Raw genomic sequence first — 144,179 nt, 5'->3', positions numbered from 1 at the left:
TGGTTGGTGGGTTTCTTGAGAGGGTTGAAATCTTGTAAGTATTAATGGACAGAGCAGTATTTCTTTCCATTATAAATGGACTAAGATACGCTTCCTCTGCACCGTTTTGGAATTGGCTCAAGGAAAATGTTGCAATTCTAGGTCAGTATTTGATGTCAAATGCTATCTCCAAATTTTAGGGGTTAAGGGTTATGTACAACATGTCGATATTGACCCACATGGCTACATGGGGTCATATCCTATGCCTATAGAGACTGAACCCTCCATGGGTTCCACCAATGGAAAATAGGGTTATCAAATTTTGATGGAACATGAATCAATTTTGTTCGTTAAGTAAAAACCTATTTTGGCCTATATAACAGTTTCAGTACATATGGTCCAAGATTCCTGATCAAAAGAAAATTTGAAATATTGTAAGTAATATTTTTCATTTTTTTCTAGTTTTTCTATATGTTAGTATTTGGCGTTTTTGAAGGCCTTCGGCGCACTTTCAGCCCTTGAAACTTTGGTTTGTCCCTTAGAATGTTTTCATAGGCAGGTTCTTTTAGGACTTTGCCTTAAGCTCTTGGAGACCTTTTCAACGAGTTAAACGGATCGTAATTTCGAGTCCGGAGTAGAAAGTTATGTCTAGCTAAAGTTGGGACAAAATTTCATATAGTGAACAAGGTAAACACAGAATTGAAGCAAGCCAAAAAGTGATCTATTCAATTCAAAAATTTAACATATATCAGTTCATGAGATTCCAAGGGTCACCAAAACCCCTTGAGAATCAAAACCCAACAGTCACATTTGTTTATTTACATAATAAAATCTAAAACTACGAAAAAATTTTAAAAACTATATGAAATTTTGTCCTAACTTTAACTAGTCATAACTTTCTACTTCAGACTCGAAATTACGAGCCATTTAACTTGTTGGAAAGGTCTCCAAGAGCTTAAGGCAAAGTCCCTAAAAGAACCTTCCTATGGAAACATTCTAAGGGACGGGCCAAAGTTTCAAGGGCTGAAAGTGCCCCGAAGGCCTTCAAAAACACCAAATATAACATATAGAAAAACTAGAAAAAAATATGAAAATATTATTTACAGTATTTCAAATTTGCTTTTGATCATTACTTCCCCCTTGAAAAGAAATGGGCCCCATTGCATCAACACTCTGAATGAGATGAGGAAAATGTAGCTGAATCTGCTCCCTAGTAAACCACTTTGTACAAATAGATTTGTTATTGTTTGAGTGTTTTCACCATGGTGTCCACAATCTAATCACATTTGAATGGAGAATCTGCATCTGGATTCAATTCTGTCATGGAAATTATTTCTCCCACATCTGCAACATCTAATAGTGGAGGAAAATATGGCTTCAAGAGTTCCACATTGAAGACTGGATGAAGACCCAGAAATGGGGGTAGATTAAGCTCAAAAGCATTATCACCAACTTGCTTGATGATTGTGTATGGCCCATAACGTAGAGGACGAAGATTTCTATTGGGACCCTACAATCATTCCTTCTCGATATGCAACCACACCTTGTCCCCAACTTGAAAATTATGAGGAGTATGATGCTCATCATGTCTCTCCTTATATTTCTTATTGGTATGCTCCAAGATTTCATGAACTTCTTGTTGCAGATGATGAATTCTATCAATGAACTGGGTTGCCTTATCTTCCTCCTTACCAACAAGTGGAACCAGATCGGGTTGAATAAGTCGTATGGCAACATCCATTGGTGCAAGTGGTTGATAACCAAGACAAACCTCAAATGGGTTGTGACCAGTCCAACTGTGAATTGCCTTATTGTAGCTATGCTAAACATATGGAAGACTTTCATCCCATGTGCAGGGATGTTTTGAGTGATACATTCGTAGGATGTGAATGATTATCTGATTCACTACCTCTATTTGGCCATTTGTTTGAGGATGGAAAGTAGTAGACTTTGTTAATTTTGTATCCATCTTTTCCCATAATATAGACCATAACTTACTAAGAAACCTGTTCTCCCTATCTAAGATAATGGTATTCGGCAGACCAAAATGAACCCAAATGTGTTCAAAGAAAAGTTTTACAGTGTCCTCTGCAGAAATTATTTTTTTACAAGCCACTATTACTGCCATTTTTTAGAGCCTATCTACCACAACATACACACAATTGTGGCCTCTTTTGGTGGTAGGAAGACCAGACATAAAGTCCATAGAAACTAAATGCCAAGGTTTTTTAGGAATAGGAAGAGGTGAATATAGTCCAAGTTTATGATTGGTAGGCTTAGCAATAGCACATGCGGTACAAGCTTGAGTATATAAAATGATATCATTTCTCAACTTTGGCCAATAAAAATACCTCTGAACTATAGTAGTATTCTTACCTGTGCCAAAATGATCAGCAACCTTACTATAGTGAGCTTCCCATATTAGCTTTTTGCATTCTGCATTGGGCACACAGATTTGCCCAAGGTGACAAAGCATTCCATCCTGCAAATAGAAGTCATTAACTTGATGTCCCTTCACCAATTGATTATAAATATCTACGAATTCAACATCATTATCATACAAGCAAGCCCAGGCTTCAGTTTGATGACCACATGAGTCCAATACCATACTTATAGCTGCAATTTAAGGCCTGCTCAAACAGTCTACTACTTTGTTAGCACTTCCCTTGTTGTGGCAAATATTGAGATGAAATTGTTGAAGATGGGCTAACCATCATCGATGTCAATCATTCTGCAACTTCCCTTGTGTTTGAAAAAATTGAGGAGGTTTGTGGTCTGTGTGGATGACAATCTCCTTACCCAAAATATAATGTTTTCACTATTTACAGGCTTGAACAATAGCATACAGTTCCTTGTCGTAAGTGGCATACCGACGCACTATATCAAAAAAATTATAACTATGATATGCACTAGGTGACCATGTTGCATGAGGACTGCTCCTAGGGTATATTTTGATGCATCAGTTTGTATTTCAAATGACTGTTGCAGGTTAGGAAGAGATAAAACTGGTGCAGAACATAACCTCTGTTTTAACTCCTCGAATGCTTCTTATTGAGCACTTGTCCATTTAAACTTTGCTTGTGTTCCCCCCGCAATGATTGATTTAGAGGCCAAGACAAATGGGAAAACCCCAACACAAATCTGCGATAAAAGTTTTCCAACCCGAGGAAACTTCGTAACTCTGTCAGATTTCTAGGAGATGGCCAGTCCTTAATCACTTGTATCTTCTTTGGATCAACATGAACACCCTCACTGTCAATAACATATCCTAAGCATCTGATACTCTGCATACCAAAGGAGCACTTTTCTTTGTTTTCATAAAGCCCATGTTCTTGTAAAGTTGAGAGAATTTTTTCCACATGTTGTAAATGGTCCTCCCAAGTTTTGTTGAAGATGAGTATGTCATCCAGATATACCACCACGAAGGAATCAATGAATGGTCTGAGTATATCGTTCATCATTCTCATGAATGTCGTTGGGGCATTTGTTAGACTGACAGGTATCACTAGCCATTCAAACAATCCCTTTAGATTTGAAAGTTGTCTTCCACACATCAGTTGAGTCAATTGGTACTTGATGGTATCCTGATTTCAAATCAATTTTTGTGAAGAATCAGACCCCTCTAAGCTAGTCCAAGAGGTCATCTATCTGGGGAAGTGGATACCTATTTTTGACTGAAATTTTGTTCAAGGCCCTATAATCAATACAAAGTCTCCAAGTTCCATCCTTTTTCTTTGCCAGAATAATGGGACGGCCACAGGGTGATGCACTTGGACGAATATGTCCCTTCTCAATCAATTCCTGTATTTGCCTCTTAATTTCATTATTTTCTAATATTGATCTATGGTAGACTAGTTCATTAGGCAATGGAGTTCCTAGTATCAAATCAATAGTGTGTCTCACTTGGTAGTGTGTAGGTACCCCAGTTGGTAACTTAAACAGATTCTCATATTTTGTCAAAATTTGATCCATTGATCTTTTCTATAGGGTTGTGGTGTTTGTGATGGCATGGGAATTATACATTGACTTTGTCTCTTCTTCAAAATGAATCATCAATAATATGAATGTTCCTATTTTGGCAACCAACCTCTTACATTGCTTAGCACTAATCAAAGAGGGAGTGTATGCAGGGCTTACCTCTGGTATTCCATATTTCTACTCACCTAATATGATTGTCATGCTGCAAGGTCTGGACTCATAAACACCATGGCGATGTTACATATATGGTTGTCCCAACAGAACATCACAAACATCTAAAGGAGCCACATCACAGCTTACCTCATCTTTGAAAGGCTTTATCGAGTATGAAAGGTGACACTGTTGGTGCACTTGGATATCTCTCCCTTTACTTACCCATCCCATTGAATAGGGTTGCGGGTGTGTTGTTGTTTTCAAATTCAATCTCTTCACAGTCTCTATTGAGATTAGGTTCTTTTGACTTCCACTATCAACAATAAAGTGCAGGGCTTTTCCTCTGACCCACATCTATGAGTGGAACAATCTCTACTCATCCTCCTAGGGAAATATCTTTGTAGTAGCTACCATTGCATATGGATCAGCCTCAATGACCTATTCATGAATTTCTTCTATGCAAGATTCTGCCACCTTAGGTTCTGCCTTATCCTCATGCGTCTCCATCATTAAACTTTTTATGGTTCTACAATCTTTTGTGTTATGAGAGGGACTCTTATGGAATTCACACCACATATCATTTTCTTGTGTCTTCTTCATACCCCATGCCTTTTTCGTTGGTTAATTGGGAGAAGATTCCTTTGAGGTTTGTTTCCATGTAGTTTTGCCACCTTCACCCTTCCACCTGTTGTTTGCAAAGTTATCCCTCCTTCCTTTCTGCTTGAATTTCTCCTCAATTTTTGTAGCAAATTTATATGCACTAGGTAGAGTCCCTATGTTCAGAAATTCCATTCCAGTTTGGATATACCTATGAAGTCCACTCTGATATTTCAAAACTCGTTGCTTCTCACAATCTTTGATGCCAAGCTTTGTTGCTAAAGCATGAAACATATTAGTATATTCTTGAACAGTTTGGTCCTTTTTCTATCGAAGTGATTTCCACTGTATATATTTATGTTCATATGTATCCACAAGAAAGTATTCTTCCTTTATGTGCTCCATGAATTCTCCCCATGTGGGTTTTTTATCAAAGATAAAAGTACTGCCAATTTTCGCTGCCTTGGATTCTAACTTCACTTCCCACAAATCTTTCACATAATTTTCAGCTTTGAGAAGAGAGAAAGTTATTTTCTCTTCATCTAAGAACTAGTTGACAGAGAAATACCTTTCCAGTTTTGAAACCCAATCATCAACAGCATCCACATCAATCTTTCCCTGAAATGTGGGTATATCAAAATTCACTTGCACCTTGAATGGTGTATACCCTGTGAATGGTGGGTTTGCTTGTGACCCATGACTTTCCAGCATTTTCTTGAACTGCTCCATCATTTCTTCACATTGATTTGTTAATGCATTTGCAACCAACGCTGTAATGTCATCATCGGTCTACAACTTAGCCATCTACGATCGTGTGCATGTCAAAGGAAGGTAGTCTAAAGGGTTCCTTGTTTCCAACCCTAATCTTTGATATGTTGATCGTGTGTGATATGACATATAGGAGTGAACTTGCTCTGATACCACTTATCCAAATTATGGATTCAGATGACAACACCTGAGTGAGAACCTGCGGTATTGTGGATTTGTTTACATGAACAAGGTAAACACAGAATTGAAGCAAGCCAAAAAGTGATGTATTCAATTCTAAAATTCAACATATATCAGTTCATGAGATTCCAAGGGTCACCAAAACCCCTTCATAATTGAAACCCAACAGTCACATCTATTTATTTATATAATAAAATATAAAACTACGAAAAAATTCAAAAAACTATATGAAATTTTGTCTAACTTTAACTAGGCATAACTTTCTACTCCGAAATTTAAATTACGAGCCATTTAACGCGTTGGAAAGGTCTCCAAGAGCTTAAAGCAAAGTCCTAAAAGAACTTGCCTACGACAACGCTCTAAGGGATAGGCCAAATTTTCAAGGGTTGAAAGTGCCCCGAAGGCCTTAAAAAATGCCAAATATTAACATATAGAAAAACTAGAAAAAATACGAAAATATTATTTACAATATTTCAAATTTGCTTCTGATCAATTCCGCATTTTGGCTCGAATAGGTTTATGGTTCTCGAAAAGGGTGTTGGTTTACAGATTGCACTTTACCAGGTTCGGCTTCTTTGTGAGCATGTTTTGCAGCCAGTATCTCTCAGCTCGTTGGCAATGCTCCCTTCTCCCAATGGTAGATCCGACCTCGACACAAGGTTTCGACTTCATAATTGATCGAGTGTTTTTCGAGGGTTGATGCCACATAAGATCATCTCTCTTGCATTTTTTAGCTAAATGTAGGGGTCCATAATGCCTAGTACTGCATATTTTATTCCATGTCACCTTTCCTCGAGGAGCTCTCATTTGAGTCACCTCTCGATCTTTCCTTTCAGTGACTGGACCCATGGTCCCCTTTTTGTACAAGATCAACTATCTGCTCTTGGGTCAGTTGTAGCCTTCTAGGCCTTCCAATCATTGTGTGATTGGTATTTTGTTGTTCAGCATTTACTATGTTATTCGGGCAAGCTCGGGATAAGATTGATATTTAGACTGTAATAGGATATTTTGAGCTATTAGTTTAGGGTATTTGTTTTATAGGCTTGAGCTATAACCAAAGGTTTTCTTACTAGTTCTTTCCTCCCGGTATGCTCTCTGAACCAGTTTTTTGTAATCCTTCTTATTATTATATTTATATATTTTGGTGGCTTGCAACCTTTGCCTTAAAAAAAAAGTCAATATTTAAAAATAAAAAATGTTATAAGGTTGAACCTACTTCAAATAAAATACTAAAAATAAAATTAAACTATATTAAAAATCTTAAAGCTAAAATTTTAACTTTTATATTAAAAGTTACAAGTAAAATCAAACTTAAATAATTAAAACTTAATAAAACCTATAAAAAATTTAGAAAGTGATTTCTATTTTTTTTTAAATTTATAACTTTAAAAAATAAACAAATAAATCATTTTTTTATTTTTTATTTTGATGATAATTGTATACACCTAAAAATGGCTATGAATAGTTAAATAAATATTTATTATTTATTTAATGATTAATCTTCTATTAAATAAATAAATTGAAAAGTTTATTTATTTAATTCATTAATCCTATTCCTCTATTTTCAATTAATTAATTAAATATCCATTATTTAATTAATTATCCACATTTAAGGTCTTCTTGATTAAATAATTCAAAATTATTTAATTATTCTCTTTCCACATCATCTTATCTCGCCGACTCATTTTCATGTGGCTAAAAATATTAATTTTTCTCATTTTATTAAATAGCTACATTTAATCTCCAACTTCTACTTCCTATGTTCCCTCCACTACTCCTACATATTTGGAGGAGGTTGTGTCCACCTCATCCAGGTCAAACTCCACTTGTCCTGCATTTCCTAGATTGTCTCCAACTATCCTATATTCTTGGGCTTTCTAACTATGGTCAATCTTAGTAAGCTACCACCTGGATCTTTCTTCCATTCTTTCCTCAATCTTGCATGTGTAGGAGGAACATCTTCCTCCTTTTTCTCTCACATCCTAACCAATCATTCATAGCCATCGATTTGTCAAGATTCACTCTCAACCGTTGATCTTTGCCACATGGGGTTTTGCTCATGCAAATTCTATAAAGGGGTCATTTTTCTAGTATTTTGAGACTAATCGTAATCTTGCACTCAAGTCATTTTAGAGAAATTAGAGCATTTGAATATTTTCACGGTGCACCTTTGGCTTAGCTTAATCATCATATAGCTGCATAATATTATCTGCATATTTAGCTTGCATTTAGTAATAGAATACCACTGTCTATTTATCTTTGTCATCTTGAAGATCATTACCAGTGCAGTCTAAGAGCAATCCAAATTATCAAACTCAAGAGAAAAAGGTGATGATACACAATGGGACAGCAAAGGGAAGTTTATTTCTTTTGAATTTATTTCCTATATTTGTTTCATTGGTAATCTAGGAGTTTGCAAGTTTCTTAATTGATTTTTCTAGGTTACACATTTTGGCACCCACTATGGGGCACTTACCTCAATTTTTCTGATTTTTCTTGTTATTCATGCATGCAGGTTTTGAGTCTGCAAGGTTGTGCCTTTACTTTCTAGTTTGTCACTTTTGTGTATTGGATTAGCATTTTTATAACTATTTTAGTGCCTTTATCCATTGCTTTAGCGCTTTTCTTAATTATTTTAGTATTTTTGTCTATTGGGTTAGCACTTTTTATTGGTTAGTGTAGCACCTTTATTTAACATTTAGCGCTTTTGCTCCTCAGTTTAGCGCATTTATAAAATAGAATAACACATTTATTGATTATAATATCATTTTTGCATAATAGGATAGTGCATTTGCCCAAAACAAGTTGCAGTTTTTCGATCTAACAAATTTGTAACGGGTACTTTTAGCTATCGAAGACTGAAAATGGAAAAGTACTAACTTGTGGTTTTGTAGGTGTTTTTACATGCATTTAGGAATCTCGATTAAGTAGCGGTTAGTAATTTAATCATTTTGTTTCACATAGTTTAAGTAGGCAGTTAATTAATCAGTGTTTGTTGTGTCTAAAAAAGTGATTGGTGATTGTTCTCTCCCCTTAACTAGGTGATCAGAAAGCTAGACTCACTTAGTAGGTTGTGTAACCTAGTAGAGGGCTTGCCTCTCAAGTAGCCCATAAGGCCAAGTGAGAGGGAATGACCCAAGTGGCAATAAACTAAATCCAAGTCCTTCCAAGCCACTATAATCAAATGCACTTATGAGGAAAATCATAAGTGATGAGTGTTACATGTTGTCATAATAGTGTCATGTCTTCCTTAGTGTCCATTTGACATGTAAAAATCTATAGAGTGTAACCTCTATAGACTGGGAGGCCTCCTTTAATGGAGTGGAAAACGTTATTGATTATGACCACTTGAATGGATGCACGAACTAGAAACCTTTGTGAATAGAAACCAAAAACCTTCTATCTATTGACGCATGAGGTCAGACCTCTGAAGTAGCCCACATTTTCATAGTTTATGGTAGAGATAGAAATTCCATTCTTGGAATCCAAAACTTGGTATGCCTGAGAAGTGAGTGCATTGTAAGGGGGAGCCAGTGCTATAAAGTTCCTAGGCTGTCCACTATAAATAGGTGCGGTTGGATTAATTTCCACGTGGGATTCAATAGGTATTGTCCTGCCCAGCCACTAGGATTTGTGCTTGTCTTTTAATTTTTCATCTTCAAACATTGTGTCTGATGTGCCTTTTGTGTGTTTTAATCAAAACAGATCAAAATCATCCCAAACAACATTAGACAAAAACTAAGAAAAAAATTCAACGCTAGAAAAATCCTTAAAATTCTAACAAAAAATATAGAGTTGCAAATTTACAACCCAATTTAATGTATTTACAACTCAATTTAGCACTTTTGGACAACAAAATAACTCTTTTGTCTCAAACTTTAGCGCATATGTTTCATACTTTAGCCCTTTTACCTCAAACAACAGCGCATTTAAACAACAAAGTAGCACTTTTAGATAGCAGCATAACACTTTCACCCATTATAATAGTGCATTTGCAAGAACATTAGTGCATTTGTTCTAACACATCTATGACAGTAGGTATCTCCCAAGGTCAGAGCAAAAATTTGAAAATTGATTTGGATACCCTTTTCCGAGAAGAATATATCTTGAAAAACATGAACCCAACTTCTTGTTAGATTAAGAGGATTTTGAACATTGACTACATTAGACCATTTTACTTACATAAATCAAGACATACTCTAGTGCTTTTAAAGATCTTCATCATACATTGGTTGATTTAGTTCTATTATCAAGATTTCATCATCCTTTCAGCTTAAGAACTATAATCAAAATCTTGCCAGAGTGAGTTATTACCATCTAGGGATCTATCATCTCATAATCTCAACTTACTTTGATATCACTATATAATCCAAGATTACTAAATTCATAAATAAGATCAATATTGCACATTATTAATCTTGATACAAAATCTTTCATTGGTCTCAACAAGTAGCAACTATAGATTTCTCAACATATAACGTAGTTTGGAGAAATCCTCATCTAGTTGAAACAAGAAGTCAAAAAGCGAATAGATCAACAATGTCATACTATACCAAAGGGATGATATAGATGATTCTACATATTTCTTTGGACAAAACTCAAATCTATTGTTTGAAAATGATAGTGATAGTGATTTGGATGAACAAAAAGTCCTTGACGCATCACAAGATCCTAAATTTCAAAAACTCATGGAAAAGGTAATGGAGAAAGAAAAAGAGAAATATTTTCTTCATCTTGCACATCAAGGTTTAAAACTTCCATCTGACTTTGATATATCCAAGCTTAAGACAAATATCGGGAATAATGATGATACCAATACCAATACAAATGATGGAACCAATCAAGTCGAATCGCATAAAAAAAAATGATAAAAGTTCTCTTGTAAATCCTTTGAATATTCTTGTTCAACAAATACAAGATTTACAAGCTCAAGTTGTCAAAATGCAATCAGGAACATCCACTAAACAGTATTCACTTGAGGACATATCTCCTTATAAATTTGACAAAATTTTAGTTATGCTTCCATTTCCCCCTAATTTTAAAATCCCAAAGTTTGATAAATATAAGGGAAAAGGAGATCCGCGTGATCATATCAAAGAATTTTGTGCAACATGCATGGAAGTTTCTCACAATGATAGCTATTTAATGTGATTATTCCCTAAAAGTTTAGGTGGACAAGCTAACGAATGGTTTTATAATTTACCACTTGGGATTAAATTGTTTGATGAACTTGTTGATAAGTTCCTTACACACTTTTCATATAATATTGAACATGAGATTTCCATGCTAGATCTTTGTAACAACAAACAACGTAATGGTGAATCCTTCACAAATTTTCTACAAAGATGGAGGCATCTTGCGAGTAAATGTCCCCATGTGATACCTGAAGATCAAAAGATGGAAATATTTATTCACAATTTGAATTCAGAATTAAGTTATCAATTGCAACTCCAATGTCCTCCTACTTTTGCAAAGATGATAGATAACAGACTTACCATTGAGAAAGAACTAATAGAGAAAGGAATGATTGAGGTTTACAAAGATAATGTTGGTTCAAGTAATAACAATGATAAATTATGATTTGGACCAAGAACAAAAATATTGTTAATGATGGGGTAGTAGATGCACAAAACCTTAAGACCAAACAACCCATCTTAAACCTATCAGGACCCCAAAATAACAATAATGTACCCAAGCCCAAAAATTCTTATCCTCCTCGAAGGAAATTCACTCCACTAGGTGAACCTTTGGAAACTACTTTGAGGAAACTTATCTCTAACAATCTCATCACGTTACCAGAAGCAAGAGATTATGAGCCAAAGGTTAAACCTGCGTGGTGGAATGATCAAGACTATTGTCAATTTAATAGGAGTAAAGGGCACAAAACCAATGCTTGTCAGATATTGAAACACACAATACAAGATTTGATTGATAAAGGGGACATATCCATGGACGGTCATAAATCCAACGATGAACATGTGGCATTTAAGGATCCTCTTCCGAATTATGAGAAAGGAACTCCCTTTAAATTAGGAAAAGATAAAGTTAACTATACAACTGAGTCTTATGACTATGTTATAAATCACATATCTGAAAGTGATTCTCATGTGAATGTGATTACTATCAACAACAAATTTGATTGCAATGTGAAAACATGTTGTGGAAAAGTCACTCTTCAAGGTGCATCACCTAAGCCAACATCTGTGACTAATCAATACAATATCCTTGATTATCTTAAGAAAACACCTACTCATATATCTATCCTAGAGCTTTTACGTTTGTCACCCGCCCATAAAGAAATTTTGGAGAAAGCTCTACAAGAGACCAATGTATCCCAAGATCTTGATCCTACACAGTTTCAAGTCATGGTAGGACACTTAACCATGCTTCATTTCTTGTCTTTAACCAAACATGATGATCTTGCTATAACCCAACCCTATAACTCCCCTCTTCATATAGAAATCCTTGTGCATAAGCACCAAATAAAATGTGTCCTGGTAGAAGGGGCTAGTTTGAGTATATGTACTTTTAAATTAGTCCTTGCATTGGGGTTTTTAGAGAATGTTGTGGATCCAAAGAAAAAGATCACAATAAAAGCATATGATGAGGAAGAGATTGTGTCAAAAGGATCTTTTGTCTTTCCCATTAGAGTTGGACTAGTGGAGAAAGATGTGATTTTCCAAGTACTTGACCTTGATCTAGCATATAACATACTCCTTGGATGACCTTGGATACATGCAATGCAAGCAGTCCCATCTACATACTATCAATGCTTTAAATTTCCTTCTAATGGTCAAGAGATTATAATTTGATGAGATCCCAATCCTTTCCAATATTGCAATACCATCAAGCTAAAGCCTGAAGTATGTGTCCCAAACAATCACTCAGCTTCACCTCTTATCTCACAAGTTGACCCAACTTTAGTACCCTCAACATCTAAAGCAGCTAAATTCACATCTAAAGTAGTTGAACCAAAGCTTAAAATTAAATATCAAGGTATGGGAGAGTATTCTATTGAGCAAACCTTTTTTATTTCACAACTCCCACCTTCACCTAAATCTTATGGCGAACTAGTGTTGGATAGACAAGCATATTTATATTCTAGGAGATATTCGAGAGACACTTTTATTAGATGGGGGACATTATTAGATGAGACCAATGAAAAATATAGTAAGGAATGGTTATACAAAGAAGAATAAGACATGACAGATATATCAGAATCATATATACAATTATCTCTTGAGAAAAATGGCAAAGGGTTCACTATAATGCAAAAGATGGGATACAATGGCCATGATTTCATTGGATTAAGAAAGGAAGGAAGTGTGGAACCTATACAACCTACTTCACAAGCCCCGAATGAAACAAAAGGATTGGGATATAATGAATATGTTGAGGAAGCTACACGTAATTTGTATGAGAAGATTTGAGAATTACAAAAAAATAGTGAAATTGATTCTCATGAATGGGAGGGGATTTCAGAAGTGTCTTTCGAATAGAAATAGATAGACGTAATTCATTCATATAATAGACTGAACAATGAGGGACTTAATTAAATTTCTAGACCATTAGAGCGAGAACTACAAAATGCTATGACTGACTCTCATAAGGAACGTCAGATATCAAATGAATCGGACAACCTTGAGGTGGTTATCGATCTTGAACTCAAAGATATAGTTATTGACCTTCGAAACTTTTATATTCTTACCCTCGTGTCTTTCGATACCAATGAGCCTGATGACCTCCCACTTGGGCATCCCAAACCTATTGATTGGGGGCAAGACACTCCTCCTCAGTTACAAACCTTTCATAATGACCATGCCATAGTAGACTATCTTAATCTCATGGATCTTTTATATGCAAGAGTTATGGAGAAAACGCCAAGCCTTCTAGTTAGAAAAATACAAAAATGAATAATAGATCTAATGGTGAAAACTGTAATACAACAATATTAGATCTTGAAAAAGTAAAAAGAAAAGACGTATCCAATTGTGAAAACTTTCTTGAGGTGCCAAAGGATGGGAGGCTTGACATTCTTCCCCAGCCAAAATACCAAGAAAGGTCTTCAATCATCATAGAACCAACAATACCTATCAACATTGGAATAGAGGATAATTCTAATATTCTTCATCTAACAACATACTTATCACCAAAAGAGAAAATTTTATCAAGTTTTTCAAACAAAATCAAATTAATTTTTCTTGGTCATATGCAGATATTCCTAGCTTAGATCCTGATTTGATCATGCACCATTTATCCATAGCTCCTGGGGTTAAGCCCGTGAAACAAAAGTTAAGAAAAAAGCATCTGCATATAGCTTTATTAGAGAAAGCCAAGCTGAAAAATATGTTAGATGTAGGATTTATCAGATCTATTGATTATGCCAAATGGATTTCAAAAATAGTACATGTTTCAAAACTAGATAAGAGCATCAGAGTTTGCACAGATTTTTGAGACCTAAATAAAGCATGTCTACAAGATGACTTTACTTTGCCTAGCATAGATATTATAGTGGGCCTAACTGTAGGACATGCTATGTTATCTTTGATGGATGTCTTTTTTTGTTACAATCAGATAAGGATAGCCCCAAAACAACTTTTACTTGTCCCTGGGCAACATACTGTTGGAACTTCATGCCATTTAGACTGAAAAATGCATGTGCTACTGTTAGACACAATGTGCGACTAAGAGGGGGGGTGAATCAGTGCTTTACAAACTTTTCCCTTTATCTATCCTATGTTTGTATGCCTATTATCAGATCTAACAAAAAGCAGACTTACTAGTTAGATGGGAGACTATCACAAATGCAATCACACACAAGGGCACATCACATAACACCAGCATGTACAAGGAAAACCCAAGATGGGAAAATCCTCGGTGATAAATGTTGCTAGAGACTACTGCTCCAATCCAGCCTCACAATGAAACTTTGGTTACAATGTTTAGGGCACCAACCCAAGGAGCTACAACCCCACACCGAGCTCTAACTCAATGGTCTTCAATGAACATAATCAATTACAAAATTAATAACCTTGTTACAAATGAACTTTGTAACCCTTCTGCAAATCTCTCTACCAGAGCTTCTATCCAGTTCACTATCAGTTCTCTGCTCACTCACTTACTGTTGCAGCCTTATCTCCTATTGCAACATTACCGATTCAGCCTCTTCTTCTTCTTTGTCAATTCTTCTCTATATCAGTTCTCTCTTCTCTCTGTTACACTACTGCTCTCCACCGGTACTACACTTTGCCGGTTCTTTGCTTGCCTTCTCTACAATCTTCTACAACTCTTCTTTGTCGGTTCTGTCACTACTAGTTTACTCCTCTGTCAAACTCAATGGCTAACTATTGGTTGCCTCACTGTTGCCGATTGAACTCTTCAACCCTATTCTCTCTCACACTCTATCTCTTCTTCTTCTTCTTTAGCAGCAACACCCTCTCATTTAGTGGCAGCCTTCATCGATTTTGGCTTGCATATTTATAAATTGGTTTTCTCACCAAAAACCAATTCAAACTTTGGGTGGTTAGGGTTTCTTCATTGACCTTGAGGCAAACTAAATCCAATCAGATCTTATCAAATCTGATCTCCTTGATTGATGAACTGCAACATATTAATCAATCCCGCTATTGTCATGCCTTCCAAAACATGCATTCCTCATTTAGCAATCTACTTTTAACCTGCTAGTTGATTTCTTGGTCGATCACTATGAATGGTTTCGCGGTTTCCTTTGCCTGCCTTGATCTGCTCAAACAATTTGTTGAGGATCTTTGTTGTCTATTTGACCTCAAGCCACAAACCTCTGCTACGCATCTCGTGAATCACGCAATCGACATAAATGTCGACCTATCGCCAACTACCTCACAGACAGACACTTCACCGACCTGTGCATGCATGCCACCTCAACTCCACGTGGCCACTTTGTCGACACCCACCTTGGCTAGGTCATCTATGTCAGTCTGGATAGGATCACCGACCAACTCCATTACCGGGTTCATCTACCAGCTCACTAACCCTACCAGTTATACCCTAACCGGTCTGCTTTCAACCTTGCACTCTACTTCTCTTCCAGTGGAACACTCAACTGGTCAGCACTCTTACTAACCTACCTTATGCACATCCTCATTAGATGGGAGTCTTCTGCATCTACACTTTGTTAGCATTACCAATGGACATACTTACCGGTAAACACCTTGATGACACCATGTCATCAACCTTCGATTGTTTCCATCAAAGGCAACTGCATTCTAGTTGCACTCTCTGTCTATAGCTGCTCGACCTTGCCTTCTTCATCATCAACCTGAACATCATCTCAGTTGGTTTGTTAAGGCGACAAACCCATCACTTCTTTACTCTTCTTTTTTTGTCCTGGTGGCATAACATGCCAACTCTTTCTGATCCTGTGCACATCCCTAATCTCATGCACCTGAGGCATCCTTTTGTTTTACCGGTAGACCCAGTGTGGGCCTTCAATCACCTACCTTTAACTCTGTTATCTTATCTCCAATAACTATGATGCATTTCATGCATAATAGGAGATAAGCTCCACTTACCGGTGGGAGTTGATCCTTGTCATTTGCATCCTACAATGCACCAATGTGGCTTCCTTGTTTGAGCAACATATCTTCAAACAGGCACATGTGATCCAATTTGTGCACACTCACTGTCAGTCATCTCTTCAAATGGTGACTGCAACTTTATCCGATGGGAGTCCTATCATTTGACATCCACACAACATATCGATGAACTATACATACTTCTCCTCCAGTGTTGATGTGATTTAGATAATATTCCCCCTCTTCATCACAATCAACCGACCAGCATCATGCTCTCTTGTAGATGTCATTATTTACTGGTTGTTATATCATACCGATCTCCTGTCCATATCTTCAACACAAGTCAAACACTAACTTGTGTACCGGTGACTCCAATTGCCATTATATTGGGTGACATTCTCTCCTTTACTGGTGACCTGCTAAGCTAGGTGACATCAAAGACATCACATCTAGTATGCATCAGTGACAGTATTGCACATACCTCACTTATACCAGTAGCCATCATATACCAGTTGATATCAATGACAACACAATGCCAACAACTACATATCAAAGGCCAATGATCATAATCTTTAATGATATGATGTACACGTTTATGGAAGATTATGTTGATGATATTTTGGGAAAATCATATACCAGAGAGGATCATCTTAACATTCTACGCAAGATTTTTAATCAGATGGAGAAGTTTAATGTACGCTTGAATCCCAAGAAGTGTGTCTTTGGAGTGACATCTAGTAAACTCCTAGGATACATTATATCAGGAAATGGAATAGAGGTAGATCCTAAGAAAGTGAAAGCCATTATGGAGATGCCACCTCCCAAAAATATTAGTCAGCTATGCTCTTTACAAGGAAAATTGCAATCCATCTGAAGATTTATTTTACAGTTGGCCTATAGATGTCATCCTTTCTCACATCTCTTACACAAAAATGTACTTTTCAGATGGGATGACAAGTGTGAAGAATCTTTTCAGATGAAGGAATATTTAATGAATCCACCTGTTCTCATGCCTCCTATTGAAGGAAAACCCCTCTTGCTTTATATATCAGCTGCACAAGTATCTCTTGGTGCTCTCTTATCTCGAGAAGATCATGAGGGGAAGAAAAGAGAAATTTATTATATCAGTTGGGCTCTTTCTGGCTATGAAATAAACTACAGTCCAATTGAGTGGGCATGTTTGGTCATAGTTTTTGCATCCCAAAAATTGTGTCACTACATGTTAACTCATACTATAAAGCTAGTAGCCAAGATAGATCCCTTAAATTATTTGCTCAGCAAGGAAGATTTAATAGGGAGATTAGCAAAATGGGTGCTCATTCTCAATGAATTTAACATACAATATGTGGATCAGAAAGCTATCAAAGGACAAGTGATTGCAGATCAGTTAGCAGAGGCACCTTTATCAAATAATCAACTAGTGTGTTCAGTGTGTTCAGAATTTTCAGATGCTTCAATTCTCACAATCACAAAAAACACATGGAAATTATATTTTAATGGATCATACACTCAGCATGGATCAAGAGTCGGAATATTATTTGTTACACCACAAGGATATACCATACCAAAATCATACCAATTAATGTTTCCTTATACAAATAATATGGATAAGTATGAAACATTAGTTACAGGGATAAAAATGGTCATGGAATGGAAAATAATAGAACTTAATATTTATGGAGACTCTTAGTTGGTTATGAATCAGGTGAATGATGATTATCAAACAAAGGATGAGAATGTAATGCCATATAAACATATGGTAGATGTCTTTAAGAAATATTTTGTTTTTATTCACTTTGAACAAGTGCCTCGGTTGGAAAACAAAGCAGCTAACGCTATGGCTACCATTGCTTCCTTTTTGGAGATACCTGAAAAGCATGAGAAATATAAATTTTTAGTTGAGCAATTATATACTCCTGCATATCAAGACCCACAATCCCAAATTATGTCATTTGGCTAGACCTAATTCTCCCATGTATGGTGACATATATGCTTATTTAAAATCTAATGCCCTTCCTCTTAATTTATCCAATAATCAAAAGCAAACCTTTATCCACAAAGCCTCTTGCTACACCATTATAGATGACACCCTATATCGATGAGGTCTTGATAGTACCCTCCTTAGGTGTTTGGACCATGACGAATATCAAACTACCTTGCGGGAAGTTCATGAAGGCATCTATGGTACTTACTCTAGTGGTATGAAACGCATTCGCATGGGATATCATTGGCCGACAATGGAGAGAGATTCATATCAGTTTGTGAGAAAATGCAAGAAATATCAGATACATGGTAATCTAATACATGCACCAACACAAGAGCTGTAACCTTTGGCAACTCCCTTACCATTTTGTCAGTGGGGACTTGACCTTGTGGGTAAGATCCATCCACCATCCTCAAATGGCCATAAGTTCATTATTACTGCTATGAAATACTTTACCAAATGGATCAAAGTTGTACTCCTCACTAATATCAATGGAAAACGAATCACTTCATTCATTTTGAATTATATTATCTGTCACTATGGTATTCCTCAAACCATTATCATTGATAATTGTAAACCTTTTAAAAACTAAGATTTTAAAGAGCTTTGTAGCAAATTTCATATCCAACATCGTTTATCAACACCTTATTACCCACAGGGAAACGACCAGGTTGAGGCCTCAAATAAAACTATCTTAAATATTTTAAAGAAGATGACCAATGAAGTTGGTCGAGACTATAATATACAATTAAATCCTACTTTATGGGCCTATAGAACTAGTGTTTGTACACCCACTATCGCAACACCCTACTCCCTTTTTTATGGATCTGAAGCCCTCTTACCCATTGAGATTGAGTTTCCATCACTCTGAGTTTCATTGAAGGGGTTAATACCAGATGAGAATTACCATGTCTCCAGACTACAAGAATTAGAATTGTTGGATGAGAGACAACAAAAGGCATTCAATCATTTAAAGGCTTACCAACAACGCATGTCAAGAAGTTATAATCATAAATTTAAACCTCGTATTTTTTAGGTTGGTGATCTTGTTCTCAAGGAGAATCCTCATAATCAACAAGATAGAGAACAGAAGGGGAAATTTGAGCCTAATTGGTTGGGTCCTTTTGTTGTTGTAGCTACTTACGAATCAAAGGCTTATCAACTCTCTACACTTGAAGGTGAACTGTTGGATGATCCAATCAATAGTGTACATCTTCGTCAGTTTTATACTTAAGCTTGTTGAAAACCCTAATGCAAGGGACAAAAATACAAAAAAATCACAAAAATCACAAAAATACAAAAAAAATTTAAAAAATCAAGAAAAATTAAAAAATCAGAAAAGTGTAATAAAAACAAGTGGTGAAAACTTGGCAGCAGACGCTACTTATGACAAACCAACTCTTTTATCTATTTGGATTCTAGAGTCCCTTCAAATCCGTCAACATTGTATATCCATAGTACAATCTCCTATTCACTTCTATCTGATCATGTTATAAAGTTTCCATCCGCTCATAGTCTATCCATTATCTATGTCCCATTAATAAATCTTACCATGGCTTGGTACCTAGTGCTTTCATATGCCTATCCTTCTTCATTCATAATAAACTTACAATACTTTGTCCATCATCTTTCTATCCATAATAAAGCATTCCATTCCTATACTGGGGGAAAATCCTCAACCTGGTTGTGGATTAGGATCCTTGAATGTCACACTTCAGAGGATAATAATTTGGATTTTGATACATGGATGACAAGCAACAAGACAACACAGTGCAAACAAAATCAAGACATGGGTTATTGGAGGATGAACATGAGTGACTCATGAAACATCAATTGTTTCAGACCAAACAAATTAATGACAATCTATATCATAAACCATTCAATGGGATGATTGCATATGTTTTGATAAGAAAACATAACTATGGCATAGATGGTTCAATGTTTGTGACTTGATTTTTGTTAATCATGTTCTCTACACTACTCGAGGATGTCTGAGACTAGAGGATCTATGATGAGGCATGAGTATTTTTCTTTGTTTGTTGCTTGTGGATTATTCTTTAGTAATGTATACACTCATCTAAGGACATTATTGGTGAAAGATCATCAAGTACGTTCTGAGTTATGCATAAAAGGAAGTATTCCTTATCTGTTTATGCAAGGGATACTCAGGTCATCTTGGTCTCATTATACCTAGGTGATTGTATTAACTTGCTAAATCAAAATCCATGTAAGAGATACTCAAGTCATCCTAGTGTAATTATACCCAGGTGCTTGTATTTTCGTACAACATTTTAAAAGCTCAATGATGAAATAAAGCACTATCACAATTTGTTAAAAAGATTACAAAATCATTTAAGTAGGTCTTGACTCATTTAGATAGGTGTTGCATTTCATTTCATTAGGTCATCATTTAGTCATTCATAAAGGTCAATGATTGTTAAGAGTTATGATTGAGTGTACTTGGACAAGCAAAATAAAACATTTGCATTCACTTTGTCATTTTAGTGTTTGTTAGACTCATTTCATCATTTTAAAGTTTGTTACATTTATCGTCTTTTAGGCTCATTTATTCATTATCCATGACAATCATCATCATATTTATTATCTCATAATAAGATTTCATCATTATAAGCATTTCATACGTTATTATAAAATCATATTGCATCACATATGTATATACCCTCATTTCATAACACATTACCATTATATAATCAGTTAAATATTACATATGCATCATAACCATTATAAGAATCTCATCATAAAATATCATGAACATCGTCATGTACAAATCATACATCTAACATACATCATAGTCATGCATAATAGGAAACATCTCATTATAAAAGCATATAGATGGTAATGTCATCAACATCTCATAAAATATTGTATATAACATCATGATAGAAATAACTCTAGCAATGCATATAGGAATCATTGTCATGTAGATCATCATAAAATCATCAAAATCATAACAATAGATCATCACAAAATTAAGTATCCTAGGTTATCACCATAATAGCATGCATATAAATCAAATAGAAACCATATAGAGAGTCTGTCAAAGTCTGTCTACATATCATGAGCAATGTCCAAGTATACAATGATATCTGAATCTACAATATATAGTCCCAAATGATCTAACAAAGTATGAAATCAAGTCAAGTGGCATTACCACTAGAGGTTGTGGGTCTTTGAACACCTGTTCCTACTCCACCTGATGGTCCTACCCCTGGATCTAGATCCCTATGAGGTGGCCCCATGACATCGCCACTCTCTATTTGTGCTCGTTCTGATGGTCGCTAAGAAGTTGAAACATAACTGCCTACTCTCTGATTGGGAGGAACAACACTCTCATATAAACCATGCCAATGAGTTATCTCCTTCCCAACGCACACCATCTCCCTAATAGTGTCACCATGGAATCCCTGTGTGTCAACCTACTCAACAACCTCTAACATGCCCTTATCTCGTCTATATCACTAAATGGAATTGTATCTCTCCAATGTCAAGGTTTGCATCTGAGACTGCATCTAATCTATCTATGCATGTAGTCGAACAACCTGAGTCCTCAAAGCATCCCTATCATCTTGAGCTTGTTGTACATGTGGCTGTTGTGCGGGGTGTTGTACCTCTAGTGGTATAACTACCCTTCACTTGATCAAGGGTACATCATCCTCTAGATCATACCCCCCATAGCCTCTAATATCTCCAATGTCTTGTATAATCGGTAGAAAACCACCTCTGTCCTCTATGCCTCAACCTAAATCTTTCACTCTGCCTCGACTTGCATCACCACCCCTCCCTCTATCTACTATGCCACTTAAATCACCCACATCTCTACCCCTGTCTCTCCCTCCTTTGCCAATAGCCAAGGGAGGTTCTCTAACTCCATCTCCAAAGGGTCCACCACGTACTCGAGCCCTGCCTCCTCTCCTGTCATCTCCACCCTCTCCATATCCACCCCCAACACCCCGCTGTCATTTCCTCCTCTATCGTGGGTCCCCATCCTCATCATCATCTGAGTCACCTAAACTAGGTGGTAGCTTTGTTGGATCTATCAACCTGGGAAATGGAGGCTCTGCAAAATGTCATGCATAACCCTCTATCATCCCTGTATTTAGTATATGTGGTCGTAAATCATATGTCGAATGTGGCATAGCAGTGAACTCTACATAAGTAGTGTCAAACGAAAGAGATTGACCCCACTTTGACTTGTCCCTGTATGTTCATGCATATAAGGCAACTCCCTGAGGCATCCCATGCACTCTACCAAACTGCCTAAATCCGAGCAATCAATTATCGCTTAATGATAAAAGGTGTCCTCCCAATAAGATATCAGTTGTGATAGATCACTGGAAGAACTCTAGCATCATCTAGCCATGGCTCACAAGCAACATATGGCCTCCAAACAATGGTATCCATCGTATCCAAAACATATCACCAGTACTCAAGCTTACCTAGCTTGGGCTAGGTAACAACACCTCGGCAGGGATAACTTTAAGAAACCCCCCCGAGCAATTGTGTAAAAATTTAAATGGGGAAAAAAATTATTTTGTATTGGCAATTTTTTTCTAGGGTACGAAAATTCCATAAATTTCTGGCGAATAGTACCTTGTTCTATGGGGAAAATATTTATTGTGGGAGGTGAATAATTTTTGTTTAAAGGAACAAATATATAATTGTATGAGCAAAAATGTTTACTCCGAAGGAAAAATTATTTAAATGTATTGGCAATTTTTATCCACCGCTTGAAAATTATTTAATTTGTTTTGGCGAATATTTTGTTATTTATGGTACAATATATAATTTATTGGCGATTTCATGAATTCATTGCCATTAATAGACAAGGCACATCACATCACATCAGTACATCACATCACATAATACATTGAGTACGGACTCTGCACGATGTATCAATAAGCGCGACCTCTTTGACACGTGAAGGGTGACACATACGTAAAATCTATCAATGATTTTAAACCATTTGATGATCGTAGATCAATGGCTGAATTTTTATTTCGGCCCAATTTTCTGAAGAGAACATAGCTCACCAGAAAGTGCCCGGAATGGAATTGGATTCAATAGACACGTATCAATTGTCACGAATCACGATCGATAATTTTGTTTATTTAATATATATCTTTTCACTAATTTCAATCCACTCTATCCCCATGACTTCCAATGTGATACTTGCCAATTTGGTACTAGTTCATAGCTGTTTCCATTTTCACGCAATAGTGCATTTATGGGAAAGATTTGCAGAGATACGAAAGATTTAAAAAAATTTATAGCAGTTAATACTGTTAAAGAAGTAATTATTACAATCAAGAGCTTCAACAATTTATATACGATCTCTGCTTCTTTCATCTTCAATTAGCCTTTGCCATTTGGTAGATAAATCATCAGAGCTCACGGTATTTTAGGTTTATAGGCTCACTGCTCAGGTTGTTTAAATTGTTAATCTGTTTTCTCAAGATGGACACTCCCATCTGCTTGAGAAGCATTTTTGTAGAGGACCGGAGGGCCTTTCTAGGCTCCGTTAGAAACCCAACCCTCCAATCAATCTGCAAGGAGGTTGGGTCATTCACCAATGAGGCTGTGTGGATGGTGCTTGGTAGAGAATTTATGCGAAATGAAAATAGGTATCGTGTTAACACGGACCTTACATCTCGCTTCTTAGCATCTCTTCTGGACCTGGGAGGAGACAAGGTGGATATGTTGATGCTGTTGAGGAAGGTTTTTAAGGAAGACTTCCTCGGAGACGACATTACTCTTGTCATTCTTGCAGAAGTAGGGGTGGGGATCCCTTGGGCGAGTGATTTATCCAAGCTTCTCCTCCCTGACCAAACAGTGTGAGTGGCTAGGCAACCGTTTCTCCTAAACCTGAATGCGGAGCAGCTGACGTGTCACAGAAAATGGGCACGGATTGGTAGGGACTTCCTCCGGAAATGGTTCCTCCTGGACGACTTTCCAAACTACATGTGGCTTGAAGAATTTTCTTATCTTATGTTGTTTGAAGAATTCTACATGGAAGGAGGGCCAGATTCTTAGGGCAAAATTGTAAACAATTCCACTACCTGTGCCCTAGCCCCACCCCCCTGTAGTTTTTTTTTCCTATGTCCTCGAACCCTAACAGGCTCAGTGCCAGTGGCTCACTCATTTTGGCTTTTAAGTTTTGGGGGGACTCAAGTCTCAGACCAAAAAATTGTAAATTTCAAAAGCATAAATATTAATGATAATTTTTCAAATTCTAGTTTGTTTCAGTTTGCCTCTTACAATCTTATGGATATAAAAATGCTTTCTATAATTCTATTTCATTTTTATTAATTAATTTCTTTCAAATGCTTTTTGTATATGGAAAAAATTTAATACTGTGATCTTTTTTATGTAATGCTATTAAAAAAAAAAATCAGTTCGTTCCATTAATTATTTGTACATTGATTATGGTTGATTATAATTTTATAAATATATACTATATATTCATTCAAAATACAAAATTTCAAAAGTTTCAAGATACAAAAGTTTATCGGTAAAGGTTTTTTCATTCTATTAATTCAAAAGTTTCAAGATACAAAATTTGCAGTCATTCATGCATAAATGTAGACAAAGAGAAAACCATACTACCCACAGCTTATAGCAAGCACACAAAAAAACTAGTTCATTGTTGATAGGCCGGTCACTCAGTCTCACTATCCCCCTGAGTCGCCTCCTCCCAGTCCCTTCCCTCCTCGGATGTCGATGCTTTGGCTTTCCCTTTTGTCGCTTCAACTTTCATTTTTGGAATGCAGTTTAGGCACCCAAAATTGAGGTCGCCCTCCAAGCTTTCCAGTCGTTGTATGGCCCTTCCTTCTTCAGCCCTATCTCTCAATTCCCTACCAACCTCCATCCTTACCACCACATGCAAAGCCTTCAGGACTTCATCCACCCTGGTTAATTTCACAAAGAGTTTCATCGCTTCCCACCCCACTCGGGCACGTTCACGGCACTGGTATTTGATTTCATCCTCTGGGCCATGAATAAAAGGAAGCAATTCCTCCTAGTCGTCCCCTTCCTTAATTCGAATGCCAACTCCCGACACCACCCACTCCAAGATTGAATCCAGGTTAATCAAAAAGTCCCCATTAATCAATTTGACCAATTTGAGTTTTACCTTTTCCACCTCCGGTTCGAATTCACAGGCCCATGTCAGAATTAGAGAGTAAACCTCCATGTTAGTTCGATACCGGTTACTGATATGTGCCACCTCCTCCGCAAGCATCAGTCAAGCTACCGCCCACAACTTCTCCTCCTTAAACTTGAACAGTCCTTGCATTCGTTTATCAGATACTTTGCCCAAAAAGGGCACCAACTTCTTGTATGTTCAAATTGTGAAATTGGCCTCCATGGTCACCTGCAATTTCAAAATCACTTCCTGTAAAAAATGTCTTACAGAAGGTACGATTCTACGAACTACAGATTTGTTCTGCTTCAAAGCAAAAACTGGTACACAGATCAAAAGGTAATAAATGTTGCCTCCGTCTTATAGGTCAGGTAATGAATGTGCACGATAAGGCATTAATGCCATGAGATCAAGAAAAAGATTTCCTGCCATCCTCCCCTTCCTCCGTTCATGCGACATGTTGCAGACAACTCCTTCTACAACAATTAATCGCCACCTTGGCATTTGTACTTTCCAAATTTGCTCGCCTTAACAGGTTGAGGACTGCACATTTTTTTAAATTAATACACTAAATTTATGTTGAACTTTTATATATATTTTTAAACTATTTTTTAAAATTATATATCATAAACATATTTTCAAAGAATTTTGTTAAACTTTAAATTAATATTTTAGATTTAATATTGAATGTTTTCTTTTCTATATTAAACTTTTACCTTTCAAATTGTATATCAAAATTTATTTTTTTATTTAGTTATTTGTTTTATTCTAGAAACTTTCATGTTTTATACTATTTTTTAATTTCAAATTTTTACAAATAATATTAACATTATATTTAATAGTTATCTCAAACTATTGCACATCTTTAATTACAAATAATATTAACATTATATTTAATAGTTATCTCAAACTATTGCACATCTTTAAAATTTAAATGTCTCTTATTATGGGACCGACGACATCTGACAACACTCAAGTTCTTAACAGGTATCATCGTCCGTCGGATGAGCAAAGATCAATGGCTTAGGGTGGATTTCGGCCCAAATGTGGGTAGTGAACACATTTGTGAAAACTTCGCCCGAAATTGAACATTTTAAATTTAATTAAATAGAATTAAGTCTATAGTCTATAGACTATAAATCTCTTTTTTGGGCAAAATTTTAAAATGATTAAATAGACTTTAAAAACAGACCCAAAAAGGGACATGAGTATGGTGACGTGCCAGAAAAATGGCAGAAGTCATGGGACCCACTTCATCTCAAAACAGGTACCATTGACTGCTGGATGAACAAAGATCAACGGCTAGGGTGGATTTCGGCCCGAACGTGGGAAGTGAACACCTTTCTGAGAACTTCGCCCGGAATTGGACATTTTAAATTTAATTAAATATAATTAAGTCTATAAAACTTTTTTTCAGGCGGAGGTTTAAAATGATTAAATAGACTTAAAAATCAAACCCGAAAAGTGACACGAGTATGGTGACATGCTAGAAAAATGGCAGAAGTCGTGGGACCCACTACATCTAAAAACAAGTACCATCGACCATTGAATGAACAAAGATCAACAACTTAGGGTGGATTTCAGGGCGAATGTGGGAAGGGAACAGATTTCTGAGAACTTTGCCCGGAAAAGTGACACGAGTATGGTGACGTGCCCGAAAACTAGCAAAAGTCATGGGACCCACGACAACTAACAACAGGTACCATCGTCTGTTGGATGAGAAAAGATCAACGGCTTAGGGTGGAATTCGGCCTGAATGTGGGAAGTGAACACATTTGGGAGAACTTTGCTCGAAATTGAAACGTTTTAAATTTAATTAAATATAATTAAGTCTATAAAGCACTTTTTCGAGTGAAAGTTTAAAACTATTAAACAGACTTCAAAAACAGACCCATAAAGTCACAATGGGTACCTTGGTCCCTCGTCCGTTAGATGAGCAAAGATCAATGACTTAGGGTGGATTTTGGCCCGAATGTGTGAAGTGAACACATTTGGGAGAACTTCGCCCGGAATTGAAACGTTTTAAATTTAATTAAATATAATTAAGTCTATTAAGCACTTTTTCAGGCGAAAGTTTAAAATTATTAAACAGACTTAAAAAACAGACCCGTAAAGTCACAACAGGTACCTTGATCCCTTGTCTATTGGATGTGCAAAGATCAACGACTTAGGGTGGATTTCAGCCCGAATGTGGGAAGTGAACACATTTGGGAGAACTTCGCCCGGAATTGAACGTATTACATTTAATATCCTCAGAATTTGTACTGAAGTAGTGAATGTTTTGTCCTTCGGCATCGAATAGTTATTAATAATAATTAATAAAATTACAACATGATTCTTAATGTCCTCAAAATTTATACTAAAGTAATGAATGTTTTGTCCTTTGGCATCGAATAGTTATTAATAGTAATTAATAAAATTACAACATGATTCTAGATATTTTGCCCTTTAGGTTTTACTTTTCAGATTTTTCAAAATAAGAGACTCGTAAATCATAATCGTCTTTCATTTCTTGGACAAACCTGTAAATCGAGGGAGATTCAAAAGCAACTACTAGATTGAGGAATGCAAGTTGCAACAGAGACTATCTGCGCCAATCTAGTGAAATAGAAATTCCAATTTTCGGGTAAAATCTAGAACACCTACATCATGCCTGTTTTGCTTTTGGTAATCTCGTGGTCCAATTTGAGGGTTAGCATTTTCAGGTTTTTATCTAGCATTATTTTGAATTATTAACAATAATAGTGATGGGGAAAATGGGAATCAGTAGTTCAACAAGAAGCCAAGTGAAAAACAAAATGTACCTAACCGAACTGGTTAAAACACCAGGTTTGACTGATGAATACCATGATATTTATGACCCTGCTATCCATGGTGAAAAGCGTATCATAGATATTAGATATACATTGTCTAGTAAGGCGGGAGATGCATCCAAGGCAAAATTTATTATTTTCAACCCAATGTTACAACAAAAAACAAATAAAATCGCATCGTGGGATGTTGGATTGGGAAGCATGGTGTTACCTGAAGTATTCCCTTGCCCTGATTTTGTCATGGTCTGTGCCGAAAATTATGATGAAGATAAAAAAGCAATTGTTAATAAAAATACAAAAGAGGAAATTCTATCCATAAACGATGGAGAATTTGCTCGTTTGTTGAACCTAGGATTTGAAGCCCAAAACTCAAACGTCCAAATTGACCTTGAAAAGCTGGCAAGGAATTATGAGAGTCTTGATCCAAGTCGCAGAGATTCATTTGTCAAAGCTCTAATAAAGAGTGGTACTGGTATTGTGTTGGATCAGAATCATAATCCTCCTTGTGATTCTAACATTTTTGTTCCATGGGTTGGGGATACTATTTCCTTGTTGTCATTTTGCCTGGGATTGAAAAATGATAGGAAAGTGGGTGCAAGCCTTCTTGAAATGATTTATAATATCTATTGTGCAGGTCAGCCAGTAAGATATAATTTTATTGAGCACATTGTAAAATCCATGCAAAAACAATTACTAATGGTCAAAAAAGGTTCCTGTAAGACATTTAGGTTCTCATCCTACTCGTGCTATCTCCTTCTATCTAAGTATCGTGCAATATTTGAGACCAACAAGCTTCAAATTGTGAGCTATAAGATTGATGAGAAGACTGGGAAGAGAACAGAGTGTCCAATATATGATTGGACACCAAAGATAAGGATGCATGATAACAGAAAGAACTACAACCATTTTGTAGACTTATTTTTGGCACCAATGTATAATGGAATTACAAGCACTCCAATGCCTAGGTTGTCTATGTCTTGTAGAGATTGCATTCAACTCAGAATTCAAATAGAATTGGCTGACTGGTTCTTCATGGAAGAATTCACTGTGTTAAGGTTTTACGGATCGGCAATAAAACCATACAAACTTCCAATACATGTGACAGAGAGGGTATTTGCATTAGAGTATGTACGGCAATTGGAGAGCACAGATAGGCACTTCCATGGTTAGCAAAAGAAGAGCATATTTCCTTCCTTGTCTTTCTCATGTGGAGGGTTCACCTTTGAGAGAAAAGCACTCAATGTGGCACATGATTTTTTGATAGTTTTAAACTTTGGTGATGAGGGTCTCTGGCAGTATGATCCAATCGGTGTAGTTCAAGAAAGGCTTAAGAAAAATGGGAACTCTTCAGCGTTATGTCAACATGAAAGTAAACCATTGCTAGAAAAGCTTAGAAACATGGACTTCTGGGATGAGGTTAAAAAAGAGATGGAGAAAATTGCAACTGACAATAACATTTCAACAGAAGAAATTTCATCACAAATTATGGCATTGCAAATACACACAGAGAGGACAACAGAGGAGGGTCAGGGCATCCAAAGTAGGAGGTCCTACAATTTCTACCTAAAATCTACTAATCCATCTAACAAATCTATTCCCAAATCAATTCTGCATGAATGTAAAGAGAATTATTTCACTTAAACCAAAATAAATGATTTTTGGAATATGAGGAGGAATCTCGGTGAACCAAAGACAAGTGCAGAATTTGAGAGCATTGACGAGGATTCAGAGTTTAGCAAATTGTGGGATATGGAGCATGGCAGGACTGAAGATGATGATGAGCATGAGGTTGTCATTGAGCCCCCTCCAACAACTACTATAGTCCCTAAAATATTAGGTGGAGTCAGTGAGTCCATGAAAGAAAAATATAGCAAAGGGGCAAACCTTGTGGAAAAAATGGGTTTTGAAGGTGGTGGTCTAGGTCCCAGAGGAGAGAGCATTTGGTATCCACTTCAGGTACAACTTCCATCACAATCAAAATCAAAAGGTCCTTATAAACCAGTCATTGGACTTGATTCTTCAGATTCATCAAGGATAGGTAGTACTCATTACCCTCAAGGTCCACCTACATTTGTTTCAGGTTCAAATACACAACCACCACCACATCATGGTATTCTCATTGGTGGTGAATCAAGTGCCACTACCACTAGTGGGGAATCTGGGGATAGTATTTCTATTATTGTTCAGTCAAGTGCCATTGTGATTGGTGGGGTTGGCATGGGTACTACTACTGATACTAGTTGTCTTGGTGTTGGACAAGGGCAACAACAAAATATCTCTCGCAAGAGGCCACTAGAGGTAGATACTCAATCTCATACTATTGAGAATCCTATATCAAGTGCCACTGACACTACAAATCAATCATTTGCAGCTTCAGGTCACACACCTCAAAAGACTATGAAAACTACACATGAAAGTGTCAGTGGGAGTGGGACAGCATCAGGAACTGTTGTTGGTAATCCTCGTCAAGCATTAGTTAAAACCATAGGAATAAGTGGAACTAGAGCCTATGGTATTCCTATGTCACCTTTCAAACATTCAATTGCTTTAGCAAGCCCAGATTTTCAATTTCGTGATTACTATGAAAAATATGAACACACAACAAAAGCAAATAAAGAAAAAAAAATGTTCCATATGGTTTATGTGTCTGAAGTTGTAAATGAACAACCTGCAAGGAATAGGGTATTTCCAACATATGACCCACAGAAAGATATGATAGAGTTCATGGTTGTTATGCCCCCGGGCCCATCTAAAGATAAAAATACACCACATAGTCAGATAGATCCCTCTCAATTTCAATTTAGCACCCTCCAAATAGATTTTTCCAAAGTACATAATGTGGACAAAATTAGTGTGTCAAAAAGGACTAACGAAGTGGTCTACACTTCACTGCTAAAGGTGGAGAGAGAAAAAAATAAACTAGAGAAACAAATAGAAAAGTTACAGGCAGACCTGGAAAACAAAAAAATCAAGGAGGAAAGCAGCAGATAGCAAGTGCAATGATTTACAGAAAAGGATAAAAAATTCAGGCTCTGTAGTAGAAATTGCAGAGCAAGAGAAGAAGGATGCAGAATTGAAGGACCTGACAGAAAAACTAGCTAAAAGCAGTAAAAAAATTGTTGAGGAAAAAGCTAGTTTTCAAAAATTATACAAAAGTTATGAGTCTGCTGCAACCGAAATGAAAAAATTACAGGACCTATTGGATCATGGGAAGGAAAAAGAAAAACATTTGCAAGAGGAAGTAGAGGAAGAAAGAAAAAAATGTGCACAAATGAAAGAAGACCTGCACAATGCAAATGATAAAATAAAAACTTTGGAGGATAGATTGAAAGATAATATGAAAAATACAACGAAGTATATACAAGAAAACATTTGGTGGCAAATAATGCAGAGGAGTGAGAAGTTGTGTGAATGGTTTCAATTGACTAAAAGTATGAGACTGATTTTTATAAAATTCAAAGGGCACTTTGAGAAGAACACACATTTTTATTCAAAAGATTAAAAGGCAAAAAAGATTCTGAAAGTAGTCTACAGTTCCAGTGACAGCTACTTGGTATCCAAGGGAATTAAGAGCCGCATTGATGCCACAGTTAAGACATCATCTATCATTCAAAAATGCCAGAAGCTAAGGGAAACAACAAAAGTTATGGAAAGTTGTGGAAAAAAGATGTTGAAGCTGCAAAAAAAGAAAAATAATTTGATTAAACTTGGTTTGCCTAAGCCTTTTGACACATCAAATAAATTCATTGGAGAAGAAGCTTACAAAAAAAGCATGGAGATAAAAATGAAGTCTGATTTAGACTTGCTTCCAAAGGACACAACTCCCAAAAGCTTACGAATTTGGAGTTGACTTTCCATAGTTTATAGAATATTGACCTTCCATCAGACGAAGAGTGGAGAACCCTACAAAAGCTGACATAGAATTCTTAAGAATCATAGTATGTATTGCACAATTTTCTTCTTTTATTCTTAATTTCAAGGTTTTATGTTTTTTCTGTTTGCTATTTTGCTAATCCAGCCTATGAATCTATGATGCACTCGCTATTGCTATTTTGCTAATCCAGCCTATGAATCTATTTTATGAATAGGAAAAAAATAGCACTCGCTATTGCTATTTAGCTAATCCAGCCTATGAATCTATGATGCACAATGCAAAACTTCAGCCAGTAAATTTGTATTCTCAAATTCTCCCTTGCTTTAACATTTATGCATTTCTCTATTTCTGATTAGTAGGTTTTAGGCACTGTTATTATCTATGTTTAATTTGTCATGGCATGAATTAATATTTAATTTTGAACTCTATTTTTTGAACAGGAGACATCAAACATGTAGCAGATGTTAAATTGCTAATACGGCCTGTGATGGCCATATAAATCTGTGTTGAGTTTGTGATTTTGATGTTCAGTCTTCACATGTTGCAAACTTGAAATTCGACTTGAAGCTGTTGTTGCTCCCTTGTTTCTATAAAAGGGAATTCAGGGTCATTTGCAAAGGGTTCTGAAACTTTGTATTCACTTTTGTAATTGACATGGAGAATCACACAGATTGGTGTATTACTATTGAATGAATTGTATCATATGGCCTAAGTTCTCGACATGTGTATTACTATTGAATGAATTGTATCATATGGTTTTGAAATGTATCACACAAATTTGAGACTCAAACATGTATAAATAAACAATAAACATCTCTATATCAATAAACACATTATGGTTTTTTTTTATTATGCTATTTTAAATCTGGAAATAGAAAGTTGAAAAATACAATAACAAATCAATATTAAATTCTAATTGCAAAAAGTAATATGCTTTTGTAATATGAATGATGAGATACATTAATAAGATTAATAAATACCAATCTCTTACAGTTGCCATTCATCCTCATCAAATTCAGTGCTTTCTAGATTCTTGTCTGTGGTTTCTTCACTTTGAGTCTGCATACCTTCGTTGAACTGCATCTCAATGCTACCAGTAGGTCCGGTATATGAGTCAATAGTCCCACTTTGGTTTGAAGTGTTGCCCAAACCTCTTCTTTCACATTTGGACCTCCAGATTTGCAGTGCCCTATCGTAAGGAAAAGTGTGGACATCATACCTAGATGTATAGAGCCTCAAGCAATTTTCTAAATTTTTGTTTAGTTTGTTTCTTAGCTTTGATTTTAGGAACCCCAAAGCATTGACAGCTCTCTCATCTTCCACAGAACCCAATATCATGGTAAGACATAAATCAGCAAGCTTCACATATTCTGGCATTGAATCATGCAACGTTGAGTTCTCGACTATAGATTTCCAAAGCCTTGTTACTAATCCCTCTTCGCGGGGGTTCTCCATTTTGGCATATTGTTCTTTCATAGTGTATGCAAAATGAGATGATTGCTCTCGAAGATGATTTTTGTCTAATATTCCATTTATAGTTACTCCATTCAATTCTCTGGATATGGAAAATTGTTTTATCAAAGTGGCTTACTTCGAAAATCAGTTGCATTATTGAAGCTCCAATAATAAGGAAACACAATAGACATGGCTTCAAGTAGGTTGTTAGGAGGGAATCTGCTTCTAATTTGTGAGGAAAGATCATATGCAATTTTCTTCACAGAAGTAGTTACAGTCTCAACAATCTTATCGAAATCTTCCCTTGTAACTCTTGCTTTTTGCTTTTTGGGTCACTTTCCTGGTTCCTCAGAGTTGACAGTGGCATAGAAGTGCATTGGTATCTCAACTCCCTGTACATTGGCACATACCTCCCCGTCTGCACTGATTTGTAAAAAGTTATCAGGATTGTTCAAATTTGTGAGTGTCCGCCACTTAACAAATTTTTCATCAGATAGTGTTGGTTGATTTCGATAGAGATTGTCGAGGGTCATGCATGTCATCTTACGCAGTGTAACATATTTTGCAATATACATAGCTCTTTTTTGGGAAGCCTTCGTAATATTCCTCATTTCCTCTAGCATGGGCAGAAGAGCTGCTAAAGTTAAGAGTGTCTCTAAATTACTTAACCTACCAAGAAGTTCAGGAAATTTCGGTTGATTTGATTCGTCACGAGTTGTGTGAAATAGTCCAATCAAGGATGGATATTCTGAAAACACTCGTGCGCTGGACCATCCAAAGAGATCCATCTAGTATCATTATCCTTAAGAAGCTTGTTCCCATCAGTTAATCCATCAGCAAAGTGTTGAAATTCCATAAATCACTCGGGACTTCGACAGAAGTGTGAGTAGAGCTCTCTGATTAAAATTTCAATTTTTTTAACCGAAGCAAACTTGCTCACAATTCCAAAAGCTAGATTCATTATGTGAGCCATGCAATGAATTGCAGTAATGTACGGTGCAAATGAAGTTTCAATCTTTATATAAAGACTGTTCCTGTGACCTTGCATTACTGAAGCTCCATCTGCTCCAACACAAACCAATTTTTTGTCTATCGTCATGTCATCCATACCTCCATATTCAATTAAACTTCTCTTTACTAGTTGAAATATATTTTCCATTGTCGCACTCTCCTTCATTTTAGCAACATATAGTAGATGAGGTTGGCGGGTATGATTCTCTATAGTATAAACATGCATGCATACCCATGAAGTATTGTCTACTGTCGTAACTCCGTCTAAAGAAAATGAAATGAAGTTTGACTCTCTTATTTTTTCGTGTACATCTTCTTTTTCAAACTCAGCAAGACAACTTGCCCATTCCCATCCACTATTTACTAACCAGTGTCTATTAGGATAGTTAGGAACTTTCAAAAACTGTAATAAACCACTAATTGATGGGAAATCTGTCATAGCATGCCCTCTGCTCAAAATGAAAAACAATGCTTAACTGAACAGTTTTTCCCAGTTATTCTATTTGCATTGCTTTTCCAAAAATAGCTTCAATAGAACCTTTAACTTCAGCAGGCTTCGTCTGTAATTTCTCATGAAAATAATACTCTTCGGCATTCCTCACATGCTTATATTCCTCCTTTGTTTTCCATCTTATCACTGATTTTTTAACCCCGTCTATCATTTGTTTTTCATAAACTTTACCCATATGCTTTTCTATGGTGTCAAATTTTAGCTGCAACCTAATTTCCTTGTTATGTTTCCAAGTGCAAATCTTACACTTGCATTCTATTGGAGGGTCACCTTCAATTGGATTCTCCAGTGGTTCAATGAATGGATACTTTGATGCCCAATTAATTTGAAAATTCCTCACTGACATATCCCACTCCCGATCCTTTTTTTATTGTGGTTCACCCTTTTTTGATATGGCTTTTCTTTTCCCCTTCCGTGCATTATCATCAATGGCATTATCACCCAAGTTGATTATATCATTCTGGATAACTTGGGTATCTACCAAATAATCTTCTTCAAGATCATCCTGATCTGAGATATCAGGTTTGCCATCGTCTTCAACATGTGGTGCAGGTGGCGAATTTTGTACTTGTACTTGTGATGATGTACCTTCCTGATTTTCACCATAATCTTTTCCAATGCCAAAGTACAAAGACAACATTCTGCTTTTTGTTGGCCTCTCTTGGCCTTCCCCACATTCAGGTTTCCTACCCCTCTTCCTATTCGACATCTCCAACGAAATAAAGGCTGCCAAAAAAATATCAATTTGTTGAAGAAGCAATAATAGACTATAATGTATAATATACCACTTCAAAACTATGACCGCTCACCTTTAGGCTTTAGGTCACTAGCAGTCGCCAATGCAGTCAACAACAATGATTTTCCTTGGTCTAAAACTTCGCTATTGATCAGCATTCAAAGCCTAGAACCCACCAGATTGTGTTGAGATAGATTTGATCTTTGCATGTATTTATACCAATCCTTATATGGTGAATTTTGCGGGAATTTTATATGGTATACAAATATTTGGCAAATCCCGCGTAACTATAACATGACTTATGTAATTTTTGAGGTGATTATAGGTTGTCCAAATATGACTTATGTAATTTTTGAGGTGATTATAGGTTGTCCAAATAATAGGCGAATACAATATAGTTGGCAAAATTTGGGGTGAATGGAGACACGCGTCGGCAAGATGTCGGGCGAATTGGGTCCCCTGGCTAACAAATCTTCACATGCCTATAGGCGAATTAAGGTCATCTATTAAGGCAACCTCAGAGAGTGTAGGCGAAACAATTAAATTTACCGTGTGTCCACCATATATTGTATTGGCGAAATCATCACATAGAAACATTTAATTGCATAAAACACATGGCGATCGAGCCGTGACTTTGATGGAAATTGATAATGTTTTGGCGACATGGCCACCCCCAATTGGTACAAAATATTCACCATTTCCGACATGGCTGATGTGAAAAATTCGCCATTGGCGAATATTCACTACTAAAGTAATCTTTGCACCTCGATATAGGTATATGTATGGTTGTCTGTCTCCTCACACCCAATCATGTATAGGTTGTGTGATGGTTATGTACTCCTAACACCATATCTGTAGAAGTGTCACACCCAACAAAAATCTAGCTACCCCATTATATACTACCTAGTATAAATCATGGTATAAATGCGTAAACATACACACACCCCATGTATACCAAGTCCCGTGTTGCATCATCCTCAATAGAATGCGACCCCAACCAACCAAAAGACCATGAGATCTCCTATCAAGATAGATAAAACCTCCAATCAAACCAGCCAAAATTGAGGGCAAAGCCTCATATTACATCAGCATATCCTCCCACCGCACCTCGGATCCACTAATAGTCTAGTCACCAAAAACTCTTTGCAAAGCTACTGTGCCACTCATCTCGCGGTGATCATATTGCATGAGCTCACTAGTGATAGGAATGCAAAGTATCCTATAAACATCCTCCAAGGTCACACTAATTTCGCTAGTAGGAAGGTGAAAAGAGTTTTGGTCACTATGCCACTGCTCTACGAGTGTTGTTAGCAACTCCATGTTCGTCTTGATCTTAGGCATGTACAGGAGGTGTCTCAAACCACATGCATCTATGTGACTAATAAATGTCACATCTAAATCCAGAATCAAATGCATCATCGAAGGAAATCTCTCTCGACATTGGAGGACATCTAAATCCTTTTGGATAATCAAACATTGTTATCTAAGTTAGTTATTTATCGCTCAATCAATCAATCTATCACTGGCAAACAATTACCTAACCTATTAGCTCTTATTTAGAGACTAGAGCAGTCTCTTTAAGCAAATATAAATCAAATAAATCATTCATCATGATTTTTTTTTCAAATCAAATCATTGAATATGCTATCAAATTAGTGGCTTTATAACAAAGGCACCAAAGTTTTGAACATAGGTGCTAATGAATATCACATTTGTGCTAAAGAATTGAATGATGAAGGTGGTAATCCATTTCACACATGTGCTAAAAAATGTGAATGCACCAAACAATCTCATAAATGCATGAAATTAATAAACAAATGCACAATATTAAACAAATGCGCTAACAGAAAATACAAATGCACAAAAACTACAAAAGCGTGCAAACATAGAACATATGCGTGAAAAAATTAAGCAAATGCACGATAAAAATAAAAACACTAAAACAATTATCATATGCGCGAAAACATTCAACAAAAGCACTAAAACTAAAACAAAAAAAATGGAAAATTAACATAAATCTACGATTTCAACAAAAAATTGACCTAAAATTCATAAAAAATTCAAATAAAGCAAAGATTTTGGATACCTACCAGGGGTCCATAGTCTAGTGGACTCTAGAATCTCCTGACTCACTCAAACCGGTGTCTGTGAAGTGGAATCACCATCCTGATAGTTGGCAGCACTACAAAACCTCTCAAAGAGGGCTCTCCTCTCTCCCAATTCTCAAAAGCTCCAAGTGTGCAAATTAGGTGGAAATGGGCCCGACCTTCCTTTTATAACCTAATGTTGACCTAATGGGTGGGAAATAAATTTTTTAAAGTGAGGGGTATTTTAATTTTTAAAAATGAATTTCTCACAATTAATTGTGGATTTTTATAATTTTCGTGAGATTGATCGCCCATTTAAATTTATCCAAAATTTTCGCAAATCAATCTCTCGAGTGGGCATACCAGCAATATTTTATCAACATTAGGGGCAAAATCAAGACTTAGTTTTAATTTTATTTTTTCTTTGAAACAATGTTGTTCCAACATCGTCTCAAAGAGGGGCAAAATGTATAAACTTAAAAATGGCTATGATTAATTAAATAAATGTTTATTATTTATTTAATGATTAATCTTTTATTAAATAAATAAATTGAAAAGTTTATTTATTTAATTCATTAATCCTATTCTTTTATTTTCAATTAATTAATTAAATATCCAGTATTTGATTAAATATCCACATTTAAGGTCTTCTTGATTAAATAATTTAAAATTGTTTAATTATTCTCTTTCCACATCATCTTATCCTGCCAACTCATTTTCATGTGGTTAAAAATATTATTTTTTCTAATTTTATTAAATAGATACATTTAATCTCCAACTTCTACTTCCTATATTCCCTCCACTACTCCTACATCTTTGAAGGAGGTTGTGTCCACCTCATCCTGGTCAAACTCCACTTGTCCTGCATTTCCTAGATTGTCTCCAACTATCCTATATTCCTGTGGTTTCTAACTGTAGTCAATCTTGGTAAGCTGCCACTTGGATCTTTCTTCCATCTTTTCCTCCATCCCGCATGTGTAGGAGGAACATCTTCCTCCTTTTTCTCTCACATCCTAACCATTCATTCATAGCCATCGATTTGTCAAGATTCACTCTCAATCGTTGATCTTTGCCACATGGGATTTTGCTCATGCAAATTCTATAAAGGGAACATTTTTCTAGTATTTTGGGACTAATCGTAATCTTGCACTCAAGTCATTTTAGAGCAATTAGAGCATTTGAATATTTTCACAATGTGCCTTTGGCTTAGCTTAATCATCATATAGTTGCATAATATTATCTGCATATTTAGCTTGCATTTAGTAATAGAATACCATTGTCTATTTATCTTTGTCATCTTGAAGATCATAACCAGTGCAATCTGAGAGCAATCCAAATCATCAAACTCAAGAGAAAAAGGTGATAAGGCACAGTGGGACAACAAAGGGAAGTTTATTTCTTTTGAATTTATTTCTTGTATTTGTTTCATTGGTAATCTAGGAGTCTGCAGGTTTCTCAATTGATTTTTCTAGGTTGCACAATAATTATAAAATATTATCCAATCATTAATACTACAAATTATCATATAAATAAATTTAAAATACTTCTATATTCATCAATCTTTTAGTTATAATTTGCATTTTATTTTTATTTTTTTGATAGGTAAATAGTTGCATAAGGGCATCGCCCATTATATTAATATAAAAGATTTTTACATGTATATGTTTTGGAACTATGCCAAGATTTCCTACTACCTACTATCTCCAAAATGACTAGATGCCCATGTACTACATCCGAGAAAACCAAAAACTACCATATAGAACAATATCGATATCTATAGAAACTCCTACCACCCTATATAGTATCATGCCAAGGTTACAAAATTATAGGCTACTACCTGATAGAAATACCAAAATATAAAAATAGAAGAGAAAACCAGCACCCAAGGGTTCAGACAGAGCATGCATCTGTCTCCTCAGGATCAACGGTCTCTGGTTCACTACCCTCCTCCCCCTGTAGGCTCTACTCACATTCTTTAGCTTTTTGAACCAGGACCGCTCTCAACACCACACGACATTCCATCTCATAGTCTACATGGACTTTAGAATCTGCCATTTCTTCCAAGAGACTATCATCATCCGGTATCCATTCTTTGTTGCGACCAAACCCCCAAACATTATTGGGGTCTACTTCACCTTTTTCTTGAATTCCTATGTCATGTCTTTCATTCAGACCATCCACCAACACAAACTGCCTCATCCATGCCTTGTTAAGGCCCGACAAAATGCCAATTGCCTTTAGTAGGAAAGAAATAGTTGGTCCTTCCCATCCCATTCCGCAACTAGGCTCCCCTGGACTAGGGCTTGCACCACCACAAACTTCTTGACCTCCACTCCCACTCCTGAGACATGTAGTAGTTTTGTGGAAATGTGGTGCACAATTTGGCATCAATATTATCCAGGATTGCACCAATCTCACCAAGGAAGCAGTGCCTAAACATCATTCAAGTTATTTTATTGACTCGCTACTTGCTCACCCCCATATAAACCAACATGGTGACAAACATGGTTGGGATGTCTAAGTTTACCCAGTAGCAGTGGTAAGCTCTAATAAAATCCCCACCCAAAATTCTTCTTATGGCATGCAAAATGAGAGGATGCTTCGTGGCCATAATTGCTAGCAGCCGCTTGTTAGAGATTTCCCCCAAAAAGGCCATCTGTCATTTGGTAGACTCCAACATAATAGGCATATCCATCCCTAGTTGCCCTAGCACATTAAACCTAACCACTCCGAGCTAGCTTAACTACACTGAATGATGTGAGAAAATTAGAGGAGAAAGGTCTATAAATAGACCTAAACATACACTCCCATGATCGCCAAAGGCTAGTGGCATGTCCTAGCACTTTTATCATTAATGATCTCTCGTGCCAACCAACTCATAAGTCGTCCCAATTGTAGCAGCACTAATATGTGCTATATGTTCCGTGTTAAGAAATATCAAATCGAATCTAACTGGATGGGTAATGAAAATCAATGATCTCATTGTCTGAGAAAAGCAAGGATGATGTGTCATGAGGGAAAATCATATACCAATTAAAATTATGCTATGATTGTGGCACCATTAAATCACGAATTGACAAACAGCGTCGCCGCTTTAGCTAGATTATCCACTATCACATTCCCTTCTCAATACACGTGGCTAATACGAAAATCATCAAAGTCATCCAATAAGGATTTAATTGGTCAAAGCCATTGATTGAGAATATAGCTTGGAGTTTCATTTTTTCTTATTGCATTTACCATATTTAAGGAGTCGCCTTCTAAATAGATCTTCCGAGCCTCACTATTGACCCTGACCTGAAGGCCACGTAACACAAATCAAAACTCTGTCATATTGTTTGTGGTATGCTTGATGTACTCTAAAACTTCCTCTAAAGAATTACCAAATTCATCCTTGATCACACACCCAATGCCACTAGGGCTTGGGTTGCCCAATGAAGCCCCATCAAAATTTACCTTGACCCAGCCAGGATCTATAGCATTCCACTAAATTTGGGGTCTGGATAAAGGTGGGGGGTTACTGGAATTGCTTCCAAAGAGAGATGGTACAGAGAGGTTTGGAAATCTAAGTTTCAATCTACAGTATCATCCTATATATAAGCTTTTCTTTAAAGTCTTCCCTTTTGCAACTTCATTGGTTAGTTCAATCAATAGGGATTCAATCTTTTAACAAAGGACTCCCAATCCATCGATTTGTCCTGAAAAATATGCTGATTATGCTCCTTCCATAATTCCCAAATCAAGAGGGATGGGAGAATCAGCCATAAATCCCTAAATACCGCCTTCGTGGTCCTTTGTGGCCACATTTTAAACTAATCATCGATCCCTGCCAGGAATGGGAAATAAAGGTTTAATTTATGCATGAAATACCACCAACACTTGCTCAAGAATTCACATAACATCAACAAGTGATCTGATATTTCTGAAATCTTCCCACATAGAACACATCTGTTGGGACCCTGCACACCAAACTTCATGAGCCTATCACTAGTTAGAATTTTCTTCTGAAGAGCCATCCTGGCGAATACCCCGTCTTTCAGCAAACAATACTTGTTCCAAAATAATTTCGACAACCATTCTTGATTAGCTCTAGCAGCTTCTTTGATCTTGTAGCCCAGGCTAACCTTGTAGTTCCCATCTTTAGAGCCACACCAACAAATAATGTCTTCCTTCCTTGATGGGATGATCATGAGATCGTTCAGACTTTTTTTTAGGTTATCTTTTTTTTATTGATTCACATTCAAATTGTCAAAAGCTCGCCATTTCCATTTCATTACTTCATCCTGTAGAACTATTTCTCCAAAATTACTAACCTTGCTTCCCCATAACCGAGATGTCTCCTCCTTAATTTCACTCAAATTTAGAAGCGAACTCAGAATTTCCCCATCTCCCCATGAGTCATTCCAAAAGGATGTATTATGTTTATTTCCGATCTCCCAAGTAACATGACTGTCGATAATATCCCTGCATTCCAATATGTGGTTCCAAATTGCAGAGCCCTTGGAAGGGTTCAGTGTATTCAAAATTATTTTTGGCTCAACCGAATCTAGGTATTTGTTCTTGATAATCATGACCCATTTTTTATCACCCCCACTACACATGGCCCATACAAGCTTTGCACCCATCGCCAGGTTCATTAATGATAGTTGGCTAATGCATGCACCCCCCGATTCCTTGGTGTTAGGTCTCGGAGACAACTGAGAGGGGGGGGTGAATCAATTGTCAAATAAATTTAAACCAAAAATAATTTAACCAACTTAATGCTTAATACCGGTAAACCAGTTCAATATGTCGGTAGACAGTTTTAATAGTTAATTGCTATACCGGTAAGGATTAGTGCATGAAACATAAACACAAAGTTGTCCACAACACATAACACCAATAATTATACGTGGAAACCCTGTAAGGGGAAAAACCACGGTGGCAAACCTTACCCACAATCAAATGATACTACTGCAGATAGTAAGTGTACATAAATGGGGTCTCCACATGCAGAAAGGCCAACCACCTAGAGCTCACTGCTCAATCACAAAATGGGAGTCACATTGACTACAGTTGGATGGTTAAATCTAATAAGAATGTACTGCACAAAATAGCATCTTCATATGCTGGATTCAGTACCAGTGTAGTTCTGATTGTCTTCAAAAAACCTTCCTTCAATCTTCAAATGATGTCTGCGTGTATAGCTCTGCTTATTTTCACATATACCTTCACACAATCCTTTTTCGCATTCCACACTTGATCTTATAAATAAGATCTTACATTTATACCATAACCTAAGACCAATTTTAGTAGGTCGGCTCTATAAGATATTACAATAAAAACATTTTACAAAAAATATAATATCCGATGCAATAACCGATTGAACATGTTGGATTAATGCATTTACAACAATAATTAATCATCTCCATAGCGTGCCATGTTGATCTGGAAAAGATAAACCTGTCGGTGTAACCCTAGACCTATTTGCTGGTAACAACAAATATGCAACTATGAATATACCAATGAACAAAACTCCAAGACAAGATGTCCAAATGATGTCTTCAACATAACCATGTGTTTTCCATATCATTCCAAGTGTCGGTGATCATTATATCTTGCCAGTGTACTAGATATCGGTGACTGTGCATGAGTCACTTGCTTGCTAGTGAATGTTGTTGATTCTCCAAAGTGCCAGAGTTGATAAGAGTTTAGTAGGTGTTGTCATCAATAACAAAACCATACCAAAATACCAACAATCTCCCCCTTTGGCATTGATAGCAACACAAGATGGAAAAACCATCAAAGTGCCAAAATAGAAATGCCAAGTACCAAAAACCAACAATCTCCAAAAAGATCATAAACAGAAATCAAAATACAGATACAGAGAGTAATAACCTCTCCTAAACAACAATCTCTCCCCCTGGGAGCAACATGTGTTTTCCTTGTGTTTCTCAAAGTTTTTCCATACCAATCTCTCCCCCTTTGACATCAAATGCCAAAGTTACAATAAAACCAAGTTCATATACAAAATACCAATCAATTCAGTATACCAACTACTCCCCCTAAGAAGTAGCTTCTCATCAAGGACCGGAATAAAGATTTCTCTGTTGATTCTGCTGGTTGATGACAATCATCAACTGTCTAAGTCTCTACCGATGGTGGTATGACTCCAAGTTGATCTCTGAGATATTCAAAAGTCTCCTTAGGCAAAGGTTTAGTGAAAATATCTACAATCTGCTCTTTAGTATTCACATAAACCAGTTTTATCTCCTTTGCTTCAACATTTTCCCTTAGAAAATTTAGTTTGATAGAAACATGTTTGGTTTTAGAATGTAATACCGGATTCTTAGATATATCAATTGCTGCAGTGTTATAACAATAGATAGTAATAGGTTCCTTGCATTTTACCTTTATGTCTTTCAACATTTTCTTAAGCCATAGTACCTGTGTACAGTTAGTTGCTACTGCAACATATTCTGATTGTGTTGTTGATAAAGATGTACAACTTTGTTTCTTACTCAACCAAGAAACTAGTTTGTTTCCAAGAAAGAATGCTCCACTGGTGGTGCTTTTTCTATCATCCACATCTCCTGCCCAATTTGCATAAGTGTATGCACATAATTCAAAGTTTTCATCTCTAGGATACCATAATCCAAGATTTATATTGCCTTGTAAGTACCAGAAAATCCTTTTTACTGCTGATTCATGATTTTCTCTAGGATTACTTTGAAATCTTGAAAAAACACATACTGCATTCATAATATCAGGTCTGGTTTGTGTCAAATACAGTAAACCTCCTATCATAGATTTGTATCTAGTTGGATTAATAGGTGTAGATTCATCCCTTTGTGATAATTTGTCATAGGTGTGCTTACCGGTTTAGAGTTCTCCATCCCAAATTTCTTTAGTAACTCTTTTAAGTATTTGGATTGACTCAAGAATATACCTTTATCAGTCTGTGAAATCTGCAATCCTAAAAAGAATTTTATTTCTCCAATCATAGACATTTCAAATTCTTGTTGCATTTTAATAGAAAATTCCTTACATAATCCATCTTCTCCTCCAAAGATTATATCATCAACAAATACTTCTATAATCAAGATGTCATCATTAGTTATTTTATAATATAAATTGTTGTCTGCATTTCCTTTAGTAAAACCAATCTTTAAAAGATACTTATCCAATCTTGCATACCAAGCTCTTAGAGCTTGTTTTAGTCCATACAGAGCTTTCCTTAACCTGCAAACCATATCATTGTTATCTGTCAAATAAAATCCATCAAGTTGTTCAATGTATACTTCCTCTTCAAGATCTCCATTAAAAAATGCACATTTAATATCCATTTGATAAACTTTGTAGTTCTTGTGTGCTGCAAAAGCCAAAAATAATCTGACTACCTCAATTCTAGCTACCGGTATAAATGTTTCATTGTAATCAACTCCTTCTTTCTGAGAATATCCCTTACACACTAGTCTTGCTTTATTTCTAACAACCTTACCATCTTCATTAAGTTTGTTTCTAAATACCCATTTGGTTCCAATTACATTTTTATCTTTAGGCCGGGGAACTAATGTCCAAGTGTTGTTTTTCTCAATTTGTTCTGATTCTTCTTCCATAGCTTTAATCCAAAATTTATCTTCACATGCCTCATTAACAGATGATGGTTCAATTTGAGAAATAAGACATACCTCTTCATTTGCCAATCTTCCTCTTGTCATAACTCCTTTAAACTTGTTTCCAATTATCTGATCTTCAGAATGATTTAGTCTTACATACCAGGGTGTCTTGGTTTGTTGTTGTTCCTCAATTACTGTGGAATTCTCAGATGATACCGAGGTAACTGGATCTTCATTCTGTACTGGTGGATTCAGAGTAGGTTCATTTGTCAAAATTTTTGTTGCCGATTCAGAATCTATATACCTTGAAGTTCCTCCGAATTGTTCATCAATCTTTACATTTGTACTTTCAACAATTTTCTGCAATCTTTTGTTGAAACATCTATATGCCTTGCTCTTAGATGAATAACCAAGAAATATTCCTTCATCACTTCTAGGATCAAATTTGCCAATATACTCATCTCTTCTAATATAATATTTACTTCCAAAAATTCTAAAATACTTAAGAGTAGGAGTATTACCAAACCATAGTTCATGAGGGGTCTTACCAGTTTCACCTTTGATGTGAACTTTGTTAAATGTATAGACCGTTGTACTGACTGCTTCTCTCCAATATACATGTGGTAGGTTTGCTTCTGATAACATACTTCTTGCTGCATCCAAGATAGTTTTGTTTTTCCTTTCAACAACTCCATTCTGTTGTGGTTTTCGAGGTGCTGATAGCTGTCTTCTGATTCCATTTACTTCACAGAATGTATTAAATTCCTTAGATGTAAATTCACCTCCTTGATCTGATCTTAAACATTTGATTTTCTTACCGGTTTCATTTTCTACCATTGCTTTAAACAGTTTGTACTTTCCAAGTGCTTCTGATTTTTCTCTGAGAAAAGTAACCCAACACATTCTATAATAGTCATCAATAATTAGCATGAAATAGCTATCACCTTGTAAGCTTTTAGTTCTAGCTGGACCACATAAATCAGTGTAAATCAATTTTAGAGCATTATTGGATTTTTTTGGAATACTTTTGAAACTAGCTCTAACTTGTTTTCCAAATTGACATTCCTTACATACTATATTCTGAGGTTTGACAATTTTAGGTAAATCTCTAACTGCCTTAGTAGTACTGATCTTTACCATGCAATCAAAGTTTACATGACAGAGTCTCTTATGCCATAACCAACTTTCATCTATATGTGCAATTAAGCATGTCTTTTCATTGTTATTTAAATGAAAGATATTACCTCTAGTATGATTACCGGTTGCAATTTCCAAACCAGTTCTATTCATGATTTTGCATTTTCCATTTTTAAATTGTAACTGAAATCCTTTCTCAACTAATTGACCAACACTCAAAAGATTATGCTTTAATCCTTCAACATAGTAAACATTGTCAGTGTTATGCTTACCATCAAGAGATATTGTACCCTTACCTTTGATTGAACAAGCTTTGTCATCTCCAAATCTCACTAAGCATCCATTGTATTCTTGAAAGTTCAAGAATTTACCTTTGTCTCTTGCATGTGATGTGAGCATCCTGAATCAATGATCCATTCATCCTTTACTTCAACTTTAGCTGTCAGGGCCTATACTACCAGTTGAGCAGTAGGTGTCGGTTGATCTTCTATTATAGCAACAAAAACCCATCCATTATCTGCTGGATCCTCATCAGAATCATCAGTCACACCTTCATCAGCAATGTAACAAGATTTGTCTTTATTCTTCTTAAATCTATATCTCTGATATTCAAGGTTAGGCTTGTATGTTCTTCTAGCTTCTTCTCTTAGTCTAGCATGTCTATCAGAGCATCTTGAAGCCATATGACCAATCTTATTGCAGTTAAAACATTTAAAGGGTGCTTTACCTTCATACTTACTTCCAACTGGACCTTTAGGCATTTTCCTTGCAAATAGTGCTTCAAGTTCTTCAAATTCTTCATTTTCTTTCCTATTTTCTTCAAGTTCTCTTGCATAAAAGGCTTTCCAATCAGATTTGTCAAATGATGGAGTAGATGATGTTGATGCTTTAAAGGCCAAATCTATCTTTATAGCAGCAACAGGACCAAATTCCTCAATTTCAAAAGCTGAAAGTTTCCCAATCAATGTATCCCTAGTAACTGATGTATTAGGCATTGTTCTTAACTCATTTATAGCAGTGACTTTCCTTTTATATGCCGGTGGAAATCCTCTTAAAACTTTTGAAACAATTTCATCCTCACTTAAGGTTCCTCCATAACATTTAATACCCAAAACAATTTCATTTACTCTTTCCATAAAAGCAGAAATCCTTTCATCTTCTTCCATTTTCAGATGTTCATACCTGACTCAGAAGCTTTCAAGTTTTGCAATTTTGACTGTGGAATCTCCTTCATTCAGTGTTTCCAAATGATCCCAAATAGCTTTAGCAATAGACCTATCTGATAGTCCCATAATTTGTTGATCTGATAATGCGCTCAAAAGTGCTTCTCTTGCTTTGCAATCATTTTCCTCATCTTTAGTCAAGTTAGCTGGACTAGGTTGACCTTGTACAGCAACAGTATAACCATTCTTTGTAACATCCTAGATGTCTTTTCCAATGCAATTTAGATGTGCCTCCATTATGATCTTCCATATGCCATAGTTGGTTCCATCAAGTTTAAGACTGTCCTTTCTGAAATAATTAGTAAACATTGGATCTCCTCAAGCTGTTAAACTTCTGCAAAAGAGGACTAAGCTCAGATACCAATTGTTAGGTCCCGGAGACAACTGAGAAGGGGGGGGGGGGTGTGAATCAGTTGTCAAATAAATTTAAACCAAAAACAATTTAACCAACTTAATGCTTAATACCGGTAAACCAGTTCAATATGTCGGTAGACAATTTTAATAGTTAATTGCTATACCGGTAAGGATTAGTGCATGAAACATAAACACAAAGTTATCCACAACACATAACACCAATAATTGTACGTGGAAACCCTGTAAGGGGAAAAACCATGGTGGGAAACCTTACCCACAATCAGATGATACTACTGCAGATAGTAAGTGTACATAGATGGGGTCTGCACATGCAAAAAGACCAACTGCCTAGAGCTCACTGCTCAATCACAAAATGGGAGTCACACTGACTACAGTTGGATGGTTAAATCCAATAAGAATGTACTGCACAAAATAGCATCTTCATATGTTGGATTTAGTACTGGTGTAGTTCTGATTGTCTTCAAAAAACCTTCCTTCAATCTTCAAATGATGTCTGCGTATATAGCTCTGCTTATTTTCGCATATACCTTCACACAATCCTTTTTCGCATTCCACACTTGATCTTACAAATAAGATCTTACATTTATACCATAACCTAAGACCAATTTTAGTAGGTCGGCTCTACAAGATATTACAATAAAAACATTTTACAAATAATATAATATCTGATGCAATAACCGATTGAACATGTCGGCTTAATGCATTTACAACAATAATTAATCATCTCCATAGCATGCCATGTTGATCTGGAAAAGATAAACCTGCCGGTGTAACCCTAGACCTATTTGTCGGTAGCAGCAAATATGCAACTATGAATATACCAATGAAGAAAACTCCAAGACAAGATGTCCAAACGATGTCTTCGACATAACCATGTGTTTTCCATATCATTCCAAGTGTCGGTGATCATTATATCTTGCCGGTGTACCAGATACTGATGACTGTGCATGAGTCACTTGCTTGCCGGTGAATGTTGTTGATTCTCCAAAGTGCCAGAGTTGATAAGAGTTTAGTAGGTGTTGACATCAATGAAAAAACCATTCCAAAATACCAACACTTGGGTCGACTGATTTTTTGCCAGGCTACCAAGGGAAACTTATCTTAATCACCAACTTCGTTCCACATAAATTTCCTCATGATTCGGATGAGGTCATCTTCTACAATCAAAGGGATTTTTAAGCATGCCATCGAGAATACAGGGATTGCAGCCAATACTGATTTGATCATAGTGAGTCTCCCAATCGAGAATAGCCACTTGCCCTTCCAATTTCCAAGCTTTGCCTTGCATTTTGCAATCAACATTTCCCAATAGCTAATCTTGTTCATCCTGTAAACAAAGGGGTACCCAAAAACCTTCCAAGGAAGTTTGCAACCCTTAGGTTTATAATCCTAGATAGGGCTCTTTGTAGCCTTGGTTGTGTACTGATAAAGAAGACTTCTGATTTATTCCAATTAATGCTTTGTCCTGATGCTTTGCAATATTCATCCAGGAAATATTGAATGACTCTAGCCTCATTCCTTTCCGAAGCACCAAAGAGGATTGTGTCATCTGCAAATTGGAGGTGAGTAGTATGCTCAACTCCATTTGCCACATTCACCCCCACCCAGCGCCCATCCTGGTACAATCTGCGAATAGATCTTCCCAAGGCCTCTTCCATAATGATGAAGAGAAAGGGGAAGATTGTATCTCCCTGTCTAATTCCTCGAGTGGAGGAGAAAAAAACATGACCAGAGCCATTAAATAGCACAAAAAACTTTGGGGTGGTAAGGCAACTCTTTATCCACTTGATCCAGCAATCTCCAAACCCAAACTTGACCAAAACCCTGAAGAGAAATTTCCTATCCACTAAGTCATATGCTTTTAGAATGTCCAACTTCAGAATCATACAAGCATCCCTATTTTTCTTGGCGGAGTGCAGTGTTTCATGGGTCGTGATGATACCTTCAACAATCGATCTTCCCGGGGTGAAGCCACTCTGCTCATCAGAAATAATAAGATTGAGAATCCACTTCAACTTGTTTTCAATTACCTTGTTACTATCTTGTATAATGTATTGTAAAGTGCAATAGGTCTAAAATCCTCCATCTCCTAAGGGTGGCTCTTTTTTGGGATTAGAGCAAGGAAGGTGTGATTGATATCTCCCAACATAGTCATCCTCTTTCTTGACTCTTCCGCCACTCGATGAAGATCTTTCCCTATAATGCCCCAGTAGGATTGGCAAAAGTCTGGAGGAAAACCATCAGGACTAGGGGCCTTGTCCGGGTTAAGATGGAAGGTTGCTTTCTTGACTTCCTCCTCATCAATGCATTTGTATAGCTCTTTGTTTTGATCCTTAGTTATTACCACTGGGATGGAGTCTAATATCTTGTCCCTAGCAACTTGATCCACCTGAAAAACTCTATTTAGAATGGATTAAAAAAAGCTCACTGCTTCTTTACTGACTTCCTCCAAATTATGAGCCATGCTACCATCTGCTTTCTTTATTTGTGAAATTTTGCTCCTATTTCTATTAGCAATTGCAGTTTTGTGGAAGAACATGGTATTTTTGTCTCCTTGAGCCATATCTCTCCCAATTTCTATCTCTAATGAATTTATTCCATTTTCAAGATCTCGTTGAGCTCATTTTTTAGTATTTTTTCCTTGAGAAAGTCCTCATTTCTCATGCCATTACAAATGACACCTTCATTGATTCTCTCGAGTTCTTCCATCACTCTTCTTTTCTCTGCAAAAATATTCTTGAAATGTTCTTGGTTCCATTCTTTGATCTCTGTTTTAATGTATTTCAACCTCTTGCAAAATTATACAACTGCAAGTTATTTCCCACATCAATCTCATTCCACCAGGTTGAGATTAAACTTTGCAAATTGGGGTCCCTGCACCACATTTTTTTGAACTTGAAAGGGATGCCTCCTCCAAGATGGCATGAGGAGATTTCCAACTGAACAAGGTAATGATCTGAGCCTAAAAGAGGAAGGATAAGGGCTTCAATCAGTTGTTTGTGTGTATCCCAATCTCCATACAAAAAACATCTATCCAGTCTTTCTGCAATATTAGAGAAACCCGCCCTCCTATTTGTCCAGGTAAAAACACCATTTTTGGGAACAATATCCATAAGTAGATTGTGGTCAATAAGTTTTTGGAAATCTCTTTAGACAATGTTGGGTCTCTGAATGTCACCCATCTTCTCTTGATCATTTAAGGTGGCGTTGAAATCCCCCACAATAATACTCTTTGCCCTATTGCATCCATCTAGTTTGCTCGAGATGAGGTTCCAAAGTTCCCTTTTTTCTAGGGTAACAGTAGGCCCATAAATATTAAAAATAAAAAAAGGATTCATTGCAACTTAACAAAGTTATTTCGCATTGTTGCTAGCACTTCCCCTCATCCACTACATCTCCTTTGACCATCAACAGGTTCCAAATGATGCCTATACCTCTCAAGGTGCCCTCAACTTCCATAAATTTCCCAGTCCATTGTCTCCACAATCACATTCGCTTATCAATATCAAATCTATTCCACTTTGTTTCTTGAAAAATCCAAATATCTCTTTTTGACTCATCAATTTGACACTTGATCGAGCACCATTTGTCAGGGGCTTTTAATCCCTTGACATTCCAAGTTGTGATCTTCATTGCCCCTGGGGAAGGGGAGTTCTCTTCCCTGTTAAAAGTTTGGTTTGTCCAGAAGCCATTGCTACTAACTTCAACATTGTTTTGTTTGACTTGCGCCCTCTCCTGCCCTTGGGTTTGATGTTAGGCTTGTTGATTTTAGATATAGTGACCTCGAACCCTTTCCTACTGCAGTTGCCCAGTTCCTCAGATCCATTTTCATCATCCTCTTCCCACTCCAATCCAGAATCCTCATCCCCAATCTCATCCTGATGGACTTCCACATCATAAGCACTTGTGCCTTCCTCATGATCTCCTATGATGTGCTCAGATTGAATGCAACTTTCCTTCTGTAGTCTCTAATTCTCATGTTCAAATCTATCCATGGAGGTCCTCTCTTCCTTATCCCCTTTGGGGGATATGGGCAGTTCCTCACTGGATGAAATTGGTGAGATCCTCATCTGTGATTCTATCTCTAATTGTAGAGATTTTACCTCCTAGAGTAGTAGTTGTAAGTCTTCCATATTGTCTTCCACTGATTTGTCTGCTTGAATCTAAGCTATGTCACACTGATGTGTCATCCCTTGATGAGATTCATTTGAAGGGATGACTGGGATCTCAGAAAGTTCCATAATTTCCTCAACCGACAGTTTCCTTTGGGGCTCTGCGTTGACCATCACATCATACATCCGCTCTGATAATTATGGGTTAGAGGGGGGTGTCCTTGCTCTATTCTTTGATCTTGTTATCTACGTGTGATAATTCTGGCTTTTGTATACATGAATACGCTCTAGTGATTTTTGCTGACACTTCACACTCCACCCCAATATGCTCTCTCAAAATTTTTCTAGGACAGATAAACATTTGATCTTCTCTGTCAATTCTATTCGTCCACACCTCCCCATTGCCCAAGATCCTAATTTTATTCGACATACTTGAGATTTGGTCAACATTGATGCAAATCTTTGCAAAACTTCCCCAGATCCTGTCTTCCAGGGTTTCATCTACAGATATAAAAGATTCGAAGCGATTGCTGATTACTTTCAAAGCCTCGGTATTCCAATATTATGTTGGTATATTGTATATCCTTACCCACATTGGACATTCAGGCAAATTATGGGTCCTAGGGTTGAATTTCGGTTGCCAATCTAACAAATGAACTCCAATGCCATCCAATAAATAGGGGCCATTGTTTAGGGTTATCCATATTTCATTTCTATCTAGGAATTCAACCAAAAAGTAATCGTTTGGGAGCGACATGACCTTAATAATACATCTATTATGAAGATCTTCCCTAATTTCATTAATTATGTTATCATTCAAAAGGATTGTCAAAATGGAGGGGCCACTCACCAGATTTTAAACCTACGTATGCTTCTAGGAGCATTCACCGGCTTCTTTGGGGTCTCCCTTTCTTTTCCAAATTTCGCTGGTTCGGACGACGATTCCTAGATTCTTGGATCTCTAATTGTCAACCTGATCTGCTTTTTGAATATTTGTTTGCCTGAACAACCCACTCCTGCCTTTCTTAAACCCGTGCTTTTGAAGGTGCCTTGCTACACTATCAGTCAAAAATGTATCCTACGTCCTTAGTTTCTAATGAGGGATCGGTCTCTGTCTTGGCCATGGAGGCCTGAAGTTTTTCAGTTGTTTCTTCTTATTCGTGAATTGATCTCTGCCCAAGGAAGGACCCACTTGATGCTAATTTTGGTAGAAAGAATGGCATTTGTCAACCCATCTGCCCCTTTCAAACACCCATTGGGACCGATACATGTTTGTATGTGTACCATCCTGTGGCGATAGTGGGTTTCGAGGTCTTTCAAAGTTCGCAGTTTTCCATTTTTCTTTTGCCACCAGATGTTGAATGGTCTCCATAGGGATATCAACTTCTACTTCCTGCACCCAAATGCTAGCACCACCATGTTTTGCTCTACGCCCGTTGCCATGCTCCGCTTCACCATCACCCTAATGCTCCTTCAAGAATCGTTGCCGATTCAAATTTTCGACAGTTTGTGCCATTCTTCTCCAAGCATAATTTGCATTTCATTGTATAATTGGAATGTTGTTAAATTACATTTATATTGCATCGCATTACGTAAATAAAATAGATATTAAAATTAGTTATATTTATTTTCGAACCACAAGCTTGCTTATCTCATCAAAGATGAAAATAAAAATAAAAATGTTAACATTAAATGATAAATAAAATTAATATTAACAAATAAAAAATTAGTTATAAAATTGACCTCTACTCCAAGTAAAATATTAAAAATAAAAAATCTTAAAGTTTAACTTTTAATTTTTATATAAAAAATTATAAGTAAAACTAAACTTTTGAAAGTAAAAAATAAAATGCAAGCTATTGAAAAATAAAAAATCAAGTTTAATATTTATAATAAAAAAATAAAGGTTAATATTCGCTAAATTTTAATTTTTAATTTTAATGATAATATGATTCAATTATATATAAAAAAAAAACACTTTTATATTCATAAATTATAATCTAATTATTAATATTAAATTTATTATACAATAAAATTTAAAAATATCTGAAACTCTTAGCAAATCCAACACTATACCCATTCTACTATAGACAACAATTTCAACCAAAATTAAGATAGTAAGAATGTAAGTACATACAGTCAAACATCGTTGGTATCTGCAAGCACGAGGAACATGAAAAAATGGGTAAAAACGACGATAGAAGCATGACAACAGTTAATCAAGAAGTCAAATATGCCATGGATAACCCAAGGTAACCTCAACATTGTGTGCAAAAGCAGAAAATGAAGGCCAATAATTTGTCAATTCACCTTTTAACCATTTTGATTTAATAATAATAAATTGAAAGTATTTGTGCAATGTAATAATAGCAATGTCATTGCCTGTTAATGGGCCTGGTAGGGTAAATCCTACGGATGGGGGCGAGTTTATGTGTTGGTGGGGGAAACTAGAGAAAGGATGGATGAAGATCAATTTTGATGGCGCTTTGCGGGGTAATTCAGGTATCTTGTGAGTGGGTTGTATGACCAAAAATAAGGAAGGAATGATTATTGCCAAAGGAGCTCAAAGGTTACCCAATGACACAAATAATGAAGCTGAGGTGAGATCTTCATTGTCGACGGTTGATTTGGCGGGTAACCTGAAAGTTTCAAAATTGCATTTAGAAGGGGATTAAAAAATAGTGACAAATGCAATTGCTAAGGGGTCTTTCACAGTGTTGGCATATTAATAAATTTATTAATATTATTTGCAAAAAATTAAATCATTTTTAATATTTTAAAATTTCCCACACTCGAAGAGAAGGTGCCTAATGTGGAGGTAGATACTTTGTCCAACCTAGGGTGTGAGATGGACTAGCAGTTAGTTAGGTGGTGGGACGATAAAGGTGTGGCAACAATGCAACAAACTGAGAGGGAGGGGTGAATCAGTTTGCACAAAAACTCTACACAATTCAAACTTAAATTCAGATTTGCTAATTAACAGTTAAAGCACAAATTAATACCACATCAATAACACACACAACACCAATATTTTTGATGTGGAAAACCTGGTTAAGAGAAAAAGCACAGTGGGAACCTACCCACAATGAGATAATACACTGTTAGGAGTAAGTGAAATGTTACAATGGAGAATGCACATGCATTCAAGCTCACTGCTCAAATACAGTAAGGGCTACAACCCTAGGGAAGACTCATTGTCTTACAAAAGATTCAGACAACAATCTGGATTACATGAACTGAGAAAATAACATCTCCTAATGCCTGATTACAGTTTCGATTGAGACATATACTCAAACTCTTCTCTTACACTTTTACACACTCTTTCACACCTCTTCACTCTTCTCCTCTGCTTATAAGTGATCAATACAATATTCACACATGAAGATGCCTCTCACAAATGAATATTACATGAATATATACAAATCATCAACCTATATTTCAAGGTCAGCTAAACCCTCAACACAAATTACAAAATAATAAATTCACATGCTACAACAACATATGCGAACCAAAACAATGTTGGCCAAGACATGGCTTGGACCCAAATTGATACCACAAATATGAAACAACTCCAAGAATTATGCCTCAAACATCCGCAACACGCTACAACTCCATAAATGTCGCATAACATGTAGAACAACATCAGATAAAGAAAATGATCAATAACGCACACAACGATCAATGCAGACCAACAACACACATATAACATGATCTAGGAACATTCACAAGCAACATGAATTGCAACACAACAACTCAGATTACTAGAATCATCATCATCTCTTTATCAGAGCTCAAGAACACCAACATAATTGAATGTCAACCTGAAAGATTCGCTTGTGGATTTCCAAATCATGAACCACCAGAATTGAGAACACACCTGAATGTCCCAAATACTCTACCAAATCCGCATACAAAGATATTGCAATTCCAGAGCAATGTGGAGCATAAACTAGAACACTTAATGACACAAACAATTGAATAATAACCATAGTAGCGAACCTCACAACTTGATAAAATTATCACGCGGACCACAAAAACTTATGCTCAATCAACTAGAGATACTTATCTCAAAACCCATTAAACTGCATCAGCTCAACTGCAACACGCTGACCAAAATAACTCATTTAATCTGACTGCAACACTAGAACACACAAAAGAATATGTTGACATCAATGACAAAACATTGTTCCAACAAAATTCTCAACAATATCCAACAAAAGGGTGTAATTTGGCTTGGGCGGATTAATGTTTGACACATGGTGCTTGTGTGGTTGCTTTGTTTGTCGAGAGGTGATGGTCATTTTTAAATTTCTCCACACTGAGTTTTACCTCTTCATCATTTCAAAGTACGCTGCCACCTTGCTTGCCATTATTGCAAGCTCTCATTTATTGGTAAGTCGGAAGGTGGCACTTTTTTGAGGTGTGAATTGAGTTGGTTGCTTTGTTTGTCGGGAGGTGATGGCCATTTTTAAATTTCTCCACACTGAGTTTTACCTCTTCATCATTTCAAAGTACACTGCCACCTTGCTTGCCATTATTGCAAGCTCTCATTTATTGGTAAGTCGGAAGGTGACACTTTTTTGAGGTGTGAATTGAGTTGGGAAAGGATTTCATATCTGAGTTTAATGGATTTTTTAACTTCTATTAATTGATGTGTCTTTTGTTTTTCGAGTTAAGGAAGGGCTATTTTAGGTGGCATGGCGTGGTGTAGAAGATTGGTGGACATAGGGAAATATCTCCAAAGCACAGGTTGCAGAGATGGAAGAAAAATTCACTCTGCATTCCATCAAACAACAATTGGCCTTCTTGAGCAAGATTACCTTTTTGAGGAGGAGTTTTTAGAAATTATTAAGAGACTATTGGGTAATGAGTTTTTGGTGTTCGAATTCAGGTACATGACTAACATGGACATAATTTTGATGCTAGTGGCTTAGGGACTTTTCTTTGGATCAAAGACGGAAGTAGAATGGGTGGCCAAAGCGTGTGTTTTTATACATCCTCTGCGTAGACTGGTTTCTCTATTGGGTAGAGCAGTTCTTGGGTAGGGTATGCGACATCCTTTTGGAGAAGGTGTGATGCTAGATCGCATCAATGTGGAATACCGTTTGTTTGTGTTCTGGAGGGATGGGGCATATAGAGTTGAAAGGTCCAAGGAATCCCATGAGGTATGGGAAGAACTAAAGGTCTTCATTCATATAGCTGAAGTAGAGAGGAGAATAGTCCGAGAGGCAAAATTGAAGCAGCAGGGTGAGGGCAAGAAGATCAAGTTTGAAGTTGATGACTAATGGGTCAATCATCCTAGGATGAAGAAGAAATCCAAGTAGAGTTTTTTGTTTTTAGGGCTAGCTTTATCTAGTAGTGGCTCTTTTGGTTTGAAGTTTTTATGTCTAGCTAGGTATGGTTGTTTGCGAACAATCCTTTTTTCAAAAAAGTCTTTTAAATTTCATATTGTTTTAAACTTCTTTAGGGGTTAATCCTTGCTTTTTGATCATGGTGGACAATGTCTGTATCTTATCTTTTAATATTAATATAAAAATATACATTTATCAACTAAAAAAAGAGAGAATAACATGTCATTTAGATAATTAATAGGATAGATAAATATATTTTTATAAAAAATTGTATTTTTTACCCATTGTCATAATACGAACCAATAGAAATAAAGAAAAACGATATTTTTATAATTCAGTAAAATATAAAATAAATATAAACTATAGACATTTTTCTCAAAAATTTTAATTCTAAATGTTGATTGGTTGAACTAATTGAAAAATAGAATTAAATGAATGCAATAGTTTTGCCTTGGGAGGAACTAATAATCATATTATATGCTCCACAATGTCACTAAGTCATCTCCTTAAACCATTACAAAATTAAATCTAACCCTATCAATATTACATGACTAAACATAACAATGTAACCTTTAAGGCATTAATAAAATGGATAGGAAAGGATTTAATAAGAAGTCAAAGTTGTGAATGCCTCAACAAACATACAAGCATAAAGTGGAATAAGAGATGCACATGAATTTTGTTCTCCTAATAGATAGTAGGAAGGATCATTGAGTATTTCAAAAATGAGATATTTGGTTAGAAATTTTAATAATAACTACCTCATAAGACTTGTATGAAATAAAAATTATGCAAGAATATATAAGGCACATAGAAGTTTTTGGAGGAAATTGTGTGTATTAATTAACTCTTCACAGTCCTTTGCTTTCATAGTTAAATTAGACATGTTGAAAGCATATGTTAAAGTATGTTGGTCTTTTCTTTTGAGAGTGCTTAAAAAGTTTGGCTTTTCGGATAAGTGGTGCAAATGGATAAAAAATTGTCTCTCTGGTGCACATTTCTCAATTATTATTAGTGGTAATCCTTCTGTTTTTTTTCGAGTCACTCAAGGAGTTCGGCAAGGTGACCCACTATCACCTTTTCTCTTTATTATCATGGCAAAAACTTTTAGCAGATTGGGCAATAAGCAGCTTACTCTGGGTCTTTGGAAGGGGGTGTGCATCCCTAACACTTCAATTTCCATCACCCACACTTTATTTGCAGATGATACACTTTTATTTGGTTGTTCCAATATTCAAGAGGCAGGGCATATTAAGAAAATGTTGGACATATATACTTCCGAATCTGGACAGAAAATCAGTGCCCAAAAGTCTAAATTATTCATCTTTCATACTTCTGAAATGGTGTCTAACAACATTATCCAAACCTTGGGCTTTCCAATGGATTCTCTTCCATCTTCATACTTGGGCATCCTTTTCTTTATGGGAGCAGGGAAACCTTCTTTTTGGGATTTTGTGATTGATAGATTAAAAAGAATAATTTCTGTGTGGAAAGCTAGATGGTTATCTCTGTCAGGCAGAATCCTTCTTGTCAAAACTGTTTTGGCTGCAATCCCAAACTACTACATTTCTGTCCTTCAATCCCCAAAATCTATTGTTTCCCATATCGAGAAAATTATTCAAAATTTTATTTCGAAAAGCAATCTTTCAGAAGGTAAAAAGATCCCTCTTGTGTCTCTTAATAAAATGACTCCCAGTAAAAATACGGGCGGGGTTGGTCTACACAATCTTTCAAAAAGGAATAAGGCCTTTGGGGGAAAGTTGGTTTGGAATATTTATGTAAAACCACATGCTTTGTGGTGTCAAATTATGCAAGCAAAGTATTTAGATAATCCTACCCCATCACATATTTTTACTATCCTTGATCCTCCATCAGGGTCTGCAGTTTGGAACTTGATGATGGCTTCTAGGAATATGATTACTAGATATTTATCTTGGCAAGTACATAATGGAAAAGATGTCAACTTTTGGCATGATTCATGGAGTGGTCTCCCCCTCTTAATCTCGAGGAATCTCTAGTAGATGCGATCCCTATATTTATTGCTCATTGGGGATCTTACCTTTATGATTACATAGATGACCTTGAGAAGCCTTCAAACCGTGTCATTTGGAAGAATCCAGCTTCACTCCCAATCTCCCCGGATCAAAAGGTAAAGTTTTCTTTGATTCTCAAGAACCACATTGCATTTATTTCTACTAGTTTGGACAAATTGATATGGTGCCCTTCGAAGAACGGAAAGTACTCTATTAAGGAAGGGTATAAGGCAATCCATCAAATGTCTGTTCAATCCTATTCACAAAGAGCTTATAACTTCTGCTGGAACAACAATATTCTTCCCAAGGCAGGGATGTTTTCTTGGCTTGCTTTACACAAGAGAATACTTACTAGTGAGAGACTTGATAAATTGAATATTACACCTCCATTTGCCTATGTACTTTGTGGTGAGCATAATGAAACGTTAGATCATCTTCTCCTCCAATGTGATTTTGCTCATTATTGTTGGATGTTTGTGCTTGCTAAACTTTCCTTTAGCATCCCTCTTCCAAATAATGTGTGGGATTTGTTCCAGTCCTGGCCAAACTTATACTCATCCTCTCTTTTTGCATGCATTTGGAAAGTGATCCCATCCACAGTAGTATGGTCACTTTGGTGGGAAAGAAATAAGCATGTTTTGAGAAAGCAAACATCTTCTCTTTCCGATGTTCTCAATTACATTGAAAAATCAGTGTCAGAACTGGTTAATGCTCATGTTTCAAATCAGTTCAATTCAAATAGGGAATTTACTTCTTGGGATGGCCAAGTTATTAATTGCTAGAAGGGAATTTCTATTCCTGTATCACCTTGCTTTTCGAGAGTGAGAATTAGTAAAATTGATATAAATAAAGTGAAATGGTGTCCTTCAGATTCAACGCATTTCAAATTAAATTTTGATGGCTCCTCTAAAGGGAACCCGGGTGATGCAAGAGTATAAGTATGCATAAGGGACCACACAGGGTGTGCTTTTTCTTTAAAATCTATTTCCATTCCATCGGGTACTAACAACTTCGCAGAGGCATATGCTTTGCTTGAAGGCATTCTACTAGTTAAAAAATTGAACATTTCTTATATTCACATCGAAGGTGACTTAGCTATTATTATCAACGCTTGCATGAAGAGATGTATTGACAATTGGCAGATAAGATATTTGCTTGAACAAGCATGGGCTCTTATTGATACATTTGTAAACTTTACCATTTCACATGTGTATAGAGAAGTGAATCGGGTTGCAGATCATTTGGCAAATATGGGAAGTTCCAAGGTGGAGCTTAATATGATAGGTCCAAATTGCGATCTCGATTCTTTTCCAATTCTTAGAAAACTAATTTTGGAGGACATGTGTACAGGATAATATTGCACATGCCAAGGATTTGTTGTATCTAAATGATGTGAATGGATGTCGATTTGAGCATCTATGAAGCATGTGGACTTCAAGTGGCATAAATGCTTAAGTTAGGCAGTTTGTGGGTTGCTATGTAAATGTGTACAACTTTTGTGATGTTTTTGGTTTGGACTTCATCTTACTGAACATACTCCATGAAGCATTTGATACTCAGGGATGATTTGTGGCATTTGGTATTCTGGACATTATGAGATATATTGTATCTTTTTGGCATATCAGGGATATAAGCTTTCTATGTATTATCAAGCAAGGATCAAAGTTTTTCTTTTCTGGTTCTTTTCTCCGGGAGCTATTTGAATCATCTTTTTTAAATAAATATATAAATAAAATATATTAAGTGGCACTGCCACCTTTGAAAAAAAACAAAAAAACTTTATATATAACATTTATTTTAATTGGACCTCTCTACATAATATTGTGAAATTGAGACGAGTAGTGGATGGAAAGTTGTTATGTGATTGTAATTGGTCGAAAAAATGCATTGTTATTCTACCATAATTATATTTATGAGAGCATTTCACTCACTAGTTTTAATTTCCTTTCAAAAGTAAGTTGCTAATGAATGAGGATTTTCAAGGTATTTTGTCGAGTGCCAACTCTCAAATACTAATAGAAAATAAATTTATAAAAATTTTGGTCTCCTAAGGTCATGAGCTCAATATAGACACATAAAAGATGAAATAAAAAACCTTAGAAACTTCAACACAAATGTAACTGGTGGGTACAAAGGATTGACTATGTCGATAATGGGAATGCATGCTTCAATCTTCAGAGTTGTGGAGTGAAGATTGTAAGGTTTAGTTTAGAAGTTCCTTTGGAAATTATCAATTTTGAATATGGTGGAGACCACATAGAAGGACAAGTGTGAAGAAAAAATGCATAATTAAGATTGCAAGTGATCTACACTATCAATAATATCAAACTAACATACCTATTTTGAGAGGAATATAGGTAAAGTATGCTGAAAGATATCATGTTTGTTCATTATTTCACTAGAATTTTTATTATATTATTATATTATATTAATATATGATTATATTGTTATATTTTAATATATTATTTATTTTATATTACCAAATTATTATTTTTTTTATATTTTTATTTTATATTCTTTCTTATCCTTATTCTTAGAAATAAATGGACTTTATGTAGGGACACTTTCAATCCCCCATAATTAATAATATTAGATTGAGATAATTACAAAGTTAACTAAAGTTCAGAGTGAGTGGCAATTGAGAGGTGGAAGTGAAGATATAATTAACATTAAATAGTTAAAAAATAGTTAATTGAGTGCATGAGAGAAGTAAATAAATTAAATTAAATTAAAAAGATAATAATAATTTTTATTTTTTATTTTTCATGCATTTAAATGTCACAAACACGTTAAATTAAATGCTTCTAGTTTTTATTGACAAATGTTTTTGCATCCACATGTGAGTATAATATGTTTGTAATAACAAGAAGAAGATAAATTAAATGATAATCCAATTCTCATGATTTAGAAACAACAACCTACTTATCAATTTAGACCATAGAAATCTTTCAATAACTCATGTGACATGTGAAAATAATATCATGTTGGGAAAATGTATAAACAAAATAATTAATTTATGATTTCAAATAGAGTTAGAATGGCTTGGAACCATAATGCATATCAACAAGAAAATAAAAACATACCAGTATTTTTCATGCCCACTAATCACTAATCTTATAGCTTTTTCTCTAGAAATGTTGTGCTTTCCTCCACCTTCTCCTAAAGATCCCCCCCAAAAAATCCTCTTTCAAACACACCCTTCACTTCTTACATGCAAACCTCCCTTAATTTTCTCCCGGCATCCCTCTAATTTGGAGTTCACTCCTTTCATGCATTCATAACTTCCCTTTCATCTCTAAGGATTTTATTGATTTGATGAAATTGTGGAAGTTTCCCTCTCTACCTAGTTGGTGTCCTAATTTATTCTTTAAAAAAATGTTATTCTTCTATCTTATAAAAACTACTTTTACTAGGTGTATATGTAATCAATATGTCATAAGAAAAAATACATTCAATCTAACCTTCAAAATTAATAAACTTCTCATAATCAAATAATTCTAAATATGTGAAATGAATGAAAATAATTTGTTTTTGAGAAAACAAGCACACACATGTTATGCAATCTAAATTTATGATTTTCTAGTCATGTGTTTTTTATTCCTTCAAAACAATTCACCTTCCATATTGCAAGACACCATCTCCTCGATGATACCCTCTCTTTGTAATAAGAGAGCATTAGTATTTTTCTTTGGCACTCACATAACACCAAAATGAGTAGTTATTAATTATCCAACCATAACTTAATCAAACCATTTTAACATCTTGCACATTTAAATATTACACATGTCAAATTTCAAGTATTTGCATAATAACATAATATTTTATAAACAATAATAATACACATAATTGTTAATAAGTTCAAAGACATGCTTAAAATCAATGCAACACAATATCGATTATCTAATAGTTAACTAACTAATTTAATATGAATTAAATTTCTAAATAATCGAGTTATATTAGCTAGGTTGTGACAAGATGATTTCACTTGACAACTTTATTCATACAATTAAGTTATTCCTCAAGTTCACTACTCTCCTCTAGAAAACTTGTCACCTTGATTTGTGCATGTATAGAGTCTATATATTGTAGTTCATTTCCTTGCCTTACACACCTTAAACACTTAAATATATTAAAATACTTATTTTAATTTTAATTAGTGTCATTTTGTTATCTTGATCTTAGGGAGATTTAGTATTGCATAGTCTCAATTAAATCAAACGCAATACACAAGAGGCAAGTTGTAAATCAAGTTTAAATCTCGAGGATCAACAATTAGGTGTCAAGATGCTCTTCTACATTAGCTAGTAGGTTATTCACACTTTAATAAGTTACAAATTGCAATGGGCCTTAAGAATGGCACACTTAGCAACGCTCATAGTATTGTACACAAAAGTGAGAGAAAATCACCCAATCTTCTACTCATTATTGTGATGAAGTTTTAAGCATTATACAAGTCCACCTAGAGACATAGATGATTCATAAACCATTCTAATAATTTCAATTTCTCATAGAGAGTAATGCTAGCCCTCTCTTAAAATGGTAGGTCCTAACAATCCATAAATCCTAGGGGCTAATGCAATGTTTGAGAGAGCAATAATCGACATTGATAACACATAGTTTCATATCTTAACATTGGTTGTAAACTTGTGGTTTTGATGGCTTGTCAATCTTCATGTCTCCATCACTTTTGTGTGTCAATGATATGTACCCATGCAAGATAATGCATATATGACCCTTCAAAGGAAAGATGAGTCTTATTTACACGTAATGTTGATCATAAATTTGTAGCTCACACCCTAAATAGTATTATGAGACTTGTTATTATGTTTAGGGTACACATTTGAGTTTTCATAATATTTTAATTGATTTTTTTGACTGCATGAAAAATGGCTACCTGTTATGGGAAAACTTATTATTTTTTAGTGCATGTGTATTTAAAATTAATTGGTAGTTAACTATGAACCCCTAGTGACATACCTATTGTACCTTTGAGTGTGATTGCTAGTATAAAATTCTTTTTTGTAGTGTAATTATTTTACAAATTTGGAAGGGATTAAAACGTGACATTTGTTAGTTATATAAATAAAATGAATCCATTGTGACATAACTATGTCCAAACTAGTACCCACTCTGCTTGGTAATGAAGCTAAAGTGTGGTTCTATGAAAGAGGCTTAGGCTCCTAATTTTACTTTAAGAATAATTCCATGGATCTAAACAAATATAACTACAATTATTGAAATGGTGTCTTTATTTCTCCACTTAGGAAGAAGTTGAAAACGCCAAATTTAACCCATCAATGCTTGGCCTTGTTATGCGCCATAGAAAAATGGTTTTGAATAAACACTTCTTACAATATTATTGTGAAGGTATTGGCTATAAAACATAAAACCAATGGTTTAGGGTATTGTGAGATCAAAATAAATCATTTTTTTTAGATGGAGATATGTTCTTGATAAATAGATTATGACATGAGAAACTAGTAAATGGGCTCAATAGTTAGCCTAGATTTTGCCAGAGCTTATCATAAAGTATGCTAGAATTTTATTCTTAAAATGATGCAATGGCTAGGATTTGGTCCCCAGATTCATTTTCACATTCAAAGGATTTTCAAAGATGTCAATGCTTGCATAATGGTTAATAACACAAAATTTGAATCTTTCTCTTTATAATGTACAATTAGACAGGGTTATCCTTTACCACTCTTTGGGTTAAAGAACCAATTAATTGCAACTTATATTTGATATTTTATTCCACAAAATACTATTGTAATTCATTCATATGTTGTTGATAATAGCTTGCTATTTATGCCTTTTTTTAAAAGCTAAACAATGGCATACATATTTTGAATCTATATCATTTTGTTTCAAGATCTCAATTGGCTCATCATAAAACATAGCTCTTCATGACCTATATTCATTCTACCCTCTTGTGGATTCCCAAGGACTAACAATAGATCAAGTACAATAGAATAACTCACTATCTTAGCATTCTAGTTGGTGTGGGGTTCTCTTATTAAGACGAGAAAATGGTATTTAAACACACAAGAATAAATTATTTAATTGGAGAAAAATTCATTTCATTGGCTAGACAAAATTCAAGTGGCAAATATAATTTTTATTACCACATGCATTTTTTTCCTTGTTGGATGCCATCTAATAAAGGTTATGAAGATTTGCTTAAATAATCCAATGATTACTTTGGATAGAGTATGATGGTACTACTCATTATAGAGCTACCTTTTGGCATTATTACATATAACCTACACCCAAGTTTGACTAGGAATATGTATCCCAAAATTTCAAGGATTATGTTAGTTGCTAAATGGATTACTAGAGTTGTCAAAGGTGATGAGTTGTGAATTTTTTATTTAGACATACAATTGTTTCAATCAAAACTAAAAGAAAATGGTAAATTAAAGACCCTTTTCCTCTTTAACCCATTTGGACAATTTCATAGCAAGTATATTATTTATTAAATTGGAAAGTATCTTCACTACAACGTGATTTCAGCTTTACCACTTCTTCCATTTAATGAAACAAGCATATCTAAGATCAAAAGAACCTTTAGCCATCAACTTTCTTGAGCAACCTTATCACTTGTTGAAGAAAGGGGTTCATTACTTCAATAATATACAAGACATCACTTCTTTGCATTGATCTCTTGATTAGGCTATTAATAATATTTTGGCTTGAATAATAATTCCAAACAACTTCTTAATTATGTACAACTGCTAATCCTCCCTAGTTTAACAGTCAAATTATGCATTCTAGTATGGTGTAATTTATTCAAGGATGACATTAAATCTCTTCCCAACATTTCTCATTCCCCTTCTCAAAACAAATGCATTACTCCCTTTCTAGAATTTCTTATATTTCACATCTCAACATTAAATAGAAGTACAAATTCAATGCATAATTCTAGAAAAATCCATAGCTACTATAAATGTTCAAATGCTACTAGGTAGATATTATATCGCAAATTGTATGTTGACAATAGGCTTAAATGCTTGCTTGTTCAACTAGTTAAATGCCTCTTTGTCATTTAGATGAGACTAGGTAACATTTTTTTTGGTTGCAGTTTTGCTTTACAATGATGGCTTGTTGTTTTTAAAGAGTTGCTTGCTTTATTTGGTCATCATTAGACTTGAAAAGAAACTTTATTTTGAACATGTCTAAAAAAAATATGGTTGCTTTTTACATAAAAAAGTTATTCTTATGAAGAATTAAATGTTCACCCATGTTTTCTATTTCTTTGTCATTTGGAAAATGTAATTTGAAGGTTTTATTTTAACATAGTCTTCTAGATTATGTCACTATCTTCTCAATTATATATAATACTAAGAAAGAATTAAAAAAATTACCTACCAATGAAAACAAATCAAATTGCAAATCACCCAACTTCAAATCAACCAAATTTGATCAAAATAATAAAATATATATTACTTATCACAATAAAATCTTATAATAATTATAAATAACAAACTATACACACTTCTTTATATAATTCTAATTTTCTTTTATATATCACTACTTATTTGTATAGTTATTTTTTTTAATTCAAAATTATTCAATACAAAAGAATCTAATAAAAAGAATAGGAACAAATCTTTTTTCCAAAATATTCTAAAAATCTACGAGACTTCGTCTCCTTTTTTTTTTCTTGAAATCCTCATCTTAGATTCCTCACTTCTATAATTTTTTCTTCTGAATAAAAATAAAAATAAAAATCATTAAACCGCCAGCAAAAATGTCCTGATTTTCCTCTGAACAGCAGGAGGGAATTGTTTTGGTTTTTGATGGGAACATAGCCCATTTATGTATGGATTCATACAATGCGAGGCCTGTGAAGCACAATATCCTGCTCTTTGAGGATAAATTCAATTTAGATTCCAGTGCGCAGTCCACTGAATTGTCAGAAAGAGTAAAGAAGGATGTTCAATATATTAGCGGGCAAGGACAAGCAGAAGGAGAAAGGTACAATGCCCAAGCTCGTACTAATCACAGGGGTAAGCAAAGGGCTGGGGAGAGTTCTTGCAATGGAATTGGCGTCAAGAGGGCACACACTCGTTGGCTGTGCTAGAAATGAACAAAAATTGAGCACTCTTCGCTCACAAATCTCTGCTCAATACCCTTCTTCAACCCACCTTTTTCACCCAGTAGACGTGGTCTGTTTGTATTCTCTAAAAGAAAAAAAATAATCCACTTTTTGATAGAATATTATTTTGATGAATGCTTAATTCCTTCTTGCAGTCTTCAGACAGCAGTGTGAGAGAATTCGCAAAGCTTGTGATAGAAATAAAGGGTGTTCCTGATATCATTGGTAAGGTTTATATTCTTTACCTTTTTTGGCTCATAATCTTTTTTTCTGAAATTTGGGCGGGCATTTTTCCTCGGGGAAGTTATAAGTCTACAACAGAAAGAAAACCAGAACAACAATGTTTTACTTACCAAACGAGCTTCTAAATTCGACAGTCATTATTTGTCAGATTTTCGTTTTGCTTTGACATTTGAGTCTAAGGTGGATTGTTTGCCAGCTGCTATGTTCTCGGAAATCTTTTTGGTTCTGATTTTCGGCATTCTTCTTCCTTCCTTTACCTTTTTGGCTAATGGCATGGAAGGCACAACTACCCTCATTTGCCGCCAATCCATCATCTAAACCATGTGCTAAGGATTCCACTTTAGCAACATCTTTAGTAGGTAATGTTTCTTCGTCTTGTAATGTTGCCTCTTCGGGTACTATGATCGCTTCAGACTCTTTGATTGCAGAAGCACCTAAGTTTTTCATAGGAGTCAAAATCGGGATAGGAGAAAGAAGGGGTTAGAAGATGGGTTTTTAACACAAGCATCCTGATTTCCTTTGTGCATGTTACTTTTCTTACAAGATTTTTGAAAGTCATCATTCTGACTTTTAGTAGATTTAAGCCTTTTTGATGTTAGTAAGTGTTAGGTCGTCCTTTATTTGAATCGCCTAGTCTGCATCACCTTTTAAGGTAGTTTCTTTGAAAATGCGCATGCCTTTGACAAAAAATTGCATTTGAAAGGCATATGCTCATAGTCAATCCTTTGAGTGGACAAAACTTTGCAGTTTCAAGTTAATGGACTGAGGAATCCTATTAAGAAGATTCACTTCAACACAAATATGGGCAACTGAAAATTATTCTTCTTTTTTTCTGTGGAGTCCGAGTCTTATATGTCCCAATAGCATTCCTATTGCTTTTAGCACTTCCCCATTCCATAAAAACAAAGGAAAATAAGGGAGCCTTACCCAAATTGGCACCCAAGATGGCATGTCTTTTGTTGGATCAAAAGCAGGCGTCCAGCTGTTAAGATACAGGTTGTAGGTGCCCATGAACAAAGGACCATTGCGAAAAATGATAAAAAGTCAAATCTTTGTCCTCTTGATAGATAAGGTTGGAATGAAAGAACCCTTCCTACACATTGAAATGTTAATATCTCCTTGAATCTTTGTTTTTCATTCTGTATTAACATAGTTTTGCAGTGAACTGTAAGAGAGCCAATCACCCTTAAACTTGTCCACCAAAGCTAGCTCATAATATAAGATAATTAGATGAGTTGACTCCCCCATAGGAATGTCAATAAATGGGATATCCCTCCAATGCTTAGCCATTTGAAGATTTTCATTCTCAAGCCTAGGATTTTGGAAATCTGTAGAGATCTGTGATTCTATATTGGATTCTTCCTAGTGCTCACCCTAGCAACTGCATCTCAATGGGACTGAGGAGCCATGAGAGTGAAGGAAATCAACCAGAGACAAGCATTAGAGAGTAGACAGTTTAAACAGGGACCCTAGAATCACAAATGAAGAAAATGAAAGCAAATCGAAATCATCTAAAAATGGCTCTGCAATTAGATAGCAAACAAGAGCTGAACAGAGACACAAGGGTTTGTAGCTGAGCCAGGTGGTTGCTTAGCTACAGCTAAAGCCTAATCTTTCTATGCTCCTGCAAAACATCTTTACATTAAAACATGGTTGCCATGTTTTAATTGCTAGCTGGTTTCCACTGTAGTAGAGTGGTTTCTCTGTCTTTCTACAATTTTGCATACTAACCTTTGCGGTTCCAACTGAGGACCTCACCCTCACCAAGCCAGCATGTAACTGCTGCACGCTAGGCCTGAAGATTTTGATCTCTTATTTCATGTAATAATCTCAATCATGTATGAGGCCTATATGAAATTCCTTTCTGGGACAAACATAGAAAAGCTTGGCCATATTTATGCTATATCTTCTTTTTATTTATAGGTGTATCTCTGTCTAGGGGAGGAGTTGCTCAATAGGATCGAGAAATTATAATGGAGCCAAAACATTAAAGAGTCATCTATCAACAAAAAGTATTAAACCCAGGTTTAAGTGGGCTGACAATAGGACTGGGATTACATATCACCCTGCCTTATTGGATTGTAATTGTGTCTATTTTATTTTCAACATGTGCTAGTTATATCTTACACTTTTTCAATGACATGCTCCGTGAATTGGATCAGTAGGGTGTGGCATAGCAAGTGTCCTTGTAACAAGTTAAATGTGGGGCTGAGGGCAAATGTGCTGATTTGCTCATGAAAGATACCCACTTATGCACAGAGAATAAAATTAACAGAATTCACCAGTATTATCGAGAGAAATATTAGAAATCAAACAATGACTCAGATAACAAGAAGGGTTAACTATCAATTGAGCCACAGAACACATTCAGATTACAAGTAACAGGCAACAAGTCAGACCATCCACCTTTGTCACACAATCGTTCTGGTGCTAACTCTAACCACAGCAATTTCTGGCTTTGCCCTGTCGAAGACAAAGGAGTCCTGAAATCGTTTCCCACTAGAGCGATGGACTTCTGGCCAATATCGCGACTCAAGGATAGCTCTGCTCTTGTCCACGATTCTTACCAATGTTCCGTGTCCTGTAGATCCAACTAATACAAATAGCCTTCTCCCACTGGAAATGGATGCTTTGAATCGCCTTCCTGCAATGATCCAGCCTTCGATATAATCGGCATTAGTCCCAATTCTCCTTACTGCGACTTTGAACAGCTGCTTTGAAATATTTGAATGAAACCTTTGACTCCTAAATAATGCGACCAATATGAATAAATATATTCCCCGCTGAATGTTTGGCTCCCACGATAATAATATCTGCAGCCCTTATTGCTAGCAATATATTCACGGCAAGACAACAATATCCATTGCCAAATATTAGAATTATCAACCACTATTATCAATAGCCTTCAGTAATATTTTTTCCCACGGCCAATACAAAACTTATCACACTCAATTAATAAAAGGTGCAATATATATATATCACTGCGGCAATGAGGAAAGACCCTCGATAAAACATCAGAATAATATAAATCGATCTTCAAAATATTATTATTCTTGCCAATCAAATGGTATCCGCTGTAAACACCAATTGCTTTTAGAATATTCAGAAATACATTATGTGAGAAAACAAGTCATCTGATTAGATTCTCACACTGGCTACTGAATCAACAATAAACCTCTGTAAATTTCTTATTTAATAGAACTTATCTCAAATTTGTCTCCAATGGAGACTTTACAAATTTGGCTCAGCTGTGAACTCTGTTGCGAATCTACTCCCCGGAAGAGTCAGGTTTTCATCCAACCCTTTTGTCAACTCCTAAAGGTTTTTATCTCTAGAAATCCTGAATCATTTACCAAATCAAGTATGCCCTTGCTACAACCCCAGGACCTCCTTATAAATCCCTCAGGAAACATCTAGAAGATCAGGCCAACTGGATAATCAAATAAAGTGACCTTATAATTATATTTTATTATTTTATTGTTATTTAATTAAATTAGTTAATATGAAGTCATCGCATGAATATTTTATTTATATTTTGATAACTTAATAAAAATCAATTTAATCAAATGTCACCTTAAAAATTTGGGACATTACAGTCCTCCCAGCCCAAACATTGCTTGTCCTCGAGCAATTCTCTGCTGTACCACCATGATCCCAAACTAGCCATATGAAAAATACTGTATCATCCTGTTGCTCCACTCTGATGCAACCTGTGGTACTGAACTGTACAACTCTGTTATTCTGAAACCTTCCCACTATCAAGCCGATTAATGGATTCCAAATCACCATGCTGTCCCATCAATTAAAAATGAGGAGATAGAAGTATCTCAAGAAGTTATCAACAACAAATAACTCTCCAACTCCACATGATCTTCCATAGATGTGCAAAATACCCCTCATATGTGCACGAAAAAACATATCAGCCCATCCTAGGCTGCTGATGCAAACCCGAACAGCACCCATAAATCTGAAAATCAGATTCATGATGATTTAAGAAGTTTTTCTAATGACGAATGATGAAAGTGCCTCATTGTTATGCCAACTTCCAATGATAAAGAGATGATCCATGTCTCTCCAAAACACCCAAACAGCTGCTGCCTTCAAAGTGCTTCCAAGAAAATCCATGTTCGATGTAGAACAGTCACTGCTCAACGATGTATGTAGTAGTAATCCATGAATTAAGGCTGGAACACTTCTGCCCTTGTGCTCATGTGTATACCATAGATCATAACCCAGTTGAAAGTTGAAACACAAACAGTCGCAATTCAAAATCAAGTATCTTCATGACAACTTCCCCATACTGTAATGTCCCATTATCGAATTAAGGATTAGATAACAAATAACAATCAAATTAAAATTTAAAAGAAATTATAAGTAAATAATGATATAAGTAATATAAATAAATAAGTAATAATAAAATATAGTATTCGGTAAGACAATTAAAACAAAGGAATAGCGATCAGAATAAACAAGATTATATGTGACAGCAGTGCAGTCTATAAAGAAAGATGTCGATTACCTTGTGAAAAGTCAAAATATTAATGCAGACGATGTTTATATCTTTCAATGTAATATCTCCGTACTCAAGCACCGTGGTAATAAGATTCAAATGCTAGACTTTGAGGCGAGTTGATCTTCCGCTGCTGCGTGAGTATTTCGTCTTGAGTATGTGGACACAAGTAGAAGTTTCGAGCCTCCTGAGCAGTAATCGAGAACAATATTACTGTCGCTAGTATTGGTAATCTCCAAACAAACGATAACCATCCTTCCCGATGTTAGGCACATAGACCTCCGCTTATCGATGAAGAACAAACATACAACGCCGCTAAAGATGCATCTCTTTATTGAATATGATATTATGCAAGCAACAATTTACCTCTGAAAAAGACATCGAAGATCTTAAGGCAACGATTGACAAACCAGAACACGAGGAATAAGCCGAAGGAAGGATGCGATCATATGGGGTTGGAAATAATCCATTAAAATATTGAAGGCAGTGCCATTCCCTGAACATCAGCAATTATTAGAGATCTGCTATCAATTAATGAGGGGGCGTCAATTCAACATAAAATAATTAGTCACGTAACAAATTGAAATCGTTAATAGTTGGGAGAACTAAGTTCGATCAGGAATTGATTAAATAATTAGTTAATGATAGTATAGAGGTGCGATGTGACCTTGGGTTGCAACCCCTTCATTCATGTCTCTTCTAGACTTATTAAAGGGGCATCCACCAATCATTCCAAGGATCATAGATGGAATTACATCAGCAATTATTAGAGATCTGCTATCAATTAATGAGGGGGCATCAATTCAACATAAAATAATTAGTCACGTAACAAATTGAAATCGCTAATAGTTGGGAGAACTAAGTTCGATCAGGAATTGACTAAATAATTAGTTAATGTTAGTATAGAGGTGCGATGTGACCTTGGGTTGCAACCCCTTCATTCATGTCTCTTCTAGACTTATTAAAGGGGCATCCACCAATCATTCCAAGGATCATAGATGTAATTACATCAGCAATTATTAGAGATCTGCTATCAATTAATGAGGGGGCATCAATTCAACATAAAATAATTAGTCACGTAACAAATTGAAATCGCTAATAGTTGGGAGAACTAAGTTCAATCAGGAATTGACTAAATAATTAGTTAATGTTAGTATAGAGGTGCGATGTGACCTTGGGTTGCAACCCCTTCATTCATGTCTCTTCTAGACTTATTAAAGGGGCATCCACCAATCATTCCAAGGATCATAGATGGAATACTCGCAGAGTACTTGACGAGTTTTTCAAAACTCATGAGTTATTTTGCTCTGCGAGTATTTACGACTTTAACTCGCAGAGTTTTTCACAAAAACTCGATGAGTCTTTGGAATAAACTTGGCTGCATAAAAAAAAAGGCCCAAACATGTCAAAAAATTATCTAATTTTTCTTCTTCAAGTCACTCTCATTCTCTTCATTAGAATATATACATGAAATATAACATTTAAGTATAAGTGATGTCACTTATACTTTAAGTTATATTTCATGTATATATTTGCAGGATGTTTGAGAGTTGTTTCAGATCTCTAGGAGTTATAATGCAAATTCTAGGTTTTAGAAGATCTTTTAAATTTTTAGACAGTCAAATTTCAGTAACCAATATGCTCCTATCAGCATAAGTTACATTTCAATATGTCTTTTTCCTTTCTTATACTTTAAGTTATATTTAATCAGGATGTTTGACAGTGGTTTCAGATTTGTAGGAGTTATAATGCAAATTCTAGGTTTTAGAAGATTTTTAAAATTTTCAAACTTAGTCAAATTTCAGTAACCAGTAGGCTCCTATCAGCATAAGTCACATTTCAATATGTCTTTTTCCTTTCTTATACTTTAAGTTATATTTCATGTATATATTGGCAGGATGTTTGAGAGTGGTTTCAGATATGTAGGAGTTATAATGCAAATTTTAGGTTTTAGAAGATCTTTTAATTTTTAGAGAGTCAAATTTCAGTAATCAGTAGGCTCCTATCAGCATTCTCTCGCTCTCTCTATCTCACTCACTTTATTTGCCCCGAATTCTAGACCTATCTATCTTCTTGTCACTCTTCCTCCATCTCCTCTCTCTACCACTCTCTATCTCACTCTCTCCTCTCTCCCCCAAGATCTAGACCTATCTCTCTATCTCTCTCTCTCACCCCCAGACCCTTGCAAGGGGTGCTACGCTCAACCTCATTTTGGCAAAGGTGGAGGAGGCACATCGGACTCCTAGGACTAGACCCTCTAGTTCTATCTCTCCCCTATTTTTCACTAGAGCTAAGAAGAGGAAGATGTAAAATGTTTTGATGAAGTATTTACTTTTAGTTTTAGAAAAACAACTTGCTATTTCATTTTGTTTCAGTCTATCAGCCACCAGCATTCCATAAGAGGATGCCTTTTTGTACCCAATTTGCGTTTAAATCAATCAAATATATCTAGACTCAGCTTGTTTCTTTTGTGTTCCCATTTATTGACTCATTGGATGCATCTCCACTAAATTTTGCAAAAAAAATACATTTCTAATTAAATTTAAGCAATTTTTTAAGTTGCCAAGTTTTTTGCTGAGTTTTTGCCGAGTACTGGCCGAGTTTTTCCTGAGATTTTTTTTCAGGCCTTGGCGAGTTTTTGCTTTTGGCGAGTAGTTCAACTATGCCAAGGATCATCGGATACTTAGTTATTTTCGGTAATACTATAGTGCTCTCACGAGCTAAGGGACAACTGGAGAGGAGGAGAGGGATACCCATCGTATTGTAAGGGTAAAGGACGCATGACTAAAAGAAACTATATCAGGGACAGCGTCATAATTGTACAAACATAAATCTATATTAGGAAAAGTAACCAAAGAATACTATTCAGATCAGGTTAATGAGCCAAATGATCAGACACAACAGGGACAATGATCTTTAGATCTGAAATTATAACTTTTTAACATTAATACAATCAGAATATCCCATGAATGTAGCTTCCTTTGCATACTGAATACTATATCAGACAAGAAGGTCTCATTATTACATTCCAGTTTCACACCTATAAATATATTGAATTAGTGCTCTTAAACCTTAATATTCTATAACAATAAATCTACAAAGTGTTTCAATCAAGTCATAAGTATAATCATTTGAAGAAATCTTAAAGGGGACATTACACATATCTTGTTTCATAGACCAGCTGTGTCTTCACTTCTCCAAGTGCATACCAATCAAGAGCAAGTATCTCCATGACATGTGTCACAAGTCTTGGAATAAGGGCAGTCTTAGACTTCATCAAAGAATCACCAATGCCTCCATCCAAGTACATTCCTTCACATGCTGGCCCCAAAACAGTAAGTTCTACCATGTGAGCTTCTAAAAGAGATAACTCCTCAAACTCTCCACCACGAATGACCATGAGCCCAACCAAATTACTTACGTCTCCCTCTACATATTTAGATATAACACAACTGGCTGATCCACCAAGTGTGTGCTCAACTATCCCATCTTCCTCTATGATTTGAACCTTCAATGGATTTTCTACAAGAGGAAACTCATAGACCTCATGATGCAAAGTAGTTATCCCAATAAAATTTTCTGAATCATACCTCTTCTCTAGTGCACACCAATCTGAAAGTTCTTGTAAGTGCCACCTTGCTTGGGCAGAAAACCACTTGGCCTTCCTATCTCTTTGTAGCCATCCATCACATGTACCTTGTGACTTCTTTACATCTCCCCAGGTCTGATGTACAAAATCAGAACCTTTGTGGCTTGAACCTTCATTACATTCCTCACACAAAATTTGAGTGCCCATATTGGGAGACTCCTCAATACCATCATCCTCATGTGAAGTGTCTGCTAGCTCGTGATTATGCAAAGAGGAGGGACTGTTGTTGCCAAGAAAAAAATCAGAATGGCAGTCTTATTTTTCCATAGTTTCCTCAAGAGCCTTAAACATTCCTTCTTTGTTGGAGGTTCTTCATCAAGTGCTGCTCCAAGAGATGTCCCTAACTAAAAATCACATGCTTCAAGCTTGATTCGAGCCTCCATCCTCTTGACTGGCATGTTCATAGGGGTGCCATTGATTTTTATTGTCCCAAAGTGTGTACCGCACCAAAAACCATCCTCCTCAAAGTTGCCAGCTGTCCCAACTGAGATACTGCTGTCAACAATCGGAAAATCAGATTTCTCTGAGTTTAGGGCAGCATCATGTCCAATCAAGAAATCACCCTCTTCACGATGAGATATCAAAACACAAGAAGAGCTCTTCCATTCTGAATCAAGGATAATTTCTTCCCCAATTGTCATCCCTTGATGGCCCACAAAGAGTGTAAACAATTTTTTTCCACTTTGATCATAGTTTGAGCCTTCATTGCAATTTCTTCACTGAGAGGTTGCTCCTCAACAAAGGCTGATTGAAAAGAAGCATGCAACCGAAAAATATTATGGTTTTAAACTAAATCCTCTTCTCTATGAAGATCCTCCATTGCTTGATTTCTACCATTCTTGCATTAGTTTCCTCATTTACCTTCAATTGGCCTTTTAAATGATGTGATTCATGGGGCCTATTATATTCAAACAACTTTTCTGATTTATCTTCATAATGACGCCTCTTCAAATCAGCTTCCTCCATGACATCTTCTCCACAATATCCATATTTGGAAGCTTGGTCACCATCACGCTTAGTCAAGGGATCACCATCATAATAGTAAGTAGAATCATTTACATCATACTCTTTTTCAACTGCTGATACAAAATCAAACTGTGAGCAAACTGAATTTTCAACTTTCACCCCATACTTATCAAACAACTCTCGAGTGTCCTCAATGCCAGGCTCATGAGATAATAAAGGGCTGCTGGTCAAATTCAGAAAATTAGAATCATATTCATGCCTCTTCCAAGTGTATGGTTGTCCCTTATTGCATCTTCTTCCAAGGTAGGTTGCTTCTTCATAAGTGTTGGTCTATGAGGTGTGTCCAGCTGAAAGTTGCATATCCTCCTAGCTGCCTTAGCTGTCATTAAACTGTTCTATACCTGCACCTCCTTAGTTAAGTTTTTAGTCCCCAACCAACACCATGATGAAGTATCCATGACAAACCATACATTTTCAAACTGTAGGATCTTCTTGTTAGGCAATATCTTAGTCTCCACAATTAGCTCTTTAAGACAATACAAATATTCCTCCAATATGATCATGGGTATGAAGCAAGGAAAATCAATCTCACTAGATGACCAATTTTTTGTATTGCTTTCATATGTATGAACATCATCACTATCCAAATCACAAATTAATTCCATACCAATAAGATGTAGAGTTGGTTCATGCAATGGAACATTAGTAGGATTCATACCTTCACATAGCTGATCAGTCAATGCTGTTTTGACCAATTTCGAAACAGCATTTTCTTCAACCTTGGGATCACCATGAAGACTTATGTATTCTCCACTTGTAGGTGCAATAGTTGATTCTTGCTTGATCATATCCTCATTTGGCTGATTGTTGCCTTTTTCATGGTCATTTGTAAGATCACAAGCAATTGATTCCTCTTTCTGTTCTATCCTTTCTTCAATGGTAACTTCTGTGTTTTCTTTTGGCTTCAGCTCTTTACTTTTCTCCTTCATTTCAGTTTCTCCTCAAGCATCAACTCCCAATTGAGTAGGCACAATTTGATCTTTTGATCGAGTTCTTAATTCAGGATCCAATTCCTTTTTCCCTTTACGTTGTACCTATCAAAAGATTTGGTAGCCGTGACCTCCTCATGTTCACTTAAGTATTCATCAAAAATTCTGATAACCTCTTCATTCACAGGTATAGTAAGTCTTGATAGACTATGATATTCTTGAAATGTTAATAGATCCTTCATCCGTTGATATTTGTTATGCAATCCAGCAATTGTAGAAGCTGCAATTCCATTATCCCTTTCTTCCATTTCTGTAATCATCTTTAGCATCTACCTTTCCTCCATTTCTGTAAACAACCACAGCATCCCATGGGCTGGCAAGATTTTGGCTCTGATACCACTAAAAGATACCCACTTATGCACAGAGAATAAAATTAACAGAATTCACCAGTAATATCAAGAGAAATATTAGAAATCAAACAATCCCTCAGATAACAAGAAGGGTTAACTCTTAATTGAGCCACATAACACATTCAAACTACAAGTAACAGGCAACAAGTCAGACCATCCACCTTTGTCACACAATCATTCTGGCGCTAAATCTAACCAACCTATCCTCATGAGGGGCAATAGCAAATGATTAAGAAATGGGCTATGAGTACGCTAACGTCTCATGTATTATGAATGCATATGAAATTAAGTATGACTGTCATACATATTGCAGTCTATATTAATATTACTATTAAATTCTGCATAAGAACATTATCAGGCTTCACATATTAAGCACATCCCCATGCATACCACCAAGAACAAAGATGTTACCGCCTGGAACTTAATAACAATTCTGATCTGATCTGATCGAGGGTGATCCTGCTATGCTATAAGATATTTTCCTTTTATATCTCTATATCCAATTGAAGTGATGCACCCCTTTGGATGGAGATCTTTCTAAGAGACGTGTCTTTCTATCCAAACCCAAGCGCTGCTTTATGCTGCTTGTTAATAAAGAATGATTATTTAATTATGTTGTTATCTATGCCTTTATTAATTGTTGCTTTATTTATATTTCCAACCCACTTCCAATGCCATGATTCTAGTTGTAGATTTGAACTAAGGAATATGTATTTTTACTTTTGATTCAAATGTGAGTTATAACCAATAGTTGGGAACTGGTAAGGTTTGTAATTTAAGACAAGTTTATCTCATCTTTCTTTTCTCATCACTCAACATATATTGAATACCTCTTTGTGTTAATGCAAGAACTTACCATATATTAACTTGAGGCTAGAAGCCTGACACACATCTATGACCTTTAAATGCAGTGTTCTTTCCTAAATAAATTTATATCTTTTTGGTTTACTCTTGTTATTCCCATATTCTAGATCAGGCAAAGATAGAAATCTCATGATGATAGGAACAATAATCATAGATATTCGTGGAGTAGATATGCCAAACACGGAGCATACACATGAATATATGCAGTCATGGAGTATACATGCAAATACAAGTATTATTAGATCTTCTTATTGACTAGAATGCATTCATTGTTTTAGCCTTACCTTTCAGGATGGTAGGATCAAGGCTTTGATACCAATTGTAATGTCCCCTACTAGGAGGCTGCCAATTCCCAATGATTAACACACATCACTATGCATTATTACGTCTTAAATCAGATTATTAAAATTAAGGAACAATTCATAATACATTTGACAGTTACTATACTTAAGCCCCAATGCTTGCTTCTTTCCTAATCATCAGCCCTAATGGAGGATGGGGAATTACTTGTCATAGGGCACTTGGAAACCAGTCTACAAGTAGGCTCCCTCAAGGTTTCAGGACTCCGTCCATATCCCATCTTGGGCTTACCTATCTTGTGAGGTATTACTCCACCTCTCCCTAACAAAACCAGCCTATCCTCATGAGGGGCAATAGCAAATGATTAAGAAATGAGCTACGAGTATACTAACTTCCAATGTATTATGAATATATATGAAATTAAGTATGACCGTCATACAAATTGCAGTCTATATTAATATTACGATTAAATTCTGCATAAGAACATTACCAGGATTCATATATTAAGCATACACATTAAGCACATCCCCATGCATACCACCAAGAACAAAGATGTTACTGCATGTAACTTAATAACAGTCCTGATCTGATCTGATCGACGGTGATCCTGCTATCCTATAATATATCTTCTTTTTATATCTCTATATCCAATTGAAGTGATGCACCCCTTTGGATGGAGATCTCCTTTGTAAGGGATGGATTTCTATCCAAACTTAAGCGCTGCTTTTTGCTGCTTGTTAATGAACATAATGATTATTTAATTATGTTGTTATCGATGCCTTTATTAGTTGTTTGCTTTATTTATATTTCCAACCCACTTCCAATGCCATGATCGTAGTTATATCATGCACACAACCAAGGGAAGAGACACATAGGAAAAATGATATATATTTGAATACCCTCAACTTGCTGAAGAGTGTCCATGGTTAGTTCCTAAGCCAACTCATCATAGCGGCTAGAATAATCCAGCTGCATCTCTCATAATCTCTGCCTGTTGTCCTATGGGTTATAGAAAATTGTGAATTCTTAAATCTATTTATTTATCATTGATATGATAGTGGATATTGTTATGGTGTCATCATGACCTGATTGGGGTCATGACAGTCTGCCCTTCTTGAGATCGCTTGTCCCTCATGGAGACTATTTTGTAACACATCTTTCACCGCGCTACTCTGATATTATCGTAAGTTGTAGATTTGAACTAAGAAATATGTATTTTTACTTTTTATTTGAATGTGATTTATAACCAATAGTTAGAAACTGGTAAGGTTTGTAATTTAAGACAAGTTTCTCTCATCTTTTTTTTCTCATCACTCAACGTATATTTGATACCTCTTTGTGTTAACACAAGAACTTACCATATATTAAGTTGAGGTTAGAAGCATGACACACATCTATGACCTTTAAATGCAATGTTCTTTCCTATAGAAATTCATATCTTTTTGGTTTACTCTTGTTATTCCCATATTCTAGATGAATCAAAAATAGAAATCTCATGATGATAGGAACAATAATCATAGATATTTATGGAGTAGATATGCCAAACACGGAGCATACACATGAGTATATGCAGTCATGGAGTATACACGCAAATACAAGTATTATTAGATCTTCTTATTGACTAGAATGTATTCATTGTTTTAGCCTTACCCTGCAGGATGGCAGGATCAAGGCTTTGATACCAATTGTAATGTCCCCTACTAGGAGGCTGCCAATTCCCAATGATTAACATACATCACTATGCATTATTATGTCTTAAATCAGATTATTAAAATTAAGGAACATTTAGGATTCATAATACATTCGACAGTTACCATACTTAAGCCCCAACCCTTACTTCTTTCCTAATCTTCAACCCTAACGGAGGATGGGGAATTACTTGTCATAGGGCGCTTGGGAACCAGTCTACAAGTAGGCTCTCTCAAGGTTTCAGGACTCCGTCCATATCCCATCTTGGGCTTACCTATCTTGTGAGGATTTACTCCACCTCTCCCTAACAAAACCAACTTATTCTTATGAGGGGCAATAGCAAATGATTAAGAAATGGGCTATGAGTACACTAACTTCAAATGTATTATGACTGTATATGAAATTAAGTATGACTGTCATACATATTGCAGTCTATATTAATATTACTATTAAATTCTGCATAAGAACATCATCAGGCTTCATATATTAAGCACATCCCCATGCATACCACCAAGAACAAAGATGTTACTTCCTGTAATGTAATAACAGTTCTGATCTGATCTGATCTGATCGATGGTGATCCTGCTATGCTATAAGATATCTTCCTTTTATATCTCTATATCCAATTGAAGTGATGTACCCCTTTGGATGGATATCTCCTTTCTAAGAGACGTGGATTTCTATCCAAACCCAAGCGCTGCTTTATGTTGCTTTTTAATAAAGATAACAATTATTTAATTATGTTGTTATCGATGCGTTTATTAATGTTTTGCTTTATTTATATTTCCATCCAACTTACAATGCCATGATCCTAGTTATGCCATGCATATGACTAAGGGAAGAGACACAGGAAAAATAATATATATTTGAGTGCCCTCGAATTGGTGAAGAGTGCCCATGGTTAGTTCCTAAGCCAACTCATCATAGCGGCTAGAATAAGCCAGCCACATCTCTCATAATCTCCGCCTCTTGTCTTATGGGTTATAGAAAATTTTTAAATCTTAAATCTATTTATTTATCACTGATATGATAGTGGATATTGTTTTGGTGTCATCATTTCTTGATTGGGGTCATGACAGTCCACTCTTCGTGAGATTGCTTGTCCTCAAGCAATTTCAGACTGATCATGGAGACTAATTTGTAACCCATTGTTCGCTGCGCTACTCTGATATTATCATAAGTTGTAGATTTGAACTAAGACATGTATTTTTACTTTTAATTCGAATGTGAGTTATAACCAATAGTTGGAAACTGGTAAGGTTTGTAATTTAAGACAAGTTTCTCTCATCTTTCTTTTCTGATCACTCAATGTATATTGGATACCTCTGTGTTAACACAAGAACTTATCATATATTAAGTTGCGGTTAGAAGCATGACACACATCTATGACCTTTAAATGCAATGTTCTTTCCTAAATAAATTCATATCTTTTTGGTTTACTCTTGTTATTCCCATATTCTAGATCAATAAAAAGTAGAAATTTCATGATGATAGGAACGATAATCATAGATATTCATGGAGTAGATATGCCAAACACGGAGTATACACATGAATATATGCAGTCACGGAGTATACACACAAATACAAGTATTATTAGATCTTCTTATTGACTTGAATGTATTCATTGTTTTAGCTTTGCCCTGCAGGATGGCAGGATCAAGGCTCCGATACCAATTGTGTTAGATTATTGTCATTGACGTCAAAGGAGTTTTCAATACGACTTCACTTGTTTATTGTTTGATTATAAGTAGAGTCATGGAATATTGAAGAAAATAAAGATATTCATATGTTTTAATTAAAGATTTAAACATAATAAAAAGACTAAGAAAATGTTGTTGACAACTGGTTTGACTATCTGAAGTAAAGACACAGTATTGATAATATTGAGTTCAGTTGATAATGCAGTGCTCAAATACCTATGACAGCAAACAATGATCTAAGATTCTAAATTATAAGCAATAGTCTCGTTAAAGGTGTGATACAGTTGAGATAAATTGAGATCAGCCTTTGAAGCAATATTCCAAATTCGTGAAGCCAACATATGACGATTTTGTATTTCCATCAAAGAAGTATGTAGATATTAGCATTAGTCGTGGAGGAGATAATCACGTTGATATTGATCTGATAGTGCAAACAACGTTTGGGAAGGTGATATAGATATGGAACTTGCAAACTCTTGATATGCTTTGAACACGATGAAAGAAAAGCATCTATACAATGTCACTGACCAGCGATCATATCCTAAAAGGTTGCAATTAAATTTAAGTATAATACGATGTATTAAGAGCCTTGTTTAATTTACCGATTCATTGAGGAATGGATGAAATGGTAACTAAAGGAACAATGATTAATTATTATAAATGAAAATGCATTAAAGAATAACAAAAAGGCACGTACCAGATAGTTAAAGATTATGATTTACGAAGAGGTGTATTCTTTCAAAGAAACACTTTGTTATAAATGTTGACCAAAGATATTGGGCAGCGATTTGAATTAAGCGATTGAAATGAATATGAAGTTTAGTTGACAAAGGACATACTCATTTGAAGGGATGCCTCTTTACCAAGAGATGCCTCCTCTCAAATAGAGGCATAAGTCTATAAAAAGACATCAGTTTTTTTGTGTAGAAAAGAGGTTGTGTGGATGAAAAATGCTGAAAAAATAATTCAGAAAAGAGAGTATATGCTGAGAAGAGAATTATATCCGACTATTAGATGAATATAAGAAGGTTATCAGCAGACTCATAAGTGGAAGATTGTCAAAGGAGAATACGCATATGTGAGAATACAGTTTTCAGAATTAAGGAGGATATTCAATAAAAGCTTTGTTGCAGATTTTTAGAAGGCAGAGTAATCAGTTTTGACAGATTTAGCAGATTTATGACTGTTGTATAGTAGATTAGATGAGTCATTCATACCAGAAGGTTGTATGGAGGTTGGTGCCTCATTTAGGTGGAGTTGGTGCTCACAAAAACAGAAGTGGGAGTTGGTGCTTCCAGTGGGTTTATGCTCACAGAATCAGAATTCGGGGAGTTGGTGCTCACAAATCAATCTAGGGGTTGGTGGCTCTACAAATTGTAAAAGAAATAATATACTAGCATTCATTTGCCGTGGTTTTCTCCCATTTTGGGTTTCCACTTAAAAACTGTGTTCTTTGCTATGTGTATGGTTATTTGAAGTAGAAACATAGTTTCAAATCAATCTAAAAGTTAAAATTAATTGATATACTGATTCACCCCCCGTCCCTCCCTCTCAATATATTTGTGTGCTCTTCAAATTGTAATGGCCCCTACTAGGAGGCTGGCAATTCCCAATGATTAACATACATCACTATGCGTTATTATGTCTTAAATCAGATTATTAAAAATAAAGGAACAATTATGATTCATAATACATTTGACAGTTACTATACTTAAGCCCCAATCCTCACTTCTTTCCTAATCATCAACCCTAATGAAGGATGGGGAATTACTTGTCATAGGGTGCTTGTTAACCAGTCTATGAGTAGGCTCTCTCAAGGTTTCAGGACTCCGTCCATATCCCATCTTGGGCTTACCTATCTTGTGAGGTATTACTCCACCTCTCCCTAGCAAAACCAACCTATCCTCATGATGGTCAATAGCAAATGATTAAGAAATGGTGTCATATTCCCATGTAGACAACAAGCAATGATTAGAAACATTAAACAATACATGTACATAAATATATATATTTTCAATACATAAATTATTTTTTACTGCTTAAAATACGTTCTATCTTAACTAGTGGGAGTAATGAAAGGACGTGTCCATTCCCAAGCCACCTCCGGAATAGACGCCATGTTTCAAGGGGAATCGCGTGGTTTCAAAGAGGTATAAACCCGCACCCCAAGGAAACACGGGAGAGGAGGTGACAAGGAGAGAAGGGCAAGGAGAAGCATCCAAAGAGTAACGTCATTACTTAGTAATAATATTTATTTCAGTTTTCATAATTTATGATGCCTAGACAACCATGAGGACCGCCCTGTGAATGCATCAGTCAGCAAACGATGTGAAAGGGCTAGTCGCTGGTTCTTCCCAGCGATGAAGAACCAGCGCCTAGTAAGCATCCCTCCCCATCACCAGCAGGTTGGTACGTCCCCAGGCCAATCCGCTTAAATATCGAAATGATGAAGTATGTCTTTGTGCAAATTGTATTAAATCTGCTTTCATTCCTCATATAACAGTAATGAATTTAATTTAACTAGTGGCCCAGATTAATTGCTAAATCGGTTCCATGCCTAAAAATGTCTTGCCAAATGAACTAAGCACATCTGTAATGTACAAAAGGGTAAAATGAACTTAATTTTCATGCTAGATAGGTAACTTGCAATATCAGGTTTAGTATGCTGCATTAAATACACTTTAGTGATGGATAGAAGAATAAAAATAATTCATTCATTCTCAGACACAACTGATAAGTAAAGAAAAGGAATACTAATTAAAGATAGTCATGTTTCTGCAACTAGGCACAAATATAATGAATTAATCCCTACAAATTTATATATAATGGATAAATGTTAACCAAGTAATATAGTCATGAATCTATGTTTTCTATAGGCATTTACTATCTTCCTGATATCCTCTGTTTGTTAGTACATTCAAGATAATGAGTGCAAGCCAGGGGTATGCTAGGCCCATCCTCAGGTGGCCCTATTAGCCGTAAGAGACGGGATGGGTCTGGATGGGTAGCCCAGCCAACCTGGAAAATCCTCAAAATCTAGAATGGGTCGTGTATGTATTTTGTGCGGCAATAATTATGCCACTGATCTACTATTACTGCTGACATATAAAATGAAATATCTAAATGTTGCAGGAAACCGTAAATCCTTTTCCTAAATCCAACCTTCGGTGGATAGATCAGGCCCTAATTATCAGGAAGGCGAGGCAGGTACAGCAAAGGTTCATTACAAATGGGCTATGAGTACACTGGCTTCTAAGGTATTATGAATGTATATGAAATTAAGTATGACTGTTATACATTTGCTGTCTATATTAATATTACTATTAAATTCTGCATAAGAACTTTATCAGGCTTCATATATTAAGCATACATATTAAGCACATCCCCATGCATACCACCAAGAACAAAGATGTTACTGCCTGTAACTTAATAACAGTTCTGATCTGATCTGATCGATGGTGATCCTGTTATGCTATAAGATATCTTCCTTTTATATCTCTATAACCAATTGAAGTGATGCACCCCTTTGGATGGAGATCTCCTTTGTAAGAGACGTGGCTTTCTATCCAAACCCAAGCACTGCTTTATGCTGCTTGTTAACAAATATAATGATTATTTAATTATTTTGTTATCTATGCCTTTATTAATTCTTTGCTTTATTTATATTTCCAACCAACTTCCAATGCCATGATCCTAGTTATACCATGCACACGACCAAGGGAAGAGACACAGGAAAAATAATATATATTTGAATGCTCTCGACTTAGTGAAGAGTGTCCATGGTTAGTTCCTAAGCCAACTCATCATAGTGGCTAGAATAAGCCAGCCGCATCTCTCATAATCTCCACCTCTTGTCTTATGGGTTATAGAACATTGTGAATTTAAATCTATTTATTTATCACTGATATGATAGTGGATATTGTTGTGGTGTCATCATGACTTGATTGGGGTCATGACAGTCCACCCTTCCTGAGATTGCTTGTCCTCAAGCAATTTCAGATTAATCATGCAGTCTAATTTGTAGCCCACCTTTTGCTGCGCTACTCTGATATTATCGTAAGTTGTAGATTTGAACTGAGACATATGTATTTTTACTTTTAATTCTAATGTGAGTTATAGCCAATAGTTGGAAACTGTTAAGGTTTGTAATTTAAGACAAGCTTCTCTCATCTTTCTTTTCTTATCACTCAACGTATATTGTATACCTCTGTGTTAACACAAACACTTACCATATATTAAGTTGAGGTTAGAAGCATGAAACACATCTATGACCTTTAAATGCAAATTTTCTATCCTAAATAAATTCATATCTTTTTGGTTTACTCTTGTTATTCCCATATTCTTGATTAACCAAAAATAGAAATCACATGATGATAGGAACAATAATTATAGATATTCATGGAGTAGATATGCCAAACACGGAGCATACACATGAATATATGCAATCATGGATTATATGTGATGTCCTCAAACAAGACTCTGTCCAGTATTGTTAACATTAAGAAAGCTCCTTGTATTATCTTTAAGGATAGCTTACAATTCATTAAGCAACAATGAAGAATGGTAGACATGAAGATATTTGCTGATATAAAATTAGAAGACCATTCCATATAAAGTGACAATCGATTAAGAATAACGATGATGTAAGAAGCTTTTGAGACAGATTTGTTTATGGATCTGGAAGGGACAATATTATTGACCAAGGCAACGATACATATGAGATGTTAACACAAACTGCTCAAGGATTAGATATTATTGAACAAATCCCTCAGAAGACATTTTGCCACTCATACAAACATATGCTTGCTGATAATAATCCAAAGAGAGTAGGAAGATATCTATCTACCGTCAATATCTTCAGCACTGAACCTTGATAACTACTACAATTATATCTAATATATTTTATTGTGCCAAGCAAAGGAGTGTGGAGCATTGGATTGGATATGGGAAGTAGTTATATGGGCTCTTTGACTTGTCGAATGAGGAAGAATACAGGAAAATGGGAGATAAAGTGGGGACGCTGCCTTGAGACTTTAATAAATAAAAGAGCCATGATATCGACAGCAATGATATTGAAGAGATGTATGAAAGCAGCGACCATGATTATGATCGATTCCACCAAGTCAGCGATCTGAATGTGCCATGGCAGCGATAATAAAAGAGGAGTAGTTACTTTATAATAGAAGTGACTTAATAACATAAGGCAGACTCCCACTAAAGATTAATCACAGGTGGTACTTATCGAAGGAGGCCTATAGACCAGTAATCGTCTATAAGACAAGCATTAACTAAATACCAAACATCGATTAACAGCATTGGGTAGACAAACAAAGCTCAATCATGAAAAATAGAGAATTATACAAGCCCAATTAAGATTAATGAAAAGTATCGATAATAGTAGCAATTTGGTTAGCATCAAGCAACGACCTGAAGAGATGACACCCCTTAATTATATTCTTAGGAATAATCAAGAATATTGAATTGACTAATCAATGATTGGTTATAACCTATGTCACAGGGTTCGCCGAATTTCAGCCATGTAGTTCGAAATTCGGCGAACTCCAAAACGCGAGTAAAAATTCGTTAAAATTCGCTCTGTGTTTGTTAGAGTTAAGGGCATAGTTTTTGTTTAATAAAATATATTTATAAAAACGTTTTTATAGGGTTTTTCATGTTGAGCAACGTGACTGTCTTCACCTGCGAAAGAGTTTTTAACGCTTTCCAATATCAAACAGCGTGAATAAGCATATCCACCGCTAAATGGGATAAAGTTTCATTTAGTGTTTTTCAATGTCGAAAAACGGGAGCGAAACCTTATACTCCAACTGGCTGAAAGCTTCAGAAAAAAATTAGAATACAGAAATAGGGTTGCTGATTATAGAAATAGCACAACTTTTTATGATTGCGATTATAGAAATAGCACAACTTTTTATGAGTTACGTTTGGAGAAGGGTCGGCTTCTCTTTTAATTTTAAATATTTTGATTTAATTTTTAAGACTTGTTTTTATTTTAAATAGTAGTTTTTAAAATAAAATTTAATCTCTTTATTTTATGTTTTCAATAATGTAGATTTGTTATTTAATTTTTTTATTAAATATAATAAACTATAATATATGTATTATTTAGTATATTAAATTTGATATAGTTATTATTTGTATTCAAAAGATAATATTATTTTTATGGATTTATTATTTATTTAACAAAAATTAAATTTATATAAGGCGAATTTAATGACAATTTTTTTTTTCGAATTTTTTGACCTAGCCGAACTTCATCCGAATTTTATTGTTGTCGAACACGAATTCGAACTCGAACCTTGTGACATAGGTTATAACATATGATGATAACAACACGTTAAGAGATCATCAATAATCGATTATGGATAGCAGTGATTACAATAATTATATAATCAATTAATGCGATTTGCATAAAGGAAAACGATGTGCATTTGAAGAGACATTGGACATATCTCTTGAGTGCATCCTATCATCTCAATTTGCAAGATATAAGGGGGGGAAAACAGAATGTGAAAAGATAGGAAGGGAGATCTATGAGCGGGTTGCAACAGTCTTGAGAAGGAGATTACTTGCAGGTTCTATGAAGAGATTGTAAGGAGTTAATTATCTTATTTCTTATCCTATGGATCGCTCAAGTTAAGCCGATTGACCCAGTGACAATAAAGGTTGCATAGAAAACAAGATCAAAATCAGGAAGAGCACCGTTAGGCATGGTTGCAAGCAAGTAACTTCAGATCGGGGACAATGACATATCACTATAAGTAATACCAGCAAATACATCTTTGCATTCATATCGTTACATCAAACATCTCAACATATCCGTAATTACATAATTATATCGACATACCAAACATAGCAATATATTCATAATTGCATAGTAGGCCAATACATCAGGCACGACATCATATAGTTTTATTGCTATCCTCCGAAGGAGATTCATTGCATAGTTTATATTAATACATTAGGAAGAGAAGAGGTCTCTAAATTTTTGCAGATTGGAATACCTTACTTAGCATAACTCCTAAAACCCAATCAGATACAAATCTATATCCAGTCTTTGCATTAGCAAATACAGATTACACATATCATCTATCTATATACATAGAGACTTATCACTTGCATATTCCCACTTTACTTATCAAAGGTAGCAGTGATCTAGTTATCAATTATATACAAAATCATTCATAAGTGGTATCATAGACCATAATTCTTAGTGTAAAGAGAGACTTTAAAGAAAGAAGTCTCTTGCAACTGATTGGTTGAGTAATTGTTCCCTAATCCATAAAAAAATAACACAAGGGGACATTATAGTATACATGCAAATACAACTATCATTAGATCTTATTGACTAGAATCTATTCATTGTTCTAGCCTTACCCTGCAGGATGGCAGGATCAAGGCTCTGACACCAATTGTAATGTCCTCTACTGGGAGGGTGCCAATTCCCAATGATTAACAAACTTATCAGACTTCAAGGCTTCATCTAGTTTAGATTTCTGCTTTTTGCTTGATCTGATTTTACCGGATGGCTCTCCTTGAGTTTTAGGCTTCTTTGCTGGTTGAGTTTCATCGGACGGAGGCTTTCGGACTACCTTGGCATATGTGGCAGTCTTCTTGACTTCTCTAACCTCTTCATCTGATTCGGTTTCCTCTTCCACAACGACATACATTCTCACCGGCTTCTCCTTCCTTCTCTTCTCTGCTCCACTGGTTGATGTTGATTGTGGTTTAGGTGGAGGGACTGCTTTCTGCACACCGGAGGTACATGCTGACCTGCTCAGCTTAGCCTTAGCTTGCTTGAAAGGAGTGGGAACCGGTTTAGCCTGTTGCTTCACCATGTCTTCCTCCTTTAGTATATTTTGCTCACGAGCCCTCTGCACAACTTCTCTTGTTATGCCCATTTGCTCTGCTAGTTGTTCAACGTCCTTTCTGACCTTTCTCTTCCTTCCGGTTTCAGTAAATTGCTTGTGCAAGCTCAAGTCCTTTTCTCTGAAGGTACCAAATCTTTCCTCCTTCTCATCCACAGACTTACTAAGGAGGTGCTGTGCATAAGTGCCAAGAGTGATTTCGTCCACCTCATAGCCCATTGGCAAAATCCAAACAATCCTAGGCTCTACTGCTTCCATGTGACATTGATCCTTGTCCACCATGAAGCATATTGTGTTTTCATATTTCTCAACTATAGCCTTTGGAATTCTTTCTCTACCCTGCATCAGCTCTTGAAAGGTCTTGAAGTAACCCTATAAGGCAGATTTTTGAGCAACTGCATCACCAACACCCTGCAAGCCTTCTTTGATTTGCATTGCCACCGGTTTGTCATATGCCCAATGCACCTTTCCAATCTCAGGGATTTCATTCAGGAAATACAGAGTCAAGAAAATGATCAGGGAACCGAATTTAAATATACGCTTCTTGTCTTGCTTGATCTTCTTGATATTGCTCATCAGCTCGCTGAGAAGCACTGAGCACAAATCATACTTCTTGTTCTCTTTGAGCATCTGATAAGCTGCATAAATTGCAATATCGGATATTGAGTTTTGCCTGCTTGATTGATAAACTTTATAACCGTTAACCATTGAAGCAAATCGTACATCAAATTCCACTTTATCACTAATGGTCATTGATTTGTTGTCATATTTTGAATCGGTTACCTCCATTATAGTGGTGTTCTTTACATTCCGGAGGGCAGGAACTTCACCGGTAGCATTCAAACAGGTCACTCCTTGAATAGCTTGCTTTGTGATTTTGTAGGGTTTGTCTAGCCATAAGAATTCATCATGGATTCGGCTTAGAACATACCTTACCCATTCGGGTTTGTCGAATATCGGGAACTGAACAAACTAAATAAAACCCTTTTCCTCCAAATTCTTAAAATCTGATTTCAGATTGACAAATCCATCAACCATGTGCTGAGCCCTAATATCTTCATTATGTAAAACTCCGTACGACACAAAAGAAAATGCACCATTCGGATCGTCTTCAACCGACTTAAACGAATGTTTTTTGAAAACGAGCCTAGCTCTTTTAGTGATCTTAACAAGTGGAGTTGCAATGCCAGAAGATGATTCCATTTTGAATTTAGGGTATGAACTGATTGCTTCGAAAATGGATAAATACCTTTTCAATCACAACCGGATGCAAGAAGTCTTTGTTGGATTGCTACAAGCTTGAATTTCGCTTCAGAATCTTTTTCGCTTTGCTGCTCTACTCTTTTCTTTTTAATCGAATTGTGAAGAATGAATAGAGAAATGCCTTTTTATCCTTAGAAAACCTAACTTTTAGTTGCAATAAATGCATAACCCTAAAAGCTTCTGGATACCTTGTTCTGCATCAATTGCTCATCGGAATCTCATATTGCCATGAAATCTTTCAGAAAACATCTGGACATCTAATCTAGTTCTTCTGCAACCTTCTAGAACTGGTTATAGATCTCTGCAAGGGGGTTCTATGGATTTGCATGATAGTCTGCCCCCTAAGGCCAAAATGCCTTAGTTACCGAATGAGGTTCCATCACCGGGATCAGGTGTGGAGCCATTTACTACGTTAAGATCTTCTTTCTTCATCCACATCTTCGTATGCTGATCTCTGATCTCTTCTACCTTAGCTTTGCCCTTTTCATTTGATTTATTTTGTCCTACCGAAGCATTCTTGCAACATGACCAGGTTTGTTGCATGCATGACAAACAACACTTCTTTGCATAGGCCTGAAGTTCATTTGATTTGATCTCATCTTGCATTGGTTAGAAATATGCCCATATATACCACAAACATAGCATCTCTGATTCTGGAAGTTGTTCATTACTGTTTTGCACATGTTTGACTTATGACCAAAATTGTTGCATATGAAACATTGACCAGTAAAGGTAGAACCATTGTTCATCATATTATTCATCATCCCATTATTCATCCTACTTCTGCATTGACTTGCCATATGAAAATTTACCATTGAATTTATAGGCATTTGTTGAGACATGGACCAGCCAGGACTCGAACCTAGGACCTTCCATACGCTGCTGGAGTGCTCTACCACTGAGCTACTGGCCCCTCTTGGACCAGTCCATCGTCGGTCTGGGTGTGGCTTATTTCCAACACCAACACCCCCCCTTAAGCCACCTCTCGTGTGCTTGGGGCTCCTAGCCTGGACCTGGCTCTGATACCATGTTGAGACATGGACTAGCTAGGACTCGAACCTAGGACCTTCCATACGCTGCTGGAGTGCTCTACCACTGAGCTACTGGCTCCTCTTGGACCAGTCCATCATTGGTCTGGGTGTGGCTTATTTCCAACACCAATAGCATTAGGCTGTCTTACCAGAGGTTTCTTGTTCTTTTGTTGATGATTGCTTTGACCAGAACCGAAGGATTCTCCTTTCTCAAATCCAAGTCCTCGCATGTCTTTGCCATGTCTCTGACTTTCCATCATCTCATCCAACCGGGTTGAACTAGCTTTGAATTTTTCTTTGTACTCATTAGCATTAGTCAGCTCATCTCTCAGAATTATGATCTGCCTTTCAAGTTCTTGTCCATCATTCTTTGTTTGCACCAATTCAAGCTTCAATTGATCATTCTCGTATGTCAATCTGCAACATTCATTAGATCTGTCCTTCAGTGATTGAGTTAGGGTTTCTTCATTCTTCTTCTGGTCTTCTATCTCCTTTGTCAGCTTCATAACAATGGAAGCCAACTTCTCACATTCATTTGTTTTGTCTTGTAGGGCTTGATTATCAATGCTTTGTTCTTCCTTCTCCTTCAGCTTGTCCATCAACTCCTTTCTCTTTTCTCTAGAAGTGCTCACTTGATCTTTTAGTGTCTTAATGAAGTCCTCAGCTGCATTCAGATTTCTTTTCAAGGAACTTACTTCTTTTCTTGCTGCATCAAGATCTTCAAGTGCCACACTAAGCCATCGCTGCAAACCGAAGTCCATTGATTCAATCTTCCAGATCTTGCTCAAGTTGTTAAGCTTCTTCCAAGGCACAAAGCTCTAATACCAATTGTTGGAATCAATGAACACTGAGAGGCGGGGGGGGTGAATCAGTGTTCTGCAATTTACAAGTTTATTAATTTGATACTTAAACCACTGGATGCAAAAGATAGAAAGTAAAATGCAGAAACTCAAAGCAAATAACCACACAACCATAACATCGGAATTTTTACGTGGAAACCCGGAAAGGGAAAAACCATGGTGGGATTTGAACCCACAATATTATTATACTATGGCCAGTAGTAAAACAATATTACAAAAGGGGAATGCACTTGCATTCAGGCACACTGCCTAGAGCTCACTACTCAAATACAAAACAGGGCTGCAACCCCGGAGGACTCACTGTCCTACAAATGAGATATAACAACAAATACAATGTCTGAATTGGAATACAACATCTGCAAATGCCAGAAATTAATTCCGGTTAGGCTCAAAATGATCCGCTACCATTGATTCGGAAGATTGCTCTGTTCAGTTCTGCTACCAGACACTGGATCACCAAAACTTAAGATGCGCACGTGAAATTGCGCTCAATCGCTCCAAAAACAAATTCTCTCCCTTTTTCATCTATCAAAATCACCATCCATATCAATCTTATATATCCGCACCGCCAAAATGAATCTCCCACCACAAATCCATATACTGGATCCCAAGCTTCACACGCAACAGCACAAACTCCTCGAACACAAAACCAATGACCGAAATCATTCCTACAATTCCACAACACACGTTACCCAACTGTCCACACAATAGTTCTGCTCTTCCGGAATCACTGGATACCGGACCAAGAATCATGCACTAGAATCAACACCGGAGGCTAGAATTACAAGATGATCTGTCTTAAACAACCAATCGACTATCCCAATCACCGCAACCGAAACTGCATCACCCGAAATGAGTTGTGCACACTGAATTTGTACACTTTGTTCACACTCTACCGAACTTATGCCTAAAGTCAATATGACTTCCGGTAGATCAAATCTATAGGTACTGGATAGGATTACTAAGTTGAGTTGCCATCAATGACAATCCCTAAGTAATCTCCATGCATCTAACATCACCGGAATAGTGTCTCTTGCCAACAAAGGGGACATTACAGTATACATGCAAATACAAGTATCATTAGATCTTATTGACTAGAATTTATTCTTTGTTCTAGTCTTACCCTGCAGGATGGCAGGATCAAGGTTCTGATACCAATTGTAATGTCCTCTACTGGGAGGCTGCCAATTCCCAATGATTAACATACATCACTATGCATTATTATGTCTTAAATAAGATTATTAAAATTAAGGAACAATTAGGGTTCATAATACATTTGACAGTTACTCTACTTGAGCCCCAATCCTTACTTCTTTCCTAATCATAAACCCCAACAAAGGATGGGGAATAACTTCTCATAGGGTGCTTGGAAACCAGTCTACACGTATGCTTCCTCACGGTTTCAGGACTCCTTCCATATCCCATCTTGGGCTTAACTATCTTGTGAGGTATTACTCCACCTCTCCCTAACAAAACCAACCTATCCTCATGAGTGGCAATAGCAAATGATTAAGAAATGAGCTATGAGTACACTAACTTCTAATGTATTATGAATCTATATGAAATTAAGTATGACTGTCATACATATTGCAGTCTATAATATATATTAATATTACTATTAAATTCTACATAAGAACATTACCAGGCTTCATATATTAAGCATACATATTAAGCACATCCCCATGCATACCACCAAGAACAAAGATGTTACTGCCTTTAACCTCATAACAGTTCTGATCTGATCTGATCGATGGTCATCCTGCTATGCTATAAGATATCTTCCTTTTATATCTCTATATCCAATTGAAGTTATGCACCCCTTTGGATGGAGATCTCCTTTGTAAGAGACGTGGCTTTCTATCCAAACCCAAGCACTGCTTTATGCTGCTTGTTTATAAAGATAACGATTATTTAATTATGTTGTTATCAATGACTTTATTAATTGTTTGCTTTATTTATATTTTCAACCCACTTCCAATGCCATGATTCCTAGTTATACCATGCACACGACCAAGGGAAGAGACACACAGGAAAAATAAAATATATTTGAATGCCCTTGACTTGCTGAAGAGTGTCCATGGTTAGTTCCTAAGATAACTCATCATAGCGGCTAGAATAAGCCAGCGGCATCTCTCATATTCTCCACCTCTTGTCTTATGGGTTATAGAAAATTGTGAATTATTAAATCTATTTATTTATCACTGATATGATAGTGGATATTGTTATGGTGTCATCATGACCTGATTGGGGTCATGACACGCTTTGCCCTGTTGAAGACAAAAACAAAGTCATGCAATCGTTTCCCACTAGAGCGATGGACTTTTGGCCAATACCGCAGCTCAAGGAGAGCTCTTCCCTTGTCCACGACCCTGACCAATGTTCCGTGTCTTGTAGATTCAACTAATACAAATAGGCTTCTCCCGCTGGTAATGGGTGCTTTGAATTGCCTTCCTGCAATGATCCGGCCTTTGATATAATCGGCAATAGTCCCAATTCTCCTTACTGTGACTTTGAACAGCTGCTTTGAAATATTTTAATTAAATCTTTAACTCCTAAATAATCCGACCAATATGAATAAATATATTCCCTGCTGAATGTTTGGCTCCCACAATAATAATATCTGCAGCCCTTATTGCTAGCAATATATTCATGGCAAGACAGCAATATCCATTGCCAAATATTAGAATTATCAACCACTATTTTAATAGCCTTCAGTAATATTATTTCCCATGGCCAATACAAAGCTTATTGCACTCAATTAATAAAAGGTTCAATATATATATCACTGCAGCAATGAGGAGAGACCAATGATAAAACATCAGAATAATACAAATCGATCTTCAAAATATTATTATTCTTGCCAATCAAATGGTATCCGCCATAAACATCAATTGCTATTAGAATATTCAGAAATGCATTATGTGATAAAACAAGTCATCTGATAAGATTCTCACGCTGGCTTTTTAATCAACAATAAACGTTTGTAAATTTCTTATTTTATAGAACTTATCTCAAATTTGTCTCCAATGGAGACTTTACAAACTTGGCTCAGCTGTGAACTGTGTCGTGAATCCACTCCTCCGAAGAGTCAGGTTTTCGTCCAACCCTTCTGTCAAATCCTGAAGGTTTTCGTCTCCAGAAATTCTAAATCGTTTATCAAATCAAAGCATGTCCTTGCCTACAACCCCAGGACCTCCTTATAAAGCCCTTAGGAAACATCTAGAAGATTAGGCCAACTGGATAATTAAATAAAGTGACCTTATAATAATATTTTATTATTTTATTGTTATTTAATTAAATTAATTAATATTAAGTCATTGTATGAATATTTTATCTATATTTTGATAATTTAATAAAAATCAATTTAATCAAATTTCACCTTAAAAATTGGGGATATTACAGCTCAGTCTTCAAGTTTGCACCTTGAGGTTTTCATCTCATGTCAGCTATGCTCTAGTCAAGGGAGATGATGGGAGATGATCCTTATAGGTTTGTACTTAATCATAAAGCTTGTTTTTTTGATAGATGGGTTCCTCTTTAATAACTTTTAGGTTTAGCCATAAGTTTTGGAAGCTCATATGAGAATTGTGTCCCTCCATGCCAGGAAAAAAACAAGGCTCCAATGTCTTTCCAAGGTTATTGTTAATTATTAACAGAGATTACTTGACATTGTATACTCTTTTACAATTCCTTTTACTATCTACCTGATAGCACCTTTGAAGTGCTTCCCTTCTACATTAAGAAGAAAGGTAGCTGCATGATGGTTATAAATCCCATGCTGCTGCCTTTGTTCATGCAGATCTAGTCATTTTAGGAGAAAGATACTCAATTGGGCCATCATGGAATATGTATCAAGTGGAACCATTTGACATTGTAAGAAGCAACAATAGGGGATAATCGCTTCCTGCAGAAACATTCCTCAAGTGGCAAAACTTGAGGGAAACACTTTTTAGAAGGGGAGGCAATCCACTTGCTGCTATGTATTGTTGGATTATGGAGTAGCTAACTTTGTGCATACATTGAACTAGTTGTATAAGAGCTCGTTGATTTTTCAGTTTCTAGGAAGTTGACCTGGTTAGGGCTATTGTGTTGCACGCCCTACTCATAAGAATTGGATGGCGGGACTCGAGGGTTTATTCATTTCGCGGGCAACCATTAAAAGCAAGTTCGAAACTAACTGAAAACGCTAGATGGAGAACGAAAGGTTCCAGCAAGCACTCCTGTTTTAGCATTAGTTGGCTCAAGAGCATAGGTTCGTTTAACCTACTTACATCCAGAGATAGGAAGCTAGAATTCATCAGATCGTCAGCTTTATAATTCTTAATTGGCAGAGTACTTTTGGGAGGTTCCTCTCTTGAAGTGGCTTTGCTTTTTATTATTTCAACATTTTTCTTTGATTTATATCATTAGGTGTGAGTGTTTATTCTGTCTTTCATTGTCATTGTGTCAAGTACTACTTCTATCTTGCTGGAATTTGAAATTTGTTTTTGTTGAATATAGTAATACCGTTAGAGCTAACATTGATTTTAGAGATTTGTTGAACATGAGGGAGGCCAAAGTGAAAATCTCTCAATTGCTAAAATTGTTTGAGTTGAAGTCTCCCTAGGAGTGGAAGGTAAGAGATCAGTTGTGGTTCTAGAGCATTATCATGGAGCTAATTGGAGTACTGGAAGGACACCTATATTCTACAAATTGTGACAGGAGGCAATCTTCATTTCTTGACAATATGGAAAAAATAAGAGGATTTGTACATGTACAGGATCACCAAGAATATTATGGGGAAGTTGAAGAGAGGAAGATGATGTTGCAAAATATGTAGTGCAGGAGTGTGGGGTAGGGAAAGCATTGGGAAAAGCAAGAAGAGGAATTTGAACTGGAAGATGACCCTTCACATTTTGATGTAGATGGAGAGAAAGGATAGGAATCATGTGATGAACTTCCACATTTTTTTTAGAAGAAGAACAAGAAGAGGAATCATGTGATCAACTTCCACTTTTTGGCTTGGACAACAAGAAGAGAAATCTTTGATGAGCTTCCATTTTTTGACTTAGAATGAATAATAAGTGGTAAAGAGGAGTTTGAGTAAAAAGAAGAGGCACGGATGGAAAGTAGAAGAAACGAGAACAGAATTTCAGAGTCTTGGGCCCCCAATCTGCATCTATCAGGAACAAGGTGGACCCTCTCCAACTTTTATGTTACACTCCATTTGTGAGCACAAGCATTAGAGTATGTTGATGCAAGAGATTTGCTTTGAAAATCCTACTGGCAAAAGGAGGAAAAGAGGATTGGCATGACAAAGGGGAAGTAATATCCGAAAGAGAAAAAGTAAGAAAAGTAAAAAGAAAAGGAAGGGATCCATTCAAGGAAAATGACACGGCTTTTCAGGGGAGGGTTATATCTTTCTTTCAAGCACCATTGCAAGTTACTTCCTGGCTAAGAGTTAAAAATCTCACCTGTTTACTTTTGGAAATAAAAGTTACAATATCATAGTAGTACAACTGTTAGGGCTCTAGTGAATAGTGTTTGAGGTTCAAATGTGACTGAGGATTGCGCTTTCTTAACTATTTTCATGGATTTATCAAAATTCAGCATTGCTCCACTCTTTGCTTTTGCAATAACAGTCACTATACCAACAGGTATCTTCATAAATTATGGGTCAAATCACAAAATTTATGCAAACTGATGCATTTTCAGATTGAAGATGCGTTTCAATATTTTTTGAGCTATTTTGCCACATATTTTTGTTGGATGTTTTGTCGTTGATGCCAAAGGATGATGATCAAGGTTGTCTAACAATTATTTGTTTGAGCTACTTGGTTGCTAGGTTGAGCCACTTGGTTGCTTGGTTGAGCTACCTGGTTTTCTGGTTGAGCTACTTGGTTGTCTGGTTGAGCTGTTTGGTTATCTGCTTGTGCTGGTTGCTTGTCCATGTCACCTGCCTACTTGTCTACTCTTGAGTGACACATCACCCATGGAATATTTATTAATGCGATGATATTTATGTTGAATCAGGCAGTCTTAAAGAAATGGACAGTACATGGTATAGTTGTGGCTTAATTGTTCCTATGTGATGAATGCTAAATAAAGGTTGGGTGGCTTATATAAATTTCTGACTTATAACGTCTTTGCAGCTTATTAAGAGAACTGACACATTTATCAGAAATCAGTTTAGGGGCTTATAAAAGGATTTACTTCAGCAAACATAGAATGAAGTCAAGTCGTGTTTCTCAAGCTAGTACGATAGAACCTTATTATTTTCTTTTGCTTTCGAAGGAAGCCGTGTATTTTTTCACAATCAGTGGTCAAGTTATAACCATGGAAACTTAATGGATGGTCTGTGTGGCAATATATGTCACTCCTACACGATTGATATTAAATCTGTTATTATTCCTTTGTAACAGTGAAGGGAGTCTCTTAATTTGTATGCATTCTATAAGTGACATTGTTGGTATTGAGACTTAATATACATATAATAGGCTCGCGTTAAAAATAGAATATTTGATACTGGTGGTGGTAATGAAGGCCTTTTATATGCCACCCGAAAGTTTTTCAAAAGTGGAGTGTTGTTGGATATTACGAAGAGGAGTATATACATATAACGGAGTTTGAACAAAATATATGAAGGGAGAAAGAAGGGAGGCTGAATTTTTTTATGTGTATTATTGTTGGTCAAGTTATGTGCTACTGCTGATAAAACATAAGGAGCATTTATGCACAGGCAGTAATATATGGTTTCAGGTTTGGAGCATGTAGATTTGTATAGCGGTACGAATAGAGGGTGTGCATAAAGATTTTTAATAACAGGTTTTTATGCTAAGGAATTGAAGGAGCCATGGGTCACTCTCATATATCTTGCTGAGTATGTTATTCTGAGATGGAGTGTATTTCTGAGTTGGTGCTCAACCTGAGGTTGGTGCCTCAGCTGATCAAAGTTGGTGCTCACTTGTGTAATCAGGGTTGGTGCCCATTTTGTTAGTGAAAGTTATTGCGTGCCATGGTTTTTCCACGGAAAATTTAGTGTTTGCATCTTGTTATTTGCTCTCTCAAAGTTTTATATGGTTTCATGATTTTAAAAGTTTAAAAATATTGATTCACCTGCCCCACCCTCTCGACCTATTCCCCCCCTCCCTTTCAGTATTTTGTGTGCTCTTCAATTTTGACCGTAGATTATGGAATTTACAGGTGTTCTATTTTGATTGTTATCATCACTTTCTAATATCTTTATGATGATGCCCTAACTTTGTGGATAAAGCTTTTGAAGGGGAGAGTGTTTTGTTTGCACTCCTCTTCTTTTATTATGTGTAGTAATGAGTTTTTTTCCCTAAGCTTATTTGTGGTAGTAAAGTATAATGTTGTTTTATTATGTGTAGTGATGACCTTTTTTCCCTAATTTTATTTGTGATAGTAAAATATAATGTTAAGTTGATGTCCTAGGTGGGTCATAAACTTTGGAGCACTTTTCTATTTTGTTTGTGTTGGCAAGAGACACTGTATAGGTCATTCAGTGTTGTCATTGATGGCAACCGAAGTCAAATATGCCATCTGTAGTGTGTGATCTGATCCTACAGGAAGTCAGAATGAAGATTTGGTTAAGTTTGGTGAGTTAGAACAGTGCATCCAACATAATGTAGTATTTTGGTTGGCATTTCATTTATGTTGAATATTTTGTGTTGCGGAAGCTAGAGGAAGATAGTTAGATGTCTGGAGTACCTTATTTCAGAATCTTAGCCTCCGGTGATGATTGTCGTGTGAGTTAGAAGATCCAGTGTACAAGTTTTGGGGTTGAATAGTGTGGTATGGCCGTTTTGAATAGTTGATCGTTGTGTGGAATTGATGAAGTTATTTTGGTGATTATTTTTGTGATCGAGGATGTTTAGTCGACATCTGGGAAGCGTGTGGACAATTCTTTTTGGTCTGCATATGCATTGGAGTTCGGATTGAGCCGACTATGTATGCACATTTCATTATATGTTATGTGTTCTTGAAGCCGACATATAGAATACCTAATTTCATGTTGCGAATATAAAAGAACGATGGATATAATCAATTTAGATATTGGTGGATGTGTGGAAAGTGTTTGTGATCGATTGTGTGCAGTTTCACGTGTGCAAGTGAAGGATTTATGCTCCAGAATAATATAGAACAGTGGAACAGAGCAGTGTAGCAGATCAATGTGAGATCAAGTGTTTTGTGCTTAACTGGAACTGTACTTTTGCATTTGTAGATGTTGTTTTTCAGTTCAAACATTCCAATTATCTTTTGTAAAAGATATTGTAAGACAGTGAGTCTTGCTAGGGTTGTAGCCCTTGATATTTTGAGCAGTGAGATCTAGGCAGTGTTCCTGAATGCATGTGCATTCCCATTGTAATATTCTTATACTTCTGCAGAGTATATTTATATTGTGGGTCTCATACCCATCGTGTTTTTTCCCTTAATAGAGTTTTCCACGTATAAAAATCTTGGTGTTATGGTGGTGTGGATATTTGCTTTATGTGTTTGAATCTCTCTCTTGTTGATTTGCTTTACGTGCTTGAAAATTGCAGAACATTGATTCACCCCTCCCTCTCAGTGTTCCTTGATTCCAACAATTTGCGGGGACATGCCATCATGGTGTCATAACGTGGGCCAATTACCATGATGGTTGGATGTTGAGCCCCAGAATAACTAAAATCATCATAGAATATAAGATAAAAGAGAAAAATTTAAAGTAATTCGTTGAGACAAATTGGTTTACATGCTCCAATGTTTTTAAAAAATTGTTTGGGCAGAAAGTGGATAAGCACCTTTAAAGGGCCCACCATCTGGAAGATGATGGGAAAAGTAATAAACTGGTTTGTAAAAAGTTTGCCTTTTGTTGTGGCTATTATCTCTTTAATTCGCTATTGCATAAACCCATACTCTTTTCCCAGATTTGATTTGTACCAGCATCATTTTAGAATACATGCATGGTGTATCTGATTCAACTTTAATTGAAACTTTTTAATAGCTAAATAAATTAGTCATTTGTTGGGAAAAAATTCTTCCTGTATGTGGCATAGTTTTACCAATAAGTCTGAAATTAATTAAATGATAAATGCTATTTCAGTTAGGCTATTTTAACTATTCAACTGATAGTTGTCATAATCGTTGATCATTAGTGCTTGAACTTCTAGCTGTGTTGAAAGAATGAATTTTCAGTTTATAGAGTATGGAGGGAGATTGTAAGCAAGGAATACTTTTGGTATTTCAGTGAATAATGCAGGCATCATCAACAAAAATGGTAAGCTATGGGAGATCCCTGCAGAAGAATTTGACTCAGTCATAGACATAAATTTGAAGGGCACAGCAAACATGCTTCGTCATTTTCTGCCTCATATGATAGCGAAGAAAAGAGGGATAGTGGTGAATTTGTCATCAGGATGGGGTCGATCTGCTGCTGGAGAGGTTTGCTATATTTGCCCTCTTTTTAAAATTGTTTAATAATTTCAGTTTCTTTACAAAAATGGAATGCCAATTGGATTTGCAAACATGTCATTGGAGATATTTTTGAGCAGGTTTCTCCTTACTGTGCATCAAAATGGGCAATTGAGGGTTTAACAAAGTCAGTTGCAAAAGAAATACCTCAAGGAATGGCCGTTATTGCATTGAGTCCAGGAGTGATCAACACTGACTTGCTGGCATCTTGTTTTGGTGCATCTGCTGCCTTGTACCAGAGTCCCGAAGCTTGGTATCAATTTAACATCTAAATTCTTGTTTAATAATGAGCATCATTCCTAAAAAAATTCATTGCTTGAAAATATCAAACTAAGACTATTCTTGCTTGTTTATTTTTATCTTCTTAGTTATCTAAATAAGTAAACAAAGAAGCTATGCACCTTGGGGATGTCTCCACAGCCCTTGGTTCCTGGACTTATCCTACGTTCCCATTCAAATATTGTGTCAAGGATTTTGGAGGTACTTCTAGGCATCCCCGTTTCCTTTAGCCCTCTAAAAGAGGACTTGTTGAAACACAGGAACCTGTTTTACTTGTAGAGACCAAAGCTATTTGAGCTTATCAGTTGTGTATCATGTATTTTCTGGCATTTGCTTTGTAAACTGGAAGGTCAAACTGATTTTTTCCCTTCAATAGAAAATATCTTCTTTTGTTTATTACATGCTTTTGATTTGCTTTTGTTTTCAATTGAATCGCTCAACCCTAACTAATTGATTTGTCTATTTTTAATCTAAACAAAAATTTCGAATTTTTCATAATGTTTCAAACAAATTGCTATAATCTCAACCACAACAAGACACATTTTCCAAACAGTTGTTCCCTAAAATCTTGTTCATTCATGATAATGAAAAACTATATTGCGATGTGTTAATACACATCATCATTCATGTATTTGTAGTGTTTCTCTGAGCTTTTGGGAGGGGGGGTTGTAGGATTAGAGAATATAGATTGTTGAAGTTATAGCTGCGATAGAGATCTAAGATGCATATCTATTTTCCTCTCCATCGTCTCTTATTTATTTCATATCGCAATCTTCTATTTGTCTCCGTCTTGGTGGCTTCCGTTACCTTTATACCGTTTCATTGGCATCCGTTTTCCTTTCGAAATTCTTCTTTGTTTATCCGAACGCTATGGTGGCTGTCGGTGAGATTTCTACGTGACTGTCGGTGAGTCATCTATGTGGTTGTCAGTGACTTTTCCTCGTCCATCGTGGAGTCTCTTCACTTGCTATTCGATTCTTTATATTTATCGCTCTTCTATTTTCATGGGTCTTCTTCTTCGGCAGATTGATAATCATATTGCGGGCTTATCATTTTGTCTTGTAGCAAGTTGAGAGTAATGTGTATGGATTCTGTCAGAACAGTAAATATTATATGTTTTCTATGTTCAGAGTTTTTCAGACTTATGAAGTTTTATAGAATGTATATGAAATGTATCAGTTGACTTCATTGTCATGATTGATTTGTAGAGAATCAAACTTATCTTAGTGTGATTGATAGTAACCCGAAACTATCAATAGTTGTATTCATTTTCAGAGATATTATAAATTCATTTTTGAGTGGGCTGGGTTTTTCACCTTCAGGTGGAGGGTTTTCCCAGGATAAAGTTCTTGTGTTTGTGTTGTTCATGAGTTTAGTTTTCTACTTTCTATTTATTCTGGTTCAAATTTAACATGGTATCAGAGCGGGGTTAGAAGATTGATCCAGAACCAGAATCTTTAAGTTCTTTATTTCTTTCTTTTGTTTGCCTAAGTTATTCATAATGGTGAACGGATTGAAAGTAGAAGATAGACTAGATGGGTCATCAAATTTCTCTTCTTGGAAATTTAGAATTCTGATTACTCTAGAAGAGAATGTTCTCCTTGACTATGTCTCGAAAAATGTAGAAGAACCTTCTGTTGATACAGAGAAAGTTCAATGGAGAAAAAATAGGACCATGGCTAAGAAAATTCTGATTGATTCTATTAAGGATCATCTGGTACCTATCATCTCTAAGTTGGATTCAGCTAAGGAAATGTTTTAGACTCTAAAGGATCTTTATGAATTCAACAACACCAGCAGAGCTTTAGCCCTGAGGCGTCAACTACTGAATGTGAAAATGTCTAGAGGAGAATCTGTTGCTTCTTATTTCATGAAGATTTCTGATTTAAAAGATCAGCTTACAATTGGAGATACTTTTGCTGATAAAGACTTGGTGATGTTATCTATGAATTGACTTCCCAACTCTTGGGAATCCTTCATTCAAGGCATTAGTGGAAGAGATGAACTTCCTAAATTTGATAGGTTGAGGGCAGATTGCATCTAGGAAGAATGCAGACAAGAAGCAAGAGGCAGTGGTCGCAAATCTCATCATGAAGATGATCATGTGCTAGTTGCTCACACATCTAAAGGGAAAGGAAAGATAGGTAACTTCAAAAGATTTAGAGACAAGAATTTTGAGTCAGCCCCTGATGTCAAGAAAAAGAGAAGGGACCTTTCTAGAATTCAGTTTTTTAGGTGTGACAAATTTGGTCACTTTGCTAGAGATTGTGTATCAAGGTCAAAGCCTCAAGCAACTGCTGCAAATGTTGAGAATCCTTCTCCTCAAAGAGAGTCAAGTGAAAATTCTGAGGGATTCTTATTTATTTCTGCACTTTCTAGTAATGTTCCTACTAACAGTGATACGTGGTTGATAGATAGTGGAGCATCTCGTCATATCATTGGTTATCGCGAACACCTTTCAAACTTGAAAGAAAAAGACTCTCATCTTCAAGTTATCATTGGTAATGATGCTTGCTATTTTGTGAAGGGTGCTGGTTCTACTTCTTTTCAGTTGGACTCTGGTATTCCTCTTCATTTAAGTGATGTACTATTTGTTCCTAGTATTAAGAGGAATCTGATTTCTATTTCTGCATTAGAAGACAAAGGTTATCATGTTGCTTTTGCTGATGGAAAAGTACTTGCATGGAAGAAGGACTCAAGTATTCAATCAACTTGTGTTATTGGTGTTCGTCATGATAGTCTTTACAAACTTTCAGCTCATCTCATTCAAGTCTTAGCTCATGATTCTTCAAGTTCAAGTGAGCTGTGGCATAAAAGATTTGGTCATTTAAATTTCAGAACTTTGTCTGCAATGGAGAAGGTTGTCAATGGTCTTCCAAAGCTGAATCAAAATCATGAAGGTGTTTGCAAGGGGTGTGCTTTAGGTAAGAACATTAAGAGCACCTTTCATAGTAGTGAAAGTAGGGCAAATGATGTTCTAGAATTAATTCATTCTGATTTATGTGGACCTATGTCAGTTGCTTCACTTAGTGGTTTTTGGTATTATGTCACCTTCATTGATGATTTTTCACGTAAGTGTTGGATTTACTTTCTTAAGTCTAAAGAGTCTGATGAAGTGCTGTCCAGATTTAAAGAGTTCAAAGCTCTAGTTGAAAATTTATCTAGCAAGAAAATAAAAGTTCTTAGATCTGATAATGGAGGAGAATATGTTCCTGGTGTTTTTCATAACTTTTGTGTTGAAGCTAGGATTAAGAGGGAGTTTTGTGTCCCTTATAATCCTCAACAAAACGGTGTGGATGAAAGAAAGAATAGGACAATTGTTGAGGTAGCAAAGGCTATGATTCATGACCAAAGTCTTCAAACATTTCTTTGGGCTGAGGCTTGCAGGACAACAGTTCACATTCAGAATCGTAGTCCTCATCAGATTCTAGACAATTTGACTCCAAAAGAAGCCTTTTCAGGTGTCAAACCAGATGTTAGTTATTTCAGAATCTTTGGATGCCCAGTTTATATTCATGTTCCAAAAGAGAAAAGAACTAAATTAGAACCCTCAGGCAAGAAAGACATCTTTGTTGGTTATAGTGAATCTTCAAAAGCATATAGAATCTACATTCCAGGTCAAAAAGAGATTGAAATCAATAGAGATGTTTCTTTTGATGAAGATGTAGCCTGCAATAAATCCAAAGAGACTAACTTGGAATCTGATAAAGATCTTGAGCATCCTCAAGATATAGATACACTTGATCCGAATCTATCTTCAGACATTCAGAGGGAGTATATAGATTAGAAGATCCTGCTGATTCAGCTGATCCAGCTGATCCAATTGATCCAGTTGACTCTATAGTCACAACAACAGGTCCCAGTAATAGTTCAGCTCATAAGAAAAGACCTCTGTGGGCTAGGCACACTATGGAAGAGGCTGAAAAATATGCAGCCCCTCGTGGTACTTTCAGAGAAAGTAAAAGACCTCACAAGTTTGCTGGCTATGTATCTTTGATGAGTCATATCATAGCATCCGAGTCCTCAAGTGTTGAAGAAGCTTTAAATCAGCAAGTGTGGAAGGATGCCTTGATGGAGGAATATCAATCTATTATGAAAAATGATGTATGGCACATTGTTCCAAGACCTAAAAACAAATCTGTAGTTTCTTCTAAGTGGCTGTTCAAAATCAAACATGCAGTTGATGGGAGCATAGAAAAGTTCAAGGCCAGATTTGTAGCCAGAGGTTTTTCCCAAAAGGAAGGCATAGACTTCGAAGAAACCTTTGCACCTGTAGCTCGTTACACTTCTATCAGGACTATCATAGCTGTTGCAACTGTTAAGGGTTGGAGAAACTTCATCAAATGGATGTGAAAACAACCTTCTTGAATGGTAAAATTGAAGAGGAGGTTTACATTGAGTAGCCAGAGGGCTTTGTTATTCATAATAGAGATTCACATGTATGCAGGCTGAAAAAGGCCTTATATGGTCTTAAACAAGCCCCTCGTGCTTGGTATGAGAGGATAGATCACTATCTTTTGAGCTTGGGCTTTCTAAAGAATGATGCTGATCCAAATTTATACTTCAAGGTAGGTGATGACAAGGTGCTGATTTTAGTGTTATATGTTGATGATTTATTTTTCACTGGTAATGAAGATCTCATTGTCAAATGCAAGGAGTTAGCTTTAGAATTTGAAATGAAAGATCTTGGCTTGTTACATTATTTTCTTGGACTTGAAATATGGCAAAGACCCAATGAAATCATATTGAGTCAAGGAAAATATGCAATTGATATTTTGAAAAGATTTGACATGTTAGAGTGCAAGTCTATGGTGATTCCTATGGAGGTAAATCTGAAAAAATTACATGATGATGCAACAAATTCAGATTTAGTTGATCATACTATGTATAGACAATTAATTGGCTCTTTAATGTACTTGATTAACACAAGCCCTGATATATGCTATGCAGTTAATACCTTGAGTTAGTTCATGTGTGAACCAAGGCATATTCACCTTGTGGCAGCCAAACACATATTGAGATATGTATGAGGTACAATTGGATTTGGCTTAAAATTTTCTTCGTGTAGAACTAAACTTGCAATGGTTTTCAGATTCAGATTGGGCAGGTTGTGTGCCTGACAGAAAAAGCACTTCAGGTTGCTGTTTTAGCTTAGGTTCAGCTATGATTTCCTGGTGCAGCAAGAAACAATCTTGTGTTGCTCAAAGTACAACTGAAGCAGAATATGTTGCAGCCTGTGTGGCTATGTAATGTCCCTACTACTTAGAGATCATTAACCTGCAAAAAAGATCGTTAGAACATGACAAGCATATATGTATATATAAGTAATCTAAATTGCAATCTAACTTCAATGCTTATTTAACATCATCATAATTTTTTTCTAATAAAAAGGATACGAATGCCATACAAAGTATGTCCTTAGGCGGTCGTACGACTCGCCTTCTTGGAACCCCTTGGTTCCAAGATGTCCTTAGGTGGCCGTGAAGCTTGCCCTCTTGGAACCCCTTGGTTCCAAGCCCTCCAGGAAATCGAAGATGAGTTCGAATCCTGTCTTGGGTGTAACCTCTTATGCCCAAGCCCTCCAAGGAAGACCCTTGTCTTTCCTTGCCTTGGGTGATGCCTTCATCATCAAGTCCTTAGAGGGGATTGACCCGACCTTGAGTCCTGTCTCGGGTATAACCTCTTATACCCAAGCCAGCCAAGGAAGACCCTTGCCTTTCCTTGTCTTGGGTGATGCCTTCATCATCCAAGTCCTCAAGGGGTTATGACCAAATCCTTCTCTTCTTGATTGAGTTTTATCAACCAAGCCATACATATGCATATCAGTTTTTAGTATATATACTGCCCTAGGAATTATCATAATCCCTCCCTTAGATTAAGTGGAGTTTCCTCCTTATAGCCTCCAACATGTATTTCACATTTATAATACATTTTTGCATTTTATTACTATTTTCCATTTCATAATCCACATTTACATATTCCTGATTTAACATGTATTCCCTAACATATATACATAAAAATGTTCATTAACCAATATTCACATTTATTTCTTTAACATATATTCCTACTATTCATTGATGCGTATTTATTACTTATGTTCATACATATTAATTAACACCTAAGAACCTTTCCTTAACATGTGTATTCAAATGTTCATTATTTATATTAATATATATATTAACTATTCATTATATTCATTAATATATATATTAAATATTATTATTTATATCTATTTACACCTACATTCCATGACACCTCTTACCTGTCTGCACCCGCAGTTTGGTCTCCAATCTGCAGTTCCTGCGTTGTCTCCCTTGCCTTTCCTCCTCCTATCCTCAAGGAGAATCACACAAGATACCACAAAGTATTACAGACTATATCATATAATTTACTTAATTGTCATATAGACAGTTATTTATTAACTGTCATTATGACATTATTATATTATATCCCATTAATAACATTATATTATGTTATTTGCATTATGTAATAACATTATTATATTACATTACATATTTATGTAATATTATTATTATATTATATTACAGTCTGATATTTTATTACCCGCATTATGCTATATTGACATCATTATATTATATTATATTACAGTATATTATATTATTACAGTATTAATAATATTGAATAGTGCCACATCATATTAGTATTACTTTATTCCTCAAGGCCAGCGAACTTCTTGTATGTGTCTCCTTAATTTTTACGTGCTATTCTTTTTAACTATTCTCCCTATGCTGTGTGATGACTGTTATTAGTCAGGCTTATTTTCTTACTATTCCCCCCGTATCCTTTTCTTTCTCTCATCATGACTTCTATTATATATCTTGCCTTATGACGAGACACGCCTCTTTATCGAGCCTTTTGACTACCTATTAATCGTGCCTTTTTGTTGTTTAATATTTGCTATCTTTTTAGTAGTAATCGCTACCCGTTACTAATAGAGATCACTCTAATCTTAATGTTAATTCATTGCCCGTCTTAAAGATAATTGCTGTTGCATTATTTCCTTTAACGTATGCAACCTCCTCTAATTGAGCAGCCACGTAACCACATTCTTTAGATTTCTTCTAATAACTTTTAGTCACTGATTTGAGGGAATCATGTATCTTCTTTAATATAGAGCTAATAATGTATAATATTATTAATTTAAAATTATTAATAAATAAATAAATAATAAATAAGTAATAAATAATATTATAAGTAATAAACATAGTATGTAAATTGTGTTTATAATATTATTAATTTAATAAACAAATAAATAATAAATAATTCGTTGGTAATTATTATATTAATTAATAATAATTATTTCTTCGTTTCATATGTATATATAATGATTAAGGAGGGGACATGACAGGCTGCAAGAGAAGCTGTGTGGCTTCGAAAATTACTTGCAGGCTTGTTTGGGCAGCCGTTGGAAACTACTGTGATTATGTGTGATAATCAAAGCTGTGTGAAGCTTTTAGCTAATCCAGTATTTCATGATAGATCCAAACATGTGGAAATTAAATATCATTACTTGAGAGACCTTGTTCAGCGAAAAGCAGTTGAACTCAAGTATATTTCTACAAAAGAGCAAACATCAAACATTCTCACCAAGCCGCTTCCAAGAGTGAAGTTTTGTTACTTTCGAGATAAGCTTGGCATTGTGGAGAAAAGCTTTTGCTGAGAGAGTCTCAGCTTTATTGATTCTTTGCTTATTGTTAATGAGTTCTTCTTTGCGAGAGAAGTTTGAGGTGAAATCCCTTGATTAATGAGTTCTTCTCTGTGAGAGAAGTTCGAGGTAAAATTCCTTGATTAATGAGTTCTTCTCTGCGAGAGAAGTTTGAGGTGAAATCCCTTGATCCACCCTCTGGGAGTAGCTATGGTGGAAGTCATGTGTATGACTTTATGATTTTTTATTTCTGTTTTCATTCACCCTCTAGGAGTAGCTATGGTGAATATTGTTATGCTGAGATAACAATTTTATTGAATAAAATCTGTGATGAGACTCTGTTGACTTTCTTTGGTTGCAGCTGTATGTACCTGTCATGAGATGACGAAATGAAGATCTCTCTCTTGCTAAGAGGGAGTGTTGAAGTTATAGCTGCGATAGAGATCTAAGATGCATATCTATTTTCCTCTCCATCGTCTCTTATTTATTTCATATCGCAATCTTCTATTTGTCTCCGTCTTGGTGGCTTCCATTACCTTTATACCGTTTCATTGGCACCCGTCTTCCTTTCGAAATTCTTCTTTGTTTATCTGAACGCTATGGTGGCTGTCGGTGAGATTTCTATGTGACTGTCAGTGAGTCATCTATGTGGCTTTCGGTGACCTTTCCTCTTCCATCGTGGAGTCTCTTCACTTGCTATTCAATTCTTTATATTTATCGCCCTTCTATTTTCATGGGTCTTCTTCTTTGGCAGATTGATAATCATATTGCGGGCTTATCATTTTGTCTCGTACCAAGTTGAGAGTAATGTGTATGGATTCTGTCAGAACAGTAATATTATATGTTTTCTATGTTCAGAGTTTTTCAGACTTATGAAGTTTTATAGAATGTATATGAAATGTATCATTTGACTTCATTGTCATGATTGATTTGTAGAGAATCAAACTTATCTTAGTGTGATTGATAGTAACCCGAAACTATCAATAGTTGTATTCATTTTCAGAGATATAATAAATTCATTTTTGAGTGGGCTGGGTTTTTCACCCTCGGGCGGAGGGTTTTCCTAGGATAAAGTTCTTTTGTTTGTGTTGTTCATAAGTTTAGTTTTCTGCTTTCTATTTATTCTGGTTCAAATTTAACATAGATTACACGATGATGGCACACAAATAAGATTAATAAAATATAATAAAATATGCAAGGATCTGCAGAAATAGAACAGATTACAAAATACAAAAAGTCATTTTTAAAGGTATCTAAAACACAGCACGTTAAATTGTGAATGGGAAACATCCCGTGAACCTAACCACAAATACTAATACACTAACAAGATTAATATAAAAAATGCTTTGGATCACAAGATCCATCAATTCCCCCTTAATTCAGAAGGGGGAAATCTGATTGATCTAGAGCATCTGCAAATCTGGTCAATTATCCAATCCTACCACTATGTAATTTGGTTCCTTTTCTTCTAGAGCTGGTCAGTCAACACTAGTGCTTTTACCTTTGCTCCACACTTCTCTATGAAGTATGAACAACCCTTGTTACTCTTGTAGTGCCTTGTGCCATTGCTTCCTGCAGTCTGAAGATCCATCGCCTCTCCTTGACATGACCTTACACAATCATACTGAAGTCCATCATATCATTACAACATGCCTCTAACCATCCATACCATCTGCAATGTAAGGAAGGTAAGTCATTGGCCAACTACAATGACCACTGTGGCAATTTTTTTGTTCTTGCAGCAATATACAAACTACTTTACATCATCAGCAATTGTGAAGACTACACACAGTTGTCACCACAACTGCATGACCAAACCGTCAGCTGACCACAAACGTTGAAAGTACATTAAGAATCTACTAACAGACTGATCATGAAGACCTACCTTACCCTATCAGTCAAGAGGTTGGGAACAAAACAATTTAACCACTCACAAGAATATTGCTCCTCAGCAACACACAAGAACAAAAACAAAATAGGTTACCACATTGTGAACATTACACTGAACACCATAGTGCAAACACTGAAAAAAGAAACTGCAACATGAACACAATATCAACTGTGCAGGGAAATCGAAGCTTCAAATTATATTGCCCCAAAAACTTAAGAAAAGATCCCAAAAGGGGTAATTTTGTTTTGGAAAAGTCAATTATATCATCTTCCAACTTGATCTAGCATATTTTTTTATTAAATTTTTCAAACATAATTCAAATTGCTATTTACATCTGTCCAAGTCAGTTGTCATGTCATTCAAAGTTCATCTTTGGAAGATATTACCCTAAAGGTATAGGAACCTGCTGTTCCTCTAGTGGCATGAGGTTCTGGAAGAATATTTCACTCTATAGTGTTTGAAGGTAAAATCATATTCATGGTCCGCAATAGTCCTATTGACGCTCAGACTGATAACCAACAATCAACAAGGCATCTAGGGTGGGTTTGACACTAATTTGCAAAATGCCATGCCATAGCCTGAAGGAAACATGCTACAGGCTCACTACACTATCCTGCAGCAGCTGCATGACTTGCCTAATGTCAACTACAATGTTCTTCTCACAATTTAAGAAATGTTGTCAACAATTTCAACAGCAACATGCAGCATCTTGCAGTGAAATACAACCACCTACAAGAGCTACAGAACATCCCTCAACAGCCCACAACAAAGATCTACTGAAGGTCCAAAAGACGAACCACAATAGAAGAACTTTTGTGGTAATTAGTGTCAACAAGAACATTAGTTGTTCCCTATTCCATAGTTTGGGTAGTTTCAAAGTCCTCTTCATTTAAACTTCCAAGAAGGACAGGGACCTTACTTCGGACTACCCAATTTCATTCTCAGTGCACCACAAGGGTGGTTTCATGGAGATGGAGGTCAGATCCAAGATGGTGGTTCGGCATGGCAGAAAAAGTGACAAGGCCAGGCTTGATCCTTTGGAGATCTACTGTTGTTGTCCAAAAATTAGTGAATAGTCTGCCCTCCTTGCTCCCAACGTTCAGTTGTTATTCCATGGGAAAGCTAGATGGTTGCACCTCAAATTCTACTATTCACAATCATTCAAATAGATATTTTTCTATTTTGGAAAAGGAAGTGTTGGCTTTTGCTCTCAAGTTCATTTCGAATCCACCTCCCATGCCTTCTAAAGAAGTTGTTAAAGAATTTAATGCTTTTGTTTTTCATTTCAATCTCAAGTGGCTCTTTCATCACTGGAATCAGTCTAGTGGCCCTTATTCTCAGTTTCTTGTTTGACCCATACAAATGTTGAATCATCTCTTTGACCTTACCAATGGTCTCATATAGACACCCCATGGGAGATTTTGATTCCCATCCACCAATCATAGAACCCTAGCCAACGATTGTGATTCTTAAATATAAAAAAATTAACAAAATCAGTGAATTGTAATATTAGAAAATTTAAAAATAAATCATCAATCGAAGTTTGAAAACTTACATTGATGATCTCCTCCACAAAATCTATCATAAAAAATGGCCCTCATGACCTTCTCTACTTTAGGCTTCCTATAATGACTCTCCAACCATCTTTCACTCACAAACACATTCTTAAGGTTGGGCAATGTTATGTGACCAGAAATGAGAAATGCGACGACAATGTGATGAGAAACAAAATATTTAAAGGTTGCATATAAGAAATGGATTAAATTAAAAAAATAAATTTATTATAAAGTTTCATCTCCTATTAATAAATATGTGTAAATTAAAATTTTACTTAAATCAATCTTATAAAAATTAAGAACATCTTATATTAATTTTAAAACATAATTATATGTTTTAACTTTAATTATAATTAATAATAAAAATAAAAACAAAAAATTTATAAAACAAAATTTCATTAAAAAATATAAATAAATATTATATGATAAAAGATTTTAAAAAAGAAATTAAATTGATACCTTTTTAAAAATCAGGGGAGAATCTTTTCAAAGATTTTTTACAGGCAACTTGGAGAACTCTTAAGTTTTTAAAAATTAAATAACCTCCCACTACCCAACTCCTCGAAGAAGGGAAAAAACCAATGATATCGCTGAATGTTTTTTCATTCTTGGAGGAAAAAGGCCAATAAAATTGCAGATTTTTTTTTTCATTTATCTTTCAGAACGGAAAGCTTGGCAACAAATAGAAACGACATAACAGGCTTAGAAACAACTACCTGCAATGGAAAACCCGTTTCACCCATCACAATGCAAAATGGGTCCTAGCCGTCATGTTTCTGGTGACAAAGGGACAATGTAGCTAACATGCTTTGCAAGCTGAGGAAATTAGTAGCAAAGTGTGTGACTTGTGATCTGTAATGTCCCCACTTTGAAATAGAATTTAATAATAAATAATAATAATAAAATTAAAATACAAAAGAATGAAAAATACAATAAATGAATAAAATTAAATAAAATAAAATTTAATTAAGTTAATGAATGGTCATAAGACATGAAATGAAAAGTTGTGACTCCCTCAAACATGAGATATAAAAGGGAGAAGAGAACCTCATTTGAGGGGGGATAATTTGGGAATTAGAAGTGGAGATCTGATTTAAATAAGAAGTGCAGATCTGATTGTGAAAGGTTTTGTCCCTTTCAAAGGGCAGAAATAATGAAGAGTTGCACTCTTTCAAAGGGTGCTAATGGTGAAAGGGTGTGTCTCGTGCCAAAAAGCATACATGATGAAGAGGTGTGACCTCTCCCTCACATTGAGAGATATAAAGGAAAGGAATCAAAAGCATCCAGGGAGATCACCATCGATCAGATCAGATCAGAACTGTTATTAAGTTACAGGCAGCAACATCTTTGTTCTTGGTGGTATACATGGGGATGTGCTTAATATACGAAGCCTGATAATGGTCTTATTCAGAATTTAGTAGTAATATTAATATAGACTGCAATATATATGACAATCATACTTAATTTCATATATATTCATGATGCATGAGAAGTTAGTATACTCATAGCCCAATAATTTAATCGTTTCTATTGCCCCACTGCCCCCCCCCCCCCCCCCCAAGGAGAGGCATGGTGTTGTTAGGGAGAGGTGGAGTAAATCCATCCCAAATTAGGTGAGCCCCAAGGGTGGTCTGGACGGATGTTCCTGAAACCTGGGCCCAATTATGGAGGTGGTGTCAGTGCGCCCTAGACAAGTAAATCCCCATCTAGGGTTCAGGATTAGGAACGGAGTAAGAATTGGGGCTTGAATATAGTCACTATCAATTGTAATATGAATAAATATGGCCATCTAGTTCATTAAATTAATTGAAGGCATGATAGTATTAACTATTAAGTAGTGGATGTTGATATTTGGGAAATTGACAGCCTCCTAGTAGGGAACATTATATGATCGCACGAGATCCTACCACTAGTGTGCTCTCTCATAAGATTTAGAGCACATGTGTGGTTGTAGATGTACTTTGTGATATTCTTGCCATCCTCAACTACATTCTTTACCCAACTTAGTTTCCCTATGTCCTCAAGGCTCTAAAATAATGTCATGTGCCTCGCTTGTAGAAGATTAACGACTACCACATATGTAGTTACATTATTGGTCACAATTTGAATGAATTTTGCACTCCCACTATATCACCATCTCATCCAACATGTTGCACAAGGTCTTTGTATTTTTGCCACTAAAAAGTTGATGTGTCCTATTTTTGCCATTTGCCACCCATCAGATAAAATGGTGCAGTCTTTCTTTTTCCAAATTCTCCTTTGTTTCTTACTACTTGGCATGTGTTTTGGACCTCATCCGGCAATAATGGGCCACTCTCATGATGACTTGGGGCCTTGAACCCCTTACCTGCCATGGTCAATTCAATGACCAGTTGTTCCCAATAAAGGACTGGAAGCGACATTGAACGAAATACTATTGTAGTATTAAAATCTTGCACATGCCAACTTTGCCTCATGTTGCAATCCTCTTTTCCATGCAGTACCTTGCAAAGAGGGTTGCACACTAGGAGTGTTATGGAGAATAAAAAAGCTAGAAGTATGGCTGCCCGCACTTCTGATCCTCATTTCTGTGGTCCAATTGAAGAAGAGGCCCCCATATCTCCTAATGACCTTGTAGAATTGAAATATGCCATTGGGGCTGCCATTGCATCTGCTGTACTTTTTTTATTTACCTTCCTTTGCTCAAATGCTGCAAGGAGTGCTTTTGCCTCCCTCTCAACCTCTTTAGTAGTTTTTCACATTGCGTAACACCTCGGCAAGGGATTCGCTCAAGGTGATATTTGAGTTGATTAATGCCACCTTTCATAGGCTTAGTGCAATGATTACAAATAACATCTCCTCACACTGAATCTGGTGGGTGTCCCATGTTTGCAGCAAAGGATCCCTTGGTTTGCCACCAGTTACTTTACTTGCAGAAGCCATATTCATTTAGCAAAATACGAATTTGAAACCTAACAAAAGAAAGACAACATAAAAAAGTAGTAATACTCTAGTTAGCAATGCTGCAAAGTGCAACCTAAACTAAAAAGTATAAAACAAAAGCACAAGACAATGTAATAGATATACTTTAGGCAGTTAAAATATATCAACTTTTTTAATTATTGAAGATTCAAGAATCTACACCATTTTGGAAATGAAATTTCAGTATTTCAGAAAACAAGGAAACAACATTTCCATTCATCAAAAACAATGTCAAAGAATAAAGTACATTTCTTACAAGGTATGAGCACCAACTTATGCCCAACGTAAGAACAGTATGGATGCTGCACACGGCCACAAATGGTCCTTCCACAGGCTCCTGCTAAATATTTTTGCAAGCCTGCACAAACAATTTTCACCTGAGGCTTAAAGGCCATGTAATTGACATCAGATGCTTCTTTCCACTTGCAGGAATAGTTCATAATTGAAATTGACAAATTCCTAATTATCACTACAAAACCTAGCTTACATGGGGATGTGTCCCCAACTCTGAAACCCGACGTCCCTGTCCCCTAGCTGTTTTTTTTTTTTGGGGGGGGACGCCTCCTTGCCGTCCTTGCTAGGCCAAAAACCCTAGGAAACGTCCCTAGCCATATGGGGACATTTTGTTGTCCTCAAGATGGGAAGGGGATATCCCCTTGGCGTCCCCCCGTCCCCAAAATGGCTAGCCGTCCCCTGTGATTGGGAATGATTCCAGGCTTACAAAATTTTTAAAAAATAAAGTTACTTTAAAATTTTCTTTGCTGCTATTGGTTCGTGGGGGTCCACAAGGACTTTTAAACCACTAAAGAACCCTAAGATGACATAAAGAGTTAAAACCAAACAAAACACTAACTCAGCAACCAAGATTGATCAGGCTACCATTGGATGATCCACTTCTGCTAGAGGGCGACAGTGACTCAGATGGTTCTAAGTCTTTGCATATTGATAGCCTGAATGAGGCTTCCTTTCATAGACTATTGTATTTTGATGTTTGAGAGTTTTAGATACATGTTTGAGACTTTTGGATATCGATAGACCATGGTTTCTTGATGTTTAAGACTACTGTTATAATGCTTTATTGAAATTTATTATGCTGTTATACTAGTACTTACATGATTTGTTTACATTTTGATATTGTTGTTAACAATTATTGACATATCTATCTCTCTTTTCCTCTCTCTCTCTCTCTATATAATATATTAATATATTTTGAAACACACACACACACAGGTATATATATATATACACACACACACATACATACTGCCATCCCCTACCGTCCCCCATCCCTGTCCCCAAAACAATGCAGAACCGATGGGTAACTGACTGCACAGCTGGTTACTACAAAACCATGACATAATGACTGGTGTAATTGATAAATTCTTTAAAATATAATGACATATTCCCTCATCATTAGTTTTATTTTTGTATAACATATAGTCTTGCAAAATTGTTATATTTCTGCATAGCCTGTTTGTTCCTGCACAAAGAAAGAGGAATGCTGATTTTTTTTGAAGGTGCCTCCTCTGGGCTACATTACAAGTGCTCTCTGTTGGAAAAGTTTTGCAGCCAAAAGAAATGGGAAGCGTTTCTTTTCCTTTGTTGTAGGAAGAAGTTGAAAGGGTATTTCACAAGTCTGAGCACTTGCAATTGGTCTCTAGCAGTGAGATAAGTTACTCTAAATATTTCTTGAGGGTTTCCATGCTGTTATTTCTCTCCAAACCCTAGGTAGGATATTCTAATGTGGAGAAAACCTGAAAAATCCCTTTTAAAACAATATATGGTACAAAATTATTTCATGGAGGTTACTAGGAATGCAGGCTGGGCTAAGTGCATTTCTATTGGCAAAGAGATGAGTTGAGGAACTAGTTGTTTGAATTAGTATCTTGCAATAGAAACCTAGCCATGCGGTAGCAGGAAATCTTATAGATATACAGGTTTTAATCTTATTTCTTATATCCAAATTAATTGTATTTATTGATTATATTTTATTAATTTAAATACGAAGTAGATCTTATTTGTGAGAAGAGGATTTATATAAATAATAGTCTATTGCTCACATACGTGAATGCCTTCCATGTTTCCCAGAATTTCTGTCTTGCACATAGTACTGTCTTAAATAAAATAATATTTTTTGAAGAAAGTAACAAAGAGGTCATGAAGCTACTGTAAGGGTTTGGCAAATGCTCTATAAAAAATAAGAAACATTCATATATCTAAGCTAGCAGAGGGTTGAACAAAGCCCATAAAATTTTGAGGTCTCTCAACGGGAATCCAACAGTGAGAGCCCACCTCTCCTTTAGATGGAGGTCTAAACATATAAAAATACAAAATCAATCATGTGCCAATATCAAGGTTTAACTATGAAGTGTGACGTGTTAATAAAATAGAATAAAACCTTTGTTAATTGCGTGCCCAAAGTCACAGATGGGAAAAAAGCCGTGCCCTCAGTCATCCGACGGATAAAATCACTTCCCGAAAATGAAATAAAACCCTAAAAAAAGTGTTTGCATTATTGCCAAATTTATAATGTTTTGGGCTGTATTTTTTACAATTTTAGCAGGTAAAACTGCACATAATAGCAATTTTTTAAAGAAAAATTGATTTTTTAAAGAAAATTTGCCACGAGTTCAAGGAAAACTTGGCGACAAGTTATTCTGTGATTAGCTCGCTCGAGTTTTGGATGCATGAGTACTCGCAGGATTTTGCAAGTATGGATGTACCTAGTGGGAGTGGCACCCCATTTGCTTCGTTTAAATGATGTTGAACCAAATGATGACTTTGACTTAGATCCTTTTGATGAAGATTGAATCCCAAGATACAAATTTTTGATTGTACTATTTTTTAATTTTGTATTTGTAATCATTTTCATTTGAATTGTCTTGGACATAAATGATATATGACATAATGTTGAAATTTTATATCAATTGACATTTATCTTTATCACTACCATTGAGAAATGATGAAGTATCATACTATCAAAGATTCAAAATATAATATCATATGATATATCTGTATCAAATGATATTATATATACAGCCGTACCAAATATACCACACTCAAGGAAAAAAATTGCCGTACTGACATACCAGATCTCTGTACCCGAACCTGACCTCATACAAGGACTGGCAACTTCAGAAAATATTGTGAAATATACCATTTCGTGATTGATTGAGTACAATTGCATTTTTTTTGGTGAATTTTTTTTCTTTGGACTGTAAACCAGGTAAAACCTTTTTTAGAATAAGGAAATTTCAGTTTCAAATAATTTTAATCCTTATTTTATCTTATCCTTACAATTTTAATAAAACTCACACATGGCATGAATTCAAATCATGTTCAGAAATTATGTATAGCCATTTTATACCAAGTAAAACCGTTTATAGGATATTTTTGTTACTTCTATATGCAAGTTTGCAATACAAGATTTTGTTTTCCGAGTTATGTAATACAATCCTTGCCATGAGTCAAATTGGCTACCACATCAACTATATGCTCAATTTATGAGGTGTTCTTAAGTTTTCTATTTTTCTTATTGTGATAAAGTTTAACAAAACAAAATGGGTTAAGTTCACAGTTTTAACAAATGCTCTCACTTAGTATAGTTCCACTTTTGCAAGCCGCATAACTTTAGTTTCTGTTTATGCTGCTTTAGTTGTTGTAGCTTGCAATCTGTTCTTGTATAGTTCTATAACAATGCATGGACTTTCTGTTTATCAGGGCTCCCCATGGAGCCACAACAATTCTTTGCCTGACAGCAGCAGAAAATGGTGCATCATGGAATGTTTGATTATAAACATATAATTTTGTATCATGTTTTTGAGCTTAAAACAGCATCAATGAATGCCAAGTTAGAAAGTTGTAGATACATGTCGTTGGATTTGCCATTTTAAAGTTACCTTGCTAATGTGTTATTTCAAGAAATGCTGCTTGACGCATGTCTGGATGGGAATGAAACTTGCTGAAGTTGAACTATGGAGTGATGACTTATCATTGTACCCTTGTTAGTAAAGAGAAAATAAATTTACTGTGATGGATTCATTTTATTTGTGTCACCTAATTGCTATCACAAGACATCAAATTTGTGTAATTTAGTGTGTTCACCAATTAGCCAATGAAATCTGGATCATTTGGTCCCCCTAGTTTGTCAGAATGTTTTGGTTTGTATCCTCTTGTTTGCTTCAGAAGTTGGAGCTCATTTATTACTTCCTCTTACTATTGTGATTGGATGTGCTTATTAGTGGCATTGAAAGACCTTGGTCGGAGATTAATATGATATCTTTCTTTCATCCTCCAATGTTGGACATGGCTTCTGAAATGCTACTGTAGCATATGGTTAAATAATGTCATCTTAAACTTTTTACTCCATGCCAATAATAATACCATATTAGGTAGTGGGTTCAAACCATATTTTTTCTGTAAACAGGCACACCATATATGGGTTAAATGGGTCAATCCTTTAAGGCAGTGAGTTTACCAATCAATCTATTTTCCAACGTGTCACATATTTGTCGTATGCAGGCTGTTTGGCAGTTATAGTGTCTTGTGGTAAATTCTATAAGGAGATGTATTCTCCTGATTGCAACGTCAATTTGGAAATTAGTCCTTGTGCACGGGTTTGAGGCTGTTTTGTGGACAGGAAAGCAAATGGACCATCTAGAAAAGCATTCGTGGATTGGCTTGGTTTTGGCCTTTTCAGGAAGGCCCTCTTCTTTTATATCTATTTTGATATTTTTTTTTTCTGTCCGTGTTAAACATTTCTAGTTCTAGGTTTCTTTGCTAATTAGATTTCCAGATTCATAGAAGTTCGTTGATTTTGGTTTACAGATTTTTACAGCAGATTTATGTTGAGATTAAGTTTATATTTGGGATAATAGCAGTTATTTTGGAATTTCAGTTTTTCTTCTTAATCTAGATTTGGATTTTGTACTCCAAAATTAGGTTTCCTATCCTAGCTCAGTAGCAGTTAGAGGAACTAAAATTGGGTTCATACATTTAAGATTTTGAAGATGGTTCTAGACAAATTGTGTTACCATTCCTTATTACTTCCCAGTTTTGTGATATACATCACAAGAGAGTAGATATCCATAACACAAATATTGTGATGGGGGATTTGAGGTTCCTTTGATTGTTCTGCATGAAGATGCATTGGATTGGCAAGAGAAGGTAGAAATAATACAGACTCGCTCACTAACATTTTCAATATGCTCTTAAACCCACAGACACAATCCCCACCTGCATAATACATTCTTCACCCCTAGAATCTATCCTCTAAACTTGCAAAAACCTTATTCTAGCTCTTTGTTCACAAGAGACGCAAGTGTGAGAAATAAGGTGCCCAATTTTTCAATTTCTAAAATTATGAGGGCTTTTGTTTTTGTACAAATGAATTTTATTGTTTCTCATTTTTGACATTTTTTTGAGTGCATTCAATACAATATGATATAGAAACGGAGTTTTATGGTGAAATTTGTGTCATTGAATGATAATTCCTACTATAAACTGTTAAGAAAAGTTCCCAACCCAGAGATTCTAGGGAAATGTTTTCCAGCTCTTTTATAACTGCTTCAGTAGCATTGGTACAGACTATCACTGGGTTGCCTTGAGAACTAAGAGAAAGCACTATTGATAAACGGGTGTATGGCTAGTGGCTGGCTACATTCAGATGGCTACCTTGGCTACTCCCACTAGGAAGAATTTTCTGCTAATAGCTCAGTGGTTATAGAAAGGGACAGAGCCTTATTCCATCAAATCAGATTGATAGACAGCGTGAAGGGCTCATCTCATGAACAACAAGGAGTGGCGATAATGCCCCAAGTCATTCATTACTTGGAGCAAACCCATGCTTCTCTTCTGGAATGCACTGGAGCAAACTGATTGATCAGACACATGATGAGATCTGTTGACCCACCTGCTGGTTGGTCATGGCTAGAAGATATGAAAGAAATCAAAGTCTTATGAAAATCATATAAATATGCAACACTTTCATAATGATGATCTCACTTATGAATTATTATAATTCTTACTTTATCGCACTGTTTTACAATTTGTCAGGGAAACTCATACATGGCACACTTTCAGTTCACGCTCTTAGATGAAAGTATAGCCAGTTTATACCAGGTGCAACCTTTTATATAACATAGATGAAATCTCAATTTCAAATTATTATAATGTTCAGTTTATCTTACTGCCTACAATTTATCAAGACAGTACTTATTTATGGCACAAATTCAAATTGTGCTCTCAAATGAAAGCATAACAACTTCATACTGAGTAGTCTTTTTGGGGATATTTCTTGTATACTTCTCTTTGAAAGTTTGCAATACTAAATATTTATTTTTCTGAATTATGCATTACAAGCCTTGCCATGAGCCAAATTGGATACTGAATCAATTAAATGATTGATTTATGATTTGTTTTTTAGTTTTCCATTTTTTATTGTTGTGATATAGTTTAGCAATACACAAAAAGGTTAAGTGCACGGTTTTTTCAGTGGCAGTTTATATTTGTCTCAAGTAGTTCTACTTTTAAAAGCTGTATAACTCAAGTTTCAGTTTCTTCTGCTTTAGTTGTGGTAGCTTTGAAGCTGTACTTGTATAATTCAATAACAACGCAGACTTTCTGTTTATCAGGGCTCCCCATGCTGCCACAACGATTCTTGGCCTGACAGCAGCAGACAATGGTGCATCATTGAATGTTTGATCATAAACAGAGAATTTTCTAGCATGATTTGGAGGTTAAAACACAATCTGTGAATCCCAAATTGAAAAGTTGCCAACAGAAATCTTTGGGGTTGCTATTCCAATGTTCCCTCGCTACCAAATTATTTCATCTAATGCTGCTCAAAGCTTGTCTGGATGGGAATGGAACTTGCTGAACTTGAACCATGGAGTGATGGCTTATCCCTTTTCCATTGTTACAAGTGAGAAAAGGAATTTACTTTCGTGATGAGTTTCTATATGCTTACTTGGAGATCTTTTTTGTCATGTTCTGATGAAATCTAATAAAGCTTCACATTTTTATGGAGTTGATTCACATGTATCAGGTTTTGATAATGTAGAAGGTTATGCAAAAACAATAACCGCCATCTCCAAGCTATTATTATGTCTCTTATGTCCTAAGAGAGTATTAACTAGTGTTGATTTTAATGAGGCACACTTTATTCTGGTTATTGGTAAAGAAAATAGGATTTGTTGGGATTCCACCCATGAAAGAACTCCAAAGAGATCGTGAAAGATGCAAAGTGATACATCAACCACCTCTCAATAAATGAATGATGTAAGGGTAGGTCAACCCATTAAGTCTATATTCCCACTAAATAATAAATGTAAGTTACACTTGCAGGCCCATTAATGGATGAATGAATTATTATTGAAAATCCTGTATGCATTGCTTTTATTTGTCCACCGCTCAATAAATGCCACAAGGGTGGTTCAGCCTGTTAAGGCTAAAACCTCAAAATAATAAGAACCATTAACATATTCACACACAATGTAGTGGCATGCAACAATCATTAACTCAGAGGGACTCATCAAGATGAGTTTTCAACACTTAAAAAACATTTTTATAATCTAATTTGGATCAATGATTGTTTCTTGTTAAGACTTTGCCTATATAGCCCTTTTAAGTTATTTTTCAACTGATGTGATTTAAAGTTGGACAAATCAACTATACGGTTCAATAATAAGGATGTGTGGTTTTGATCAATTATCTTGTAGCTCTGCAAATATGTTCATTGTTTGTGCCAACTTGCTTTACATTGAAGGTTGAATGGTTTCAATTGCATTGGTGATATTTTGTTGATGAAATATATGTTGTGTATGTAATCATGACCTTGAAGCAACAATACTTGCTAGAGCATGTCATGTCCACACTATATAAATAATCAAAATCCTTTTAACATTTCTAGAATGACAAGATGGGTTCCAATTGCCTTTCAATTACCTCCCGCTAAATTACAAGCACACTTTTAAATCTTTGTAGAATTAAGGATTTTGTATGCTTTTAGTGTAGGATTGACCTCACCTCATTGTCAATAAAATGTACAAACCACATCAAGTGGTGTGCCATATGCCCAAGGCTGAAAATATGCACATCATCCACTTCCTCTGTGTGTGATCATAAGTTATGGACTTTTTTAGAGTTTTTGTCGAGACATTTTTTGAATGCCTAAGGTTTCTCAATAGGGTTCCCTTAGTCTTGGCCACTTCCTTATGGAAATAATTAGATCTTATGTTGGCTCTAGCATTGTGGTTGATGAGGATAATTAGTTACTTATCTTTTATACTTCAAGATTTTTTATGCTTCAAGATATAGGTAACAATCAATTTTCTCTCCCAACCATGGTGTCCATTCGATTTGCCTTAAAGGATTTTTTGTTATGCTTGAATGAATGATATTGGCTTTTTTTAATAAGTTTTAGGTTTAACGATCCAAGTGGTAGTTTGAGATGGAATTCTTAAAAAAACAACAACACTAGATCACTTTTTATTGTTGGCTTATCTCTCATCAATTATAGACACATATATTTGTAATGTCCCCTTTCTAGGCTATAGGAGATGAGCAGAGGGTTGACCTATCACTCGTGTTACTATAGGTCAACCAAATGGTTAGGGGACTCTTTCGGAGGGGCATAGAGCTTTGTAGGGTCTCTGTGAGCCATTTTGAGTGTTTACACAACAATTCCTACTTTTTAGGGAAGTCTCCTATTTTTTAGGGAGAACTGGCAGTTGATTGGATGACTGCTCAGGGGACCACAAAATACAACAGGAGCCTTTTGAGCAATTTTTGGAGTTTGGAGTGAGGTTCCTTTTTTTTAGGCGAGTTCTCATTTTTTAGGAGGAACTGACAGTTAACCTGTAGGACTCAGGTGGCATCGGTGACCACATTGCTTTAGATGGAATTCAGATCCGAGTCCTCGATTGCATTTTATGAGTAAATAAGGAAATATTATTTATTAAGTTATGGATTTAAATAAATTATATTAAAATGATATCATAATCACTTTATAATAGAATAGCTTATAATAAGTTGGCCCTTTTTTTCCTAGGCATTTGAGGCATAAAATATTGTAATTAAAAGGGGAAACCATTATAATAATAAAACATATTGCCTAAGGGGTCAATTTTAAAAGGAAGGCTTGTATTTTATTAAAATGATAAAGAGAAGACTTGTATTTTATTAAAAATAATAAAGTGAAATATTAGAAACCCTAAAAGTGACGATCTAGGGTTCAGAACCTTTGAAAAGGTATTTGGACGTCATTTTTCATCATTTTTTATCATTTTTCTTCATTGGTAAATCTGAAGTAGAGCTCTGGTTGAAAGTTGCAGCAGGATTCATCCCCAAGAACGAAGACTTCCAAGGAAATAGGTTGGGCGTTCTTCCAATCTGGCTACAAGATATCATTTGGTGACCAATTTAGCTTACAAGAAGCAATTTGGGTCATTTTTGGTGTTGCTTGTTGACTGATATTATCAAATTAGGTTATGGTAATTATTATTAATATTGTGGAAGGACAAATCAATGATGAAAAATGATGAATTCAATTGCAAATCAGCCCAAGCAGGTTGCACACTTTGGAGACTCCTGGGATGCCAAATAAATAAATCATCAATAATTAAGGTTTGAAATTGATTAGAAATTCATTGTTAGTAGCAAGAGTAAGCAAATAAATGTCCTCAGGATTATCACAACACATGTGGATGATATGAGCAAATCAGTGGGAGAATTAGTCAAAATCCAGAGACCTTGCTTGGCAGCTTTTTGGGATTTGTTCCAGATCTACCTATTTCAACAATAAAAGTTTAAGATAATTGTAGTTGATAAGAATAAATCACTTTGGAGCAGTTGAAATCCTCTAGAAGCTCCTACATTGCATTATTCATCCATTTAGTCAAATAAAAGTACACCTCTAGGTCAGCGCTAGACTCCTGGTATGCCCATTGTGACTCTGGATGTTATAAATTGTCCATTTCTTGTTCTTGGTGTTTGTTGCAATTAAAATCAGAATTTTGATTTCCTGATCAGTCTATTATTTTATAGTAGAAAATTTCAAAAAGTGTCGTCGTGTTTATTTTCCATTTCAAGCATTGTATTGTTGTTTGACATCATAAAACTCAAAATACAAATCAAATCCAAACACTCTCTTCCGCTGGTCAGAAAATCAGACAAGAAAACAAACCAAAATCAGAATATTTTAGCTCAGGGTAGAAAGGGAATCCTACAGTGGTATCAGAGCTTTGATTCTACCAGTCTGAGGGTATAAATCAGTTTGCTTCATTGCTGATTACATCAATGTCCAGAATTAAGGGTGGAATATTATTATTTACCTTCCTTCTTGCTTCACCAATGAAGGAAAAGGTACCTAGCTATGAGAAAATAATGAAGGATCCTGCAAGGTTAAGAGAAACACAACAACAAAACAATCGAGAATTGCAACATTTTGATGATTTACATTCAAGGAAATTTGGCTACTCGAAGGTTTCATCTCCTTCTACAAGGACAATTAAGAAATCTCATTCCATGGCAACAAATGATGCAATTATGAGCAACTACCATCAATATTGCTCCCTTTCTTAGAAGATACGGACCTCAATTCCTTCACACAATTTATGGGTATACCAGGTGAGGATGATGATTTGGTATCCACAAGTTCATATCAGTTGGAAGGAAAATCAGAAGATAGCAAGGAAAACATTGGGAGAGTAGAAGATATGAAGGCTACAAGTGAGGTTTGCAAAAATCTATATGAAGAATTTGATAAACATGCAGATTTAGGTTATGAGGACAAATGGTTAGCATTAAGGAGTGACTCACATGAGGCTTCCCCATCTTTGCAAGAAGTCTCACAAGTGGATTCCATAGGAGAACAAAGTTCTAGAACCGCCCTTGAAGGAAAGCATGTTGAAAATGTCCAGGGGTTAAATGAAGAATTGCTTCTTGGTAATCAGCCACATGAAGGTATGAATTATTGTAATGATCCATTACTTGAGCATAGTATTACCTCACTGCCTCTTCACCCAAGTTGCAAGGAATGCAAGAGCATTTTGGTGGGTGGACTTGAGATCTTGATCGGTGAAGGCATAGATCCAATTGGTGCCTCCTTGGTTGGTCACAACGTTGTCCCATCATTTGTGAAGGAAGAGTTTGTAACTTAAAGCAATATGCAAGGTATGACAACCCATGGAGAGATTATTGTTGAACACGATTCTGACTTTCTGAGTTTGACCAACAGTTCTTTGTCATCACATGGACCTTGTAGTGAGGACATTCATGAGAGGTTGGATGAGTATTCAAATAGCTCAAAGACTGATTTTGAATTAACAATTGATGAACATGAGGTTGTTATGGATAGTGAAAGTTTGGATTCATTTGACGCACTACTTCCCCTTATCAATTGGAGACTATGAGGAAAATCGAAATTTAGTGGTGTGTAGTGAATTCAAAGATAGCAAGGGAGAAAAGTCCCAAGTTTTGAATTTGGACAGAAGAGGTTCCTTTCCTCATTTTCACGAGTCTGCAAATTTGACACATGGGTTAATCGGTAAAGAAGAGACTTCTAGCATTGACATTCAAGATATAAAGGTTGGGCATGGAGTTTACAAGGAAAAAAGGTGCTTGTATCAAGTGAAGATTTGCCACCAAGGTATGACCATAATTCTGAAGTTTGTAACAGTAGTGACATAACTTCTCTTCTTCAAGATATGTCACCCTTTGGTCAAGAAGAGAATAATGATTGACATTCTACATTTGAGGGTAAACATGGTGCAAGCATGGGTTATGATGACGTGAATAATACAACCCATCATAAATAAGATTTTGTGTACTTTGGGGCAACAAATATAGATCAATGTCGAAGGTTGAATGAATATTGGTTACATAGAGCTACCCAAGCAAAGATGCTTGTTGCCCAAGCAAGACAACACCTCCAAAGAGTCAAAGAATGCCACAATCAGCTAGATGATGCAAGGAAACAAAGAGAATCATCCATTAGGTCTTTATTTATTCCAAGGTAAGAAGAGGATAGCGAAGATATATTGAAGATGTATAAGCATCGGTTTGATTTTTTCAGTTTGATCAGTGATTCTCTTTCATCTAATGAGTCAAATTTGAAACCTTGCATTGAGAACATTCAAGTAGGGATGACTAGGTGTGAAGTTGATGAGTTATTGTGTGGCATTCGTAGTGGACCAGCCACTAAAGGTTTGTCCATGTTGCAAAATGAAAACATCTACTATTCATCTGTGGACTTGTCACCTCTTTCATACGATAGGGCAGCGATGTATTTATTGATTGGTGACTCAGTTTTCTTAGATTTGACAGTGGGCTTTGAAGATCAACATGTAAGGGACTTCATTTGGTGCATGCAAGGGACTTCATTTGGTGCATGGCTAAACAAAATATTTACTTGGCATCCTCCAATGAAGACATACTAACTTGTGGAGAAATTGGGCAAGTTGCAGTCGTTGATTAGAGGTTTTCAAGAGGTTTCCATCACACTTTCCTTGTTGGAAATGGGCTCATTGATGGGTTCATATCAACATTGATGGTTGGTGGTACTTGTGGCTTCAATTGGAGTGAAGTTCTCAACTAGTTAGATGATGTCCAGATTCACAACAACAACATAATGAGTATTGACATGCTGGATAGATATGACAGTACAATGATTTGGGATCCTGGTATCGACATGTGTGGTACATTCCTTTAGTGGATCTGTGATGAGTTGTTTCACTTCAGGTATATAGATGTTTATATCAAAGTAGCGCAACGGTTGGGTGAAGCAACGTTTCTCAAATCAATATGGGATCCAGGGATTGGTGCTTAGTGTGCAGGTGCAGATTGCTTGAGGACAAGCAATCTTCGGGAAGGGAGGACTATAATGTCCCCTTTCTATGCGACAGGAGATGAGCAAAGGGTTGACCTATCACTCATGTTCTCTTAGGTCAACCAAATGGTTAGGGGACTATTTCTAAGGGGCATAGAGCTTTGGAGGGGCTCTGTGAGCCATTTTGAGCATTTACACGATAGTTCCCACTTTTTAGGGAAATCTCCTATTTTTTAGGGAGAACTGGTAGTTGATTGGATGACCACCCAGGGGACCACAGAGTAGAGCAGGAGCCTTTTGAGTAGTTTCTGGAGTTTGGAGTGAGGTTCCTATTTATTAGGGCAAGTTCCCATTTTTCAGGAGGAACTGCCAGTTAACCTGTAGGACTCAAGTGGCATCGGTGACCACAGTGCTTCAGACAGAATTCAAATCTGAGTTTCGAATTGCATTTTATGAGTAAATAAGGAAATATTAAAAGATGGATTTAAATAAATTATATTGAAATTTATAATAAAATACCTTATAATAAGTTGGCCCCCTTTTTCCTAGGTGTTTGAGGCATAAAATGTTGTAATAAAAAGGGGAAACCATTATAATAATAAAATATAATGCCTAAGGGGTCGATTTTTAAAGGAAGACTTGTATTTTATTAAAAATAATAAAGTGAAATATTAGAAACCCTAAATGTGATGGCCTAGGGTTTGGAGCCTTTTAATAGACATTTGGAGGTCATTTTTCATCATTCTTGATCATTTTTGGTAAATTTAAAGCAGAGCTCTGGTTTAGAGTTGTAGAAGGATTCATCCCCAGGAACAAAAACTTTTGAGGCAATAGGTTGGACGTTCCTCCAATCTGGCTACAAGATATTATTTGGTGACCAATTCACCTTACAGGAAGCAATTTGGGTCATTTTTGGTGTTGTTTGTTGACTGATATTAGCATATCAGGTTATGGTAATTATTATCAATGTTGTGGAAGGACAGACCAGTGATGAAAAATGATGAGTTAAATTGCAAATTAGCCTAGGCAGGTCGTGCACTTTAGAGACTCCTGGGATGCCAAATAAATAAATCAACAATGATCAAGGTTTGAAATTGATTAGAAATTCATTGTTAGCAACAAGAATAAGAAAATGAATGTCCTTCTTAGGATTATCACAACACAGGTGGATGATATGAGAAAATCAACAGGATAGTTGGTTAAAATCCATAGATCTTACCTGACAACTTTTTGGGATTTGTTCCAGATCTACCTATTTCAGCAATAAAAGTTTAAGATAATTGTAGTTGATAAGAATAAATCACTTTGGAGCAGTTGAAACCCTCTAGAAACTCTTACAATGCATTATTTAACCATTTCGTCAAATAAAAGTACACCTCTTGGTCAGTGCTGGACTCTTGGTATGCCCATTGTCACTTTGGATGTTATAAATTGTCCATTTCTTGTTATTGGTGTTTGCTGCAATAAAAATCAGAATTTTGATTTCCCGATCAGTCTATTATTTTATATTAGAAAAGTCCAAAAAAGGCAGTTAGATCCTACTTCTATCCCCTTCGGTAAACTATTGCAATTGATTAATATTGTAAATATCAATTTTGATTCTTTGGAGAAGTCTACTAATAAGTGACTATTAATAGATTTAAGGAGGTAAGAATGCAGTCATTCCGAAGAATGATAGAAAATGACAAAGTCAGATTGAATGAAAGTCTGCAAACTATTTTAGATGCATTATCAGAAGGTGGTAAAATATATAAGTCTTGTTTAATTTTGCCAAATTTTACAGTAGACATAGACAAGCAAATAAGTGTTTACCAAGGTTAACTTGTTGGTATTTCACAGTCCTTTGATCCTAATGTAGCTCTAACCAACAATGTAGAAGGGTAGATAATGTCTCTCAAAGATCAAGTCTTGAGCCTCAATGCGGATAAGGACAAAATTTTGAGGAAAGTTGGTGAACTCCAAAATTTGATTGCCCCCCGGTTGGACACCATGTTGAATAATAAGGTTGATTGTATGAAGGTTATCGGACAACCTGTTCCATCTAAATAGAAGGAAGTGGAGATTCATGCATATACTTTCAGTGCATTCATCATAGTTTTGGATAACTTGAAGAGTGGGTGGGACACTCACCTTGGATTTTTGAAGACCATTTTTGTTGATGTCTTTAAGTGCTTGTAAAGTCTCCAGTAGGTATCTTTGAATATAAGTTTTGGACAACACCCCATCTTTGGCATTGTTGTCAAAGGGGGAGAATAAAGGTGGAAAATGTACAATAGAAGAGTGTAATTAAAGCTTTCAGAATTCTTTGTCTAAGGGGGAGCCTTATAAATTCTTTTGATTCGGTGTATAAGTTTCAACACTTAGCCATTTTTCACGAGTGTTGCCATCAATGCCAAAGGGGGAGATTGTTGGCAATTAACACTCATTTGATGGCTCATGATTAATGGTTTAAGGTTGTCATCGATGGCAACTCTTCATGATATTCCCATTTGATAATCACAGATCTTGATATCTGGAAGCAAATGTGAATCGATAACCAGTTAACCGGTATTTCAGGTTGAGTAGAGCAATTTTGGTCCGGAAGCTTTCTAGTGATTGTGGTGTCATGAATCGTGTATGGGATGATTGGGCCAACATAGAGAAATCATTTTATCATCGATTTGGTTATCCACATTTATCTTTGCTGATCCGGTCAAGCCGACATAATACTACACGTTACATTAGCAGGCCGACTTGGTGAATGATCTATTTTGTGATTGTAGATATATAAGACCGGTGTAGATGATCTTTTTGGTGTGTTTTAAGATTCATATGCGTGCGAGTGGTGATCAAGACTCCTTTGTAGCATAGTTTCACATGTGCATTCTTGATCTAGTAGCTGACTGAGACAGGAAACAAAATAGAGTTGCAGAAAAGATACAGTTAGTGATTTGGAACTTAACCAGAACTCATCCAGGCATTGTAGATGCTATTTTGGATTTCATTTTTTGTAAGTCATCATTGTAATTAATCAATAAGGCAGTGAGCCTTCCGGGGTTGTAGCTCCTATTGTAAATAAGTTGTAAGCTCTAGGCAGTGTGCCTGAATGCAAGTGCATTCCCCATTTAGTAATATTGTTTTGCTACTGGCCATAATGGAATTGTGAGATTTTGCCAAGATCTAGAGGCAATGGAAAGCACAAATAAGAGAGAACAAAATAGATGATAGGAATAAACTGTATTCTATCAAGATGCAAAATGTGATCAACTGGATCATCAAGCGTTGTTATTACATACAATGAATATGAACCTGCTTATATAGGCAAGACAATATGGATATGTGAGCACACAAATATGACATGTGGCTCAATAAGAAACAAGGGTAGGTAGGAAATAGGTGTGGTAGGTAGGAGAAACAATAAAATATTTCATATGAAGTGGATCACCCACCAAAGGTGGAATTATCACTCCACAATAAGTGGATATGATAGAGTAGTAACAAGATCACACCATAAAATGTGGAAATTCTCCTACACACACTATCTCAATGTGGCACAAACACCCAAGTGTCTCATAGCCAAACTACTATGAAATGCATTTCCTAAGTAAACTTAAGTAAGGTGTAATAATATCCAAGATGAATAATTATTCACACCAACACCCCCCCTTAAGTGCAACTTAGGGGAATGCACTTAAGTCTACAATGCAACTAAGTAATGCAAGATGGGTCCCATCTACGAGGCCATGTTAGGTACCCATACACAAATGCAAATGCATGCAAAACAATGCAATGAAATCTCTCACAAAGAAGAGAGAGAGAGAAAAACCCAATGGAAAAAAACTCTCCCCCAAAAAAGAGATGAAATCTATACAGGGGAACTCTCATTGAAGAATGTGAGGAACAAAACCCCATGTGAGGAAAAAGTCCCCCCCATATGAGAGAAGAAGAGAAATTAGGAAGCCCCCCCTCAATGTAGAATCTGCACCTATGATAGAAGCTCGAGAATGAATGAAGAAACTGCTCCATCAACATTGAACAACATTCCTCCCCTTAGGAAGAAACAAAACCAAAGGTGGATCCATGAAGTCTCCCCAATCATGAAGGGAAGATGTAGGAAAAAAACTCATGATGAATGAAGTCTTTGAAAAATTGCTCAAGTGTCCCCATGTCGATGCTGAAAGATACCCCATCCAAAGGTGGTGAATTGCTCCACACTGCTGAAAAAGGCACTCCAAGATCTAGTGGAGATGAACGTAGAATAAGTCCCAAAGACTCACATGTCTCCTCTAAACATAAAGAGACCTCCTCCAATTGTTGTACCTCAAAAGAATGATCATGTAGAGAATGAACAAGAGGGTCAGAGTGTTCCCTCGCAACAATCGAAGAAGGATCATCTTCATCAAAGAGAAGATGAATATAATCAATGATGTCTCCCAAATCTGCAATGGAGGATTCCACAAACAAACCTGCAATGTTTGTCAAGTACTCATCCCATGAATCTGAAGCTGGAAGACAATGAATATCCTGCTGCATTGAATCACATGAAGGGAAAACTGTCACACTATCTGCATCATCAGGTGCAAGAGGTGATGTGATATCAATAGGAGGAGATGAAATGCAAGGCTCAAGAATGGGGTCACATATGAGAGTCCCCAAGTTCAAGTACCCAAAGTTCTCCTCAAAATCTAAATCATCACAAGAAGTGTGATCATCATGTGTAGAATCATCATATGTGAAATCATCATCATCAACAAAATATGAAAAGGAGTATAACCGCCAGTCGCAATGATAGCTCTAGTCTCCAAGTCTCTAATGAAAACTGACTCAGGTGTGAACTCCGCAATTCTCTTAGTTGCGCCATGTGTGATTTGATAGATGGAAAGGAGATTGTTTGTCAAATGGGGTTCACACAACACATTATTGAAGGATTTATCCCCAATGACAATAGGTCCTTTCACAATCACATCCATGTATGTATGATTGCCCATCAAAATATGCGGGATGTTGCAAAGATCAAATGTAGAGAACATAGACTGCGAAGATGCCATATGATGAGAAACCCCTGAATCTAGAAGCCATCTCCCTGAATCATGACTTGTAGTAGCACAAAGAGATTTTCCTTTTCTTGTCCCAAAAGAGTGAGTCTTCCCACTTTTAGAAGCCATGAATGCTTGCCCTTTTCCTTTTGATTGTGAGGAAGTAGAAGTTGATGAATCATCCTTCTTGTAGACATTAGGCAAATCAATGTTATGCTTTTTGAGGATATGTGTGAGCTCATCAATCTTCTTAGAATGGCAATGATGCTCCTCATGACCAAAATTTTTACAATAGGCACAAGTAGGTCTCTCCCTCTTTGGTGAATTGTCCATCTTGGAAGAGGATGAATCTCCTTGTTGTGGAGAAGATGGTGCTTTGTCCTTAGGCTTTGATCGCCATTTCTTCTTGTTGGAGTTGTCCTTTCCTTGATTTCCTTTGTTCCCTTGATTTGCAACTAATGCTTGAGACTTAGAAGTCTTAAGAATGCCCATGCTTATCAACTTAGTTTGTTCCATCGTCAACATTTCGGTGAAAGCATCAAATGAAGGCATTGTGTAGTTTGAATCCATTGTCATCCTATGGGTTTGGAAACTAGAAAGAAATACTGCATATTCTTGTGGAAGCTTGCCTATCAAGTTGAAGATCAATTGAGTATCCTTCTTATCAATGCCACAATCCTTGAGTTGTACCCTCAACTCTTTTGCCTTAGTGACATAATCTTGTATAGTATCAAAGTTCTTGGGATCTAACATGGTGAGATCACTATCAATTTGATATCCCCTAATCTCATCAAATTGACCATAGAAGTCTTGAAACTTTTTCCAAGCATCCTTGATAAGAGTACATTTCTCAATATGAAAAATGAAATCCTTTGATACATACTTTCTGAAGGTACCGATTTCCATGATATTTTTAGTGAGCCAATCTAAGTGACCAACATGATTAGCCTTAGGATCGATGAGAGCAACAATAGTTCCATCAATATAATGAGTTAGTCCTTTTTTCATAAGTTTACTCCATGCATCAATTTTCCAAGTAGCATAATTATGAGGAGTTAAGAGAGGAAACTTAGGAGAACCCATAGCAGCAAAAAGGAAAAAAAAACAAGATAGAGAGAGAGACACAATCACACAAGACACACCCCCCCCCCCACAAAAAAAAATAAAAATGAAAATCATGATTTGACACTTTATACTTAGTGTGTGTACAATGGGCCACTTGCAAAACAAGGCAAGGTGGACTTTTGATTTAAATTTTACAACTTCTCAAAATGAGATATAAGAGACTTCAACAAATACTGCTAGTGATCTAAACTGACATCCAAGCAAAATACAAGTACCAAATAGGCCAAAAAATGAGCAAATACTGAAAGTATAATTTTTACTAAAAATCACTACAAACAAATGGCATATTATGAAAGTAGACAAAAAATTATGCACTTTCAAAAAAAACAACCTGAAAAAGAGTCCATATGAGCTCAAACGAAGCTTCCAAAGTTGTAAAAATAGGGATTTCACGATTTCAATAAAACGTGTATCCGAAAATCAGAAAAATCTTGCACAACTGTATAGATCACGAAATTCTACCCCAAAACAAAAAAAATTGCTTGAAAAAAGGAGTCCAGATGAGTGAGATATCAGTATTTGAAAATTACCTGCAAAATTATAATTTTTGGAAAATTTCTGTCGCAACTTCAAACTTCAAGTGCCTCTTGATTTGGCCTCCAAAGTCCGATTTGGATGAAACAAAAGGCAAAATTGGCTTTCTTGGACCTCCTCAATCCAATGGTAACCTCAGATTTGACCCATCAAGCTTCAATAATAACTTGCAATAGAAAACTCTAAAATACACAACCCCAAATAGCATCAAATTTCTTTCAATTGGCAAACCAATGACACTCTAATGGCTCTGATACCATGTGAGATTTTGCCAAGATATAGAGGCAATAGAAAGCACAAATAAGAGAGAACAAAATAGATGATAGGAATAAACTGTATTCTATCAAGATGCAAAATGTGATCAACTGGATCATCAAGCGTTGTTATTACATACAATGAATATGAGTCTGCTTATATAGGCAAGGCAATATGGATATGTGAGCACACAAACATGACGTGTGGCTCAATAAGAAATAAGGGTAGGTAGGAAATGTGAGAGTTGAGAAATACAACACCACAGGAGCCCAAATGATCTCTGCAAGCTGAATAAACCTGTTACAAGGAGAAGCAAGGAAGCAACAGAGAAAAACCAAAATACACCGGAAATGCTCAAAAAGATGAGAGCTCAATATTCACAAAAATGTGTAATGGAATTAATTATACAAAAGAAAAGATTCAACCTGTAATAGGTCAAGAAACCCTAAAAGGGAAAACCCTAGGCTTGCACATAATAATTAATAAAAGAATTAATTATTATGCACCTAATTTTAGCTTAAGTGTAAAAGAGAAAAAGGGGAACTTAATTAATTAAACAAATGTTGTTTAATTAATCAAGTAAAGACTCGATTACTCTAACAAGAAATAGGTGTGGTAGGTAGGAGAAATAATAAAATATTCCACATGAGGTGGATCACCCACCAAAGGTGGAATTATCACTCCACAATAAATGGATATGATAGAGTAGTAACAAGATCACACCATAAAATGTGGAAATCCTCCTACATACACTATCCCAATGTGGCACAAACACCCAAATGTCTCATACCCAAACTACTATGAAATGCATTTCCTAAGTAAACTTAAGTAAGGTGTAAGTAAATGATCTTTTTGGTGTGTTGTAAGATTCATATGCATGCGAGTGGTGATCAAGACTCCTTTGTAGCATATTTTCACATGTGCATTCTTGATCTAGTACCTAACTGAGACAGGAAACATAATAGAGTTGTAGAGAAGATACAGTCAGTGATTTGGAACTTAACCGGAACTCATCCAGGCATTGTAGATGTTATTTTGGAGTTCATTTGTTGTAATTCATCGTTCTAATTAATCAATAAGGCAGTGAGCCTTCTAGGGTTGTAGCCCCTATTGTAAATGAGTTGTAAGCTCTAGGCAATGTGCCTGAATGCAAGTGCATTCCCCATTTAGTAATATTGTTTTGCTACTGCCCATAATGGAATAATATTGTGGGTTCAAATCCCACCGTGGCTTTTCCTTTTTGGGTTTCCACGTAAAAATTCCGGTGTTATGATTTTATGGTTGGTTACTTTGTGTTTCTGCATTTTAGTTTCATGTTTTTGGTTCCAGTGGTTTAAAGTTAAGTCAGAAAATATATCAACCTGTAGATCACTGATTCACCCCCCCTCTCACTGATCCCTAATTCCATCAATTGGTATCAGAGCCTAGTTCGTCTAAGGAAGCCTAACTGCTTGAGGAAGGTCCGGGAGATTGAATCAATGGATTCCTGTTTTCAGAGACAGCTCAGTGTGGCACTTGAGAATTTTGATGCAGCAAGAAATGAGATCAGTTCCTTGAAGAGAAACCTAAATGTTGCTAATGACTTTATTAATGACTTGAACGAACAAGTGAACTTTTCAAGAGACAAGAGGAAGAAATTGATGGACGAGATGAAGGAGAAAGAAGATCAAATCATGGAAAATCAGGGTAAAGATGATGAAGTTGACAAGCTTGAGAGAGAGAATGTTGCATTGAAGAATGAGATGCAATCCATTGTGATGAGGCTGACTAAGGAGATTGAGGACCGGAAGAAGAATGAAGAGAATTTGACTCAATCATTAAAGGACGGAGTAGATGAATGCTTCAGGCTTACTTATGAGAATAATCAGTTGAAGCTTGCGTTGACACAATCAAGGAATAATGATCAAGAACTTGGAAGACAAATTGTTGCCCTAAGAGATGAGCTTGTTATTGCAAATGAATACAAAGATAAATTCAATGCTATCTCAGCAAGGCTTGATGAGATGCTGGAAAGTCAGAGACATGGAAAAGACATGTGAGGAATTGGATTTGAGAAAGGAGAATCCCCCGCATCTGGACAAAGCAATGCAAAACCGAATTAGAAGAAGAACAAGAATCCTCCAGTAAGATAGCCTAATGCTCATAAATTCAATGGTAGATGCTTTACTTGCAATAAATTTGGTCATCTGGCGAATCAATACAGAATTAGGATGACTAATGGAATGAACAATATGAACAAAGGTCCTACCTTTATCGGTTAAATTTTGGTCACAAGTCAAATATGTGCAGAGCAGTAATGAATAAATTTCAAAACAAGAGATGCTATGCTTGTGGGATGTTTGGACATATTTCTAACTAGTGCAGGATGAGACCAAATCAAATGAACTTCAGACCGATGCAGAATGTTGTTTTCCATGCATGCAATAAAATCGGTCACATTGTAAAATACTGCAGAAGCAAAAAGAGTACTCCGATAGACAAGAACAAATCAGATGAGAAACGCAAAGCAAAGGTAGAAGAGATCAAAGACAAGCATGAGAAGATGTGGGTCAGAAAAGATAATCCAAAGCAGACAATGGATTTGCACCCGAATCCAGGGCAGGATCTTCATCCGTTAACTAGGGCTTTTTTCCTTAGGGGGAACTTTTCATGCAGATTTTAAGAACCCCCTCTTCGGTGATTTGCAATCAATTCTAGAAGGTTGCAAAAGGCTTAAATCATATATGAAGATGTTATCTAGAAGATTTAATGAAGATTTGATGCTCCCATAAGCGACTCCATGAAAATCAAGGTAACTAGTTGCAACATTTATTACAATGGAGAATTAGCTTTTCGAAGGATAAAAAGACATTTGAAAGCTTTATTTTTCACAATGCGATCAAGAGATAAGTGCAAAGCAGAAGAGAGAAGTAATTTGGCGATCTAGACAACGATTTCAGTGGTCCTAAAGCGAATATTTATTCCTAGTTCCGAATTGAGGTATTTATCTATTTCAAGCTATCAGTTTTTGAAAACCCTAAGTTCGAAATGGCTTCTACATCTGGAATTGCTACCCCACTAGTAGTGAAAATCAAGGATAGAGCTCCACCCATTTTCAAGAAACATCCTTTCAAATCTATCGAGGATGATCCCGAAGGAGCTTTTTCCTCTGTACCCTATGATGTTCTTCACAATGACGACATAAGGGCATATATCCAATGTGATCTTGATGAACTCGAGAGTGCTGACATGTTGACCCTGTACAACAAGCATTTGGCGGACAGCTTGAGAAATCTCAATCGGGAATATCAACACTTGCAGGCCAACTATTTCTCTCAGTTCGTACATTTTCTTACTTTTGATGAGAAAGAATGGATCTGGTTCGTAATCGACAAAATTCATGATGAATTTATGTGGTTGGATAAGCCTCACAAGATTACTAAGCAAGCAATTCAGGTCGTGACTTGTTTGAGCGCATTCGGTGAAGTTCCTAGCTTGAGGAAAATATCAAACAACACTGTGATTGTTGCAACTTGTTCTCAATTTGACAGCAGAGCTATGAAAATCAATTACATTCCTTTGAGCATGATGTCAAGTTTGAATCGATGGTGGTTGGATATAAAGTATACCAGTCATGCAGACAAAACTCTTTCTCGGGTACAACTATATACTCTACCTATCTGATGTTGAAGGAAGACACGAGGTATGATTTGTGTATGGTTCTCTTGAATGAGTTGCTAAGCAATTTGAAGAGAATCAAACAAGACATAAAGCACGCCTTTAAGTTTGGCACTCTTATCATCTATTTGGCACTATATTTCATGAATGAAATCGTCGATGTTCAAGGAAAGGTCCAATGGGCCTATGACAAGCCAGTTGCTATGCAAATCCAGGAAGGGTATATGTAAAATTCATCATTATTCAATTAGAAATAAAGGGAAATCACGAATCCCTATCTAACCAAAGAATCCTAAATAAATCAATGAAATAATGCAAAACAAAGTAATAGGAATATTAAATATTCAATTAAAACTCGCTATTTCATGATTGCATATTGCTTCCATTGTTCTTCTCTTCTCTTTGGTATGATGGCTCTCAGATATCATGTCGGTAACCTGCAAGTGACACAAAGATTCAAAGTTCGTGATTGTTGAAAATGAAGATTGAATGCTGAATTTATAGATTATTTGAGAAGATTGATTGAGAGGTGGAACAGATTGATCAAGAGGTGGAACTCAAGTGAGCTCACATGCTAATTGATAGTTGAACTGTTGATTTGGAGGTGGAACATAATAGATTGAATAGATTAATGAGTAAACTGATTGAGAAAAAAAGTTGATTGAAAGATGAAAAAGAATGGTTGGAGGAGAATTAAAGAATGTCAAAGAAAGCTTTATTTAGAAAAATTTAATTGGAAGATAAAAAACAATGATTGGAGGAAATTAAATAAATTATTTAATTAATCAATTAATTGAAATGATCAATTAAAATAGATGGAATAATTAACTGATTGAAAGCTGTTTGGAAAAAAAATAAAGTGGAAGATAGAAATAGAGATTGGAAAGATAATGGTTTTAATTAATTAATTTAGCATGTGCTTGATCTTTGACTATGATTTTCGATTTAATCTTTGCATGAGATGATATTTGTAGAAGTCATTGTCATTCCACCAAGCAGGCTTAAATGGACCTGGTTCATATGGCCTAGCTTCCGGTAAAGTTATGGCATTGCTCTGTATCAACTTCTTCAGTGTTGATTCAATAGGTTCTCCAAGGGGTGTGAAGTTCCTTTTAGGTGCGCCTATCCTTGGAGGCCTTGGATTATTTGATTGTAGTACATTGGTGTCATTTGTCTGAGACTGGTTCTTATCAGTTGGTCCTTGTAAAGATATTGTTGGTTGAGTCTGTTCACAATATGTGCGTCAACAATTCCGTCATTTGTGACATTTTTATTTTTAGACCAAAATTTTGATCTTTCATTGCTTGTGCTGGTGGTTGGTCTACTATCCTTTTGGTGTTTCAATATCCCTTGTTCTAATAGGCCTTTCTCACATTTGATGCCTTTTCTGTTATGCCTTTGAAATTATTCAAGCATTGCATTTGTAATGGATATTTAATCAGAGGCACAAGATTTTTATTAAAGATGTCTACCTATTCTGCTTCGGGGATGTGACTAAGACGTCTACAATATAGGCCTCTCCATCTTTGTAAGAATGTGGTGAAAGTATCACCTTCTTTTTGTTTCGTTGCACATAAATCCATTAATGTGATTGGATTATCTATGTTGAAGGCAAAGTTGGATATAAATAACTCAGCTAATTCTCCCCATGAAGTGGCGGAAGGTGCGAAAACCATTCTAGTGTTGTCCCTTCTAGGCTTTTTGAAAATAATCTCATCAAGTATGTATCATTGTGAGCTACTTCAATGCATGTCGTGAAGAATTCTCTTATATGATCTCGAGGATCTCCTTTCCCTCTATATTTGTCAAATTTTGGCGTTTCAAAATGTGGGAGAAAAGGTGGCATGTATAGTTTTCTGTCAAAAGGATAAGGACATAGATCTTCCATGGTATATCTCTTTTTATCATTCCCCACTTGCATACTAGCCATTTGCTTTTGTATGTTCTCCATTTGTTGAGTCAAAAGTTTTGTTTGGGTTATTGGTGTGTTGACTTGATGAATGTTCCCTACAAAAGCAATAGTATTTGAGTACCTTTGAGCTTGTTGAAATGTAGATAGACCAGGTAACTGTGTCCCATAAGTCCCAGCAAGCTGTGTGAAGTATGCAAATTGTGGAGTAGCATTTGGATGAGCCAAGGTTATTGTCCCTGGATTCATATTCTGACTATTGTAGGTGGAACCAACCAAGACTGCTGGTTGAGTTATATTTGCCAAGGTAGTGGTGTGAGATATTGGAGCTTGTAGCGTCATATTTGGCGTTGTCCGTGTTGTAAGATTGGCACTTGGTGGTGTCATTGTTGATTGTATTGAGGTTGTAGCCATATTTAGCGTTGCCCATGTTGTAAGATTAGCACTTGGTGGTGTCACTGTTGATTGTATTGAGGTTGTAGCCATATTTGGTGTTGCCCATGTTGTAAGATTGGCACTTGGTGGTGTCATTGTTGACTGTATTAAGGTTGTAGCCATATTTGGATTTTGAGATATACCTTGTGTTGTTGTAGCAATTGTTGCTTGTGTCTACATTGTAACGAGTATTTGAGGTATATTCTGGTTTAATGTCATACCTTGTGGAAGTATTGTTGAAATATCTACCCCTGGTGGTAGTTTGGCCCTATTTTGTACTAAGAGAGTGAGATATCTATCTCTATCACTATTAATGAGAGAATTGAGAATCATTAATGTTGTGGGATCTTATTGGGCTGCTTCAAGCTCTTCCTTTGTCAAATTATGTCGTATTTCATCAAGGGAAGGCATCTTGTTTAGGTTTGTTGACATTGTTGCGAGTGTGTAACCCTGTGTTTGTTGTTGTGTGGATAGATCCATATTCCATGTAGGGTT

The 144,179-nt window shown here is 36.0% G+C and overlaps 1 protein-coding gene across 1 annotated transcript; it reads left to right on the top strand.

The window, feature by feature from the left end:
• The first annotated feature begins 67,333 nt into the window (after window positions 1-67,333).
• Window positions 67,334-125,277, top strand: LOC131071466 (NADPH-dependent pterin aldehyde reductase). Its single transcript, XM_058007311.2, has 5 exons — window positions 67,334-67,832; window positions 67,918-67,987; window positions 103,352-103,545; window positions 103,656-103,828; window positions 124,561-125,277. Exons 1-5 carry the CDS (start codon window positions 67,599-67,601, stop codon window positions 124,628-124,630), a joined length of 741 nt encoding a protein of 246 aa, XP_057863294.1. The 5' UTR covers window positions 67,334-67,598; the 3' UTR covers window positions 124,631-125,277.
• The last annotated feature ends 18,902 nt before the right edge of the window (window positions 125,278-144,179 follow it).

This window comes from Cryptomeria japonica, chromosome 6, assembly GCF_030272615.1.
Source record: "Cryptomeria japonica chromosome 6, Sugi_1.0, whole genome shotgun sequence".
In the NCBI taxonomy this organism is placed as follows: Eukaryota; Viridiplantae; Streptophyta; class Pinopsida; order Cupressales; family Cupressaceae; genus Cryptomeria; species Cryptomeria japonica.
This window is presented reverse-complemented; position numbering and strand designations above follow the sequence as displayed.

Excerpts from the sequence above, each read along its gene's own strand:
- LOC131071466 (XM_058007311.2), top strand. The coding sequence starts at position 67,599 with ATGTTCAATATATTAGCGGGCAAGGACAAGCAGAAGGAGAAAGGTACA. Across the intron at positions 67,833-67,917 it reads TTTTTCACCCAGTAGACGTG|TCTTCAGACAGCAGTGTGAG; the intron begins GTCTGTTTGTAT and ends TCCTTCTTGCAG. Across the intron at positions 103,546-103,655 it reads GTCGATCTGCTGCTGGAGAG|GTTTCTCCTTACTGTGCATC; the intron begins GTTTGCTATATT and ends ATTTTTGAGCAG.